Source organism: Xenopus tropicalis, chromosome 3 (genome assembly GCF_000004195.4).
Source record: "Xenopus tropicalis strain Nigerian chromosome 3, UCB_Xtro_10.0, whole genome shotgun sequence".
NCBI classification, from domain to species: Eukaryota; Metazoa; Chordata; class Amphibia; order Anura; family Pipidae; genus Xenopus; species Xenopus tropicalis.
Genome location: NC_030679.2, coordinates 127983251 through 128127429, shown reverse-complemented (window position 1 = coordinate 128127429; position 144179 = coordinate 127983251). Strand labels below are relative to the sequence as shown.

Genomic DNA, 144179 nt, shown 5'->3' with positions numbered 1-144179 from the left:
TTCTGCAACTTAGTTTGGAGTTATAACCGCTATCTAGTTGCTAGGGTCAAAATTTCTTTAGCAACCAGGGAGTGGTTTAAATGAGAGACTGGTATATGAATAGGAGAGGACCAGAATGTTATACAGGTATGGGACCCCTTATCCAGAAACCCGTTATCCAGAAAGCTCCGAATTATGGAAAGCCCGTCTCCCATAGACTCCATTTTAATCAAGTAATTCAGAATTTTAAAACTGATTTCCTTTTTCTCTGTAATAATAAAACAGTACCTGTACTTGATCCCAACTAAGATATAATTACCCCTTATTGGGGGCAGAACAGCCCTATTGGGTTTATTTAATGGTTAAATGATTCCCTTTTCTCTGTAATAATAAAACAGTACCTGTACTTGATCCCAACTAAGATATAATTACCCCTTATTGGGGGCAGAACAGCCCTATTGGGTTTATTTAATGGTTAAATGATTCCCTTTTCTCTGTAATAATAAAACAGTACCTGTACTTGATCCCAACTAAGATATAATTACCCCTTATTGGGGGCAGAACAGTCCTATTGGGTTTATTTAATGGTTAAATGATTCCCTTTTCTCTGTAATAATAAAACAGTACCTGTACTTGATCCCAACTAAGATATAATTACCCCTTATTGGGGGCAGAACAGTCCTATTGGGTTTATTTCATGGTTAATTGATTCCCTTTTCTCTGTAATAATAAAACAGTACCTGTACTTGATCCCAACTAAGATATAATTACCCCTTATTGGGGCAGAACAGTCCTATTGGGTTTATTTAATGGTTAATTGATTCCCTTTTCTCTGTAATAATAAAACAGTACCTGTACTTGATCCCAACTAAGATATAATTACCCCTTATTGGGGGCAGAACAGCCCTATTGGGTTTATTTAATGGTTAAATGATTCCCTTTTCTCTGTAATAATAAAACAGTACCTGTACTTGATCCCAACTAAGATATAATTAATCCTTATTGGGGCAAAACCATCCTATTGGGTTTAATTAATGTTTTATTGATTTTTTTTTTAGACTTAAGGTATGGAGATCCAAATCACAGAAAGACCCCTTATCCGGGATACCCTTGGTCCCGAGCATTCTGGATAACGGGTCCTATACCTGTACAAAGTAACAATAAAACTGTAGCCTCAATAGATTTTGGCTGCCGGGGTCAGTGACCCCCATTTGAAAGCTGCAAAGCATTTGAAGAAGAAGGCAAATAAAAAAACTATTAGAAATAAATTATGAAGACCAATTGAAAAGCTGCTTAGAATTGGTCATTCTATAACATACTAAAAGTTAAATTAAAGGTGAACCACCCCTTTAATCAGGCCCGAAACCTGGCATGAGTTGAACCTTCAACTCAAGCAATCATAAATAAGGCCCTAAATGTTACTACTGGACTTTAGTACAGTGCACCCTTTGGGGTGATATATATGCATAAACTGGTTTTAATCATTTTCCTATAAAGTTCACTAAATGTTAACCAAAGGCTGTATTTTCCTGCAGCTCCTTAAACACCAGAGAATTCTTGCATTAATCAGTCTCTGGAGAGTCTCTCAGCAGATTCCCAAATCCACTTTATGTCTCACAGTTCTATTTAAAGCTGCTGAATTGGGTAGAACCCTAGGGGTTCTCAGGTAACAGAAGCCACTGCCTTCAGAAAGAACTATAAAAGTCACAGACACGGATGCCCAATCAGAAGCCATATTGCTTATCCCATCAGCTCCCCATACTGTATTTCTTCCAGTAGCTCTCAGCTATTTTCTCCTTATTGTTGACTTTTTACCTCTTTCAGCCTCTCAGATAATGGTCTCAGCACCGTCGCTACTATTGCGAGAGAATAATATGTACTTACCTTAACACAAAGACATCTTTCATTAAAGGAGAAGATATCCTTTGAATGATCAGATATGGCAACGGTTTATATTTTGGCTCTAACAATAAATATCAATCTACAAGGATCTTAATCATAAGCCTACAGCTTGAGCATAATCCATTACATTGTCAGGATCAGCGGGATTCGAACACCACTTGGGGTGTTCCTGGCGGCATGCATTTGCCTCTGTAGCCACTGGAGGCATTTGGGCTCTGTCTGTTTCTTCCCTTGTCTCCTACTTTCTGTCTGCTCTCTTTCCTCCGCCCACCTCATTAACCTCATGTGTTTCCCATCTCCTAATCTTCACCCTTTATAAGCCTTTCCCTGACCATTGCCCCTTGCTTGGTCATTAATTGTCTCCCGTGACCCTGCCTTCGTGTTCCCTGTTCCTGTGTCTGTGTCCTTGTTCTCGCTGGTTCCAAGCTCCAGTTCCATGTCCTGATTCTGCCTTCTGCCTTGTTCCTGAGCCCTTCCTAGTTCTGCCTTGATTTCCCGGTTTTGACCTTGGCCTGTCCTTTACTTCGTTTGACTGCCGCTTGCCCTAACCTTTTGCCTGTTTTTGGATTTTGCCTCTGCCTGCCGTTCTACATTCAGTCTGTATATTCTTTGTGTGTTCGGTTACATCACTCAGTTTATTAAAGTTCTGCATTTTCAACATGGCCTCTGGCACCAGTTCTGTGACTTATGGTTACACTCCGGGTTACCCAGTCTTCAGGCTCCCACCTTCCTGGTACTCCACAGCGTCTCCACAGGGAGACCGTGACAACATTTTCTGAAGGTCTTGGGCACTGGACCCAAATTTCTACTGGAGAACTTACTGGAAGGTCTTGAGAAATCCCTAAAAATATTTAAGATATTTCTGTACAGGCCTGGGATCTATTATTCGAAATGCTTTGGACTTTGACCATATGGATACTAAAATAAAAACATTTAAATTCTATATAAATTCTAATAGGATTTGTTTCCATACGTATGGGCTTATACAGCTTAGTTAGCATAATGTACAAGGTACTGACTAATTATTACACAGAAAAAGGAAATCCGTGATAAGAGTAATTTATGAACATTGTATTTAACAGTACAAATAGAATTACCTTTTATAAACCAATCAGATGCTTGTTTTAATGTTATAACTGGTGCTAGGCTGATTAAAACTACAGTATATCAGCCCCGCTTGCCTGATTTCCATTATGTGAAATGCTGACATGTGCTGACATATCTCAAGGCTACTGATGTCTGTGAGTCTGATTGGGTATTAGGAACCACATTTACAATGCAGGACAGGCCATTTGGCATGGTGGAATAGTATGCCGATGTTTTGCAATTAATGTTATTTCCCCAACTAGGAAATTAGGCAAATTACATGATCTAGCATCTACATGTTCAAAGTCATTACATCTACATGTTCAAAGACATATCATGCCTGAAAACGAACTAACAAACAAAACATTACAGAGAGAATTCCACCTCTTGGCATTTCTGAGTCATGAAAAACTACAACTTCTGATCTTCCTTTTGGTGCTACTGATGTACAGTCTAACTGTATGTGCAAACCTTATCATTACTGCACTTGTATGTTTGGTGCCCCGCCTGCACACCCCAATGTACTTTTTCCTCTGCAACTTGTCTGTCCAAGACATTGTCTATGTCACTGCCATCTTGCCAAAGTTTCTGGCCATCACTATAACAGGAGACAACAGCATTTCTTTCCTGGGCTGTATGACTCAGATGTATCTCTATGCATTATGCGTTATGGTGGAATTCCTCCTCCTGACCTCCATGGCTTATGATCGCTATGTAGCCATCTGTATCCCCATGCGCTACTCTCTCATCATGAAGAAAAGTGTATGTGTCCTTCTTGCCTCTGATTCTTGGTTAATCGGTGCCATAATCTCATTCACGTATTGTTGGCTTGTTGTTAATTTACAATTTTGTGATCATCAAGAAATTGATCATTTCTTTTGTGACCTGAAAACTGTTCTGGAACTTTCTTGCGGTGACACTACAAACCTTAAATCTGTAATATTGGCAGTATGTGTGCTTATTGGGTTTTTACCATTTGGTTTAATTCTGATCTCCTATGGAAACATTATATCTTCTGCCTTAAAGATCCGAACTTCAGCAGGAAAACTCAAGACCTTCTCCAGCTGCTGCTCCCATCTCACAGTTGTGCTTCTGTTCTGTGGGACATCTTTAAGTTTGTACATGAAGCCAGATTCTGGGAATTCCCAAGAAATGGATAAGCTGCTGTCTCTGCTGTATGTGGCTGTCACTCCCCTGTTAAACCCATTAGTGTATAGCTTGAGGAACAAGGATATTATTAATGCCATTAAAAATATCATCAAACTGTATTTTTGGCGCAAACACCCAGCAGTTCGATGAGATTTTTAATTATGGTAAAAAGTTATTGTATGTTAATTCTTATATAGACATACCTATGCACAGTAAATTTCTGCCCCAAAGAACTAACTGCCTGTATTGTTTTAATGCATGAAGATAAAGACTTAGAACAGTTTAATGGCTACTGGACATGTGCAGTTGTAGCTCATAGTCTCTATGTAGTAGCAACTGCCGTTTATACAATAGAAAATTCTCAAACATAAGAGTACCTTGTGCAAAGCTTGCCTCTGTAGACCACTATGGTGCCACTGGGTCTGCCACCCCCCCCCCCCCCCATGAAAGAGCCAAAGCAGTGGGTGGGTGGCCTAGTGGGTGGCCGGTTACGTTTATGTTCGGGGCAAGCACCTATTTGCTTTCCTTTTTAATCATGTAAGCCTTATTTAAAGGTCCATGGGGTGAACACTTACATTCTGCCTAAATATATGTTATAACCTATTACAGGGTAGCAGCTCAAAGATCCATTTAAGGTATTGGAATATTCCCTTGGCTCAAACCAGAACCAATGTTTTAGATTTACATATACTATGTTCCTTTGAGAGCATCACTTTTCGGTATAGTGGCTTAAAAATAAAATTTTAATTTCTGATTTTAAATCTAATCTGATCGAAAATGCTCTATTACATTTTGTAAATATATCAAATGGATACTATTGCTTAAACTTATGTTAGTGGGCATAATGAAGCTTATATTTTTATTTTATTCCTAGTTAATGGACATTTATGTTGGGGAGTAAAATATGCTCTTTGTTTTATAGCGTTGTATAAGTTTTTGGTGTTCCGTTACTCATTGCTTGTACTATGTTTTCCTAAGAAACATCCTTACATTTTAAGTGCTGACCTATATCTATAAGATTGTGCAAACAAATGCTGTATGTGTAATAATATTGTGGTTTAATATAAACTTCAATAAAAAATGTAAAAAAAAAAGTCTTGCATCCTCCAGTTTGCAGGGAAATGGTCATTTTCAGAAAAGTAGTTTTAGGAATGTGATTGTTACGTGCGTTAAATCATGCGCTAATATAGCAAGCGGCAAAATATATTGCGAGCAGTGGGAATTAACACACGCACGGAAAATAACACAAGAAAAACGCTCATCGTGACTTAAATAACACAAACAACATTGCGTCTAAATTAACGCATTCTATATAGCGCTCGTTTTAACTCACTTACATCGTAACATAGTAACATAGTAAGTTGGGTTGAATAAAGACATACGTCCATCACGTTCAACCATAATGCCTATATATAACCTGCCTAACTACTAGTTGATCCAGAGGAAGGCAAAAAACCCCATCTGAAGCCTCTCTAATTTGCCGCAGAGGGGAAAAAATTCCTTCCTGACTCCAAGATGGCAATCGGACCAGTCCCTGGATCAACTTGTACTAAGAGCTATCTGTGATCAGTGAATCAACCCCATAGTCTCCATATGATAGCAATACCTGCCAGTTATACAACAGAGAATTCGGCATGTGGGTCATATGTGACAAAGCTTGACTCCCTATATACCCCTATGATGCCAAGAGAGACTAGCCTTGATAACCATAGGGCAGTGGTTCCCAAGTGGGCCTGGGCAAGTCATGAAAGTCAGTTAGGGTGATGTTTTGGCTGAGTGTCTACTTGCTCTCATACTTACTCCTGAAAGATTAATTTAAAGTGCATTATAGATTAATCATGGTAAGATCAGGTATGAACACTTAACGTTCGCCCTTGATATACAACTTTGTAAATGGAGCTGTGGCTGAAATAGTATAGTTTGGATATATCTGTCATGTTATTACTAACCAAGGGGAGCCCTGACCAAATGGTGGACATCAAAGCAGGGCTGGAACTGAAGAAATCTCTCAACCACAGCCCAAAGGTAATTCTACTTACCTACTTAGGACCTGTAAGAAATGAGACCGTAGAAGTCACATCTGCTCTGAATCTTAACTACTGTTATGGTTCAAAGTGAAACAGACACTGGTTATCACATATGTCACTAGTCAGTCTATCCTGTCCAGACAGGACCTGTCAAAGAACACCTTCCATAGTTGAGAGCCTGGGTACATAGTGCTGGTAATAACAGCCCCTTTCCAAAGGAAGGCCGTGTCAGCATCACTGTAATTTTTTTAGGGAAGGCATCTCCTACATACCAATACAATAAAAGAGAACCCTGAGACAAAGGTGTGCAATATATATGTATATACAGTCTGTGGAGGACTACCAACCATTAGTAAGCAATGGTGAGCTTGAGGTTGAGGATCACTCTGACCCTTCGGTCACAATTACAAATAATTACAGAATATTTTGCTGCTGGTTGCTCAGTGGGGATTCCTCAAAGCATGCTGCAATGCCCCAGTTAGATAAAGGCCACTCTGTGCACTGGTCAGTACTCACCACACCCACCTCCTTTTATCATAATGTCAAGACAAAACTAAACCAAGGGGCTGATTTACTAACCCACGAATGGTCTAAAGGTGTCCGAATGCGTTTTTTTCGTAATGATCGGTATTTTGCGATTTTCTCAACTTGCGCGAAAAGTCGCGACTTTTTCGCAGCTTTCGCGACGAGTACAAAAGTTTCGGATTCATTCAAGCTTGAGTATGGTGACTTTTCTTGGGCCAGGTTGGAGCTGCAGAGTGCCATTGAGCCCTATGAGAGACTTTCCTTGGGCCGGGTTGGAGCTGCAGAGTGCCATTGAGCCCTATGGGAGACTTTCCTTGGGCCGGGTTGGAGCTGCAGAGTGCCATTGAGCCCTATGGGAGACTTTCCTTGGGACGGGTTGGAGCTGCAGAGTGCCATTGAGCCCTATGGGAGACTTTCCTTGGGCCGGGTTGGAGCTGCAGAGTGCCATTGAGCCCTATGGGAGGCTTTCCTTGGGCCGGGTTGGAGCTGCAGAGTGCCATTGAGCCCTATGGGAGGCTTTCCTTGGGCCGGGTTGGAGCTGCAGAGTGCCATTGAGCCCTATGGGAGGCTTTCCTTGGGCCGGGTTGGAGCTGCAGAGTGCCATTGAGCCCTATGGGAGACTTTCCTTGGGCCGGGTTGGAGCTGCAGAGTGCCATTGAGCCCTATGGGAGACTTTCCTTGGGCCGGGTTGGAGCTGCAGAGTGCCATTGAGCCCTATGAGAGACTTTCCTTGGGCCGGGTTGGAGCTTCAGAGTGCCATTGAGCCCTATGGGAGACTTTCCTTGGGCCGGGTTGGAGCTGCAGAGTGCCATTGAGCCCTATGGGAGACTTTCCTTGGGCAGGGTTGGAGCTGCAGAGTGCCATTGAGCCCTATGGGAGACTTTCCTTGGGCCGGGTTGGAGCTGCAGAGTGCCATTGAGCCCTATGGGAGACTTTCCTTGGGCCGGGTTGGAGCTGCAGAGTGCCATTGAGCCCTATGGGAGACTTTCCTTGGGACGGGTTGGAGCTGCAGAGTGCCATTGAGCCCTATGGGAGACTTTCCTTGGGCCGGGTTGGAGCTGCAGAGTGCCATTGAGCCCTATGGGAGGCTTTCCTTGGGCCGGGTTGGAGCTGCAGAGTGCCATTGAGCCCTATGGGAGGCTTTCCTTGGGCCGGGTTGGAGCTGCAGAGTGCCATTGAGCCCTATGGGAGGCTTTCCTTGGGCCGGGTTGGAGCTGCAGAGTGCCATTGAGCCCTATGGGAGACTTTCCTTGGGCCGGGTTGGAGCTGCAGAGTGCCATTGAGCCCTATGGGAGACTTTCCTTGGGCCGGGTTGGAGCTGCAGAGTGCCATTGAGCCCTATGAGAGACTTTCCTTGGGCCGGGTTGGAGCTTCAGAGTGCCATTGAGCCCTATGGGAGACTTTCCTTGGGCCGGGTTGGAGCTGCAGAGTGCCATTGAGCCCTATGGGAGACTTTCCTTGGGCAGGGTTGGAGCTGCAGAGTGCCATTGAGCCCTATGGGAGACTTTCCTTGGGCCGGGTTGGAGCTGCAGAGTGCCATTGAGCCCTATGGGAGACTTTCCTTGGGCCGGGTTGGAGCTGCAGAGTGCCATTGAGCCCTATGGGAGACTTTCCTTGGGCCTGGTTGGAGCTGCAGAGTGCCATTGAGCCCTATGGGAGACTTTCCTTGGGCCAGGTTGGAGCTGCAGAGTGCCATTGAGCCCTATGGGAGACTTTCCTTGGGCCGGGTTGGAGCTGCAGAGTGCCATTGAGCCCTATGGGAGACTTTCCTTGGGCCGGGTTGGAGCTGCAGAGTGAATCCGAATCTTTCGTACTCGGCGCAAAGGCTACGAAAAAGTCGCGACTTTTCGCACAAGTAGTAATGCTAAGAAAAAATCGCCAAATCGGACGCATTCGGCCCATTCGTGGGTAAGTAAATGTGCCCCTAAATGTTGTAGAGGCAGGTAAATATTCCCTTAAAAACCACTATATTTTTGCATTTATCAGATTAATGCAATCTCTCACAGTAGATTTCTAAATCCCTTTTGTGACTTACAGTTCTATTTAAAGCTGGTGAATTAGCTAGAGCCCCAGGGAATCTCAGGTAAAATGTACCTCTGCCAGCAGAAGGAACTATAAAAGTCACAGTCACCTAACCAGAAGCCATATTGCTTATCCCATCAGCTCACCATACTGTATTCCTTCCAGGAGCGCTCAGGTATTTTCCCTTTGCTTTTTGATCTGTTTCAAACACTCAGATAATGGTATCAGCACTGTCACTTCTATTGGGAGAGAAAACAAAAGATATACTTACATGATCATATGACAAATGATCAGATATGGCACTATTCATACGTTTGCTCCTGTTTATGATCTGCGCAAGATTCATATTTTCCACAAATTCGCTTTATATCACCATGCCTGGCTGAATATTGTAGATTTAAATCCAGTTGTAGAGAGAGAGACGTTACATTCAGATTTGATTTACTGGATAACAGAGTTACACATTACACTTTCATCAACTGTCTGGAATATTCCTAAGCAGTAATATGTATAGCGATTGGCCCTCCAAAAACCATGGCCAGGCTGGAGTTAAGGTTTATAATAGGAACAGTAAGCCTTAAGTGTTTTGTGCTACAAAGACTTTATAGGCCTACATCTAAATCCTTTACGCTCTGGTAGAGAGTTTAATGGGTTCCAAGCCCTCTACATATTTCTGGATGATCCACTGCCTTTACTGAAGGTCTTGGCTAGCAGCAGCAGACCCCACGTTGCTACTTCTACCTTGAAGGTCTTAAATGATCCCTTTTTTAATTCAATCTATAATTTGTTGTGGAACTCAACTTCTGTATTTTTCTGCTTTTCATTTCATTATTTCTTGCTCTGCCCCTTCTACATATACTGTATATATATTTCAAACATTCAAATGTGCCATATAACCACTAAACCAATGTGTGCTGTCCTAGGTGGAGCTTTAAACAAATACCATGGAACGTTGAAAGGAGAATTATTCTTTAATGTAAATAATGTTAAAAAGAGGAATAACTGCCAAGGGGTAATGTATTTCCTGGTATTCCACAATTATTATATATTCACAATGGTCCCTGCCCCAAAAAATCTTACAATCTAAGCTCCCTATCACTTACAGAAGGTCATCAACCTGCCTGTACATATTTGGAGACAGAGGAAGAACGTACAATCCCCTTACAGATGGTGCCCTGGCTGGAATCAAACTCAGTGCCACCTATTGAGCCACCATGCTGCTCAACTTTGAACAAACTGTGTATGGTCAGTGCTGAGATATCCATATATTCTCCTTTATCAGCCAGTCCCATATCACTCACATCAACAACATAGGGCAAGACATAAACATTCACAGCAGTTGCCTGCACATGAGAGCCTCATAAAACTATACAATTGCATCTTCCATTCAGTATGTAAAAATGACTAAACATATCCCACCCTATATTCAGTTTCTTCTTTTGTTAATAGAAACATCACTTTAATGTAAAAGGATCAAGGTTTCCCCAGCTACTGAACTAACATAAAAGGTAAGTATTTAATCTGTTATGCTGCAAGATTTTACAACCTGTAATTACTTATTGGAACTCAGCGATGAAGATGAAACCTGGGTACTGAGACATGTATTGCCTACACACTATATCAGTCCCGCTTGCCTGGTTTCCATAATGTGCACTATTGACATGTGCTGACATAGCTCAAGGCTACTGATGTCTGTGAGTCTGCTTGGGCATTAGGAACCACATCTACAATGCATGGAAAGCCAGATGGCCCAATGGTAGATCAGTAGGTCAATGGTTTGCAATTAATGGTGTGCCCTCAAACAGGAAGTTAGGCCAATGCGTTTACATGATTATGTGCAAATCCATTACTTTTCTTTCCCCAAGGACAAAACATGACTAAAAATGAAGCACAAAACAGCACATTACAGAGAGAATTCCACCTGTTAGCTTTTCTGAGTCATGAAAAACTACAGCTTCTGATCTTTGTTTGGGTGCTACTGATGTACAGTCTAACTGTATGTGCAAACCTTATCATTACTGCACTTGTATGTTTGGTGCCCCGCCTGCACACTCCAATGTACTTTTTCCTCTGCAACTTGTCTGTCCAAGACATTGTCTATGTCACTGCCATCTTGCCAAAGCTTCTGGCCATCACTATAACAGGAGACAACAGCATTTCGTTCCTGGGCTGTATGACTCAGTTGTATCTACATGTATCATGTGTTACGACAGAATTCCTCCTCCTGACCTCCATGGCTTATGATCGCTATGTAGCCATCTGTATCCCCATGCGCTACTCTCTCATCATGAAGAAAAGTGTGTGCGTTCTTCTTGCCTCTGTTTCTTGGTCCATGGGTGCCACAGATTCATTTATTTATTGTTGGTTAATTTGTAATTTACAATTCTGTAAACAGCGAGAAATTAATAATTTCTTTTGTGAGTTAAAGACCATTTTGAAGCTTTCTTGCAGCAACACCATAAACATTAAATTTGTCATATTAGTGGTATGTGTATTTATTGGGTTACTACCCTTTAGTTTAATTCTGATCTCTTATGGAAACATTATATATTCTGCTTTAAAGATCCGAACTTCAGCAGGAAAACTCAAGACCTTCTCCAGCTGCTGCTCCCATCTCACAGTTGTGGTTCTGTTCTGTGGGACGTGTTTAAGTTTGTACATGAAACCAGACTCTGAGAATTCCCAAGAAATGGATAAGCTGCTGTCTCTGCTGTATGTGGCTGTCACTCCCCTGTTAAACCCATTAGTGTATAGCTTGAGGAACAAGGATGTTATTAATGCCATAAAAAAAATAAGAAACACCTAGCAGTTCTGTGAGATACTAATTAATGAAAACAATTATTTCATTCCTATATAGACATACCTATGCACAGTGAGTTTCTGCCCCAAAGAACTAACTTCCTGTATTGCTTTGATGCATGAGATGCAGGAAAATAAAGACTTAGGTAAGCTTGATTCTTGGACATGTGTCACTGTAGTGCATATTTAGGGTATTGGCCATAGTATCTGTGTGATAACAATACCTATACTAACGAAGAGAACGTGGGGGGAGTTTTTATGTATTAAGCTCTAAACTGACATGTTCATAAATCTGCCCCTTGTTGGTAGGGTCAAACAAAAATAGTTTTTTTGTTTATTGTCCAAAAATCTCGTTTTTTTTCGAGCTGAAAAAAAATCCAGAAATTCGTGAAATTTAAATTGCCGTTCATTTATATGAATCTTCTTTATTTTTCCCAAACAGGAATTGCTCCAGCAGCCATTTTAGGAGCACTTGAAACTGGGAGAAATAGAAAACAATTAACTGCCTCTTGAAAATGTGTGAAATAGAAAACAATGAAGGGATTAACTTCCCCTTGAAACTGGGTGAAATAGAAAATAGTGATGGAATTAACTTCCCCTTGAAAATGTGTGAAATAGAAAACAATGAAGGGATTAACTTCCCCTTGAAACTGTGTGCAATAAAAAACAATGATGGGACTAACTTCCCCCTGAAAATGTGTAAAAAAGAAGCCAATGAAGGGATCAACTTCCCTTTGAAACTGTATAAAATAGAAAATAATGATGACATTAACTTCCCCTTAAAAATGTGTGAAATAGAAAACAATGAAGGGATTAACTTCCCCTTGAAACTGGATGAAATAGAAAACAATGATGGATTCTGATTCGGAGAATTCCCAAGGAATGGATAAGCTGCTGTCTCTACTGTATGTGGCTTCCCTGTTAAACCCATTATAACCCATGTATAGCTTGAGGAATGTCATTACATATGTCATAAAGCAATATTTCTGGTATAAACTCCCGGTAGTTCTATGAGAAATCAATGCAAACACTTAAACAGAGATAAATAAGTGAGTTTCTGCCCCAAAGAACTAACTGTCTGCATTGTTTTGATGAATACAGCGAAATACATTTATAGGCCAGCTTAGTGACTATTGGATGCAGCTGTAGCTTATATTTAGGACACTGACCATACTGACAGCAATAGCTGCTGCACAACAAAGAATTCTTAAGAATGAGAGTTTTATAAGACAAAGCTTGACTCCCTATATATTACTGACCCTATGATGCTGAGATAACCATAGGGTAGTGGTTCCCAGACAGAAGACAAGTTAGGGTGATGTTTGGGGAGAGTCCCTATTTGCTCTTCTACTTGGATTGAGTAACAGTGAACTAGAGTAGGATTTGCTCTTCAAGACGCTTGCTGGGTTCTCAAATAAAACTACATGTTGTTTGTACATTGCTGAGTTGTGAGCACCACTGGGAATATTTATGAAGCTGTGGCTGAAAAAGTATAGTTTAGATATATCTGTTATTATGAATCAAGTGTTGGACCTCAGAACAGGACTGTACCTGACCTGAAAAATTCTAAAAACAACAGACCTGGGGTAATCGTACTTACTCAGACTGTGGAAGTCACATCTGTTCTGAAACCAAACTACTGTTGGTTCAAAAAGAAACAAGCACTGGTTATTAGAAAGATCACAATAGTCACCCTATTGTATTCAGACAGCATTTGTCAATGAACACCTTCCATAGTTGAGAACCGTGGCGCTGATAAGGGAAGCATGGGCCATACTAGAGTCACATACAAGGGGGTGCAATGGTAGCCTCACTGCTCATGTTAACAGTTTTAGGGAAGGTATTTCTACATACAACCCAATAATAAAGATCCCTGAGACAGAGGTTTGTAATATATATGTATTGAGGACTATATGAATCTAACCACCCTCTCACACACAGAGATAAGGTTGAGCGGTTTATTTGCAGGACACTGTACCTTTAAATAACATACATAAATACATACAGCCTGCCATCCAAGAGCAACTCCATATAATATTACAGACTGTTTTATCTGTGAGCTGCTGGGGGATACCCACTTATGTGGCAGTTTCTTCAGAGCCCTGAGAAGAAATTGCTTTGGCTTTCTGTGTCTTGATAAGAGCAGGCTTTGTTCTTCAGAGCCCTGGCAAGGACTCCCGCACTTTTTTCCACTGGGGTTTCCCACTGACTTTCCACACACAATAATCTCTGGGCACAATCAGCCACTCTGTACACTGGTCAGTACATATGGCGGATACCTCCAATTTTAATCTGAAAAAAACCAACACCACGAAATGAAAGGGCAATACCTGCCGAATTACAGCAATATAGAGCATTGTAGAGGAGTGACGCAATATTAGCCCAGACCCAGTTCTGCCAGCAGTTTGATAGGTCAGACTCAGTCTCAGTATAATTTATCACAGATCTTTAACGGCATCACTTATATTGTATTATATTGTATTATATATATGTATTATATTATATAAAAAATTGAGCACAAGTAAAAGCAAATCCAGCTGCACATTTTATATTCACTAATGCCAAATAAATAGTTTATTATTCTTTGTCTAAATATATTTCCTGAAAAACCACAATCTTCTGATATTAATTAGTCTGTGGGGATTCTTCCTCATTAGGCTCCCAAATCCCCTAGGTGTATAACAGTTCTTCTTAAGGCTGCTGAAACAGCTAGAGTCCTGTTGGTTCCCAAGCAAGACCACCCATTGCCTGCAGTAATAGCCCCAATATCACAGGTGTGGGTGCCTAATCAGAAGATATATCACTAATGTTATCAGATCGCTATTTTGTATTTTCTTCTAGCAGCGTGCAGGTATTTTCTCCTTGTTGCAGACTGTTGTCTATTCCAGACTTTCATTTAATGGTATCAGGACCGCCGCTTCTACGGGGAGGGAAAGACACCTTAATTAATTGCTGAAACCGATACAGTCTAACCAATCCATCTGGCACTGTTGGTACTTTATCTCCTGTTTAATCTCTCCACATTTAATTTGGTTTTCTATAGTTGTTGGGAAATGTTGCCTTTATTCCCACTGTAAACACAACTGTTCTGCTCAGCAGACTTTAATAAACAACAGTTTTATACATGACACGTCATGGCATACCCAGTGCTAGGGGCATTACTAGGTAATGCTAAATATTCTTGAATGGGATCATTTCCCATTCTGATAAAGAATAGTTAGGTTAAGGTGGCAGCTAATATTAAGTTGTGTGCATAGGCAGTGGGCAGACAGCCATTTATCTCCTATATATCCAGTACTACAACCATTCTCCTGTGATTATCACAACATAGGGGAAGACTTGAATTAACATTACACTGTATCCTTTCTGCAGACTCTGCATCTTCTATATGATATGTGAAAATGCCTAAACATATAGCATCTCACCTACAGCTTATTCTCATTGTGATGGGAATACCCCACAAATATAGATGGAGCATTTTTCCCAGCTACACAGAGCAACAGAAAAGGTGAGTATTTAAGCTTTAAATCTACAGAATTTCACAACTCGCCTTTCTTATTGTATTGATTAGATGCAGTCGGTGCTGAGACATGTATTGTCCCCACAGTATATTAGTCTCTCATGCCTCATATACATGTTGTGCTACAATGACATGTGCTGGTACATCACAATACTATTGATGCCACTGGGTCCACATGACAGGGTAATATACCAGCCTATATTGTGGTCTTGACTGCTTATTAAAGGAAAAAATAAAAATGTTCTCCAGATTTTTAGAGAGATAGAGAGACAGAGGTTAAAATCTGTGGACATGAATGTTCATTTGCAGCCATGAGTGCTGGGAAGGCTGAGCCAATCTGCTTAGAATTCTTTGTGTTTGGATTTAGCACTGATTATTCCCTATTAATGGTTCAAAATAATGCATTCACTGACTTTCATGGCTCCTTACTGTTATCTAATACTGATTTCTGCATTGCAGAATAATCCCCATGAGGGGACTGAATGAATCACCGCCAACTCTGCACACAAACAGCATGGTAATGGTTCTATAACTCTCACTTTTTAGGTAAAGGGCACCTCTCCCTGAAAAAGTGTTTCTCACCCTGCAACTTAGGGCCAAGAGAGTCCACACTCCAGAGGGGAAGAAGCAATAGCCATAGCTATTAGCAATAGCATAGACATACTGACTGAGTGTCCTGTAAGGTTTTCACTTTTCTGAATACTATTACTGGACAGTGGGAGCGGGAACAAAAAGGGGACAAACAGTGAGACAAAAAAGGTGGGGTCTGTGACATAAAAGGGGTGGGCTACAACATGTAAAGGAAAAAAGGTATGTTTGGGTTGGATTGGGGGTGGATCAAGTGCAAGCCAGGGCTTTTCTTTAGGGTATTACTCATTTAGCGGCAACTACATTCCTGGTAAATTTGTAATACCAGCCCGGCCTTGGCAGGTGTTTTACTGGCTAGGCTGGTAAAATACTGACTAGGTGGCAACTCTAGTGTCCTGGGATATGGAACACTACTTTACTGTGTTCATCTGTGTGCTGCAAGATGGCTGCCAACATCAGGAATAAACACACGCTGTGGACTGCCCCATACTCAGCTGGGAGGGGGACACATTTTTCATCTTGTACTATTGCCCTCCCCATCTGGAGTGCAGGTTTTATTTACCTACGGCTGATAGTTTTGCAATTGAATTCAGCATTTAGGAAGTTAGGGGGGATTAATTAACATTCAGATTTTCATGGTTTTATCTCTTTTTTAAAACTCATTTCTACAAATGGCATTCATTTACTAAAAAATTCAAATAAAAAAAAGGCGAACGAAAAAGTTCAAGCCAAAACAGCACAGAGTATACGAATGAGGAGAGCACCGCTCGCAGAATTCCTGCTTAAGAAGGCTGTAGTCAGAAATAAAACTTTTTCCTATTGTTGCACAAAAGCCAGCGTCAAAAAACCCTGAAAACCACTAAAACAATAAAGCAATGAAAGATCTTCCAACTGTAAAAGGGACATCCGCCTTTGACTTCTACATGATCTTCAGAGGTTTTAGAGATCTTGAGAGGTTTTGCATTTTGAATTGTCGCAGGTTTGTCACATAATAAATTGAGACAAATTGTTTTTTTTTATGTGACAAAATTGAGTTTGCGGCAACAGAAAACCCAAACCAAAAAAATCAAGCAATAGTAAATGCCCCCTAAATGTAGAGGTGCAATGTTTAAGGGCTACTTAAGTTAACAATAAGCGTGCCCTGTGCCATTACCAAGCTGTAAGTACAGGGCTCCCCTTGGCACTCCAGACATGCGTGCTCTGAATGACATGCTAGGGGCACGCCAGGGGGCACCTATGTGCTACTATGTGCCAGCCCTATACAGCTCTGCATACACAGAGAGGTGCAACCCTGCGTATGAACTCTAACTTGATATTTCCCTAACAAATATTCTCCAGTGATTTATCACTCCTACACTCCTTACAGGCCTATTTATTCAAATTTGTGAATTTTTTAATTAAAAAAAAAAAGTCAAACACAACGCAATCACATTTCAATGAACGAGTCTACCAATTACCCAAAACACCTGAAAAACGTGAATTGAAAAAATTGCTCGAATTTCTTCTGGGACAGATCCCATTGACTTCTACATGAACTCACCAGCTTTTCAATGTAGAATTTTTACATTCAGGTTTTTCAAGTTTTTGTGCTTAATAAATCGGAAACCCTAATTCCAATTTGTGATTTGAATGTTAACAAATTTGCCCCCTAATGTCTCCTGTATTGTAATTTTTTTATTTCATCATACAAGGAGGAAGATATAAACGGGACTTTACCTATTGAATTCCACCTGTTGGCATTTTCTAAGTACGAATCTGCTTATCTTGCATTTTTCTTGGTGGTTTTGCTGATATACTTGATTTCTCTGTGTGGCAATATCATTATTACTGCAGTGGTATTCTTGATTTCCCATCTCCACACTCCAATGTATTTCTTCCTATGTAATTTGGCAATTCAGGACCTCCTGTGTGTCTCTGCCATACTGCCTAAACTGTTGGCCATCACAGTTACAAAGGACACCACCATTTCATTTGCAGGTTGTATTGTGCAAGGCTTTGTTTTTGGTTCATGTATTCTGGCAGAATTCTTCCTACTGACATCCATGGCTTATGATCGCTATGTTGCCATCTGTAACCCCCTACAGTATCCTCTCATTGTGACGAAGAGCATATGTGTGCTACTGGCCAGCACTTCCTGGCTTATTGCCATCTTCAATTCTTTCATATTTGCCTGGTTAGTCTCGAATTTACTATTCTACTCTTCCCAAGAAGTCAATCATTTCTTCTGTGAGATGAAATCTGTGTTGGTACATTCTCGTAGTGACACTGAAACTATCAGGGTTGCAATATTCTGGGAAAGCCTTATACTGGGATTTATTCCATTTATACTAATATTGATCTCTTATTTGTACATCATTTCTGCCATATTAAATATCCATACTTCAGCAGGTAGGCTGAAAATCTTCTCCAGTTGCTCCTCTCATCTCACAATAGTCGTTCTATTCTGTGGCACAACTATAAGCTTCTATGTGAGCCCCGAGACTGAGAACTCACAAGAGCAAAAGAAGTTTCTTTCTCTGCTGTACACTGCTCTGGTTCCCATGCTAAACCCACTAGTCTACAGTCTGAGGAACCAAGATGTTGGTAGAGCCATTAGAACATTCTTCCAAATGTAAGTTTAAAAAGCAGACTAGAAATATCTTTCAATTGTATTTTAACAGTTTGCCAGTAATATAACTTCATATTTGCGTTCTTGTTTTCACAAGTAAGAATTCCTTTGCTATGTTCTACATTCTATAATATTTATTCATACATTAACTCTTCCTGAGGGATAAATATTGCTGTGCTTCTCTCATTTGTACTCTAACAATACAGCCTCTGTGTGAGGCTCAGTAAGGATTGCCGTGGTGAAGGAGCTCTTGAAGAAGGAGATTGACTCCATACTTTTGCTAGGATCACAGTACATTTTCAGTAGCTTTTGTGCAATACATTGAACTGTCATTGCCATTTTTAAATGAGAAGGAAAGGTAAAAACTAAGTAAGCTTTATCAGAAAGGTCTATGTAAATACAGCCATAAGCACTCACAGAAATGCTGCACTGAGTTCTCTGTCAAAAGAAACAGGATTTGTTGTCTCTTTGTTTTCCTGTGCCAGAAACACACAGCTCTCTCCCATCTCTTGCTCCCCCCTCCCTCAAGAATCTTCAAGAACTCCCTCCCCCCCGTTAGGAATGTGGATCTGAGCCAATCAGCAGGAAGCTTCCTCATAGACTTACTAACTGAGCATGTACACCGGTCTTGGTCTTGGTGCAGGAGTAAGACATTATGGGAACTTTCTTTACTGAGCTCAGCTTTTTTTTCCTGTGAGGCTTCTGATCATCTGAACAGGTGAAATATGGGGAGACTTAAGGGCACTATTGAGAGAACTGAAGGTATGCCTGAAGGTAGCCTTTCCTTCTCCTTTAAATATCTTATATTGGACTTATAGTCCTTGTTAAGCACCTGGCATATCGAATAGAGCTCAACCCACTTACACAGGGAATCATTTAACTGTGTATGAGGATTTATGTATTTTAGCCGCAGTAAAAGGTTCTTGGAGACAAGACCAGCCAACAGCGCCGGATTTCTAAATGACGCGCCCCGAGGCCGCCCCCATTCGGCGCCCCCTACCGCCCCCACCCGCAGTACGAGCGCGCATGCGCAAACCACCTCCTCCTCCCCTGCCGCCGCGCTGACGCGCATGCGCATGCGCCAAAGTTAAAACTCCCATACGGAGCAGTGGGGAGAGGTCCCCATTGCTCCGTATGGGAGCAAAATTTTAAAAATTTGCGTGCGGCGGGGCGGCATGCCGCCCCTATGTTTATGCCGCCCTAGGCCCGGGCCTTTGTGGCCTCGCCACAAATCCGGGCCTGCCAGCCAAGCACGGATGATGTTATGAATACTTACTCCACTAGTAACATGTATTTTTGTTTTGTAAGGAGTTTTTGACTACTATTAAGGGGGTTCAGGTCTTTTTGATTTCAGTCTACACTAGCTTGACCAAATACCCTTTTGTGTTAAAGTGATACTGACAGTAAAATAAAACATTTGATTAAATGATTCTACCTCCAAAATGACCTATAACACATGTTGACCATTTTCTATGGAAAGCGCTTGTTTTCTTAATAAACGCTTCTTAAGATCCAGGAGCCGACTGTCAGCCAAGCACGACTGTCTCTATTAAGCCTGTCAGTCAAAGCAGGAGCAGGGCTGACGTCAGTCTCACAAAGATCCTCCTCCTTTCCTTTTCCCTTACTTTGAGAAGCGTCATCAATCATGTGACCCTGCCGTGATCTTGGTGTCTTCTCTCGAGACTTCACACTGCCAAGTGCTGACTGCCTGTGAGTATACTGCCTCTGACTAATTCTACCGTCCTGACTGTGTGCTGCTCTGTCTCTCTCCCTCCCTCCCTTCCTCCCTCCCCCCCTTCTCCCACCAAGATTTGTCTTTTACACATACGAGCTTTTTCTGATGTCTGCCTGCATAACCCCCCCCCCTCCCCCTCTACACACAGACGCTGGGAGGGAGCTGTATTATGCAAGGGGAAGCTAAGAGAACGCTGGGAGGGAGCTGTATCATGCAAGGGGAAGCTAAGAGAACGCTGGGAGGGAGCTGTATCATGCAAGGGGAAGCTAAGAGGGAGCTGGGAGGGAGCTGTATTATGCAAGGGGAAGCTAAGAGAACGCTGGGAGGGAGCTGTATCATGCAAGGGGAAGCTAAGAGGGAGCTGGGAGGGAGCTGTATCATGCAAGGGGAAGCTAAGAGGGAGCTGGGAGGGAGCTGTATCATGCAAGGGGAAGCTAAGAGAACGCTGGGAGGGAGCTGTATTATGCAAGGGGAAGCTAAGAGGGAGCTGGGAGGGAGCTGTATCATGCAAGGGGAAGCTAAGAGAACGCTGGGAGGGAGCTGTATCATGCAAGGGGAAGCTAAGAGGGAGCTGGGAGGGAGCTGTATCATGCAAGGGGAAGCTAAGAGGGAGCTGGGAGGGAGCTGTATTATGCAAGGGGAAGCTAAGAGAACGCTGGGAGGGAGCTGTATCATGCAAGGGGAAGCTAAGAGGGAGCTGGGAGGGAGCTGTATCATGCAAGGGGAAGCTAAGAGGGAGCTGGGAGGGAGCTGTATTATGCAAGGGGAAGCTAAGAGAACGCTGGGAGGGAGCTGTATCATGCAAGGGGAAGCTAAGAGGGAGCTGGGAGGGAGCTGTATCATGCAAGGGGAAGCTAAGAGGGAGCTGGGAGGGAGCTGTATCATGCAAGGGGAAGCTAAGAGAACGCTGGGAGGGAGCTGTATTATGCAAGGGGAAGCTAAGAGGGAGCTGGGAGGGAGCTGTATCATGCAAGGGGAAGCTAAGAGGGAGCTGGGAGGGAGCTGTATTATGCAAGGGGAAGCTAAGAGAACGCTGGGAGGGAGCTGTATCATGCAAGGGGAAGCTAAGAGAACGCTGGGAGGGAGCTGTATCATGCAAGGGGAAGCTAAGAGGGAGCTGGGAGGGAGCTGTATCATGCAAGGGGAAGCTAAGAGGGAGCTGGGAGGGAGCTGTATCATGCAAGGGGAAGCTAAGAGAACGCTGGGAGGGAGCTGTATCATGCAAGGGGAAGCTAAGAGGGAGCTGGGAGGGAGCTGTATCATGCAAGGGGAAGCTAAGAGGGAGCTGGGAGGGAGCTGTATCATGCAAGGGGAAGCTAAGAGAACGCTGGGAGGGAGCTGTATTATGCAAGGGGAAGCTAAGAGGGAGCTGGGAGGGAGCTGTATTATGCAAGGGGAAGCTAAGAGAACGCTGGGAGGGAGCTGTATCATGCAAGGGGAAGCTAAGAGGGAGCTGGGAGGGAGCTGTATCATGCAAGGGGAAGCTAAGAGGGAGCTGGGAGGGAGCTGTATCATGCAAGGGGAAGCTAAGAGGGAGCTGGGAGGGAGCTGTATCATGCAAGGGGAAGCTAAGAGAACGCTGGGAGGGAGCTGTATTATGCAAGGGGAAGCTAAGAGGGAGCTGGGAGGGAGCTGTATCATGCAAGGGGAAGCTAAGAGGGAGCTGGGAGGGAGCTGTATCATGCAAGGGGAAGCTAAGAGGGAGCTGGGAGGGAGCTGTATTATGCAAGGGGAAGCTAAGAGGGAGCTGTATTATGCAAGGGGAAACTAAGAACGCTGGGAGGGAGCTGTATTATGCAAGGGGAAACTAAGAACGCTGGGAGGGAGCTGTATCATGCAAGGGGAAGCTAAGAACGCTGGGAGGGAGCTGTATCATGCAAGGGGAAGCTAAGAGGGAGCTGTATTATGCAAGGGGAAGCTAAGAGGGAGCTGTATTATGCAAGGGGAAGCTGGAGGATACTGTGGAAGACGCTAGGAGGGAGCTGGAGGGGGGCAAACGTAGTTCCTGGTCTTGTTAGTTAAAATAAAAATTGCAAATGTCGTTATAGCAATAAAACTAGTACAGGTATTGGACACCTTATCCAGAAACCAGTTATCCACACATTTCAAAATAACATAAAGGCCAGTTCCCATAGATTACAATTTAATCAAATAAATCCTTTTTCTCTAATAATAAAACAGTACATTGTACTTGATCCCAACTAAGATATAATTACCCCTTATTGGGGGCAGAACAGCCCTATTGGGTTTATTTAATGGTTAAATGATTCCCTTTTCTCTGTAATAATAAAACAGTACCTGTACTTGATCCCAACTAAGATATAATTACCCCTTATTGGGGCAGAACAGCCCTATTGGGTTTATTTAATGGTTAAATGATTCCCTTTTCTCTGTAATAATAAAACAGTACCTGTACTTGATCCCAACTAAGATATAATTACCCCTTATTGGGGGCAGAACAGCCCTATTGGGTTTATTTAATGGTTAAATGATTCCCTTTTCTCTGTAATAATAAAACAGTACCTGTACTTGATCCCAACTAAGATATAATTAATCCTTATTGAAGCGAAAACATCATTCTATGTTTAATTACTCTTTATAAAAAAAATTTTTATTACACTTGTTAGCACATGCAAATTATGGAAAGACCGCTTATCTATAAAACCCCATGTGCTGCGCATTCTGGATAACAGGTTCCATACCTGGATATACTTATGCCTGAAAATTATTCACAGGCTAAATTAAAAAGTTATTGCTTAGTAAATGGTTTATATGTAAAGTCTAAATAACCATTTAGATTTTAGAATTTGGATTATATGATGATGATGATGATTACCATAGGTAAGTATTGATTTCAAGAAGTTTATTTACAAGCAGTACCTGAGAATTATCTGTGGACGACTAAGCTACCTGGGGGCATAACCCTTTGGGCAGTGGCACATAGGGGGGGAAATAGTAGCTATTGCGGGTAACTACTCTCCCTGACATAGCCGGTGGGATGTAATACGCGTCAGTTTGGCTTTCCAAGGTTACCTGAAGTTGCCTTTTAATAATGTACGCGGGCAACTATTCCCCCCCCCCCCATGTGCCGCTTGCCCTTGAACTACATTTTTGTACTTCATCACATTAGGGTTTCCTTACGTAAAACAAGCTAATAAAGGATGAATTCACTTGAACTTAATTTAGTATTCATTCTATTCACTTTTCTTTATAATTTTTTAAAAGGTACCTACGCATGACCGGTTACAGAACTTTTACAGTTTGGGTACATGACTTCCTGGGGAAAAAAAACCGGAGACCGATTCCCTCTTGTGTTGTCACAGCTATACGCACAGCTTTCCCGGATTCCCACAATCTGTATCGTGGTTTTATCCCTTTGGAGGATTATGCTGCAGTTAATATGGCTCAAGACTTGGACTTTGTATTATTGTAGTACCTTTTACAAATCCTTTTCCCGTGTGTTTTGTAATAAAAATTATATATTTGCAAAATATAAACTAAAAGGGCCCTGCTTTTTCAAAGCCTACTGAAACAATAAAAGTGATTTTGTTTTCAAAAATGTTTATTTTTCTGTTTCTATAATCTTTATCTCAGATATGTTTCATGGCACTAACTAATTTCAACTTTTGATACATAGCAAAATTTCTCCAAATAAATCTGGATCTAGCTGTTCAGATTTCCAAAATATAAAAATCAAAATGTCTAAACATAACAAAACTTTTTAAAACAATAAATTTTTTAAAACCGCACTTCCAATCAACATACAATTGGATTTTGAACATTGGTTTATCTGTATCAAAGTATTGAATTTTAGTATATTCTGTTACAAGGAGACTTGTAAGTCATCACTGATACCAAAGATCCAAACATAGTATCAGAACCTTGATTGATGTTCTGCCACTGCAGATGCTTTATCTGGTTTCTCAACAGTTGCTAGATTTCTGGGCAAAGTGTCTGTCACAGACTCATATGTGGTAAGTAAATTCCCTTCCACAATATTTAACAGGTCTTCCATAAGATGGAAAAGGTGTTCATTTGATGTTTTTTCATAAATTGTACGAACAACCCACCGTTTTCTGGATCGTGGGAAGACTAGGCTTGTACGCTTTTCCCCCACTTGTGCTCCGCCTGTGGTTTGGCGTTTTACAACAGCCTGCTGCCTGTTAGTGTTGAAATTATGAGAGAGGACTGCGAGAGACGTTCTAGCTACCATAGAATCCATTGTAAAATGGATGCGTTTTGTCCTAAATTTTAACATCTTGGAATGGTAGCATTCCAACATTCCTGTGTGACAGTTGTTCACCAATCTTTGTAAGTCACCTATAAGTATCGGATTGGTAACTATATCTGTTAGTTGTAGATAGGCTGCACTGTCTTTTAGAAGCCACTCTTTGGATTCTGATTGCTCTTTTGATAATCTGCCATGGGAGCATTTGAAGTATTTTCTACTTCCTCTCCATCTGTGCTGGTTGACTGTGTGGTGAAGAACTGAGACCCACATTTCCCTCAGCAGTTCTTCATCTCCCTGACAGTTTCGAACACACCACCAGAAATGTCGAATTATTGACTCAACCCAAAGGCCTAAATCCTTGCATTGCTTACGTTTGCTAGCTGCTATAATTTTTTTTCGGATGTTCTTAGCATAATGCCAAATGTCTAGTTGATGATTTATGGTGTATTTGTCACTTTCCAATGTTTTTTTTATACTGGGGTGCTTGTCTGTTGCAACTACACACACATCAATACCTTCTTGGATTATTCTGTCAAGGCATCTTTGAAATGCTACGTTTTCCATGGCATTGGAGGAAGATGTTTCACTTCGCTGCACTATTTCAAAGTCCACGATTTTATTAGTGGCAAGATCACTGAAGCTATAGGTGCAATATTTTGCTGTGAAACCGGGGCTATCACACTGGCCATCACCAGCAAGTGCAACAGGGTGCTTTCCAATGTTCTCTCTTATTAGCTTACGCTCTTTTTCCCAGAAATGATGAACACTTTTGAATAAAAATTTTCGTTGATAACGAAAAAATGTTCTTTGGGAAATCTGTTGCACCCCTAAAATATCTAAAAATTCATGAATCCTGTTAATGTTGCACCCGGTGAATAGAACTGCAGCAGCTAATAATATGTTTCCGGTGCTGTAATTATTTACTTTTGGCTGACTTTCAAACAATTTGAAACGATGGCCAACCGCACAATATCCGGTAACAGTCAAATAGGACCCTTCTGTAATTTTTCTAAAGCGGGTCACAAGGCAGTTACATTCAGAAGCCTGACATTGGACTTTATAAAATAAACTATCCAAGCACGTTTCAAACACAATAAATTTACGGTCTTCAATGGAGGATTTTTTTACATCGGGTACCCTGGATTCTAAAGTAGAATCAAGTTCATCTACAGAAATGTGTTCCAGGGTGTCTTTCCCTACAATAAAATCTGAATCGTTCGGGTCATAAAGATTGGAAATGTCACTGACAAATAGGTCATCTGTATCCAGATTTTCAGTATTTAGTGAACTGTCATGTTCTAACTGTAAATTGGACATGGGATCTGTGGGTTTAATAGGCGTAACCGTGGTTGGTATTGATGCATGCTTGTCTATGTGACTTTTTATTGGAGTTGACTGTAAAAAAGTATAATTGTGATCCTTTCCTACAGCTTCAGGTTCTGCCTGTGTCCATTGAAATTCAGGGACTTGTGTTCCCTGGTCTGCACAAACATTATCAGTTTGAGTGGATGCCTCAATTAGGATTTTTTTTGACTTATTACTACGTTTACGCTTGGAAGGCCCGGCTACAGGCTGATTAGTTTCTGTTCCAGATGACTCTTCCAATGAACAGGTTGAAGAACTATAACTATGCCTCTGGAATGAGTCATGTCCAAACAATGTTGGAACTGCAGAAGGAAGAAGGACCTTTTTATCACCTTTAATGAGATAACTGTCATCTGTAAAGTGTTTAGAACAGATCCTATAGTTATCATTTTTTTTTGTTTGCATTATTTTCTGGGACAAAACTTCAATGTCCTCAGCTGAATATTGTTGCGTTTTTGCAAGCCATTCTTTAATCCTAGAAAAGTTTTTCGGAAAAACATGAAGAATCACGTTTTCCTTTACTTTTTTTCTACCGGTCCAGCTATGGCACTGTTTAACTATGCAGCAAGGCATTATCCTGAAAAAAGATAAGCATTTTTTTTTCAGTGAATGCAAATAAAAATTTATTTGAAACTAATACAACATTTAAATCTAATAGTGTCTTCCAATACAGATAATCTACCTATAATAATGTATGCATGTATGTATATCTTAATTTATACAGTGCATATACGGTCTGCTTTTCTATGCCTGCGTTATTTATGCGGGTTTGCTCTTATGGCAAGGGCATATGGGGCAGATTGTCAGCCAGAGGATAAGAGCAAGACTTGCCATTTTTTGGCATATATTGCCTGCAATGCTTTGGGGTACAACTCACTGTAGGAGCTGCTGCTTATTATTTAACTTGATGAAAATTAAGCCATGTTGAGTATTATACCTGTATAGTAGTATACCAGTACAGTATGGCTCTTGTGGAATAGTAGTGTTATACCAGTATAGTATGGCTCTCGTGGTATGGTAGTATTATACCAGTATAGTAGAATTATACAATTGTAGATTGGCTCTCCTGTTATAGAAGTATTATACCTGTATAGTATGGCTCTTGTGGTATATTAGTATTATACCAGTATAGTATTATACCAGTATAGTATAGCTCTCATGGTATGGTAGTATTATACCAGTATAGTAGAATTATACCAGTATAGTATGGCTCTCATGGTAAAGTAGTATTATAGCAGTATAGTAGTGTTATACCAGTATAGTATGGCTCTCGTGGTATGGTAGTATTATACCAGTATAGTAGAATTATACCAGTATAGTATAGCTCTCATGGTATGGTAGTATTATACCAGTATAGTAGAATTATACCAGTATAGTATGGCTCTCATGGTAAAGTAGTATTATAGCAGTATAGTAGTGTTATACCAGTATAGTATGGCTCTCGTGGTATGGTAGTATTATACCAGTATAGTAGTATTATACAATTATAGATTGGCTCTCCTGTTATAGAAGTATTATACCTGTATAGTATGGCTCTTGTGGTATAGTAGTATTATACCAGTATAGTATTATACCAGTATAGTATAGCTCTCATGGTATGGTAGTATTATACCAGTATAGTATTATACCAGTATAGTATAGCTCTCATGGTAAAGCAGTATTATAGCAGTATAGTAGTGTTATACCAGTATAGTATGGCTCTCGTGGTAAAGTAGTATTATAGCAGTATAGTAGAATTATACCAGTATAGTATGGCTCTCGTGGTAAAGCAGTATTATAGCAGTATAGTAGTGTTATACCAGTTTAGTATGGCTCTCGTGGTAAAGTAGTATTATAGCAGTATAGTAGAATTATACCAGTATAGTATGGCTCTCGTGGTAAAGCAGTATTATAGCAGTATAGTAGTGTTATACCAGTTTAGTATGGCTCTCGTGGTAAAGTAGTATTATAGCAGTATAGTAGAATTATACCAGTATAGTATGGCTCTCGTGGTAAAGCAGTATTATAGCAGTATAGTAGTGTTATACCAGTATAGTATGGCTCTCGTGGTAAAGTAGTATTATAGCAGTATAGTAGAATTATACCAGTATAGTATGGCTCTCGTGGTAAAGCAGTATTATAGCAGTATAGTAGTGTTATACCAGTATAGTATGGCTCTCATGATATGGTAGTATTATACCAGTATAGTAGAATTATACCAGTATAGTATGGCTCTCATGGTAAAGTAGTATTATAGCAGTATAGTAGTGTTATACCAGTTTAGTGTGGCTCTCGTGGTATGGTAGCATTATACCTGTTATAGAAGTATTATATCTGTTTAGTATTGCTGTTTAGTATTGATTGATTACTATAGTATTATATATACTAGTAATACCAGTATACCAGCAAATTATATAATCTTATATTATTTTATATATATGTTATTGTGGTGGCAGTACTGTTATAGCCATACTACCATATTGTTTTAATTTGTTACATGGTCCCTCTTTGTTATTTATTTATTATTTTATTATAGTGGAATAGTGAATATTCTGTATTTTGGGTGCCACTGGTACTTACTTGCCGTATTCCTGAGTGATTAATGCGATTTTCGCATATAAACACTCAAAGCGTGTGCTGCTGCAGTCAAAACAGGCATAGGACTGAACTAGAAGCGTCTGAGCGCTTGTTACTAAGCGCCGACGTGCGCGATGACGTCACCGATGACGTCATCGCGCACTGAAGCAAGAGAGGGCAACGCTGGACCGTCGCCGATTGGTTGAAAGGTGAGAGTTTTTTTTTATTGCAGGGGCGGCGTTCCAGGAAGCCAGAAGGGAAGAAAGAAGATGGCGGCGTCGTGGGACTCACAGTCAGAAGGTGGCGACAGAGGAGCAGCTGGACTGAGGGATTTTTTTCCCCAGCGTTTCAGAAGCTAACATGTGAGTATATAACATGCCCAGAAAAAAAAAAAAAAATCACACCATGTCAGAATCGCTTTAACAGTGGAAGCAGGTCAGATCTATACAAACATTCTCCTCAAGAGTTCATGTCTCTCAATTTAAATATTATAAAAAAAAAATTGTCCAAAAATAGAGGCATGTGTTTCAATGTACAAAAGGGCCATAGGGAAAGAACTGACGAACAGAAGAAGACAGGTGAAAAGAGAGTTAGAGAGAGCTAGAGAGTTAAAACTGGCTTGGATTTGAGAAAGGAAGGAGAAAGAGGGGGGGGGAGGCAAACAAAATAGAGGGGGGCAGGGGAACGCAGCACAAAGAATGCTTGGAGAAAAAAGAAAGAAGGTATAGCGGGGCATCTAATTATATGATGTGAGAAAACAAAAGGAAGGGAGAAGGTGTTGGGTGAAAAGAAAAGGAGGAAAGGAGAAAAGTCAAATGTGATAGAAGAAATTTCATGGGGTCCATTTTGTAGACAATTTATTAAAGGTAAGAAGGCAGTAATTCGCCTTATTGTGGGTTTGCATACTGTATAATGCATTGTAACTGTCAAATTAAGTGAAATTAGAAGTTGAAGTGTTCTTCTTGCACATAACAAAATGAAACATTTATTAACATTGTAACCCTATTTTGGCTACGGTTGTACTTTTAACACGCAATCACCTGCGTGTGGCGCTACAGGAGCCCTGAGCCCCCGCTTATTATGGGGGACAGGTGTAATATAAATGAATGGCGTGCCTCCACCCAGGGTAGGTATAGGTAGAACTATATGTCTCCTCCCTGGGAAAACTCTATGAGGTCCTCCTTGGACCCGGACTCCCAGCAACTCCCAGTACCTTGCCCCTCCCTTGGGGTAGCTGCTTACCAGGCAGTTGAGGATCCTCAGTATATGAACCACCAAGACACTGGTTAAAATGGTGAACCAGATGAACTTGTTTATTGATGCAGGCAGAACACTTCAGAGGATGTCACACAGACGGCTCAAGTCACACACTCTCTCTTTGGGCTACCCCCGGTACTCCCGCCGGATTCTTCCACCTAGGAACTCACCCCGGTCCACGCGTAGGGCCCCTTCACTGGGAACACTCCCAGGTGCTGACTTGGCTCCTCTTATAACACACTACAGGCCCTTAACTCCAGCCATGAGTGCTGGGGGGTCTTAACCCCTCTCTCTCCTGTTGGGGCTATTGCTACCCGTTCTCTCTATCCTGCCTGTCACTCCTAGAGTGACCTGTTACAGTACCTCCTGTACTAGAACACAAGCCTGTTATACGCTTCTTTACAAGAAGCAGTCCCAGGACGAAGACCTGCTGAAACTGGGAGTCATTCCCTTTTATACTTTTAGCACAGCGACATCTAGTGGTGGCTGTTAACTTGCAGGGAAACTCCCTTTTCACACATAAACACCCAGGACCACCTTTAGGTGTCCAAATCTCATAAGGCCACCCTCATGGTGCCTGTCTAAAGGGGAACTAATCCTGGAGGGGCCCAATTCTTTGGGGTCCCTACAACATTAAAAGAGTTTTTCATGAAACTACTAATTTAATCAGGTTCTGTAAGGGGTTATCCTTAAATAGTCAAAGCTAGTTAGCAGCTTTCTCAAACAACCTGATTTTTTATATGGAAATATAAAATTATCGCCTATGTAGGCCACATGAATATCAACAATTGTAGTGGTATTGTAATAGTAGTCACTTTGTTGTATGGAACAATATGTCAGGGCAGAAGCCATTTTGCTTAGACAGCCATTGCTGCTCGCTTATAGCCACTGAGATACAGATGGAGCAAACTCTATCTAGATATTTGTCTCAGATGTGTTTATATGTCCCACCATGTCACTCAATGTAAATATATTATCATTATGTCTTCTTTTTATTTCAATATATTTTTTATTTCAAATTAAGCGTAAAACATACAGGCTACTATACAGATATCATAGTGTGTACAGAGAAGTGAAATCGTAATGTAATGAAGCTTTATGATAAAATAAAGATTGTGCACGTTGATTTGTCAGTAGTCTGAAGGCATACTATAGGGGGGCAGAGGGGTACCCTTGGGGGGGCCACTCTGGGTCCCTTTCTTTTGTATTCTTAAAACAGGTTAACTTTAACTATATACAATGGAAAGGTTGTATTGCTTTGGGTTTTGTTAAGGGGGGTGTTGGCCTATCTAAAGCTTAATTGCTTTTCTGTGGTCGATGTCCACGATGGGTTTTGTTTTATATTTTGAGGTTACAGTGAAAGGAGGGCAGTAGGGTAGAGCGCCCCATGTCTGTAAACAAGCCATGGCTCCCAAATTTTAGTGAATTGTTTGTGCAAATCAGATAGGATACTAGACATTTTTTCCATTGCCATGATTCCATCACTCTATTTTTGAGAGCTTCAAACGGGATTTGTTTTGTTTTCCAAGCTTTAGCAATTGTACGTTTAGCTACTGTCGTGGTGACTATAAAAAGTTGAAAGGGCGTCAGGTTTTTTACATAACAGGGCAGTAGTAGGATGTTTAGGGACCGAGATCCCAAACATGGTATTGGTAAATACTCTTATCCAGAATCTCCATTATGTCTTCTTTTTAAATGAACGTGGCAGAAAGATTTGAGCAAGGAATACTGTAATGGGAAAACATATGTTTTCAAAACCCATCAGTTAATAGAGTTTCTCCAGCAGAATCCTGCATTGTATTCTGTTTTTCAAAAACACAAACTGATTTTTTTGTATTTAATTTTGAAATTTCCCAAAGGGCTAGCCATATTCTTCATTTCCCAGGGTGCCACAGCCATGTGACCTGTGCTCTGATAAATTTCAGTCACACTTTACTGCTGCGCTGCAAGTTGGAGTGATGTCCCCCCCCCCCTCCCAGCAGCCGATCAGCAGAACAATGGGAAGGGAGCCAGATAGAATCTCCCAGTAGGTATCAGAATAACACTCAATAGTAAGAAATCCAAGTCCGGCTTGGGACTCCTGCAGTTACATGTGAAAAGGAGTAACAATAGGTTACCTGAAAGCAGTTCTAATGTGTAGCGCTGGCTCCTTCTGAAAGCTCAGACGGCACCTACACACCAATATTACAACTACAAATACATTTGCTGGTTCAAGAATACAATTTTAAATGGCAGAGTGAATTATTTGCTATGTAAACAGTGTAATTTAGAAATGAAAGTGCACCATAAAAATCATGATAGTATCCCTTTAATTTAACCAATAGGGAGGCCAATGGGCACAATTAGTGCTTATATTTGGGTCGGAACAATTTCATAGCCTCCACCATGCAGCCTGGTGTGCAGTCTGATGCCCTCTAGGATTGTTTTGTGTGACTGATACATTTCCCTGCTATCAGAGTGGGTTTTGGTAGTTTAACAGTGGCGTGTGCGGGAAAGATGACTTCCCACCCTGTTCTCTCTGTAGTGGTGAAAGAATTTACCTTTCTTGACTTACTCTGAACTCCAGCAATCATTGCACCAAACCTGGTTGTAACAAGAAATAAAGTAGGCTCGCCCTCTTTTACTCCCCCACACCATTCCATGGCGGGAGGGCTAGAGAGCGCTGAAATAAATAATGAAAGCGCGGAGGGACTGTGGAGCCAGCTGTGGCCTCCGTGCTAGTAAGGGGTTAACTCACCCAGCTAGTGCAGGCAGGAAAGTGCAGCCTCCTCGCTTGCTCCTCCCCGCTCCCCCTCTGTGCCTGCATCTCCCGAGCGGCATCCCCCTCCCCCCCCCTCCCTGTTTAAGCACACTCTGTTTCATTTAATAAAAAAAAAAAAGTTATATCAATATAAAAATTGGATCCACCAAAGGAAAGTATAAGGCCTTCTCCACTTGTGCCTCCCACCTCACCGCTGTGTGTGTTTTCTATATTCTACTCTTTGATTTGTACTTGAGTCCAAAATCAGCAATTTCACTCAATGAGGGCAAAATACTACAAAACAGTTCTCTATGTCTATATCATCCCTCTGTTAAATCCTGTCATTTACAGCTTCCGAAATAACAATGTTGTAGGAGCCTTAATCAAATTATTCATGAATATAATGCAAAAATATTAGGTATTTTTGTTAAAACTGATCAACAAAATATGCCATATATTATGAAAAAATATATTTTAAATCAGGGTTGGATTGGGCCACAGGGACTCCACCGGATTGGTGTTCAGGTGGGGAACAGGGGGCGTGTTCGAAGGGGGAACAGGAGGCATGTTCAGAAGGGGAGCAGGGGGCGTGTTTGAAGGGGGAACAGGAGGCATGTTCAGAAGGGGAGCAGGGGGCGTGTTCGAAGGGGGAACAGGAGGCATGTTCAGAAGGGGAGCAGGAGGCATGTTCGAAGGGGAGCAGGAGGCATGTTTGAAGGGGGAACAGGAGGCATGTTCAGAAGGGGAGCAGGGGGCGTGTTCGAAGAGGGCAGGAGGCATCTCTAGAAAGGAAGTTACATAGTTACATAGTTACATAGTTACATAGGGTTGAAAAAAGACCATTGTCCATCAAGTTCAACCCATCCGAGTAAACCCAGCACACAACCTATACTAACCAATCTATACACTCACATACATAAACTATATATACAACCAGTAATACTAACTGTAGATATTAGTATCACAATAGCCTTGGATATTCTGCTTGTTCAAGACCTCATCCAGGCCCCTCTTATAGGTATTAACAGAATCTGCCATTACCACATCACTAGGAAGGGCATTCCCCAACCTCACTGCCCTCACCGTGAAACCCCTACGCTGCTTCAAATGGAAGCTCCGTTCCTCTAATCTATAGGGGTGAAGCTTGTTCAGAAGGAGAGCAGGGGGTGTGTTCAGAAGGGTATCAGGAGGCGTATTGCCGGTCTCCCGACACGCTGCAGGTAAGCGTTCTGGGGGTCAGACAGATGGGGGCTGTGTGAAGGTAGCACGAGTCATCAGGGGGTGCAGGGGCCCTTGAGGCAGAATCACCGGAGGGCCCTGCATCCCCCAGTCCAAACCCGTTTAAAATAAGTTATTATATATACATATATATATATAGAGATAATGCAAAAGAATATCCCGCACTCACAGGAATTACAAAAAATAAAGAATTTTTATTGGTCTAGTGTCTAACATTTCGGCTGGCACAGCAGCCTTTCTCACTTTGAGAAAGGCTGCTGTGCCAGCCGAAACGTTAGACACTAGACCAATAAAAATTCTTTATTTTTTGTAAGTCCTGTGAGTGCGGGATATTCTTTTGCATTATCTCTATCTATGGCATTCTGCACCCAGGCACCTGAGTTCCCTGAATGAGACGTGAGTGCCTGATTCTCCTAGACTGTATCCATATATATATATATATATATATATATATAGAGTAGCTTTAGAGAGAGTCCACACTCACAGGTCTTACAGAAAATGTAAAGGTGTTTATTCAAATCAACATCTAACGTTTCGGCTGCATCCACAGCCTTTCTCAAAGACAATGTGAAACAAACACTGGTGCACTGAAAAAAAAACGAATTTGGCACCAAACAATGACGTCATAGGTGTGAATACATTAGCATACAGTGTGAAAAAACCGCTCTCAAAACACATTGAATCAACAACAAAAATGATAAGATAATATGGATTAGGCATAGAACACAAACAAAAGGACTGTCAGGGGAAAGGAAAAGTGGGTGTGTATTAAAAAAAACCCGCATATGTATCCAGTGCTGAACTGCAACTCACACCGGTCGCAAAGACATCCCCAAGTTATAAGTTTATAAATGTACAAAATCGAACTGACCCAAGGAATAAGAAATAATGAGGGACAGTAGGGCAAATATACATCAAGGAGTTGCTGAAAATGAGTAACTAACATGACTGTTCTGTGCAGCATGTATTGCCTGACATGACAGACGTGGCTGAAATAATAAGGGACAGTAGGGCAAATATACATCGTGGAGTTGCTGAAAATGAGTAAGTAACTGATGTTACTGTCATGTGTTGCCTGACATGACTGACGTAGCTGTCAAATAATGCATTATATGGTGTGCCTTATGGGGAATCGGTCCGCTTATTTGTAGTAAAGCTAGGACAAAGGGAATAGAAGAGGCAGATGGGAAGAAAAGTAGTCAAAGAGAAAGATGGAAAATAGTAACTGAGGAGAGACAAAGTAGAGAGGACAGAGTGAGGTAATGAGAAAGGAAAGACGACGGTGCGATGGTATGGCCGTGGGAGGGGACTCTGCGCTCCATACAGAGCAACAGCAATGGCACCGATTAGTGTGTTCGCTAGCGTGGAAAGCCGATCAGTAGTACTTGGCCATCGCCAAGAACATTATAGACGCGACTCTCCTTTGTAAGGGGCTGTCAGGTGGCGAAGGGCTCAATACTATGGGAGACAGACCAGTGATGTAAAAGGCAGCGGGGTTACTGGTATGTCAGAGTAGGGAGATTAAAAGGTATCATGTCATTCTCAACGTATCTTGGACGCAGGTACCAAAGGAGGGAAAATTTCACAAAAAAAATAAATATTATGGCAGAATCAAGCCCAGGTTGTAACGCACGGATGGTGCGATCATACATCACGAGGAACCTCTATTGTTAAGGTCCATTGGACACTATTGCACCGTGTGTGTTGTATAGGGCATCAAAAATAAAGTGTTTATAAAAAACAGTGTCATATGTAATTCTTACACAGGTTGTCACGGATGGTGCACCCATACGCACAAAGAGACCCCATATGTTATGGGTCCTGTAAGCAGTACTTAGCACACTATTACACCGTGTGTAGAAATAAATACAGTATGTGGATCTGTCATATCGCTGTAGGAAAGATGGTTCGTAGTGGTGGGCACCGTGAGTGGAGAAAAATAGGCGAGAGAAAAAAGAAATACAGGAGAGAAGGGAAAAAGGAGGAAAAGCAAGGGGACAAGAAGGAGGGAGAGACAAAGGGGAAAAGAATCTAGTTATGGGTGAAAGGCGTTAAATAACCAGGGGAGCAAACTTGGTATAATATCAATGAGGAGTTAAACAAATAAGGGCCTTCTTATATAGACCAGTCTTCTATAGACTAGTCTTACACATAGGAGTAGCCTATAGTCCTAGCCCTAGTCCTAGGCTGCGGGTGACACACGGGGAGGGGAAAACTGCAAAAGTCAGAAAATACAGATAAAAACAGAGAACAATCTCAGAAGAGAAAAGTGGCAACTATGTATCAACAAATGTTGCAATGAGGTCACAGGATATAACTGAGAGATCATAGTAGCATAACATATATAGTATGTAGCAATATCAAACGGTCATTTCAAGTAAAAGGCAGAATATGAAACAAGTTCATTGAGGCCGTAGGGACTCACAGTATTCAATTTATGCATCCATTTTAGTTCTCTTTGTAGTAACAATTTCTCACGGTTACCACCGCGGACAGGAGGAGGAATATGATCAATGATCATGCATCTCATGCTAGCCAGAGAATGTTTATGAGCAAGGAAATGCGCTGCAACTAGGGTGTCAGCCTTATCATCAGAGAGTGCAGTCCGGATTGCGGAACGATGATTCGCCATACGATCCCGGAATGTTGTGATGGTTTTACCAACCAGGGGCCTTTGATGAAGTACACTATATATTTTGAGGTACAGGTGACCCTATGTTGTATAGAGATGTTCCGACCGGAATGTGGATGATTGAAAGTCGGACCTGTCAACATGGAACTGCAGGTGATGCAATTAGGACATCTATAGCAACCCAGTTTGGTGGAAAGTAGCCAGGAAGTTGGATGTGACATCTGATAGCAATGTGTAGGGTCCGTTTTTACCAGTAGGTCCCTAAGACTGCTGCCTCTTTTGTATGCAATGCGAGGTGGAGATCTGAAAATTGGAGGGAGTGTCCGAACTTTTTCGAGAACTGACCAATGGTAAAGAAAGGCATCGATCAGTGGCTTCTTATCGGGGGTAAAGGTAGTGATGAAAGTGAGACGATCATCCTGCTTGGTGGGGGTGCATGGTTTGTTAGAACGAAGAATTTGTGCTTGCGTGTGCGAGAGGGCTCTCTCTCTGCTGTGCTCCAATTCACCCGAAGGATATCCACGTTGCAGGAAACGAGATTTCAGATTGTCTGTCTGTTGAAGTAGTGTGGTAGGATCAGAGTTGTTTCTCACCATTCGCATCATCTGTGAGTATGGGATGCTTTTCAAAACATGTGGAGGATGACAGGATGCGTGTGGGTTTCCTATATGTAGAAGTAAGTGTGTCCCCTGTATCGTAAGGTTGAGATCTAGAAATGCAGTAGGGCCATCATCAAGGTGAGCTGTGAAATGAATAGTTGTAGGTAGTTGATTCAGTTCATGGACCATCGCCCAAAATTGGTCAGCTGTACCTGTCCATAGCAGTAATAGATCATCTATGTAGTGGAAAAGTCTGTGGATATGTGTGCTGTAGGTGGGAAGTATGAAGGTCTGTTCATAGTTAGTCATGAACAGATTAGCGATTAGCGAAACAAATATATATATATATATCTGTTTACCTGTATTTAGCTTATGCTGCAGCTCATTTAACATATTAAATACATTTTAACAATTTTGAACAAAACACTAAAAGAATTTTTTTTTTTTTTTTAACTTTTTCATTTCCAAATGACTTTGACAGAACTTCAACTGTGACCTTTTTTCCGACTTCGAACTATTTATGAAGAGTTTTCACTAATATACTAGCGGAATTTGTTCATCCGCTTGCTCCTGGCAAAATGCATTTATTTTTATCAGAAAATGAAAAACTTCTTTTATGGAAAAAAATATATTATTTTTTTATTTGAAACCTTTTTAAAACTTTAAAAGAAGTGGATACTGGTGAAGACATCTTACTTGGAATTGTACATGATAAAAGAGACCACAACGTACTGTAGAAGGCAGATGATATCATGTTGATGGATGATTGCAAAGCTAGAGGAAAACTATTCTCCGAAAAGAAAAGATGATTTCTTCTTTATTTTCTAAAGAAAAAGATGCAAAGGGACAGATTTTCATACATTATTTGTCCTAAAGCAACAGTTGCACAAACACAATGATTACATGTATATAGCCTGAATCCCCAGTCCCACTCTCATTCTGACTCCTAATTGCAACAAGCATGTAATGGAGACACATACCCACAGGTACCAGTCCAAGCTTTTATTGGCAGGGTTGGACTGGGCCCAGACCCGATCCCTTTTACCGCTCCCCCGGCCACCGGTGTCCTCCCCTGATGTGTTCCACTTAAGCGCGTTCAGGGGAGGATGTCGGACAGGTGGCCCCTGCGGGGGGGTTAAAGGGTGTGGCAGGGGCCCCTGGGGGTGAGCGGGGGACTCGGCTGACAGGGGGGACCTTGGGGGTGCGGGGCCCCTGGGGCGGCAGCTCCGGTGGGCCCTGCACCCCCCAGTCCAACCCTGTTTATTGCTATAACATCAAGCTGGAGAAATGGCCAACATTTGAAACTTTCACCAATATTCCCACATTTGCTTGTTTATTAATCTCAACATTGAACTTTTATGACTCCAACACTTACACCTGACCAAAAAAGAACTGAATTACTTTGCCAGTTCTTTGCATTTTCTTATTATTCCTGTATGAGGATGAATGCTTGTTAGGTAAAAGGAGGCAAGTCACTGATATTTATCTCTTTCTGTGATGCTTTAAAGTGATACTGACACGAAAAAACAACTTTTTAAAATATGAATCTACATAAAAAGTTGCCTATAGGTCGTGTTGATCATTTTTTGCTGCTAGGTTTGCTTTTTTAAGTACAGGTATAGGACCCATTATCCAGAATGCTCGGGACCAAGGGCATTCCGGATAAGGAATCTTTACGTAATTTGGATCTCCATACCTTAAGTCTACTAAAAAATCAATAAAACATTAATTAAACCCAATAGGATTGTTTTGCATCCAATAAGGATTAATTATATCTTAGTTGGGATCAGTTACAAGGTACTGTTTTATTATTACAGAGAAAAGGGAATCATTTAACCATTAAATAAACCCAATAGGGCTGTTCTGCCCCAATAAGGGGTAATTATATCTTAGTTGGGATCAAGTACAGGTACTGTTTTATTATTACAGAGAAAAAGGAAATCAGTTTTAAAATTTGATATTATTTTATTAAAATGGAGTCTATGGGAGACGGGCTTTCCGTAATTTGGAGCTTTCTGGATAATGGGTTTCCGGATAAGGGATCCCATACCTGTAATTGTTACTTGAAATCCCAAAACCTGACTGTTTTGCCAACCTGACTGTCCCTTCTCAGCCTGTCAGTTATATAATGCTAATGCTAATGCTAACGGCCCCCTGCAGGACAAATATGGCCGCCCCCTCATAGAGGAACATGGGGGATCAGATAGGGAATGTAAAAGCTTGGACAAATACCTTTATGGCAAAATTATAAATAGAATGCAATGTTATGACAGATGTAAAAAAGGTTTCATTTCTGGTGTCAGTATCTCTTTAATTGCAGTCAAGATCAAAGCAGAACTTGGACACATTGAAACTATGGAGCTCATGGCTCTTCCATGTCAGTGCTCTGTTGAACATAAAGAGTTAGCACTCATTAAAGAAAAACTATGCCCCCAGAATGAATGCTTAACCAACAGATAGTTTATATTATGTAAAGTGACCCATTAAAGAATCTCGCCAAACTGGAATATATATATCAGTAAATATTCCCCTAGTGTGCCTGTTCCACTGCATGCTGGGTAATGTAGTTTGTATCTAACTAATTAACCTACAACTAGGATTAATATAAAACTACAATACCCAGCATGCAATAGGACAGTATAGACAGAGACTCAGTTTTGTATTTTTGCTCTTTCAGGCTCAGCCTGTCTGCCCTACAACCAGCTCCCTGTTCTATAGGATATGTGATTGTACAGGTATAGGACCCATTATCCAGAATGCTCGGGACCAAGGGTATTCCGGATAAGGGGTCTTTCCGTAATTTGGATCTCAATACCTTAAGTCTACTAAAAAATCAATAAAACATTAATTAAACCCAATAGGATTGTTTTGCATCCAATAAGGATTAATTATATCTTAGTTGGGATCAATTACAAGGTTCTGTTTTATTTCTACATAGAAAAAGGAAATCAAGTTTTAAAATTCTGAATTATTTGATTAAAATGGAGTCTATGGGAGACGGGCATTCCGTAATTCGGAGCTTTCTGGATAACGAGTTTCCGGATAAGGGGTACCTGTACTACTACTTTCAACTGCAGTTGATCCTTAAGCTATAACTCTCAGGATATCTTGGGGCTTCTGAGAGTTGTAGTTCAATGCACCCATATGTATATCATATCTGCAGTTAATGCAACATTCTGAATCTATTTCTATAGTGACTTCCCAGCTGGACTGGGCACAGAGGGCAGGGAATTATCAGCCTTCCCAGTAAATGAACAGGGGGCACGGGGCGTGGGTAGTGATTATATGCTTTAAAAAGGCATGTTTTCTCATATATACTTTTATTGTTTTGGAAAATATTTTCATTGCGCATATTGGGCTATTTTTGGGCTACTTTCAAAGTGGCTTTTGGCTAGTTTTGGGCTGGTTTTAGAACTGACTTTAGCTGGTTTGGAAAAATGAATCTGGCAACCCTGGTGCATTGTGAACCCTATGGTCCCAGGAGGCGGCCCTTTATTTGGGGGTATCATTTTTTGGGGGGTATCATTTTCCTGCCATTAGCAAAGCTACTTAGATTCCGATTATCTGTGTAATACCCGCCAGTGGCAAACATAACCTTTTTATGTGCAATTGCTATTTAATAATTGTTTTTAAGATTTGAGTTAACTTGCTGGTCCACAAACACACTGTGTGAGAATTAATCAGCCCACTATATAGTTGGCAAGCACTGAGCTAGACAGTCGGTTTAATTGACCATTTCCTTTAAAGATGTTGTTCACCTTTAAATTATGATGTACTGATTGATATTCTGAGACAATTTGCAATTGGTCTTCATTTTTTATTATGTATCATTTTTGAATTATTAAGCTTTTTGATCAGCAGCTCTGCAGTTTGGAATTATAGTAGCTATCTTGTTGCTAGGGTCAAAATTACCCTAGCAACTGAGCAGTTATGTGAGTGAGCCATTAGAATCTGAATAGAAGTTAAATAATAAAATATAACAATAAAACTGTAGCCTCACAGAGCAATAGTTTGTTGGCTTCTGGGGTCAATGACCCCTATTGAAAAGCTGGAAAGAGTTGGAAGAAGAAGGCAAATAATTACAAATAATAAAGACCAATTGAAAAGTTGCTAATTCTATAACATACTAAAAGTTAATTTGAAGGTAAATTACCCCTTAAATATCCTGTTACGAACCTTTTAAAAGTAATTTTTTTTAAATGTTAAATGGGACTTTGCACATAATACGGCACTACTGCGTAGTTGACTCTTTCTGAATAAACTATAATAATGCTTAATTATATTATTAATAACAAAAACCATCCTCCTGGGGGACCTGCATTATAAGATATTCAAAATGACAGATGCTGAGGCCACACTGCGGATGGATAAAGAGCCAACATGTTGAAACAGAATCCCACCCTTTAGATTGCAAGCTAGGGGGACCAGATCGCTTGAATATTCAATAATATGTCTAAAAAATCCAATTAGAAGGGCTGCACAGGTTGAAGTTTAATTCAAGTGCAACCCGTTCAGCCCTGCAACATGTATTTATTAGACATGTCCCTGAATTTTCAAGTGAGCTGGTCCCCCATTGTAAGCTCTATTGGGCAGGGGCCTCCTTCCTATTGTGTCTCATACCACACAGCACTTAGTCTCTGTGTATTTATACTTATTTATTTACTTATTATTATACTTATTTATTTATTTATTATAATACTTGTCCTTTCGGTGAGTACATTATAAGGTTGGACAGCGCTGCTTATACTTGTAGCGCTTATATATAAAGTTATACATACATACGCATATACTAGGGTCTCCAGATCACTTGAAAATTCAGGGACATATCTAACAAATACATGTTGCAGGGCATCACTGATTGCATTTACATTTAATTGTAATGAATGCAACCCTTCCAGCTGGATATTCTTGACATGTCCCTGAATTTTCAAGTGATCTGGTGACCCTAATATATACATACATACAGTGGGAATGTAATAAAAATCGTAATTGGAAAAAAAATGCGCACAAATAAGAATAAAAATGTATATTTCAACATGAAATATATGTCGCAAACTTTTGGAACTAGAATTTCCACTTCGCAAAGCCCATATTAAAATCATATTAAACAGCAAATTTATACACACAGAAGGATATATTTTTGCATTGCAAATAATTTTTCCGTTGCCAACTTTTATTACGTTGCCCCCATAGACTGTTAGTGATTTTCATTTCTCTTGGTTCAAGCGACAATTCAAGAAAACCACCAGCAGATGGGGTTGAGTTGTCAAGTAAAAGATGAAATAAAAAGGTAACTGCTATACACCAAGCCCGCCACCAGAGAGCGCACAATGACCATGAATCCAAATCATCGTACAACCTTGCTCTGTATCAGGGCGGAGCTGGGGAAAATATTACACTTGTAAAATACAGGTATGGGATCCGTTATCCAGAAAGTTTCGAATTTTGGAAAGGCCATCTAGCATAGACTCCATTATAATCAAATAATTCAGATATTAAAAAATGATTTCCTTTTTCTCTGTAATAATAAAACAGTACCTGTACTTGATCCCAACTAAGATATAATTACCCCTTATTGGGGCAGAACAGCCCTATTGGGTTTATTTAATGGTTAAATGATTCCCTTTTCTCTGTAATAATAAAACAGTACCTGTACTTGATCCCAACTAAGATATAATTACCCCTTATTGGGGGCAGAACAGTCCTATTGGGTTTATTTAATGGTTAAATGATTCCCTTTTCGCTGTAATAATAAAACAGTAACTGTACTTGATCCCAACTAAGATATAATTACCCCTTATTGGGGCAGAACAGCCCTATTGGGTTTATTTAATGGTTAAATGATTCCCTTTTCGCTGTAATAATAAAACAGTACCTGTACTTGATCCCAACTAAGATATAATTACCCCTTATTGGGGCAGAACAGCCCTATTGGGTTTATTTAATGGTTAAATGATTCCCTTTTCTCTGTAATAATAAAACACTACCTGTACTTGATCCCAACTAAGATATAATTACCCCTTATTGGAGGCAGAACAGACCTATTGGGTTTATTTAATGGTTAAATGATTCCCTTTTCTCTGTAATAATAAAACAGTACCTGTACTTGATTCCAACTAAGATATAATTACCCCTTATTGGGGCAGAACAGCCCTATTGGGTTTCTTTAATGGTTAAATGATTCCCTTTTCTCTGTAATAATAAAACAGTACCTGTACTTGATCCCAACTAAGATATAATTAATCCTTATTGGGGGCAGAACAATCCTATTGGGTTTATTTAATGTTTAAATGATTTTTTAGTAGACTTGAGGTATGGAGATCCAAATAATGCATAGCGGAAACCCCCAGGTCCTGAGCATTCTGGATAACAGGTCCCATATCTGCACTGTGACTGTTATACATACCTTAATGAATTAATTTTGTTAATTAAAAGAATGACTAGAAATTTAAAGGGGATGTTTACTAGTGTGATGTAGAGTAATACTCTGAGACAATTTGCAATTGGCCTTCATTTTTTATTATTTGTAGTTTTTTTAATGAGTTCCGTTTTTGTTCAGCAGTTCTCCAGTTTGGAGTTGGAACAGCTATTTGGTTGCTAGGGTCCAAATTACCTTAACAACCAGGGTGTGGTTTGAATAAAAGACTGATATGTGAATAGGAGAGGGTGAGTGACCCCTGTTTGAAAGCTGCAAAGAGTTAGAAGAAGGTGGCAAATAATTCAAAAACTATAAAAAAAAACAAATAATGAAGACCGATTGAAAAGTTGCTTAGAATTGGCTGTTCTATAACCACCTCTTTAATTAAGTCTATGTAAAGTTTCTTTTGCAGAAAGTCGCTTTTTCACTCTACTGCATATTCCCCTGCCCAGGCCCCGGAGAAACAAAGACGGAAGCGAAAGAAGATTGTGGTAAATGACCTTCTACAGAAATACCCCGGGGGCTGCTTACATGAGCACCGGCCCCTTGGGGTGCCTGATATTACGGCACCAGAAACTGATTGGAACTTTTTCTTCTTTGTGTAAGGCCCCATGCATGGGACTTGGTTTCTTGGCTTGAACCCTCCTGAACTGCGTGTAAATCCATGGGTCCATCGTCGGGTTTTGGGCAGACCGGCCCATCACTACATAGAAGATAGAGCGGCTAAACAGATGAGGACTCCAGTAGCCACCCAAGGGGATTGAATTAGAGATACAAACTTACTTTAGATCTAGTAACCCATAGCAACCAGCCTACAGTTAACATTTAATGATCTGCTAGTACTGTGTTTCTAAGGCCCAGAAGCATTTGGTGCTGCCGGGGGGGTGTTTACCCCACTGCTGTGCTGACATCTTCTCTTCTGATTTTATGTGGAAGAGCTACATACATCTACAGGTATAGGACCCATTATCCAGAATGCTCAGGACCAAGGGTATTCCGGATAAGGGGTCTTTCCGTAATTTGGATCTCCATACCTTAAGTCTACTAAATATAAATTATATTTTCATATAATTGAGGAAAGTCCAACCAGCTGCCAGCCAGGAAGGATGTCGGGAGTTACAACAACACGGTTGCAGGTTGGCCACCTGTGAGCAATATTTTTTTATCTTCAGGGTCTCATCATATCTGTAGCTCCCACCCCAGACATTTAACCCTTCAGGGGCAAGTCTGCCTTGAGAAATCAAGAAACCCCATGTCAACCTGCCCACATCCCAACTAAACCTCAAATGGCTTCCCACCCAAACCCTTACCCCCCCCGAGCATGCATAATTATACTTATCTTTGGCCCAATTGGGGGAGGGATACCAGTGGGGGAGTGCCGATGAGGCCCACGGTTGCACTGCTATCCTTAAATAAATAATTGATAATACCGATATGGTGTCCGGGCTGCCAATGCATTATGCTTACCCAGCAGCACCCAGCTCCGTCCCACCTGCAGAAGTGCAAGTTCTAGTTGTTCCACTGTATAAGTGAATGGGACCCGCTGAGGTTTCTCTTCTCTTCATGTGCCACAATCATCATCACAAGCCCCTAGGAATTCCAAACTTCTAAAAACATTTACATTCTAAGGGTGCCACGACCCCAAAAGCCCTGATGTGACTGTATTCCAGTAATAAGCCATTAAAGGGATACGACAATCATTTCCCCTTTTATAAACGTTTCAGATACACTTGTTACAGAACTGCAGGTTTTTCTCTTTATTATGGTCTCCCTAAAATATATATAAATGTTGGCTCAGATGGCTATGAAGGTTTTCATTCATCCAGGTCATGGTCTATCTTGTATAAGTAAATTGCTGAGTAATCACTGAAGATGTTTCACTACTCATTCGAGCAGCTCCTTCAGTTCAATGTCAGTCACATTTAGCCATTCTGACTAACCGGATCCCTTGGCAATTGTTACTGATAAACCCTAAAGCCTAGACTGATGCGCAGTTTCAGAAGATGTTTGGGCAACAGATCACCCAAGGTTTGGGTGCCCTTGTCAAGTTTATGGACTGGACCTTTTTAATCATATCCAGCCAAACCCTTAAGCAAAGCATAGCAGTGGGGAGAACCAGCTGGAGCATCTAGTTTGGTCATTAAATGCCTTTCCTTAAGGCTTGGCTAGTTGGGCACACATTCACCCATGGTACTTGATACTCATCCTGATTACAGATATAGAAATGGATGTACCAGAGGTTCTCACATAATGGGGCCCTGGTATAAAGGTGTTGAATTGGGGGCTCCCATCTGAAGGCCAGCATTGGAAAAATTTTGGCAAAATTATCCAGAACACGGTCTAAAATGACAATTCCTCAGTTGGAACATTCAATGCAGGCATAAAAATTATTGTTAGAAAGTGTGGGAGAAACAATTTTTAAAGCTACAGCATGGACGTGTTTCGGCACAAAAATGCCCCATGAATAAAGCGGGGTGCATACAGTATGGGTTTGCCAAGATGAGAACTTTACCTGCACAAAACCCAACTGAATCCGTGGGATGAACTGGAACCCTGACTGTGAGCCAAGCCTGATCCTAACATCAGTGCCCAACCTTAATAATGCTGAATGGAAATCCCACCAACAATATTCTACATCCAGTGGAACCTTTCAAAAAGAGCAGAGACTGTTTTAGCAGCAAAGGGAGTAGCAACTCCATATTAATAACCTTGGTTTGGGAATGGGGTGTTGAGCAGACTGGTGTCCATTTCATTTGGTCATATTGTGTATTATCTACATTAAATATCCTTGCAACCACAATGTTTTAATATAATGGTTAAACCCAGCCAATTGTTAGTTCACAAAGGTAGGGGGGGGTCCAGCTTAAAGGTCAGTTAGGGGGATATAAATAGACACCAAGGAAACCCCTGGAACGGGGGTCACCGTTCCCCTATTATTTCTATCTATCTGCATAGCTCCAAATGCTCCTGAATAAGGTGGGATGGTTATTAATCACAGAACCCCCAAAGAGGGTGGCGGCTTACCAAAAAGTTGACAGGTGTAACTGGGTGTGGCCAGACCACATCTGGGGAGGAGCTAGGTATGTGTCTGTATCCTTGTTTTGAGCTAATATTAATGGCGCCCAAGCCTGTAGGCCACTTAGTGAGTGCTGAAACTGTTGGCCCACCAATTTTTTACTCAGTATTTTGTATTAAGTATTCATCTTAAATCATGCAGCTTGTCCTTTCCTATGACTTATTGCAAAACCCCCATATTTAATTTATGCAGGCAGCCAGCCAGCCAGTGAGCGTTTCGGGGGAGAGAAATGAGCACGTTGGTTGAAAGCACAATAGTTTATTAGTGGATCCTGTGAAAAGAAATTGGAACACAAAGTGTTTACAGGGAAAAGACACAAGACTTCCGCTGTAGGACATCAGAGAGAGCACATTTTCTTTCTAGATACATTTATTAGCATCAGCACAACACCTCCTGCACTCAGGAACACAACCACAAATCCCACAATGGGTTAAAAACAAGATTTGCATGGAACATCTACCTTGTGACGTCAGCACCCGGATCCCCCCTCCAAAGCCTTCACCTCAGTAAACTGCAATGTTTGAAGCCACCAGCCATACTGTTCCCACCTACACATGGATGTGTGGTTTTTAGTCTCATTCGATTATTTCCCGGCTAAAGGGAAACTTTACCTTCACATTTAGTACCTCATGAATCAGGCACAGACTAACTGCCGCCATTCAGATGGAAGCCATAGTTTGGCAACATCCGAGTTGCCCGTGTCTTACAGTGATGCTTCTAGTTCATATGAAAAGTTACGTTTAAGGTTAACTTCCCCTTCAAGCCAGCCTGACCTGCACAAAGAGCTCTGCATACACTTGTAAAGCTGTCAACCCACAGACGATGACAGTTAGGGGAAAATAGGGCACAACGTGGCAGAACAAGTGCTCAAGCTGAAGTTGTCTCACTGACAGACGGGGTGGTAGAAGCAATGGATTATTATTGGGATGGCCACTTGTGTAAAGTCATAGTCCCACCTGTCTTCAGGGCAGGTCTGTGCTGTTGTCATTGCCGCGTCCAATCGATGCGAGAGATGCCCGGCTAGCAAGTGACAAATCACAGCCACTGAACGACCTGGAGACAGCAGGACAATGCCTAATGCACGGCGCCTACTCCTACATGGGTCTGTGTCTTTCTCTGGGAACCACTGTGATGTCTTTTCTTTCACATCTTTACTTTGAGACTAAATCCTAATCCATCGATTCCAATTCCTAGCCCTAATATCCTAATCACACTCGGTTTTACCCAGTATAAGTGAGCAGTACCTAATCGGGTCTTCCACTCTGGTGCCAGGCTCATCAACATTGCTCTGTAGGGCAAAGGGGGCGCCAGGGGATCCAGAGGGAGAGAGGGGGTGGGTTGGCAATAATGAACAGGGTGAAGGGGCACTAGGAAATATAGACCTTTTGGGGAAGGGGTGGGGTCTTCAGTTCTGCGCAGTAAAACTCAGCTCGCACATGTGTGTATAAATACATGGGTACATATTTACTCACACACACATACACAGAGCAGCCGGTACACACAAACTACACTTTGCCTGTACCGTTCTGACGGCATAAGTGTGGCTTTTGCTATGAGCAGTGCATAGTAACAGGCACACTTATATAAATTAAGTGTTTATTCCTCTTGTGAAGTCTGTTTTTAAGTAGTCATCCCTGTAGCTATAGAAAATGTGGAGAACTGGTAACCCTTCGGAATGATTCAAAGAAAGGAGAGGCTGGGGGGCGGTGGTAAGTAGTCTGGGATTAGCCGAGGCTGGTGATGTTGGCACGGCCACCAGGGGGAGCAACGATACGCTGAGTAGTGCGACGAGGGATGTTGTCGTCGACCTGTGCCCCTGCAAAAGGAATACACTGTGCGTGAGTGAAGAAAACCAAATAGCAATGATTTTTTTTTACCCGCTGTGGTTCTGGGGTAATAGGCATGACATTGGCACTATATTTATACCGGGTTGCCTAGGGCGCCCGGTCAGCTTGGCCCGCCCCTGCATGGCAGGATTAATACAGTTCCAGTTCCCTATATATTGCCCTATATATTGCCCCAACATATGGAACTGGAACTGTATTAATCCTGCCATGCAGGGGCGGGCCAAGCTGACCGGGCACCCTAGGCAACCTGGTCAGCCACTCTCCCCCCCCGAACGGCGCATGCGCGCCAAAGCAGAAGCGAGGGGGGGGAGAGGTGCGAGGGGGGGGGGGCGCGATCCGAATTGTCATTGCCTCCACCGCTAATGACAAGCGGCGGGGGCAATGACTAGGGGTAGGCAGTAGAGGCTCCTGCCTGGCGCCCCCCAATCATTGCGCCCTAGGCAGCTGCCTCTTCTGCCTACTCCTAGTTCCGGCCCTGCTGCCATGGATTGGGTATTACATGTAACTGGCCCTAAAATACTGTGAAAGAATATGGGAAAAAATGTAATTAATTAGTCTCCCAAATATACAATAATCACCCTCTGACTATGATTAGTAGGAATTATTCTAAATGGAGAATCGTCTGGCATCTGTAGTTATGGTTGTGACACGGGGGGCAAACATGTCAGTTTTAGGTTGACGTCTCCTATAACACAATCTAACAACCGCATTAGAAAGGGCCTTGTACCTGACAGGCTGAATCCGGACTGGTGCAGGTTCCGTATGGGCTGTGCTGGCTGTTTGGCTGGTGAGGTCTTGGCAGAAGATGCTGGCGTGACAGCTTTGGGCGTAACGGAAACTTCACAGACAGGACCATCATACAGGCCGCGTGGGACTCCTCGCAGCTCAGCAAGCTGAAAATATACTAAGTGTTACTATGGGACTATCTAGAGACTAACCTACTTATGTAATAAAAGGCAGTAAGTTTGCCCAGAAGCAGTTACCCGTGTTTGCTTTTAAACAGGTGACCAGTAAATTCTACCTGCTGTAGTTGCTATGGGTTACTGCTCCTGGGCAAACTTAGAGCCTATTATTACATAAGCCTCTTAGAGATTCAATGTAATTCCTATAAAGATTCTTCACTCAATGACATTTCAGCCCCCGGTCCTACACTTTCTATTCAACTCTCATCATCATTTTTCTGCCTCCCCATTGCCTCACCCTGCTCCTGGCCTTGATCCTCTTGTACACATAGTCTGGAAACGGTTTCCTTGGAATGTATCGTCCTGACCCCTCAGTAGCATGGAGAGTTCCCTCCTCGAGTACAATCTTTCCTTGGCTGATTACCACGAGAGGACTGCCGCGGCACTCCATCCCCTCAAAGATATTGTACTCTACATTCTGCAATGAGATCCAATGAAACATTAGCCAAACCAAACTGCTAGGCCTAAAACGTACCCAGCCCACCAGGCTCTTCCAGCACTTACACTATTGTGTGTCTTGGCTGAGATTGTCCTCACACTGTCTGGGTCCCAGATCACCAGGTCAGCATCAGATCCCACAGCTATGCGTCCTTTGCGCGGATACAGATTGAAGATCTTTGCAGCATTTGTACTGGTAACAGCCACAAACTGGTTTTCATCCATTTTTCCAGACACCTAGGTAAATACCAAAAGCAGAGTAATCACCACATATTCTACCGTCCACATTCTTCATTAAAGTGGTTCCCCTTCAAGCAGGCTCAGTAAGTGCTGGGTTGTCCCCTCAGGGGGGGCTCAAATCAGTGCACTGGGTGTAGGACAGTCTGAAGTAGAGCTATAGTAAGAACTATATTAATATGACATTATATTAGTACTAACATAGGGAATAGGACCTCCTTCTGGCTCTGCCTCTTTAAGATAAGACACTTCTGGGGGTATGTAAATAAAAGGCACTAAGTATTCCCAGGAGCAGTAACCCATAGCAACCAATTAGATGTTTGCTTTTAAATAGGTGACCAGCAAATGCTGTCTGCTGATTGGTTGCTATGGATTACTGCTCCTGGGCAAACTAAGTGCTTTTAATTACAACCCTCTTCATCTTTGTAACCTGTTGTTATCAATTGCCGTATTAACTCCCCTCATTCACACTATTAATGCATTGTCAAAATATCATACGGAATCATACATACATGTTTAACCTTGGTATAAATTAAGGGTGCCCCCCCCCCCCAAACTCATCTTGCCAAGCTTGTCACACCCACCACAGCTCGGTCCCACACGACGCTCATCCTCTCTTCCGCTCCATTGGTTCCCTCTGGGATTAGCGTGAAATTGTCTTTTCCAACAGCTTTCTGAGCTGTATTAAAGGTGCAATGTGAACTGCCACACACCTGCAGGTCACCACTAGGAAAAAAGGCAGGAAAATAACTTTACTGTGTGTGTGTGTGTGTGTGTGTGTGTGGTATCATGACTCCCAATAGTAGGTGTTACTGGCTCAGACACTGGTTTATTACCTGAAGCAGCCCTTTTCTTTTAGTAGTAATGCCCCAAGCACACCCCGGGAGTTCTTACCACAGTAATACCCAACCTTCAATAATGTGACTCGGTACTGTAACTACTCACCAGGACAACAAAGAGTTTAGAAAATCAGGGGTGCTGGGATCCGGGCTGAGAGGCGGAGAGGTAACAAAGGCTGCAGCTTTTGCCCAGTTTTTGCTCCAATAGTGTGAACCGTCCGTTCCCAGACTGGCTGTGATTGGTTCTCCGTAAACCACCGCACCTATAAGAATAACTGTGCTTTAGCTGGAGGGCATTAAAATGATACCTTTATTACATACATTGGCTGCCTGGGACATGAGTTTGCCCAATAGGGACACAAATACTTTCATTCTAATGTGTGACACAGAGCTAATCATTCAGAAGTTCCTTTTAAACCCAAGGCCCACCATTCACCTTTCTTCCTGGCCTGAGCTATGACCTCAGCGGAACTCTTGCTCATCACCTTGGTGACATACAAGGGGCAGTTGGTCTGGTTTGCAATGGTGATAGAACGATTTGCAGCTTCTGCTTCCACCTGTACATGGAATAAAGGCCATGTTATTGTTTGCATCAAATGGTGCTGAAATGACAACTTCATGAGTTATTCTCCATATGGAAAGCCAAATATCTTACTTCTTCTGGTCGGCTCAAAACATGTCCTTCTGGGCCGTTGATTCCTTGTTCCAGAATCCTGAGTTGTTCCTAAAATACACATAATATACATATATATCCCATTAGGAGCCAGTGAAATTACCCAGGATTTCACCTGCTCCTGAGCATCTGCCCAAGAACAGAATAAAGCATTAAGCCAGAAATTGATGTCCTGTCTAAAGGGGAAAAGTTAAGTCTTTTACTGCCGCACACTCCCCCATCTTTGGTATAAACATAAGAAAAAATAATAATATTGCTTAGTCCAAAAACAATGGTGCCAGTAAAGCTGTGCCCACCAATGCATAAATGTCTGTCTAGTTAACTGGGATCCAAAATAACCACTGGCCAGCCCTCCACAACAGAGATTATGAATAAAATAATAACAACATGTATTTACAGGTATTTGTTTTTTTACAGGTATTTTTATAGCTCACAAATGCATGGCAATGTCATATCCTTGTCCCACATCCTCTCCCCCTCTCTTCTGCTCTCTTACTGGCTGAAGGCTACTGGCCACATAATGCTTCCCCTCTGCTACACGTACTGCTAACCTGTCTAACATTATTCTAATGCCCTCCCTCCCCTATTGCTCTCTCTCCTTCTCTTGTGCTCTTCTTAATACCCGCTCTGTTACTGATAAATCCATTTAATCCATTATCTGCTCTGCTCAAAGTCTCTTTGCCCGGCTCTCTCAGAATGACAATGCAATTTAAGCAGCACTCTCTTATGGCGGTCTCTCCTTCTCTAATACCCCCTGCACTACTAGAGAATAGTCATCTATATTCCCCCATCCTTTATGTTTAGTGCTGTTGAGGTGCATGCAGTTCAGCCGTCCCACCCTATCTCGGTGTGGGTGCCAATTGTTTACAGACCTCCTCCTACCAAATGCTCGGCTACATTCCTCTCTGACATTGAATCCTGGCTCTCCTTTTTCCTATGTTCTGACAGCCCCACAATAATCTTGGAGGATTTTAGTTGTCATACTGAGGAGTTCTCTCAGTCCTGGCCATCCCATTCTCTAACCTCCTCCTTTGAGCTCCAAATGGAGCTGACAAATAAAACCACCCATAAGGACGGCCTTGATCTGATTTTCACTAGAAACCTAAACCCTCCTGCATTTACCAGTGACCACTGGCACGGTGTTTCAGATTTATTTTGTCAGGTGAATGAGCCACAGGACAATATTGCCCAGGCAGCAGCACAATATTGCCCAGTTTGTGGACATGCCATTCATTTTGGAACATATCCATTACACAGCCATATAATAATCCCAGGCCCATGGGGTTGGATTCAGTAGCAGCTCTGTCTCACACAACCCTGTTTAAACACATTTATCCATCCCTCTATTCTTCTACAGGAGTCAGTAACATACATAGTAACATATAGAGACTACATATATATTATATATACACTTTCCCTGATGACTGGGTTACTGCAGTTAATAAATCAAGCTGAGCCCAGTAGAACACATACCTCTGCTATAACATCCCCATTTTCTGCATGGACCTCTGCAATGGCACCAATGTCACGGATCACGCTAAATACCTCGTAAATCTGGAAATAAGCAGAAAGGTGAGAAAGCTGAGGTTAGCAAAAAAGGTTTCTGGTATTTTTTTGTATAACATATACTGTATGCTCCACCAGTGGCCGTCACTGATTTAAAGAAAGGCTATAGCCCACAGAATGATGTAGCTGCTTCCCCTGTAAAGAATGTAAACTGCTGCTATGGAAACAGCAGCCTTGCAGCCTGCATCTGCGCCACAATTCCCATGGCGCCTAGAAACACCAGCCTTCCTGGCTGAAAATATAGATTCCCCATAAATGCATTTAATCCCATTAGCGAGCACATTCAGTCAGCCACGGATCAGTCAGGTACTTTTTGCACAATTCAATTTTTTTACTTTCCCATCATTCCACTGTTATCCGACCTAAATGCATCCTATCGATCCTGGAGGCATGATACGCGCCAGGTAGTGAATAGAGTACATTTGGGTGCAACTCGACTCTGCCAAAGAACAGAACACAGAACACTTTTACAGGTATAAGATAGGCACCTATGGGCACAAGTAAGCTATTAAATACAGGGCTCGCTTGCCCTTGAATCCCCAGCACCTTACTGTAAGCAATTTTGTGCCCATTGTGAGATGACTCAAAATTGCACCCATATATGTGCCTAGCACTTGCACCTACCACTTGTAAATGAGCCCTCATATGTCTCAAGAGTAAATACAGTTTATTATCAGTATCTTAGCCTTAAAGGGGTGGTTCCCCTATAGATTAACTTTTAAAATGTTATATAATGTTTAGTAACTTTTTATTTGTTCTTCAATTTGTATAGCTTTTGAATTATTTGCCTTCCTCTTCTGCCTCTTTCCAGCTTTAAAATGGGGGTCACTGACCCCAGTAGCCAAAAAACTATTGCTCTGTGGTGCTGCATCATTTTTACTTTTCATTACATATTTTCTATTTAGCCCCTCCTCTATTCATATCCCTGTCTCTCTTTCAAACCACAAACTGATAACCTGTACAATTGGACAATAGCACCCAGATAGCTGTGTAAATTCCAAACTGGAGAGCTGCTGAATAAAAAACTAAAAAAACAATACAAATAATGAAAAATGAAGACCAACTGCAAATTGTCTCAGAATTGCACTCTCTACATGATACTGAAAGAGAATTTAAAGGTGAACAACCCCTTTAAGCAAAAAGAAACAGTAGAGAGCATATTTCACTATGCAAAACAGATCTATAAAGGCTGGAGTGGGCAGATGTCTAACATAATGGCCAGAACACTACTCCCTGCTTTACAGCTCTCTAACCTCTTAGTTAGTCAGTGACTTTATGGGGGGCCACACGGGACACAACTGTTCAGTTAGTTTGTATTTGAATCTGACCTACGTGCTCACAAACTAACTGAACATTTATGTCCCATGTGCCCCCCCTAAAGTCACTGAATAAGAGGTTAGAGCAGAAAGCAGGAAGTAGTGTTCTGGCCATTATGTTAGACATCTGCTCACTCCAGCCTTTATAGATCTGTTTTGAATAGTGAAATATGGCTAATGGGCTATAACTTTACAAAACATACCAAAAATGCAGAGCACATCTGTAGAATTACCTGTGAATCAGTGAGTTGGTATTGGTCCTTATAGGCCATGTAAACCAGGAAGGAGTTCACTCCTAAAGGAAAGACAATGAGATTTAGAAGGATATATAAGCATGGAACCTATGGCAGGGCTGCCATTTAGAAACCACTGGTATCTAATGTCAACACACAAAGATACCAGGGGCATTAATGCTGGGTCCTTGAGTCTAGGAGAAAGTTAAATGCCTTTTAAGTTCTTATTTACCCTATTTTCCTATATGAAGCTGTGTTTATTTTTGGAGAGTTCCTTCAACCCACATTATCTGTTTACAACTGTTTAATGTGGTGGTGGATCTATAATGGCAAGGGCAGCTATCTCATGAGAGTCATTAGGTCTCAGGATTGTTCTGCATGGCTGTATATCAGGCAAGGAATACAAGGCCATTTTACTCAAGCAGGTGCGTCCTATTGTGCAAACACTGATTTTTGTGCACTATTGTGTACATGCTGTAATGTGTAAGGGGCAGTGTTTTGATTATATATGCAGCTGGCATGCAGTAGGTATATGAGTTGGGCACCCCCACGTGGTAAGGCACCCACCCATCTGTTTTATCTGTAATACAATGGGTGGGTTTGCCCTGTCTATTCCATAATTCTGTTATATTCAGCAGCTCCTCACCGTGATCCTTTACAAGAGCCTCCATCTCCTCTTGAACACCCTTGTGCCATTCAGTGATATCGACATGCAAGGAGTAGTCGCAGCATGACTTGGTGTCTGCCCATTCCCGCCACTGATCAAAGGCGCTAAGCAGGCTGGAGCCAGGTTCGGGCACAACATGATCAACTATCAGCATCAAAGGAAAGGAAAAAAAAAGATAAATGAGGCCGTAGGGTTCTATTAATTCAACGCATTCTCACAGCAGACATTTCAGTAGAGAGACACTGGATGATTATTCTAGTATTTTGCACATCTGCTAAAAGGCTGAAATATTCTAAAATTTGGCCAAATCACATTGATCCCAAAGGTCAGCCAAAAAAAGTGAATCTTAAGGGTAGCAGAATGGATTTGTGGGGGAATAATTGGAAGCATCAAGCTACTGAATTCAGTACACTCTGCCGAAGTCTCTCAAGGGGCCTGTTATTAATGCACCCTTCCATAAGCCCCTTCTTACTGATCATCGTGGTGCCCCCTGCCAGCGCTGCCTTGGTTCCTTGGAAGAAGTCATCAGAAGACACCATGCCGTTGCATGGTTTCTGGAAGCAAGTATGGACATCAATGCCGCCCGGGATCACCATCCTACCATGAGCTTCAATGGTCTTCACGCCCCCCGGCACAATCAGGTTTTCGCCAATCTGCCTAAACAGACCCCCGACTACAGGTAAGTAACACAGACCTCACTTACAGGCCAAACAAGCAGAGAGAGTAGAAAACATGAGACCATTACATGAAACACAGAGCGGGTCAGTTACAAGTTACCATCCAGGGATGACAGTGTTGCAGATAAAGCATCAGTGGAATATTCTAACCCCCCTATGTAATAACCGGCACTAAGTTTACCCAGTAGCAGTAACTTAAAGGAGAACTAAACCCTAAAAATGAATATGGCTAGAAATTTCATATTTTATATTATAAATTGGCTGCAGTGGCTTAAAGTTTCAGCATCTCTATAGTAGTAATGATATAGGTCGTTACAGTTGTCACAGGAGCTTCCCATCTTGGAACTGTCCGGGACAGTGCACATGCTCAGTGTGGTCTGAGCAGCTGTTGAGAAGCTGAGCTTAGGGGTTATTGCAAATTAGCAAGCAGTAAATGAGGGTTGTCTGTCATATAAGCTGATGCTACAGGGCTAATTATTAAATTCTGATGCTAATGCCCTGATTTTAGATCTGTCATGTAATGTGAATCTGAATGAATTACTAATCCGCTTTTTACTGTTACATTTATACTCTATTTGTGAAGTATATTTCGAGTCGGTCCCTAAGCTAAGTAACTGACAGCAGCACAGAGCATATGTAGGGAAGCAGCAGAAAATAAGATGGGGAGCTACTGGGGCATATTTAGAGGCACAAATCTTCCCTGCTAAAGGGCTGTGGTTGCCTTGGCTGGTACAGAAACCCAAAACATAATGTACAATATGTCTGCCCTACTTCTTTAGTTAGGCTTTATTTCTCCTTTAAAGCTGCCAATAAGATGTCTGCTTTTAAACAGGTGACCAATAAATCCTACCTGCTGATTGGTTGCTATTGGTTACTGCTCCTGGGAAAACTAAGTGCCTTTTATTACATAAACCCCATTAGAGTCTGCAGCAATCCAGCAGATTCAATATTATCTCAGAACAACCCAGAACATAAACGTCACCATCTTACAACAGGGGAATGAATGGAAACGTAGCCATATCTAAGCACTTTTGCAAATTGCACTACTTTTTCTGTTATCTGTTATCTGAATGAACCCCAGGCTAGAAGGGCCTAATGGGCTGACAGCTTAGCGCTGGCACAATATACAGACTGTGGGAATGCCTGAGGAGTGCTGGGAGTGCCTGCTGGAATGTAGCGCACACAAGTTCCACTGACAGGCTGAGCAATGCGCAATTTAATCATTAGAGTTCCTGCCAGATACTGGCCCTGTGCTCATGTGCTCACGCCTGGAGCTCTAGTTTTGTAATAATTAACCATTTGTTTATGGGCTGTTTTGAATTGGACATTTTGCCAATAACCTGAAAGTTCTTCTATTCTTTCTGCAGTTCTATAACTGACCATAATGATGCTCCTTGCTGTACAGGCCATTTATCTAAATAGGGATGAGAACACTGGCACTGGCATTGTGTGATCCACCTGTACTGAAAAATGCCAGTGCCAGCACTGTCACACATTTTCATTTAAACTGGAGCTGGCATTAGCCAATTTGGCTAAAAACACCTGTGGAGAATATGGCCTTTATTATTATTATTATTATTATTAATAACAATAATAATATGTATTTATAAAGTTCCAACATATTCTGCAGTGCAGTACAAAACGTGGGTTTACACATTGGACCTACAGAATTACATACAAAGTAACAAACCGGTACAAGAAGTGAAGAGGGCCCTGCCCAAAAGAGCTTACAATCTATACTACGGCACTTTGGATAATGGCACACATGGCATTTTCTCCTCGTAGTAAAGCGCTGACAGAAATGGCAGAGTTGGGCCAGAGTAAAGTCATGATCTGTGGGGTTGTGAAAGGGGTGAGGCTCATGGAGAGTGGACATGGGTTTGGGTGGATCATGGGCAAGATTTGGCATAATTATGGAGAGGACAGGGGTTTGGGGAGATCATGGGTAGGATTTGGCATAATTATGGAGAGGACAGGGGTTTGGGTGGATCATGGGTAGGGTTTGGCATAATTGAGGAGTGAACAGGGGTTTGGGTGGATCATGGGTAGGGTTTGGCATAATTGAGGAGTGAACAGGGGTTTGCGTGGATCATGGGTTGAATGTGGCATAATTGGGGAGTTAACAGGGGTTTGGATGGATCATGGGTAGGGTTTGGCATAAATGGGGAGTGAACAGGGGTTTGGGTGGATCATGGGTATTATTTGGAATAATTGGGGAGTGGACAGTAGTTTGGGTGGATCATGGGTAGGGTTTGGCATAACTGGGAAGTAAACAGGGGTTTGGGTGGATCATGGGTATGATTTGGCATAACTGGGGAGTGGACAGGGGTCTGGGGAGATCATGGGTAGGATGTATGTATGTATGTATGTATATCTTTATTTATAAAGCGCTACTTATGTACGCAGCGCTGTACAGTAGGATTTGGCATAATTATGGAGAGGACAGGGGTTTGGGGAGATCATGGGTAAGATTTGGCATAATTATGGAGAGGACAGGGGTTTGGGTGAATCATGGGTAGGGTTTGGCATAATTGAGGAGTGAACAGGGGTTTGGGTGGATCATGGGTAGGGTTTGGCATAATTGAGGAGTGAACAGGGGTTTGCGTGGATCATGGGTTGAATGTGGCATAATTGGGGAGTTAACAGGGGTTTGGATGGATCATGGGTAGGGTTTGGCATAAATGGGGAGTGAACAGGGGTTTGGGTGGATCATGGGTATTATTTGGAATAATTGGGGAGTGGACAGTAGTTTGGGTGGATCATGGGTAGGGTTTGGCATAACTGGGAAGTAAACAGGGGTTTGGGTGGATCATGGGTATGATTTGGCATAACTGGGGAGTGGACAGGGGTTTGGATGGATCATGGGCAGAATTTGGCATAATTGGGGAGTGAACAGGGGTTTGGGTGGATCATGGATCATGGGTAGGGTCTGGCATAATTGGGGAGTGGACAGAGGTTTGGGTGGATCATGGGTAGGATTTGGCATAATTGGGGAGTGGGCAGGGGTTGGGTAGATCATGGGTAACATATTAAGTTGGGTTGAAAAAGACATATGTTTAACCTTATATATGCCTATATATAACCCTCCTAACTGTTAGTTGATGGGTAGGGTTTGCATAATTGGGGTGTGGCTGTTCATGCAAGATGGGGTCCTTTTACTTCTTGACTTGGCCTACCAGCCAAGGGGCCTAAGCGACCGGTGAGTTAATAACTATGGTCCTCTAGTGGGAGGGCCCTGCTAACCTAATAATCTGACACCCCTGTCCCATAACCTAGTAATATGGGTCTACTGATGGCTGCCCTGCTTACACAGCACTGCAGACTTCAGTTACTGTGCATGATATGCAAACCTATACAACATAAACCTCTATCAATTTTTTTCACACAAATAACCCTTCCATTTAACTTATTCCCCTAACAGTCTTCGGCTAAAACCCATGCTCTCAGCACACAAAGCCATTGCAAATGGAAGTACAGTGGTGCCCCCAGTGGGTATTATATTACATAAGCAAATGGAGGGCAAACCATTAATGTGTATCAAGTGTCTGTGGTCATGAAGGGTAATTCCTGGCAAACTTGCCCTGTGCTTCTCACTGTTTGGGTGCAGCTGGATTCTCTGCATCTGACAGCTGTTGGTGCAATATGTGTGCCACTCCTCCCTTTATATGTGTGCACGTGAACTTTGTTATCACTTTGCAAATATATATTCTGGCATGCCGGGAATGATATGGACAATCAGCGACCAAACGAGAGAGTCATTATGCAATTACTTTGTCCTTCCTGAGCAGAATTGCCTACATGTCTTAACAAATATTTGTATCGAAATATAAGAATATTACAATGTGTACAATGTGTTTTGCAAGCATAGAGGCGGTTCAATGCGATGCACACATACGGCAGTGCTGGGGACACTATTTGGGCACCACCCATTACACTAGTGGTTGGTAGACATATATTCCTTAGGGGGCACTGCCTTGCAGAACTGACCTTCTTCCTAAGGTCAGGTAAATATTCACTAGACGTTCAGTCACGTCAATGCAAAATCAAAACCCGTGTATCTACTTCTTCCTGCCAATGGTCCTCAGATGGTTTGTAATTAACGTTTTTTGTTTTCTGCCCAGGAGCTTTTTCTGTAATGCACTCATTTACAAAGCAGAAATATTAGTACAAATGTGGGATCTCTTATCCTGAAACCCAATATCCAGAAAGCAGCAAACTACAGGAAGGCCATCTCCTATGAACCAATTTTAAGCAAATAATTTATTTTCGTCTTACAAGTATAGGACCCATTATCCAAGGGTATTCCGGATAAGGGGTCTTTCCGTAATTTGGATGTCCATACCTTAAGTCTACTAAAAAATCGATAAAACATTAATTAAACCAAACAGGATTGTTTTGCATCCAATAATGATTATTTATATCTTAGTTGGGATCAATTACAAGGTTCTGTTTTATTACTACAGAGAAAAAGGAGATCAGTTTTAAAATTCTGAATTATTTGATTAAAATGGAGTCTATGGGAGACGGGCTTTCCTTAATTCGGAGCTTTCTGAATAAGGGATTCCAAACCTGTATTTCCTTTTTCTCTCTGATAATAAAACAGTTCCTTGTACTTGATTGTAACTAAGCTGCATGAATCAAAATTGGTGGCAAAAAAAATTCCCATTGGGTTTACTGAATGTTTAAATATTTTCTAGTAGCCATAAGGGATGATAAACCAAATTTTGGAAAGACCCCTTATATAGATAACCCCACTTTTTAGATCCGGTGCCTGTACATATATCAAGAGGAAAGAAGCCAAATATGATTGTTGCTGCTCAGTTAGGGATGAAAGCAATTTACTGTACAGGTTTGTTTATTGCTTCTCCTTCTCTGGTCCCACAGGAGCCTATTCCCATATGCAGCCTCTGATTTAGATTTGCACAGGGTGCACAATGAACCAACCATATTCTCACTATACTTACTTAATCAATCCATCCTCCATGTAAATGTCAGCGTGAAACGACTGGTCATCATTAACGATTTTTCCACCTTTAATTAGTAGCCGATCGCTCTGAAAGATAAGGAAAGGATTTTGTTCCGTTACTGACTTCCATCGAAACCCCTTTAAAACAGGCAACTAATATGCATCCCCAAAATCCCACTGGCAGGCAAAGGCTAACAGAGGATGGTGGGAGTTGTGGTTCAGGAGCAGAAGATGGACTACAAGCAGACATATGTATCAGAACAAGATCTCTAGCTTAGACTCTAATACAAATAATACCATGCCCTGTTAAATAAAATTAGTCAGGTATCCAGAACAGAGCTTACCAATATCTGCCCATTACCCCCTGTCTCTATAATGGCTTCTGGTAATGTACAGACTATTAGACTATTTATTGTACACACTTAGAATATTTAAACCAAATCCAGCAATGGCCCCAGGATTTTCCTATCATCTTTCATTATGCCCCAACCACTGCACACAAAGTATCCACCAATACTGCTCTCTAACCCTACACACAAAATCGTACTGACCCACTACAGCTTTCCAGCTATCAACCTCGCTATATGTCTCTATCACAAAGACAGAGCAAGGTTGATAGATACAGATGGACAGACTGATAATTACATATGCACAAAGCTACATTTAATACTCATACAGACAAACATAAAGAGATACAGGTATTAAGGACAGAGGGGGGATAGATACATAGGGAATAACATTCCCCCCTACAGTAACATATAAGGATCAAGGCCAAAGACTGAGTGTTTTTATACAGGTCATTGAACTCACTAATCACTGTCTATAAGGATATAATCTACAGGAAATTCATGGCTATTGTGTATTATATGCATAAAAATATACAAAATTGATGGGTATATAATACAATAGCATTATATAGTACAGTACAGTGCGTACTGTTCCTATTCAGTGTGTGTTCGGCTTTTGGACAGGACATTTATCAGCATCCCAGTAGCAGCAGGTACATAGTTATTGTAGGAGAGAGTGCCAGAACACACACACATTAAACACACACACACATCTAAAGTCCATTTATGACAAAGCAAACTCTGAATTACAAACATTCCACTTAGTACAGCACTCTTAGGGTGAGACTTCATCCAAATTGGGTGTCATCCAAAAACCCAGTGACCCACAGCGCTCCCCACTGATGTCAATAAGAAATGATCCACCACCAGCATCACCATTAGTAATGTGTTTGCTATATCAGAGCCTAAAGGCTAACTTGATAAAGCTGTGCTAAATGCCTTTTCTAGTTAAAGTGTTCCCTAGCCAGTGCTGGTGTATTATTATTACATATCCAGACATATACCAGCTCTATGCAATGTAAGCTCTATCAATCTGCTTTTGTTCCCATTGTATTGCCCTCCACCTCTGTCCCTCAAACACCGGTGCAGTGCTGCAAACAGACAGTATAGCTGGCCATACATGTTAAGATTTTTAAAAGATATTTTAGTTATTGTAGGACCATATATTTGTGCTTGTAATTATAACTGTGGAGAATTTGGGAAAAAAATGCACTGCCATGTTATTCTCTTAGATCTGCCCATCTGTTCTACCTTCATAGCTGTTTTATCAAGATCTCCCCCACACATACACACTTAGTTTGGCCTAGTCCGGTAACATCATATCAGATACTTGCTTTCATAATACTACCAGTTTCCATCAACATAAAATGGAGACATGAGGAGAAAAATAAAAGGGCAGAGTTCTGTCACAGCTGTAAAGCCGTGACAAAACTCCGCCCTTTTTTTTTTTCTCCTCTTGTCTCCATTATGTGGTGATGCAACAGCAGTGATGTTGTACCTCTTGGAGCAGTCAGATCCTGCCAATCGTATTCTATGTCAGGGTGCAAAACTAGCCATTAGCGCAGGACTACTGTGCCATCAGTTTGCTGCCCATTCCCCAAACACAGTCATTGTTTTCTTTTTGCCTGTGGCCACCCAGAGTACATCTATGTATCTATTTCAGTGACACGGCATACTCAATATGAATGGACAGATTTAAAATACATTTCCACTGCTTTTACTGATTCACCACCGAAATAAATTAACCAAAGTGACTTAATAAAGGGGGTGCCACGTGGTCAGTTGGCCAGAGGTCACAGTTGTTAGCCTGGCTACAAGGGAAAGGGGGGCAGTGGTAGGGGGAGTGGTAATGTAGTAAGGCCTCTGTGGGAGCAGCAATTTCCCATTGACATTGCTAATGGCAATCAATAGGAGTACACCAGAATGGTCTCTAGTAATCGAACCTCATTTTGAAAATATTTCAAGGCAAAGTATCTTTAGAATAACATAAATGCGTTGTATAGCTTTTAGAATTTTAAAGGGGAACTAATCCCCTAAGGCCCTATTCCAGGGAACAATTTGGACTGACGACTCCCCAACCTCATAACCCCCACAGTGCAAAACGTATCTGTCCACCAGGTACTGGCTCCACAAGTATCCGCAGCAGGGTTCATGGTGGAAGGGATGCCACCTGGCCGGTATTTTATTTGCCTGCCCAGTGAATTGATGAGGGAATGATGTGGATGGAGAGTTAGTATTACCAACTTATCTCTCGTTAAAATGCCTGAGAGTATTAGTTCCCCTTTAAACATATACAGGTGTAGGACCCATTATCCAGAATACTTGGGACCAAGGGCATTCCAGATAAGGGATCTTTCCATAATTTGGATCTCCATACCTTGAGACTTCTAAAAAATCAATAAAACATTAATTAAACCCAATAGGATTGTTTTGCCTCCAATAAGGATTAATTATATCTTAGTTGGGATCAAGTACAGGTACTGTTTTATTATTACAGAGAAAAGGGAATCATTTAACCATTAAATAAACCCAATAGGGCTGTTCTGCCCCCAATAAGGGGTAATTATATCTTAGTTGGGATCAAGTACAGGTACTGTTTTATTATTACAGAGAAAAGGGAATCATTTAACCATTAAATAAACCCAATAGGGCTGTTCTGCCCCCAATAAGGGGTAATTATATCTTAGTTGGGATCAAGTACAGGTACTGTTTTATTATTACAGAGAAAAGGGAATCATTTAACCAGTAAATAAACCCAATAGGGCTGTTCTGCCCCCAATAAGGGGTAATTATATCTTAGTTGGGATCAAGTACAGGTACTGTTTTATTATTACAGAGAAAAGGGAATCATTTAACCATGAAATAAACCCAATAGGACTGTTCTGCCCCCAATAAGGGGTAATTATATCTTAGTTGGGATCAAGTACAGGTACTGTTTTATTATTACAGAGAAAAAGGAATCATTTAACCATTAAATAAACCCAATAGGACTGTTCTGCCCCCAATAAGGGGTAATTATATCTTAGTTGAGATCAAGTACAGGTACTGTTTAATTATTACAGAGAAAATGGAAATCATTTTTAAAAATCTAAATTATTTGATTAAAATGGAGTCTATGGGAGACAGACTTTCCATCATTCGGAGCTTGGAGACAACGGATCCCATAACTGTACTACAGCTTTTCAGCAACAGATTTTTGTTGCTTTGAAAATTGATTACCTTGAAATGTAAGTTATATTGCTGATCATGATGGATTCTTGTGCACTTCAGAACTTAACAGAGATGGATTTAGGGCATTACACAAGCGGAATTGTCTATGTAGAGACTAGTTCATATGGTACAATGTAACAGGCAGAGGGGTTCATATACTAAAATGCACAAATGCAGTTATCAATAGCAACCAATCAGTAACTAGTTTTGATCAATATACTACAAGATAGAAAATGAAAGCATCTTTTTGGTTGCTATGGGAAACTGCACTGGTACAAATTAGCACATATGTTCTTGAGTCATCCCCCCCAGGGTTTTGAGTGGTACTAGTAAATCAAACCAATGCCAGGATGCCATTAGAACCACATGTTTGGTCTGATGAAGTCACAGTGTGCTGCACAGTCAGAGTTGCCAGGGCCTCGCTGGGGCGTGGGTTTCCTGCAGGACGGCCAGAGCCGGGCAGAGAGAAGGGGCACTGCGTGCCAGCCCTTCACAGGCAACAGTACTTTGTGTGTGAGTCACATGTGGAACGTTAACCCACTGTCTGGTTACCCCTAGAAACCAACACACAAACAAAAGAATGAGGGACTGAGCCGGTTCGAGAATGCTGAGTAGCATACAGCTAATTTCAGGGGAGCCTTCCCAGGGACTGACTTGATGCTGGCTTTATTGTCTCATAACTGCTGCACAGCCATAGAAATGTATAAATATGAGTACACTGGGACGCCAAGAAGGTATATAACATATACCGCAGTATTAAAAGGGGATCTCTACCCCAAAAATTGTTTTTTTTGCATAATAAAATCTAATTATAATTTCCATTATACATTAAATACACATTTCAGTTGTTACAGTTATTTGCAAATGTAATTGCTATTGCAAGCAGTATCTGCCTGGTTGTTTCTATTCTCTGTTGGTTCTGACTCCTGAAACAATGTAACAGAAGCCTCCCCTAACAGGCCTCTGATTATAATTCCCCTTCTTTCATTAAATGCTATTTGTTAACAGCTCCCACAGTGCTAAAGAAATCGTTATTTCTGGCCCCCCTCATTGTAAATTCTGGCTGGACTCCCAACAGAACCATCTGCACAGATCTGTGTATAAAAGGAGCAAAGCACCAAAATGCACAATCCTCTCTAAATACACACACACTGAACTGAATACTCTTCCAGGCAGCACATTTATAGGCAGATCTATTCTGTGCCATCTTGTCTTGGTCTTTAACCAATCCAAGTGGATTTGTGGTACCTCTAGGAAGAATAAGCCAAGTAAGACCAGTACAAAATTATAACACTGAAAACGACCTGTTGTGATGAACTGCTACAGTTATGTAACACAATTATTATAGTTTGTCATCATGGTTTCAAAAAAACCAAGTGCCCTAGTCTCATTCTTGACTCAAATTTGGACCCAGATGAATTAGTTGGTTTTAACCACCAGTAGCCGACCAGGATTCACATTAGAGTCTAAAAAGGAAAAGCACCAACTAGATGCCCCTAGAAAAGACCACTTTTCAGCTACCTACATATATATTCTATATACAACCCTAATCTAAATAGAATATAGAGCTATTATCATGTATCCCCCAGTGATACTTTAGAGGTTCCATACTGGCCTAGAGATATTTGTCACATGGATAAAGAGGCATTTTACATTGTGTCTTCTGTGGGTGCATTCTCCACCAATACACTCCTAGAAAACCATGAATGCTACCTCCGATCCCCTGTGTAAATTAGAACCTGCCATTATGGGGATGAATTCTCCACCAATACCCTTGTAGAAAACCATGAATGCTGCCACCAATTCCCTGTGTAAACTGGAATGTGCCCTTATGGAATCACCATAGTCTCCATCAATACACTCCTAGAAAACCATGAATGCTATATATAATTCCCTGTGTAAATTAGAAGCTGCCCCTAAGGGGTCCTATTCCTCACCAATACATTCCTGGAAAACCATGAATGCTACCTCCATTTCCCTGTGTAAATTAGAATGTGCCCCTAAGGGATCATGTTCTTCACCAATATATTCCTAGAAAACCATGAATGCCTCCTCCAATTCCCTGTGTAAATCAGAAAGTGCCCCTAAGGGGTCCTATTCCCCACCAATGCACTCCTAGAAAACCATGAATGCCTTCTCCAATTCCCAGTGTAAATAAGAATGTGCCCCTAAGGGGTCCTATTCTCCACCACTACACGTCTAGAAAACCATGAATGCTGCCTCCAATTCCCTGTGTAAATTAGAAGATGCCCCTAAGGGGTCCTATTCTACACCAATACACTCCTAGGAAACCATGAATGCTGCCTCCAATTCCCAGTGTAAATTAGAATGAATTATGGGGCTGTATTCTACACCAATAGCTTCATAGAAAACCACAAATGCTGCCACCAATTCCCTGTGTAAACTGGAATGTTTCTGATGTCTGCCCATTTTGTATTGAAAATACCTGACAGCATGTGTGCTTCAGTGTTTCAGCATGAAAATCCTCACAAGTGCATCTCTGGGCTGAACAATATCACTGTTAGAATTAGCAGCCATTTGGCCTGTGGCATAGGAAAATAAAGACAATAAACAGTAAGTAATATTCCAAGCAGATTTTAGGAACTTGCCAAAAATCCTAACAAGCTCTGGAAATTCCAGTGGAACAAAGCAGCCAATGTTCAGTTTTAAAAGTTCTTGATCTAGAACATCCAGCCTGAAGCCTTCCTGCTGTTGTCAAACTTCAGCTCTGACTTCCTAGTGTTCTGCAATAACCAAGAGAGGCCTTCACTGTTCTAGAATGATTCCACAGCAGGCTGAGGGCCCACTCGATCTGCTTTTAGTCTCAAGACTTTTTCTGAGGTCCAATATCTAGCAGTAAATAAACTTTTACCCCAAATCTAAATCAGGTTTGGACTGTCACAATCAGTGCTTAGGGTGGGGAGAATTAGGAGATACATTAGGAGTGGCTAAGTGTATAGGTATGGTACTGAGTCGCACCATCTCCCCTTTTTGTTCAGGTTCTCATATGACTCTTGCAAGACCAGTGCTAACAAACGGCACGCCAACAAGCAGAACGTGATACACTACAAACAGCCGCAACCCACAGTGCTTATTGACTGATTCCCAGTGCAAACAGACTGATTCTTACTACTGAACCAATGAGCCGTAATTAAAAGCACTTCATAGAGCTGGGAGGCAGCTGTGAGCCCCCCTCCCTTTGCTCATTGGGAATCAAGGCACATAGCTACAGCCACAGGCACATTGCTTTCATCTAGTTCGCCCTCCCTATCAGAGACTATTTTTGGCCTATAATTCTAATTGCACACAGCATCAAATCTACCAATCTAATGGGGGAAAATACAACTCTCTCGGTGTTCAAAGGGGTGACTTCCAACAGTGCCATACAAGGGTGCCAACCTATCTTTTTTTTGTAAAAGAGCCGCCTGTAGCCTATTTAATGGCAAGAGACCCTGTATCTAAGTTAATAAATCAGTCCACAGTATGCAGGATAAAGAGGTAAGTCTATAGGGGAGGTCTCCATTCTCCTCATTAGAGCAATAAGTATGGCCATCTCCAAAACTTAAATACAAACACGCAGGTAGGTTCCCTGTCTAATATGCTCTATTGACGTCTTAAAGTGCGGACTTATGGCAAGGGTGAACAGTCACCTCCAACTAAGGGGTTAATTCTATTCGGGAGCATCAAATATATGGAAAACATAATATGACAATAAATCCACCATGGGCAAAACGATGCGCTGCTAAAGCAGGGTACCCACTGTCAGTAGAATAAGTGGGACATGGGTTCTTCTCAGCAAAGCAAACTGGAATTAAATGCCACCACTTTTTCCTTTGACAGCCACCTAGAAGTGAGGGCAGCCATGTTGCTCCCTATGGGTGGGGCTAGAGCTTTAACCTGATCCCCTACTGGAGCAGGAAAGGGCGGTCCGACTAATGTGCTGGAGGACATTTATATGAGCCTCTGTTATCCATGGGATCCAGACTCCTTACAACATAAATATTTTCACACAATTTAGCCCCAAAATATTTCTTTTATCCGATGAAGAGCCCACTTACTGATAGTACAGGGTACCACTCATGCCCAGAACACTCACCAACTATCTGGCGGGTCACTACTATTCTCTTGCACGCATCCTAAGCACATACATGCAAGGCTCCATGACAGGTTATATATCACAGGTTACACCTGCCTCCGTTTGCTGAGCAATGTAACGGCTATTAATGTATTATCTCACAGCTTTACAACCGCCTTGTCAAACAACAACGTCCAGCATTCGTGCAGTACCTACTGTACATGGATACCTCTGGATGCTGGTAGTTCAAGTTGCCAATAGTGGCGAAGCTTCTCCCGTGCCACCCCATGCCATGATACCCACCCCTAGTGTAGAATCATGTCACACAAACACCAGTCTGTGCAGTTTATTGTTGGTCTTAACAAAAAAAATTGCCAATATTTTAATGCAATTTGTACATGTGTTTATATTTCTCATAATTCCACCTATTTTTTGGCAGGGGGGCAAGTTCAGAGCAAGCACTCTGTATTCTATTGGTTCTTTATGACATGTCCCACCCATCATGTGGCTTATCGCAGTGAGATCAATCAAACTAACTAGTTAGGCCACTAACATGGAAGCTGATCAGAGTTTTTCCGGCCTTAGGCCACATATAAAAATTGGTAAAGGTGATCATTTGGTTCCATAAATACTCAAGGGTTGCCAATGACCTGGAGAAAGACTTAACCACTAGTTGGTATCTGCTAATGAATGGGCACCTCCCCATAGGAAATAAAATATTTCACAAGGGCTCTGTTGGCATGGTAGAACCAGCTTGCCTGTGCCGGCTGCAGATCATGCACTATTTCTGTCTCCAATCACTGATGCAGCCTATAACGGCCATAACTTTGCTTGCCAGCTTCTCGCTGCCAGTGCCTGCCATTGGCAAATGATCCCCCTATTCCTGCTGCTGATGTTGCAAAATGCTACATAAGCCACTGGTTTTAGGATGTGAGCACTTTGACACCTGCAGCCTCCCAGCTAGGAAATCCAATGATGAAAGATATCCAGGTCTGCTGCCGAGGATCCCTTTGGAATCGTCCCCAAAAGTTCAAATTCCGTTTGATAACAAATATGTGAATATTGCATGTTTTAGCTAACGAAGTGTTTGTTTAAAACCAGAGGCTTGTATTCCGGCCAGCATGTCGCAATGCATTGGCAACGCCTATTAGACTCTCCCAAAGCAGTGACAAAATAAACATATTCTCTTCCAGATCCTTACATAAACCTGATATGTCTTCTAATCTCAGAACCTTTCATTACTACTGGCCCGTTCGTTAGGGCCTGCACCACAGGGTGTTTATAAGATCCTCTATCATTAATAGAAAAATGCTTCTTTTAATGCTGACCTTTATATATCCCCAGTCCCATAAATTGTAATATGTTTAGCCAGAGCTTTTCCACTGCTATCAAATGTGAATCTGATGAACACTGGGAAAGGTGTAATTTACTAAAACTCAGCTTATTTACTAACAATGCATTGGGGGAATGTGCCCTGAGCAGTAACCCATAGCAACCCATGATCAGCCTGCTTTATCAGTCTGTCGCAGGAAGCATAATGAAAGCCAATGTCTGGTTGGTCGCTATGGGTTACTGCACAATCTCTGTAAATCTCTGCATAATATGTTAATAATTAAACAGTGGTTTCCCAAACTGAGAGGCTGGCTGAAGTATTGGCTGGGTAGGGAGGGGCAGCCTGAAGGGCAATTAGGGTAAGAATGCCTATATGCACCACCTGAATCTTAGCATGAAGGTTGGGTGGGATTCAGGATAGTTGAAACGATGGGTTATAAATTAAGAGGGGACCTCACTGCAGGTCTGGCCTCCAAGGGGGGGCTTAAACCAAAAAAAAAGTCCGGCAACCACTACTTTACAGGCATATTCAGGCTACAAAATATGAACCAATAAAAATGCAGCCTGAGAGTGCCGTTCCAATGTCCATGTAGTAAACAGATCCTTATAGAGCTGAGAGAGAGAAGCGCCAACTCCTAATTGGGTCGCTGGGAATCTGCTCATAAAGATGCGGCTGCAGCATCGGGGGAAGAAGAAGAAGCAGCTCTCATCCTCACAGCTCCCATCAGGTGGCAACGGTTGCCATGGAAACAAGACTTCAATGCATTTGTATCAAGAGTCCTGTCCTAAGCTGTTCCCAACCTGATGCCCGGGCGCTCACACCCTTCCACCCCCTCCGCTAATCCAGATACAATGGCAGTGTGTGCCTATTAATACTATTAGATAGCAAGCATGTACCAGCGGCTGACTGCATGATGTACAGGGGACAGTGCTCTGTGATAGGCCAGAGGGATGTGTGTCTGTCACAGGCTAATTGGGTGTAGGAGCAGGGTGTGTGTCTGTCACAGGGAGGCAGCTGTGTGTCCAGCGATAGCGCTGTACAGATGACAGAAACAAAGCACTGTGTCCCTGCTATAGGGCGGGCATCATATGAACAGCAATGTATGTGTGTATATATATATACACACACACACACACAAAGCAGGCTGAGATAGACAAGCAAGCACACCCTGAGTGTGAGGGCTGCACAGAGATGCTTTACATAGTGTGTATGTGAGCAATGGGTGCTTAGCAGAGGCAGAACAATGGCCCTTGGGTGAGAGCTGATTTATGGGGTGTGTACAAAATTTCTGTGTACAAAATGTGTAGAGGGTGTCTGGGGTTGCAAGAGCAGGCGGGGGTGGGGGCTGCACTGCATTCTCACGTATGCACTGGGGGCTCTGCCATCACCCCCCTGTTTTACCTGTTCAATCTGTGTGCAGTGCAATGTAAACATAGGAGAGGGAGGCAAAGTGGGAAACAGATACCATGGGCACAAAGATACCAAGGGCACACAGATACCATGGGCACCAAGATACCATAGGCACACAGATACCATAGGCACCAAGATGCCATAGGCACACAGATACCATGGGCACCAAGATGCCATAGGCACCAAGATACCATGGGCACCAAGATGCCATAGGCACACAGATACCATAGGCACACAGATACCATGGGCACCAAGATGCCATAGGCACACAGATACCATGGGCACCAAAATGACATAGGCACACAGATACCATAGGCACACAGATACAATGGGCACCAAGATGCCATAGACACCCAGATACCATGGGCATCAAGATGCCATAGGCACCCAGATACCATGGGCACCAAGATGCCATAGGCACACAGATACCACAGGCACCAAGATGCCATAGGCACCCAGATACCATGGGCACCAAGATGCCATAGGCACACAGATACCATGGTCACCAAGATGACATAGGTACGCAGATACCATGGGCACCAGGATGCCATAGGCACACAGATACCATGGGTACCAGGATGCCATAGGCACGCAGATACCATGGGTAACAGGATGCAATAGGCACATAGATACCAAGGGCACTAGGATGCCATAGGCACACAGATACCATGGGCACCAAGATGCCATAGGCACCCAGATACCATGGGCACCAAGATGCCATAGGCACACATACCATGGTCACCAAGATGACATAGGTACGCAGATACCATGGGCACCAGGATGCCATAGGCACACAGATATCATGGTCACCAAGATGCCATAGGCAAACAGATACCACTGGCACAAGGATGCCATAGGCAAACAGATACCATAGGCACACAGATACCAGGGGCACACAGATACCATGGGCACACAGATACCATGGGCACAAGGATGCCATAGGCACGTAGATACCATGACAGTGTGTGCCAGTGAGATGAAGGCAGAGCAGGGCACAGAAATGACAGGCAGAGCAGTGACTAACATGAGGAGGAAGGCAGAGCAGCCCAAGACAAGATGGGCAGAGCCGTGTGTGCCAGGCACATTCCTCCTTTGTACAGCGCTGCTGCTGTGTGTGTGCATTTGTGTTACACTAACCCCATCTGTTCCTCTGCAGAAACATAAACCATTTCATGGGAAATGACACCAAATTCTCTTGCGTGCTGAACACTGTGATGTGAAAAAGAGCTCGGCACACACGGATGTGGGGCACAGAGCCCATAGATACAACGGCTGTTACATAACAATCAGAAGTGGAGCATCTCCACCAATGGGCAATAAAACTGGGCTGTCCAACCTGTGGCCCTCAGGCACACTCCCAGCCCCTCCACCAACAGTGGCAGATCGGCCGTGCCTGATTTAAATTGACAAGCACCAATTAGTGTTAATAACACAGCAAGCGCCACACAGGGGCTGATGGGAGCTGCTACATGTGCCTACCAATTGCTTTCATTGTCTCCAGTGGGGGCAGAATGGATGTGTGGCCCCAAGGAGAACAACAAAAGCTGTTTCCAGCCAGATACATGGATTGGCTGCATGGAACAGAGCTAACTGGGCCAGCCACATAGGTACCCATAAGCCCCTACTATATCCTTGGCACACAATATGCACGGGCATCTTACCCTGGGGTATATCATCCTTGCAATGATCCTATATTACCCCATGCACAATGCCACTAAGCATCCCTAATATGCTTGGAATCTAATGTCCAGCTACCAGCCCACCCTATACTATAGAACTACAACTCCCATAATCCCCTCACAGCCACCAGTTGGACACATCCATTTTACTAAGCACAATATCACTTGCATACTGTGACCTCCACTGACATATGAGCTGTGCCTGCTGCACATTAGCCTGCAGCACAGCAGCCTCCTACCCTACACACACTACTACTCCAGGTTTCCATACCCATCATTATTGTATATAGCAACATATACCCATTCTCCTATACACCAGCAATACTATATAGGGAGAAGGGATCCCCCCAATAGAGGTACGTCACAGTGACACACCTACACCAGGCTAAGCATCCTCAGCAGCCACAGATACCCCACCGACACCGGCTGTAGCCATAGTTACCCCCCCCCCCCCCCCCCCTGCATGCAGACACAGCCCCGGAGCAGGTTGCACGGCTGGCACACAAGCAGTACGACCCTGTGCAACTGCCGCACGGCAAATCTGGCACATTCACTGCTCAGCACTCACCGTGATGCGGGGAATGTTCTTCTTTCCCTGGTAGCCAGACATGTCTGCCCTTTGCTGCGGGGCCCGGGGGGCGGCGGACACTGGAAGATACAGAGGACCGAGGGCGATTAGGAGGAGGTACAGGAGGATGAAGAGGATGCGCTGCCCCCGATCTTCCTCTGCTCAGGCGGCAATAAAGGACTTGCAGCAGGAGGCAGTGCGCCTGCGCGGAGCCACTCCCTGTCCTCATCCGAGGCAACAGCTCCGCTCGCCTGCCATTGGTTGGGAGGGAACCGCTATGCAAATGAGGCGTCTGCTTAGTGGGAGTGGCTACTGGAGAAGATGGAACGACTGCAATGCAGTGAGACCGGGATTGATGCGCTGCACTCCAGTGCCGATTCCTATCGCCTTCATTCCTTGTCTCCTGGCAGTGCTGCACATATTGCTTCTTACACTGGCACCCAGCTTCCTACCGCACCCACTGATACACTGGCACACAGCTTCCTACAGCACCCACTGATACACTGGCACCCAGTCCTGGCACACAGCTTCCTACAGCACCCACTGATACACTGGCACCCAGTCCTGGCACATAGCTTCCTACAGTACCCACTGATACACTGGCACCCAGTCCTGGCACACAGCTTCCTACAGTACCCACTGATACACTGGCACCCAGTGCTGGCACACAGCTTCCTACAGTACCCACTGATACACTGGCACCCAGCCCTGGCACACAGCTTCCTACAGTACCCACTGATACACTGGCACCCAGTCCTGGCACACAGCTTCCTACAGTACCCACTGATACACTGGCACCCAGTCCTGGCACACAGCTTCCTACAGTACCCACTGATACACTGGCACCCAGTCCTGGCACACAGCTTCCTACAGCACCCACTGATACACTGGCACCCAGTCCTGGCACACAGCTTCCTACAGTACCCACTGATACACTGGCACCCAGTCCTGGCACACAGCTTCCTACAGTACCCACTGATACACTGGCACACAGCTTCCTACAGTACCCACTGATACACTGGCACCCAGTCCTGGCACACAGCTTCCTACAGCACCCACTGATACACTGGCACCCAGTCCTGGCACACAGCTTCCTACAGCACCCACTGATACACTGGCACCCAGTCCTGGCACACAGCTTCCTACAGCACCCACTGATACACTGGCACCCAGTCCTGGCATGCAGCTTCCTACAGTACCCACTGATACACTGGCACCCAGTCCTGGCACACAGCTTCCTACAGCACCCACTGATACACTGGCACCCAGTCCTGGCACACAGCTTCCTACAGCACCCACTGATACACTGGCACCCAGTCCTGGCACACAGCTTCCTATACAGCACCCACTGATACACTGGCACCCAGTCCTGGCACACAGCTTCCTACAGTACCCACTAATACACTGGCACCCAGTCCTGGCACACAGCTTCCTACAGCACCCACTGATACACTGGCACCCAGTCCTGGCACACAGCTTCCTACAGTACCCACTGATACACTGGCACCCAGTCCTGGCACACAGCTTCCTACAGTACCCACTGATACACTGGCAACCAGTCCTGGCCCACAGCTTCCTACAGTACCCACTGATACACTGGCACACAGTCCTGGCCCACAGCTTCCTACAGTACCCACTGATACACTGGCACCCAGTCCTGGCACGCAGCTTCCTACAGCACCCACTGGTACACTGCCACCCAGTCCTGGCACACAGCTTCCTACAGTACCCACTGATACACTGCCACCCAGTCCTGGCATGCAGCTTCCTACAGCACCCACTGATACACTGGCACCCAGTGCTGGCACACAGCTTCCTACAGCACCCACTGATACACTGGCACCCAGTCCTGGCACACAGCTTCCTACAGTACCCACTGATACACTGGCACCCAGTCCTGGCACACAGCTTCCTACAGCACCCACTGATACACTGGCACCCAGTCCTGGCACACAGCTTCCTACAGTACCCACTGATACACTGGCACCCAGTCCTGGCACGCAGCTTCCTACAGTACCCACTGATACACTAGCACCCAGTCCTGGCACGCAGCTTCCTACAGCACCCACTGATACACTGGCACCCAGTCCTGGCACACAGCTTCCTACAGTACCCACTGATACACTGGCACCCAGTCCTGGCACGCAGCTTCCTACAGCACCCACTGATACACTGGCACCCAGTCCTGGCACGCAGCTTCCTACAGTACCCACTGATACACTGGCACCCAGTCCTGGCACGCAGCTTCCTACAGCACCCACTGATACACTGGCACCCAGTCCTGGCACGCAGCTTCCTACAGCACCCACTGATACACTGGCACCCAGTCCTGGCACACAGCTTCCTACAGTACCCACTGATACACTGGCACCCAGTCCTGGCACTCAGCTTCCTACAGCACCCACTGATACACTGGCACCCAGTCCTGGCACACAGCTTCCTACAGCACCCACTGATACACTGGCACCCAGTCCTGGCACACAGCTTCCTACAGCACCCACTGTTACACTGCCACCCAGTCCTGGCACACAGCTTCCTACAGCACCCACTGATACACTGGCACCCAGTGCTGGCACACAGCTTCCTACAGCACCCAGTGATACACTGGCACCCAGTCCTGGCACACAGCTTCCTACAGTACCCACTGATACACTGGCACCCAGTCCTGGCACACAGCTTCCTACAGCACCCACTGATACACTGGCACCCAGTCCTGGCACACAGCTTCCTACAGCACCCACTGATACACTGGCACACAGTCCTGGCACACAGCTTCCTACAGTACCCACTGATACACTGGCACCCAGTCCTGGCACACAGCTTCCTACAGTACCCACTGATACACTGGCACACAGTCCTGGCACCCAGCTTCCTACAGTACCCACTGATACACTGGCACCCAGTCCTGGCACACAGCTTCCTACAGTACCCACTGATACACTGGCACCCAGTACTGGCACACAGCTTCCTACAGTACCCACTGACGCACTGGCACCCAGTCCTGGCACACAGCTTCCTACAGTACCCACTGATACACTGGCACCCAATACTGGCACACAGCTTCCTACAGTACCCACTGATACACTGGCACACAGTCCTGGCACACAGCTTCCTACAGTACCCACTGATACACTGGCACCCAGTACTGGCACACAGCTTCCTACAGCACCCACTGATACACTGGCACCCAGTCCTGGCACACAGCTTCCTACAGTACCCACTGATACACTGGCACACAGTCCTGGCCCACAGCTTCCTACAGCACCCACTGATACACTGGCACCCAGTCCTGGCACGCAGCTTCCTACAGCACCCACTGGTACACTGCCACCCAGTCCTGGCACACAGCTTCCTACAGCACCCACTGATACACTGGCACCCAGTCCTGGCATGCAGCTTCCTACAGCACCCACTGATACACTGGCACCCAGTCCTGGCACACAGCTTCCTACAGCACCCACTGATACACTGGCACCCAGTCCTGGCACACAGCTTCCTACAGTACCCACTGATACACTGGCACCCAGTCCTGGCACACAGCTTCCTACAGTACCCACTGATACACTGGCACCCAGTCCTGGCACACAGCTTCCTACAGTACCCACTGATACACTGGCACCCAGTCCTGGCACGCAGCTTCCTACAGTACCCACTGATACACTAGCACCCAGTCCTGGCACGCAGCTTCCTACAGCACCCACTGAAACACTGGCACCCAGTCCTGGCACGCAGCTTCCTACAGAACCCACTGATACACTGGCACCCAGTCCTGGCACGCAGCTTCCTACAGCACCCACTGAAACACTGGCACCCAGTCCTGGCACACAGCTTCCTACAGTACCCACTGATACACTGGCACCCAGTCCTGGCACTCAGCTTCCTACAGCACCCACTGATACACTGGCACCCAGTCCTGGCACACAGCTTCCTACAGCACCCACTGTTACACTGCCACCCAGTCCTGGCACACAGCTTCCTACAGCACCCACTGATACACTGGCACCCAGTCCTGGCACACAGCTTCCTACAGTACCCACTGATACACTGGCACCCAGTCCTGGCACACAGCTTCCTACAGCACCCACTGATACACTGGCACCCAGTCCTGGCACACAGCTTCCTACAGCACCCACTGATACACTGGCACCCAGTCCTGGCACACAGCTTCCTACAGTACCCACTGATACACTGGCACCCAGTCCTGGCACACAGCTTCCTACAGTACCCACTGATACACTGGCACACAGTCCTGGCACCCAGCTTCCTACAGTACCCACTGATACACTGGCACCCAGTCCTGGCACACAGCTTCCTACAGTACCCACTGATACACTGGCACCCAGTACTGGCACACAGCTTCCTACAGTACCCACTGATACACTGGCACCCAGTCCTGGCACACAGCTTCCTACAGTACCCACTGATACACTGGCACCCAATACTGGCACATAGCTTCCTACAGTACCCACTGATACACTGGCACACAGTCCTGGCACACAGCTTCCTACAGTACCCACTGATACACTGGCACCCAGTCCTGGCACACAGCTTCATACAGTACCCACTGATACACTGGCACCCAGTACTGGCACACAGCTTCCTACAGTACCCACTGATACACTGGCACCCAGTCCTGGCACACAGCTTCCTACAGTACCCACTGATACACTGGCACACAGTCCTGGCCCACAGCTTCCTACAGCACCCACTGATACACTGGCACCCAGTCCTGGCACGCAGCTTCCTACAGCACCCACTGGTACACTGCCACCCAGTCCTGGCACACAGCTTCCTACAGCACCCACTGATACTCTGGCACCCAGTCCTGGCATGCAGCTTCCTACAGCACCCACTGATACACTGGCACCCAGTTCTGGCACACAGCTTCCTACAGCACCCACTGATACACTGGCACCCAGTCCTGGCACACAGCTTCCTACAGTACCCACTGATACACTGGCACCCAGTCCTGGCACACAGCTTCCTACAGTACCCACTGATACACTGGCACCCAGTCCTGGCACGCAGCTTCCTACAGTACCCACTGATACACTGGCACCCAGTCCTGGCACGCAGCTTCCTACAGTACCCACTGATACACTAGCACCCAGTCCTGGCACGCAGCTTCCTACAGCACCCACTGATACACTGGCACCCAGTCCTGGCACACAGCTTCCTACAGTACCCACTGATACACTGGCACCTAGTCCTGGCACACAGCTTCCTACAGTACCCACTGATACACTGGCACCCAGTCCTGGCACACAGCTTCCTACAGTACCCACTGATACACTGGCCCCTAGTCCTGGCACACAGCTTCCTACAGTACCCACTGATACACTGGCACACAGCTTCCTACAATACCCACTGATACACTGGCACCCAGTCCTGGCACACAGCTTCCTACAGTACCCACTGATACACCGGCACACAGCTTCCTACAGTACCCACTGATACACTGGTACACAGCTTCCTACAGCACCCACTGATACACTGGCACCCAGTCCTGGCACACAGCTTCCTACAGTACCCACTGTTACACTGCCACCCAGTCCTGGCACACAGCTTCCTACAGTACCCACTGATACACTGCCACCCAGTCCTGGCACACAGCTTCCTACAGTACCCACTGATACACTGGCACACAGTCCTGGCCCACAGCTTCCTACAGCACCCACTGATACACTTGCACCCAGTCCTGGCACACAGCTTCTTATAGTACCCACTGATACACTGGCACACAGCTTCCTACAGTACCCACTAATACACTGGCACCCAGTCCTGGCACACAGCTTCCTACAGTACCCACTGATACACTGCCACCCAGTCCTGGCACACAGCTTCTTTTAGCACCCACTGAAACACTGGCACACAGCTTCCTACAGCACCCATTGATACACTGCCACCCAGTCCTGGCACACAGCTTCCTACAGCACCCACTGATACACTGCCACCCAGTCCTGGCACACAGCTTCCTACAGTACCCACTGATACACTGGCACACAGCTTCCTACAGTACCCACTGATACACTGGCACACAGTCCTGGCACTCAGCTTCCTACAGTACCCACTGATACACTGGCACACAGCTTCCTACAGTACCCACTGATACACTGGCACCCAGCTTCCTACAGTACCCACTGATACACTGGCACCCAGTACTGGCACACAGCTTCCTACAGCACCCACTGATACACTGGCACCCAGTTCTGGCACACAGCTTCCAGCAGTACCCACTGATACACTGGCACCCTGTACTGGCACACAGCTTCCTACAGTACCCACTGATACACTGGCACCCAGTACTGGCACACAGCTTTCTACAGTACCCACTGATACACTGGCACCCAGTTCTGGCACACAGCTTCCTGCAGTACCCACTGATACACGTGCACCCAGTACTGGCACACAGCTTCCTACAGTATCCACTGATACACTGGCACACAGCTTCCTACAGTACCCACTGATACACTGGCACCCAGTACTGGCACACAGCTTCCTACAGTATGCACTGATACATTGGCACCCAGTCCTGGCACACAGCTTCCTACAGTACCCACTGATACACTGCCACCCAGTCCTGGCACACAGCTTCCTACAGTACCCACTGATACACTGGCACCCAGTCTTGGCACACAGCTTCCTACAGTACCCACTGATACACTGCCACCCAGTCCTGGCACACAGCTTCTTATAGCACCCACTGAAACACTGGCACACAGCTTCCTACAGTACCCACTGATACACTGGCACCCAGTCCTGGCACACAGCTTCCTACAGTACCCACTGATACACTGGCACCCAGTCCTGGCACACAGCTTCCTACAGTACCCACTGATACACTGGCACCCAGTACTGGCACACAGCTTCCTACAGCACCCACTGATACACTGGCACCCAGTTCTGGCACACAGCTTCCAGCAGTACCCACTGATACACTGGCACCCTGTACTGGCACACAGCTTCCTACAGTACCCACTGATACACTGTCACCCAGTACTGGCACACAGCTTTCTAAAGTACCCACTGATACACTGGCACCCAGTTCTGGCACACAGCTTCCTGCAGTACCCACTGATACACGTGCACCCAGTACTGGCACACAGCTTCCTACAGTATCCACTGATACACTGGCACACAGCTTCCTACAGTACCCACTGATACACTGGCACCCAGTACTGGCACACAGCTTCCTACAGTATGCACTGATACATTGGCACCCAGTCCTGGCACACAGCTTCCTACAGTACCCACTGATACACTGCCACCCAGTCCTGGCACACAGCTTCCTACAGTACCCACTGATACACTGGCACCCAGTCTTGGCACACAGCTTCCTACAGTACCCACTGATACACTGCCACCCAGTCCTGGCACACAGCTTCTTATAGCACCCACTGAAACACTGGCACACAGCTTCCTACAGTACCCACTGATACACTGGCACCCAGTCCTGGCACACAGCTTCCTACAGTACCCACTGATACACTGCCACCCAGTCCTGGCACACAGATTCCTACAGTACCCACTGATACACTGGCACCCAGTCTTGGCACACAGCTTCCTACAGTACCCACTGATACACTGCCACCCAGTCCTGGCACACAGCTTCTTATAGCACCCACTGAAACACTGGCACACAGCTTCCTACAGTACCCACTGATACACTGGCACCCAGTCCAGGCACACAGCTTCCTACAGTACCCACTGATACACTGCCACCCAGTCCTGGCACACAGATTCCTACAGTACCCACTGATACACTGCCACCCAGTCCTGGCACACAGCTTCCTACAGTACCCACTGATACACTGGCACCCAGTCCTTGCACACAGCTTCCTACAGTACCCACTGATACACTGCCACCCAGTCCTGGCACACAGCTTCCTACAGTACCCACTGATACACTGCCACCCAGTCCTGGCACACAGCTTCTTATAGCACCCACTGATACACTGGCACCCAGTCCTTGCACACAGCTTCCTACAGTACCCACTGATACACTGCCACCCAGTCCTGGCACACAGCTTCCTACAGTACCCACTGATACACTGCCACCCAGTCCTGGCACACAGCTTCTTATAGCACCCACTGAAACACTGGCACACAGCTTCCTACAGTACCCACTGATACACTGGCACCCAGTCCTGGCACAGAGCTTCCTACAGTACCCACTGATACACTGGCACCCAGTCCTGGCACACAGCTTCCTACAGTACCCACTGATACACTGGTACACAGCTTCCTACAGTACCCACTGATACACTGCCACCCAGTCCTGGCACACAGCTTCCTACAGTACCCACTGATACACTGGCACACAGCTTCATACAGTACCCACTGATACACTGGCACACAGCTTCCTACAGTACCCACTGATACACTGGCACACAGCTTCCTACATTACCCACTGATACACTGTCACCCAGTGCTGGCCCAGATTGGTTCTTACAGGCCACATTGATTTTTTAGTATCAAGCCTTGGCAGAGATTGGTTGCTAAACCATACAGCAATTCTTTGTCTTCTGGTTCAGACCCAGACCAATTAGGCATCCCAGCTCACAACAATTTCTTCTCTTCCAGTGCTGGTCCAGAATAATAACTGGCCTACTCCAATTCCTTGTCCGCTGTGACTGGTCCAGATTGGTCCACAGAAAATTTGCTCTATTACGGCACCAGCCCATATTTCTTTCATAGTCCAGTTGTGTCCATAGTTGTGTTTCACTGCAAGCCACAGTTCATGAATTGCATTCCATCTGGCCCAGATTTAATGTGTGTGGCCTGCAGGGACTCATTGCTTCCAGCGAAGGCCCCATTTCTCACATCACCATTTAATTATGGTCTTATCCAGTCCCTATTTTATTCCATACATCCCAGTGCCAGTAATTCCTAGCCCACAATGTGTAATAATAATACTGACAGCTTGCACTGCGCTCATGTTCTCCAGGGCCTGTTCAGATTTGTGCCCAGCACTGCAGTATTTGCCCCATGTGGTTGGCCTCACTAGGGTCCCCTTGGAGGGGGGTCTTACCCCTGCCTACTTCTTACAGACACTGGCACTTGGAATCACCAATGGCTGTATGTTAAATACAAGTTTTTGGTTGTGAGTTTGGACAAATTATAGTACTTACTATGTTGTTGGGAAGAAACCAGCAGGGAAAAGGAAGAAAACCCTTGGCCTATTCTAAGCTGCCACTGATTTCAGGCAGGCTGGCCACAACCCCCCTGTTTTATCCCTCTTTTGTATAGTGTCCAAAGAGAAGCCAGAAAGGGTGAGGCCTGTCCAACCAAGAAACATACAACATACAAACACCAAACACAAAATGGAAATTTCCTTAATGGACCACTGGCCCAGGGTTTCCATATGCCACTCCAGAGCAAAATGATAAAACTACGCTATAGACATTTACTGCATATGGCCAGGGGTCCACAACAGCCAGGGCCCACTAAATTTTGTACTGCTGGCCCAGTCCGATGCTATCATTTAAATTAATTTTTATTTTTCTTTCATTATCTGGGTGACTTTCCCCTGCAATATCGGAGCTGAGCTGTGCATATCTGTGTGTGTTGGACATATTTTACTTCACTGTAGTGGTCAGTATAGAATAAGTTCCCAAAGGCTTTACTAGTGAGCAGGCAGAAGAACCTGGTCAGTTCGTGTTTTGGGTCTAAAAAAGGCAGCGAGAAGAATGCGGGCAGCGCTGCCCATGAGAAACACACAAAAGAGAGGGATTGGCTGAGTGGGTACCAGATCTGAAAGGCTGATCCTGCATGCAAAGCACAAAGTGTGTCCCCTCAGCTCACTGCCCTTATCAGTGCTCATGGCCTGCAACACTTGGTACAAACACGAAGGGCAGGGATACTTTTTGGAGTCATTTGTTCTAGGCTCCAAGAATTAAATGGGACCCTTTTGCAATATAATGCCACAAGTAAAGGTAGATGTAGATTATGGGTACTATACTATAGTAATATATATATAATGTATAACTGTGGTAGGGGCCTCCAGGGAAGGGCTGGTAAGTGAGAATAACAATAGAGGAAAGGCAAAGGCAATAAAAGGCTTCTGGCCCCAACTACAAATTCAAGGATGAAGCCTTAGATTTCCGGTACGTATATGCTGGGTGGGGATAATCCCCACTGATACCTTTGTACTATGAAAATCAGTCAGTTCTTCCATCGGGCAAGCTTGAAAATTTCACTTTCTAGAATTCACCGTGTTGGCTAGTGCCTGGTGCATCAGCAGATAAGGAAGTAAAGGCCGCCACCATTTGCGAAATGTAGACTCACCCAGCACCCCAGCAAAAAGAAGTTTCAAGGGCACCTCCATGTTGTGTGAGAATTACCCAGTGTACCCAGCCACCTTTACCTTTACAATCCACAATAATAAATAAGCACCATCTAGTTCTATATATAAGGAAACTATACCCTGTAGCACATGATGGAGGCCACTGGCTGACTGGAGTAGCTGGGCCTACACTCGTGCATCCATTCTGCTAGAAAACACAATAACTTCAATAAAATTCAGGACTTCTGCTTCACATAAACAACAATAAATGTACAAGAGAAATGACTGGTGCGATAAGTTATTATCAGTGTTTGTAGCCCTTAAAAACAAAAACAATGTGTTTCCCTTTAATATGTATCAAACATGGCTTTGGTAAAGCAGAAAGCAAGGAAACATTTCCAGCCCTTGTGTACTCCATGCACTCAGCAGTGAACCCTTTCATTGCCTTGCAGCATTGCTTTTGTATGGACAGCTCAAGCCTCATTAATGCAGCTCTACGGAGTATTATCACCCTATCCTTTATGGGGCTCAGTGTCCCGCTTAACCTGGCAGTTGTGGTTTGGGTCATACTCAGGCCTCCGAGGTTGCAAAGTGATCACAGGGTGCAAATCAAGAAGACCCCCGCCACTTAAAAAGGAAAGGCTCTAACAATCCCAAGTCCAAAAGCCAGAAGGCTCCTCAAAAAGTCTTCAGACCCACATTCCCGAAGCTAGGGTAGGCCTCTCTTTCTTTTGACTGAAGGTTCTTCCAGGGTGTCTTCAGAGCAAGTCTTCATGGAGGACCAGAGCTGAATGGCCACACAGTCCTCCCCTTGGTCTGTGGAGCAGAGCCCTAATGGGCCCACTGCACCCTCAAAATGCCATAGTTCAAAAAAACACATAAAAGCACGTAAAAATATAAATGGACAAACCGACAAACAGGAGTGCATAATAAATATTAAATTCAATAAAAAGGTGCACGAACCATAAGCTGGAATATAAATATTCCCCGTGCATCAGGCAGAAAAACAAAGCATAATAGAAGGGTGGGACATAGCAACCAAAAGGTGCAAAGTGCCATACAGCAACATTATGGGGCACCACCTCACAGAGCATTGTCTGGGCAACCTAGGATCACAAATTTTAACGCATGGGCTTCCGTGCTGCTGGCGTTTTGGCCAGAAGGCCACAGTAGGCTGTTTATTACAGGAAAGGTTTTGCAAACCCCCCTAAGAACAGATACTACACTTGATCTGAGATCAATGGCTGAGAAACGATTGTTCAATTTCATAATGTAACTGGCTCAGTGGGGCGACACCAAGGGAAACAGGCACAGGCTGCTTCTGTTATATGTTTATTTTTCATTGTTTTTACCCTATCATGCTCCTATGCAAACAGATTTTTATAGTAATAAAACGAGATTTTTTTCATGCACTCACATACTATACATAGTTTACTTTTTGAGCCCCCCATTCAGCTTACATAGTACAGCTATCAGACTTCTTATTCGCAAACCCATTATCCAGAAAGTTCTGAATTACGGAAAGGCCATCTCCCATAGACTCCATTTTTTTTTTTAACTTCTTTTATTCCATAGACTCCATTTTAATCAAATAACTCACATTTTTAAAAATGTCCTTTTTCTCGCTAATATTAAACAGTACCTTGTACTTAGTCCCAACTAAGATATAGTAAATCCTTATTGGAGCCAAAACAATTTTGGGTTTAATTACTGTTTAAATAATTGTATTAGTAGACTTAAGGTAGGAGATCCGAATTACTGAAAAACCCCTTATGAGGAAAACCCCAGGTCCCGAGCATTCTGGATAACGGGTCCCATACCTGTAATTAGATTCTGTTTTGGTTATATTTGCAGCAGGTGTGGTTGCCCGCGCAGTTAAAATTTAGTTGGAATGGATTGTGGTTATAATCATATTCCAACTTATTATGCAAAATTGCTTATTTGTGCTTACTTACCCTTTAACACATTTCTCACAGCTACTGACCCCCGAATGTAACATAAGCCTATGACATTGGTCCCACTCTCCCTTGCAGTGCCACTTATTGCTTCAGCAGAAAGAATAGTGCCACCACGTGGATAAACTGCACACACTGAAATGCAATATCTTTTCTAACAAAGCATATGCACAAATGGGACATTTTTCTTTTAAATCAGCAGGTGGAGCCCTGCAACACAGCAGTGTTGAAAGAAAAAAAAGGAATACTGCCCCTTTAACTGTGACATCTTGGAAATGCATTAGTTCTTCCAGCAATGGGAGTTGCAGGAACTACAGGAAGTCCAGAGACTACAGAAGCTTCCCAAGGCCTCGCCTAGCTGATCCCCATGGGACTGTAAGAGCCAATGTGTGGGAATGGAGCAGCAGATACAGGTTCCGGCTCCCTGCAGATATGTTCCTATTTCACTCATAAAGAGTGAGTCCAGTGTATTTATTAATGTCAGTTGTTTAATAGAGATACAAATGCAGTGCTGTAAGGATTAGATATTTGGGTTTGTATCTGATAGAAGGGCAGTACATTTACTATGGGGCGCAAAAGCACACCCCTCTTTGTGCCAGATTTCAAGGAGCACGGGTGTCCGGAGGTGCAGACCAACCCTGTTATTGACACCAGCCATAAGGACAGGCAGTAAGTTAGGTGACAGGTAGGGGGCCCGCTTCCCACCCCTCATACTATAGCACTCCCCAATTGTATTCTTTGGGGCAACTGCAGGTCTCTGCGTTCTTGCAGTGCAAGGCAGGGTGGCAGTGTGCAAATACAGGCCCATTGTGCCCAGTGTTGGACTGGCCCACCAGGGTACCAGGAAAACTCCCGGTGGGCCCAGGTGTCAGTGGACCTTCCTGCTCAGCCAACCATTTGCCTTATATGCCTATACTATGGCCTTTAGTGAATTCTATATGAGAAGAAACAGAAGAAATGGAGGAAAGGACAGATAATAGTATGTAAAAATGAGTAATTAAGAGACTAAAGAAATAAGTGAACAGAGAAGGGTAGAGTGGGCCTAAGGTCTAAGGTTTTCTGGTGGGCCCTTGGCACCCCAGTCCGACACTGATTGTGCCCATTAGTTGCAATTTGTACATTGCCTAGGACATCTTAAATTACTCTGACATTCTATTATTACAGGCAAAAAGGAAATCAGTGAAACATAAAGGACTGTTTCTTCAAATAGGGACCCTATGGGAAACAGCATTGCTTTATGTAGGGAGCCCGCTAGGTAAAGGGGATTCCAGATAAGAGGTCCCTGTATAGGAAATAATGTATCCCCACTCCTGCCCACAGATACCTGTGTGTATGGATACATTGCAGCCAGTTATGACTGTAAGAATGGCATTTATTAATAACAGAGAATTTAGGGTTGTACTCCCACCCATCCTGTCTATCCCTTCTCATCTTCCAGTTACCCCAACTGCTTGTGGCTATCAGTGGGATGATGAGAGCCGGAGTGCAGCAATACCTGAAGTGCCTCCATTTGCCCAAACTTGGACTATAGAGAACAAACCCCAAGGGAAACTTAAGTCTCTCGTTCAGCTACTACTATTCCTGGGGTGTGATGATAGTGTCACTTTAAGACATAGCACAGCTTTTGCTTTAAAAGGAGGACATACCAACCTTCGTAGCTGCAGACCCTGCAGACATGTGCCAATCTGCAGGGGGTGGGGGCAATGGTGTCTGGTGCTAAAGGCAAATACAGCTCTGATTATGCATTTGTGTATATGTTTAGCATATATAAATGTAGGGGTTTACCAAAAACGGGCCCTTAGGACAGGAACCCCTAGGACAGACCACAGTGTGGTGCTGGGAAGCAGGGACACTGGGATGACTGGGTGCTACATAGTTAATGGGGAGGATCCCTGTAGTTCGGGTTATGGCCACAGGGTGGTACATAGGCCCATATAAGTAATGCAGCCATGTGCTGTGGGGGGGGTTTAGTCCAGGGACTGCTCCAGTAATGGAGTGGGTGCCCCGGGCACAGTTCCGATATAGGAGTTTTGTAATAGATCGCTCTAGGAGTGATATGTAGAGTAGCCGAGTTTAGAATGGGCGGACATGGCCCCTCCAGGAGTAGTAAGCGAGGTTAAGACCTCCCGGCAGTACATCAGCCGGAGTGCAGGGAATTAAGTGGCTAGGGAAGGTGTACCAAGACACCACCAGTCCAGGAGGCCGGATCTGAGGATGCCCAGTGAGAGTACCGGTGTGGGTCCCTGTGGGGTAACGTCCTATCGTGAGTACCGGGGGAACTCTATGGTAGAGTGTCTTGCCGTGAGTACCGGGGAGAGCCCCTAGATGGGAGCACATGTCGGGAGTACCGTTGGGTAGGCCAACAGGAGATGGTACTCAATGAGATGTATGGAGATATACCCTGCACTGTATATTATGGTTAAGCTGCTCCTGGAGAGGTGTTCGTCCAATAAACCGTCTCAATTACCTTATTCATATAACCGTGTGGTGAGATCTATAAATCCGGAAAGGTACACCAACCTATGAAGTTCCCAGGAGGTAGGATATAGGTCCATACCGTTATCCCTGGGTGGAGGCACGCCATTGCTGGGAAACGCCTGTCCCTCAAAGTAAGCGGGGGCTCAGGGCTCCTGTAGCGCCAAGTAAGCAAGTAGTACCACAGTATCAGCTCAGGTGGGCTACATTTGGAGGCACTGCTGAGATTCGAGCAGGAACTGTTCAGCAGACAGGGCTCTAAAGGAACTGAGGCCTAGTGTGTATGTGAAACCCTTTCTCCTACCAGGCCAGAGTTGGGCCATCCTGATCCGCATCCCCAGGTGGGATTTGGCGCGAAAAGAGGAGCAAGGGCGCTCCTAGCCATTAGGATTGCAGGAAGATTGGCGCCAAGGGAGAGCCGGGGAAGACACGTGAGACTTAGGCGTGCCAGAAAGGAAAGTACCTAATTTGCATACCGACCGCCCCGTGAGGTTCAGCGGCCAATAGGAAATGTTAGAAAGTGCGCCAAGGGCTGAGGAAGTGACGATGCTAGTTGACGTCACGGCGGCCATTTTGGGACTTTCTCAGTTGGCAGTGAGTCGTGAGAGTGAGCTCCTCTACAACTTCACAGCAAGCATGTCGATTAAGTCCGGAAGTGAAAGAGGGAGTGAGACACCCATGCTTTCTAGACCGGAAGTTGGTAGCCTGTATGATGCCAATATTCGTTACGTGTGGCTAGGATCTTTTGTAGAGAAGCCCACGCCGTTGGGAGAATTTACCATGATACCCGTATGTGGTGATTGTGGGGCCGAAGCCCTTTCCGCCCTAAAACAATCTATGGGTCGCTGTCCAAGCTGTGGACACAGATGTTGGATGGGCCCGATGAGAGAGGACAAGCTGAGCGGTGGATATGGAACCACGCTGGCAATGTTGGCGACTCTAAATACCAGCCAGCCAAGTCCGGCCGTATATGGACGATACTTAGGGGACGGAGACCTTACCCTGGTGTCCGGACCACTACAGCTGTATCCCTGGAAGGTGGAGATCTCGGGGTCAGTAGCCTCAGGGGACGTGAGTAACGAAAAACCCCAAGGGGTGGATAATGAGTCCCAGGGTCGGGAATCCCCAGTGGAACGGCTAGAGGGTGAGCCCACAGCCCAAGTACCCGAAGCCCCAAGTACAGACCAGGCTATGGTTGAGGCAGAACCCCAAGGGGTGCAGCAAGGTCCGGAGGAGGCTGAGCCGAGTTCCGAATCCACTAGTGATAAAGGGGAATTACCTGAAGTAAAGGCTCTACCACCCTATATAGCGGTTCTCAAAAAGAGGAATGAAACCTCTGAGGGAGCCAGCGGGGCAGTTAGTACCCCTAATCCCGGATGGGATAACCTGGATGAGACGGAGGAGGAAGACGTCTATAGTCCTTCGTTGTTTAAACTGCCCAATAGTATTCTTGCTCCTAGGAAAATTACGAAAGAGGAGGAGAAGGACTTTTGGGTTTTGCCTGGTAAGGGTGACCCCGATATATTCTGTCGAGTATCCAGGATACAGCGGGTCATGAATTACAAGATATTTAGGCTTTGGGGATACTATATGCCGTACGCGCCCCTCTGGGTGTATGATAAAATGGAGTCCCTGATGGACGATTGGGTGGTAGCGGAGATAGCAGCCAAGGAAAGGAAGGCTGGGAAGTGCCTGTACCACGCTGATCCCCTGAAGAAAATGGCGGCCTGGAAGTTTGTCAGGGCGCTGGAAAAAGAGTGGTGGTGGGGCTGCACTGTGCTACGCCACACCGTATATAGCTGCGGGAGGAAGAACCCAGAGCCGCGTTATTTTAGTACGGACGTTGAATTGCCCAGTGGGGTACAAGTTGAAAAGCCGCATCCACACTACTATGCATCATATATTGATATTCAGATGCGATTCGCATATATGGTGTGAGAGAGTCTTCTGTGGGACTTGTTTAATCCCAGGAGGGAACTTTTCAGTTCAGGGGTGTGTGACACCTACCGTTTAGGTGTGCCCCTCAGGAGGGACTTGTCCTTTTCCCAGGAAGGAACCGTCGGCGATGGGTAAGGAGAACCCACGTCGCAGCCAACCGGCTGGTTGGGAGGAAAGTGCTGCTTCTGTCACGATTCCCGGAGGGGAGATTCTGAGTTAGCCCAGAAGGGCGCAGTTTGCCAGATGCCCACCCGTTGGTGGATGAAAGGACCCAAGGTGGGATCACCTTGGGAGCTGGACTCCCTCAAGGAGGAGGGGAGGGCCAGGAAAAGAAAAAAGTTGCCTTTATTTTCTTTGCTGCAAAATAAAGAATGTGTTTTGATGTTGGGAAAATAAAATGTCCTTTATTTTCTTTTGAATGTGAAATGTCTAAGGGACAGAGACTCTTGTGGGACTTTCACAAAGACTTTGGAAGGTGGGATTGGTTTGCATGTCTCATTTTTCCTTTTCAGTCATCCATTGTACCCTGGCAGTCTCCTGGAGGAGCTGTGAAGCGTGATGTGAAAACAACATGGTAAATGTATTATATTTAGTAGAATGTGTGTCAGCCAGGAGGTGACAAATTTCTTGTAGGGGGAGAATGTAGGGGTTTACCAAAAACGGGCCCTTAGGACAGGAACCCCTAGGACAGACCACAGTGTGGTGCTGGGAAGCAGGAACACTGGGATGACTGGGTGCTACATAGTTAATGGGGAGGATCCCTGTAGTTCGGGTTATGGCCACAGGGTGGTACATAGGCCCATATAAGTAACGCAGCCATGTGCTGTGGGGGGGGTTTAGTCCAGGGACTGCTCCAGTAATGGAGTGGGTGCCCCGGGCACAGTTCTGATATAGGAGTTTTGTAATAGATCGCTCTAGGAGTGATATGTAGAGTAGCCGAGTTTAGAATGGGCGGACATGGCCCCTCCAGGAGTAGTAAGCGAGGTTAAGACCTCCCGGCAGTACATCAGCCAGAGTGCAGGGAATTAAGTGGCTAGGGAAGGTGTACCAAGACACCACCAGTCCAGGAGGCCGGATCTGAGGATGCCCAGTGAGAGTACCGGTGTGGGTCCCTGTGGGGTAACGTCCTATCGTGAGTACCGGGGGAACTCTATGGTAGAGTGTCTTGCCGTGAGTACCGGGGAGAGCCCCTAGATGGGAGCACATGTCGGGAGTACCGTTGGGTAGGCCAACAGGAGATGGTACTCAATGAGATGTATGGAGATATACCCTGCACTGTATATTATGGTTAAGCTGCTCCTGGAGAGGTGTTCGTCCAATAAACCGTCTCAATTACCTTATTCATATAACCGTGTGGTGAGATCTATAAATCCGGAAAGGTACACCAACCTATGAAGTTCCCAGGAGGTAGGATATAGGTCCATACCATTATCCCTGGGTGGAGGCACGCCATTGCTGGGAAACGCCTGTCCCTCAAAGTAAGCGGGGGCTCAGGGCTCCTGTAGCGCCAAGTAAGCAAGTAGTACCACAGTATCAGCTCAGGTGGGCTACATATATGTTCAGTATATATATGTGTGCAGGCCCGGACTGGCCATATGTGGGTTCTAGCAAATGCCAGAGGGGCTGCTGTAAGATGCCATAGACAGTCACTATTTATTGGCATATTCAGTATGTGTGTGTATATGTTTATTATATATGTGTGTATATATTCAGTGTGTGTGTATATTCAGTGTATGTGTGTGTGTGTGTGTATACAGTATATGTGTGTGTATATATTCAGTGTATGTGTGTGTATATATTCAGTAAATGTGTGTTTGTATATATTCAGTATATGTGTGTGTGTATATTCAGTATATGTGTGTGTGTGTATATTCAGTATATGTGTGTGTATATATTCAGTATGTGTGTGTGTGTGTGTGTGTATACAGTATATGTGTGTGTGTATATTCAGTATATGTGTGTGTATATATTCAGTATATGTGTGTATTTATATTCAGTATATGTGTGTGTATATATATTCAGTATATGTGTGTGCATATATTTAGTATATGTGTGTGTATATATTCAGTATATGTGTGTGTATATATTCAGTATATGTGTGTGTATATATTCAGTATATGTGTGTGTATATATTCAGTATATGTGTGTGTATATATTCAGTATGTGTGTGTGTGTGTGTATACAGTATATGTGTGTGTGTATATTCAGTATATGTGTGTGTATATATTCAGTATATGTGTGTATTTATATTCAGTATATGTGTGTGTATATATATTCAGTATATGTGTGTGCATATATTTAGTATATGTGTGTGTATATATTCAGTATATGTGTGTGTGTATATTCAGTATATGTGTGTGTATATATTCAGTATATGTGTGTATTTATATTTAGTATATGTGTGTGTATATATTCAGTATATGTGTGTGTATATATTCAGTATATGTGTGTGTATATAGTCAGTATATGTGTGTGTATATAGTCAGTATATGTGTGTGTATATATTCAGTATGTGTGTGTGTGTGTGTATACAGTATATGTGTGTGTGTATATTCAGTATATGTGTGTGTATATATTCAGTATATGTGTGTATTTATATTCAGTATATGTGTGTGTATATATATTCAGTATATGTGTGTGCATATATTTAGTATATGTGTGTGTATATATTCAGTATATGTGTGTGTGTATATTCAGTATATGTGTGTGTATATATTCAGTATATGTGTGTATTTATATTTAGTATATGTGTGTGTATATATTCAGTATATGTGTGTGTATATATTCAGTATATGTGTGTGTATATAGTCAGTATATGTGTGTGTATATAGTCAGTATATGTGCCTGTGTAACTGTTTCCATCTTACTCTGCAGATCTTCCCTTTTGCTTTCCCGCTGCTGCCTGCTCGACAGGATTTAGTAACACAACAAGATATATTTGGGCAGAGTGTAAGACCTTGACAGAGTTTAGGGATAAATATGCCTTGCTCTCCTTTCCGCTGTCCCGGGGAAATGCTACCATGTATTGGCTGTGTATCCAACATGGCTGCGTCCTTGATAAAGTTAAAAATATTACTTGCTAAAAATAGATGGTAAATAAATTAATGAAACTGTTACAATTCAACAGATAATTAGAAAAAACCTTGCCGTCCGTCCAAAAACAGATCAAAATCATTTTTTATAAAGAGAATATTTTTAGCATGAACAATAACACAAAATGCAAAAAAAGTAATGAGCCAGGCCTTTACATTTGTCCACAGCAGCTCCCCATCTTGGTTCTTGGTAGGCCATCTATAAAGTGTCAGTGGCAATGCACATGCTCAGTGTGCTCTGGGCTCTCGGAGAGAAGCCAAGCTCAGGGGTTACTGGAAATCTTTGAAACATAAGCAGAAATTGAGGTTCATTTGAAATAGAAACTGATGCTACAGGGCTGATTATTAATTCCTGATGCTAATTGCACTGGTTTCTGAGCTGCCATGCACTAGTAATCTGTATTATTTACTAATCAGCCATATAGTGTAACATTTATATTCTGTATATACAATATATTGTGAGTGCGCCCCTAAGCTCAGGTAAGTGCCAGCAGCACAGAGTATGAGCAGGGAATCAGTAGAAAAGAAGATGGGGGGCTACTGGGGCATCTTTGGGGGCACAGATCTTCCCTGCTAAAGGGCTGAGGTTGCTTTGGAAAAGAAAAGATCACCACAGAATAATGTGCAGAATTTTTAGCCTACATCCATGTTAAGCTTTAGTTCTCTTTAAAGGAAAATTATACCCCGAGAATGAATACTTAAGCAACAAATAGTTTATATTATGTTAAGTGACCTATTAAAGAAACTGGAATATATATATCAGTAAATATTGCCCTTTTACATCCTTTCCCTTGAGCCGCCATCTAGTGATGGGCTGTGTGCTCCCTCAGAGATCAGCTGACAGGAAATAATGCAGCTCTGACTGTAACAGGAAGTAGTGTGGGAGCAAAAGGCAGAACTCTGTCCATTAATTGGCTGATGGGGCCTAGCATGTATGTGTGCCTTGTTTGTGTGCACTGTGAATCCGATGATCCCAGGGGGTGGCCTTTAATGCTTAAAATGGCAATTTTCTATTTAGGATTACCCAATAGCACATTATAGTAAAAAGTAACATGTCCACCTGACTACACAGGCCAGAACTGGCAGGATACCAGGAAACAAGATGGAGGCAACATGGAACATAACTCCAAAGAGATTGAACAAGCGCTCAGCACTTAGTTCACAAACAGTTTCTGGCATCTTCTCAAAATATACTTGAGTGTATTCAAACATTCAGCTTCTCAGTAAATTTGGTGAGTATTTAACTTCCGTTATTTGTGTAGGGACCCATAGGGTTAAGCTCCCTATGGTGTTATCCCTTATCTTTATGTTATCTGTGTTGTAATAGGGCAGAGCCCTCTACACTCAGATTACTGTTATTAGGCTGCCCTCTATAGGTTTAGCCCAGGTTGACCACTCCCCTTGTGCAGACTATATAGTGTCTTGCACAAGGAAGTGTCTTCCTCTTTGGCTGCTGTTCTCTCAGGCTGCATGTCATCGGGCCTGAGACACACGGTCTCAGTAAAGAGAACTGCCAGTTTTGTAAGTCGGGGACAGGGCCCCGTGAATGAGAACTAGCCAGCACAGACAGTTTGTATTATAGCACCCTCTAGAAGTGGTGAGCATAGTTAGCTTATTTAGCAAGGGCAGTTTAATAGCCCCAACCAGGAGTTGTAAAAGGGTTTAGTCCACCCCGGCTCTGTAGTCGTTCTTTAGGGACCGGTTTTATTAGACGCCAGGTACCAGTGTTAGGAGCTCTCCCCTGGACCACAGTCGGCCGGAACACTCCCTTCTGAAAGGTCTATATCTCAGGTGTCAACTAATCCTCTGTGCATCCTCCAAGTGGGGTATTCTGTGCCTAAAGTGTTACATCTGCTGTACTCCATTGACCAATTCTTATACTGCTGTGTCTGTGAGTATACCCTGCTGCACTATAAAGTTGTGCCTTTGTCCAATAAATTGTACTATAGTTATTAAGCAAGAATCCTCTGGCGTCCATTATTCTCTATTTGCACTACACACCTCAGTTAGTTGTAGTTCAACTACACCCTCAGCTCCATCTAATTCTCCCATATAGCGGAGGCTCACCCCTTTGTATTAAGTGTCGCAATGTAACCCATGCTCATACTATCACTACTAGCCTGGGTTTGGTAAATTGGGTCAGAAAAGCGTTACATTTATGGCGCCCAACGTGGGGCCCGAAGGGTTAAATTCATTTTGAAATTTTCGGAGCCATTACCTGAGGGGCTGAGTAAAAGTGTGTTGTTGCTTTAAATTTTTACTGACAGGCACTGCCGGACGCGTTAGGCAAAAGGCGCCTGCAGTCCTGATCGTAATCCCTGATAACTAATTGGCCGTGGGTTCGGGTTTGAGGATTCCCCCCGTGTAATCCCATTGGCCGGCGGAACTGTCTATCACCGCCCCTATAGATTTTTGGCGCTCTTTTGCTACGAAATCCCGCGAGAGGCGGGTTGTTTGTGAGACTTGGCGGCCATTTTCCGTGACCCTGACGTCACGGCGGCCATCTTATGCCTCTCACTTGCATAGGAGAGAGACGCGTGTGATTGAGCTCCTGGCGAAGCTAACAGTGTTGTGCGGCTGCCTTCATTGTTTAGTGCCTTATCACCTACGCTATCAGCACAAAAGTACCCACCTTACTCCGCGGCTGCCGAGAAGGACTGCTTGGGTGCGTCACTCCGGGACCAGCGGCTGCGGCCCGGGTGACGACGAAATACGTTACTACACAGTGAGTACCCCACGGCTGTGGGCTACCCCTTAAGCGGCAAAGGTTGATCGGTTTGCGGCTGCGACCGACAGGATAACCGCCCCGCTGTAATTTGCCATATCTGGCTGCCCGGAAATCGCGGCTGCGACCGGGTATTACTATTGACTTCCCAAATAATTGATCCCCAGGTGCGCCTTCAAGAGGCTATTGCCGTTTGGGAGGCGATCCAGCAGGGACTTGATCATTATTGCTGCGGTTGTCAGACAGCCTATTCGGTGAACTGCAACTTTGTGCCTTTAAAGATGGCTGACAACGCTAGTCCCCGCTCACTGACCCCAGACACCCTGGGTAGTGATACCACCTTTATGACATCCCAGTCTCAACGTTATGTGTGGCTGGGCACTTTTGGGGAGCGCACCACAGAGGATGGTGACGTAGTAGTGGAGCCTTACTGTGAATGTTGTGGGCAGGTTATAGTCCAAGCCTGGAAGGAACTGGAGATCCGCTGCCCATTCTGTAAGTCGCGCTGTTGGGCAAAACCCCTACAGAGAGCGCAGGGACCACTTGTCCAAGGTGGCGCGGCAGGACTTGACATACCCAGGCCTATTACTCCTGCTCCCACTGATATTCCGACTATTAAAACTGAGAGTGTTCCTATTAAGGTTACACAGGACATTGATACCAAGTCTGATAGCTCAGAGGAGGAGAGACTGGATTCTGTTTCAGTGACTGCCTCCCAAGCCATATATCCTCAGGAGCCTGTGATTCCTGTTAAAAGTCAGACTACTCCAGATCAAGCAGGTGTATCCAAAGCAGAGGAAAACCTGCGATTACTGCTACTAGGTGTGGGTAGGGGTAGGTCAAAATCCAATACCCCTGAAAAGGAGAGTGTGGCGTCCTCCCATTCCTCAGGGAGTGCAATCTTCCTGAGCGGTACCTCGCAAAGACGAGGCCATCGACCTGACTGGGCCCATATGACCTTTGGGCCACTGCCTAGACGTTCTCTACCAGAAGGGCAGAGAGGATCAGAATCTCCAAAAGAGCCGGAGCTGCTGTCCAATGATCCGCCAGGTTGGCCAGTTGTACCACCTCCTCCCCATGCCGTGAATAAAAGTACCTCTTGTTGGGTTGCCCCAGGAAGGGCAGACTCAGAGAAATTTCGCTCTGTATCTAGAGTGCAGAGACTGATCAATGAAAAAGTATTCCAGCAGTGGGGTTTCTACATGCCATACGCCCCAGAGTGGGTATACGATGAGGTGGAAGCCCATGTTGATGAGTGGTTATATGGGGAATTGATCCGTCGGGAGGGCCTGATCCCAGGGGGCCTCCTACACCAAAATGCAAAGCGGAGAACCCAAGATGCCGAGTACTTATCAAATATTGCCAGAGAGTGGTGGTTCGGACGAACCATACTGAAACACGGAGTTCATTCAAGTGGGAAGTTTCAAGATGACCGAAATTTCGCATTACTGTCAAATCTTCCTTCAGGAGGGAAGACGGACAAACCACACCCTGCCTATTATGTGTCCTACCGAGTGACCAAGGAGAAGTACGACAGGAACCTCCATTAGGTAGGAAAACCCCATGCCGGTCTGGATCTTCATCCCAGATGGGATTTTCCCCCGGGTGGGAGGTGGGTTGTTAGTTCCCTAAAGTTAAAGGGTAAAACACCCACCGTTTTGGACACCTCCAAAAAGACTGCCGGTTTGCCGCCATGGAGTGTGATCCTATTTCTGCAGTTATGTCCACAGTGATGGACTTGTTTTCTTGTTCCTAAGTTGAAGCTCTCAAGGAGAGACTGTAAAATTGTTAATAGTTGGGTGAACAACCAAAAAGACTGCTGCGCCCCATTCCACTACAACTTCTACTTCATTGCTGATCCACACCACGAAGTGCATGTCGAGACATCCATGAACACTGGGTTAGGGTGGAAGGCCTGGACTTAATAAAGTTGATGGGTGGGGATGTATTACAGTTTAAATTGTGCCCAATAACAATTTCTTTACAGCCAAGCATGTGCCTGGGGACCCCTGAGTGAAGGCAGGATCGTCCTCATGTGTAAGTGTATCTGTTATATCCCTGTTGCAGGTTACAGGTGGTATATCAAGGATACCTAAGTGTGTACCTGAGCACCCCTGTTTAGGGGCAGGAAGGTGACTCAAGAATTCTAAGTATTGTGCCTGTCATACCTCTGTTGCAGAGTCAGATGGTATGTCATGGATCTATAAGTAAAGTGCCTGAGTGATCCATAGTGACACTCATGTATTGTATATGGTTTACAGTAACGTAACTAGCAACGAAACAGTTAATATTTTGTTTAAATCAAAATTCTGTTACAGCTAAGATGGTGCCTGGGAACCTGTATTTCAGGAGAATTCCCATGTGTGCACTGGGGTGATCCTACAGGACACTCAAAGTGTATATGATTCAATAAGTTGCTGTATGTGCCTAATCTTTTCTTTACAGCTATCCAGTGTACCAGATACTCCTCAGGAGAGGGTATCAGAAACGGATGTATGGGTACTGTATTTTTGCACTAAATCAATGCACTACTGTTATTGCTTGAAAAGTGTACTTATTGTTATTTACCATTGCCGGGTCGGAATGGAATTTTCCCCCGGGTGAATGTAGGGACCCATAGGGTTAAGCTCCCTATGGTGTTATCCCTTATCTTTATGTTATCTGTGTTGTAATAGGGCAGAGCCCTCTACACTCAGATTACTGTTATTAGGCTGCCCTCTATAGGTTTAGCCCAGGTTGACCACTCCCCTTGTGCAGACTATATAGTGTCTTGCACAAGGAAGTGTCTTCCTCTTTGGCTGCTGTTCTCTCAGGCTGCATGTCATCGGGCCTGAGACACACGGTCTCAGTAAAGAGAACTGCCAGTTTTGTAAGTCGGGGACAGGGCCCCGTGAATGAGAACTAGCCAGCACAGACAGTTTGTATTATAGCACCCTCTAGAAGTGGTGAGCATAGTTAGCTTATTTAGCAAGGGCAGTTTAATAGCCCCAACCAGGAGTTGTAAAAGGGTTTAGTCCACCCCGGCTCTGTAGTCGTTCTTTAGGGACCGGTTTTATTAGACGCCAGGTACCAGTGTTAGGAGCTCTCCCCTGGACCACAGTCGGCCGGAACACTCCCTTCTGAAAGGTCTATATCTCAGGTGTCAACTAATCCTCTGTGCATCCTCCAAGTGGGGTATTCTGTGCCTAAAGTGTTACATCTGCTGTACTCCATTGACCAATTCTTATACTGCTGTGTCTGTGAGTATACCCTGCTGCACTATAAAGTTGTGCCTTTGTCCAATAAATTGTACTATAGTTATTAAGCAAGAATCCTCTGGCGTCCATTATTCTCTATTTGCACTACACACCTCAGTTAGTTGTAGTTCAACTACACCCTCAGCTCCATCTAATTCTCCCATATAGCGGAGGCTCACCCCTTTGTATTAAGTGTCGCAATGTAACCCATGCTCATACTATCACTACTAGCCTGGGTTTGGTAAATTGGGTCAGAAAAGCGTTACATTTGCCTCCTCAGTGGCTGGGATCCAAACACAGCCAAACCACCAATGACCTGTGTTTCCTGTATGGTTCTTTTTTATGAATCTTTAGAAAAAAAAAGCTTTTTAGTCTGCAAATGAAACCATGAAATGGGCAGAATGGGCTTTTCCCTGTAAAAAAAGGTTTAAAGTGATTATTCAAAATTAGGCCTCTCCCACACTGTATAAATATTATAGTGGCCAGCAGAGCAAGGTGTAAAAAGGAGTTTCTAGTTTTATTTCTGGGCAAGGTTGTATTTATATATAGGCACCCGTGGGCCTGTGCCTAGGGCAGCAGCTTTAGGGGGACATCCCTTGGGTGCCCATATATTAAAAACATTTTAAAGGGGATGTTAACCTTCAGACAATAGTCTGAATTTAAAAAGTCCCTGTGGGGAAAAAACATTTTTGTAATTCATCTTTATCTGATACTACCAAATATACTACTAAACTCTTCCTTCCGGCATATCACTCAACTACAGCTTTGTGCATAAGAGCAAACTGGGCTCATCCTCATACGACTAAAGAGGTGGCTGAGGTGGGGATTGGATAGGTTGTGAGGAAGTTAATATGGTTTGGAACAGTTCCCTAAGCCCCGCCCCCTGTTCCCCTGCTGATCTGGCTGACTGCTTTGAGACTCAAATAAAATGTAACAGTAGTCGCCTGTCCTCAGCCTGCCTTCAGCCTGCATCCTCCCAATCCCACAATTCCCTGCACACCTGATGTCAATAAGAAAAGGAGCATCACAGTGCAATGCATTGTGGGTTATGTAGTTCCTGCATGCTGTCTATAAGCTGTGGAGAAGTTGTTACAATATGTAACATCAGTGTTTTAGTCCCTCCTCCCCATAACAGGATTTCAAATGATGCAGAAAGAGAAGAACTGTTTTGCAGCAGGATTTCAGCATATAAAAATTGTAGTGATTACAGAGTACAGTGGTAAGTATATTAGAGGTTTCTGTGTTGTGTGGGGCCCTTTGGCAAATTTTGGTTAGGAAGCTCCCCTTTAAAGAGGCAATAAATATTTCATAATGGAAACGGCAGTCAAACCATTGGTAGGAAAGGTTGGAAATACCTTGGGGAGACAGAATGGCTTTTGAGCAACATGACTAATGGCAGTGGAAAGTTGAGGAAGGAAATGTTTAAATGCCTAATGGAGGTTGGGAAAGTGCATAAAAAAGCCTAGAAAATTGCATTGCGGTCACTGGAGGCATTAATGAGCGCAGCGCAAAATTGTTTCTCAGAGATAGGGATGTAGAAAGTGAGTATAGATGGCCAAATGGAGTGGATGAGGCAGGGAAGGTATGGGTAGGTGAAACCACAAGTAAATGAGAGGGGTGTGAATAAAAGCCCTGATGGGGTTAGAGAAGGGAAAGAATGATAGAGGGTATAAAAGTGTTGCTGCCCCACAGATGAGATGACAGGTCTCCCAGACAGGAGCTCTGTGCTCTTTGCATGTCTCTAAGTGAGTGACAGCAGTCCCAGTGAGTTTATGTCAGCACAGCACTGCGGAGGAACTGGGACTACAAGGCAATGACTAAGGGACAAGTGATTCCAGTCCTTAAGCCAAGGATGGGTCAGGCCCAAAGACATTTGCCTTGGGGCCACCAGATTGTAGATAGTATCTTGGCCAGAACATCTCCTTGGCAAATATACAAATTGCTTTCACTTTATAACTAAAAGGTGTGTTTGGTATTATGTGCAGTGAACCTACATTCCTCCAGCCTTCATTAAATTGCCACTCCCAGAACCCCACATCCAACTGGAGGGCTGCAGATTTGAGGTATATATATGTCTTTTTAAGGGACCTAGCCTGCAGTTATGGTGCATGGAAGACTGCAAAATGGCTAGAAGATCTCTCTTCTACCTGGTATGCAGTGTTGGATTGGACCACCCAGGGCCCACCAGAGAACAGTACTTCAAGGGCCCACTGCCACAATGATAAGAGTTAGACAGTGCAATTTAATATGTTTTGTATAGGTCTATGGTGGAAATATGTAGGGCCAATGGAGAATTTTCTAGACTTGGGCCCTATAGGACCAAGGCCTACTGAAATATCTTCTGGTACTCTGGCAGGCCAGTCCAAGCCTGCTGGTGTGTGTCACTATGACGTTGCCAGGGGATAAATATCTTGGGACCACACCTCCTTGGTACTACTGTGAAGTGCACAATTTGGAGCAGGGATCCCCAAACGTTTTTACTTAGGAGCCATACTTAAAGTGTTAGTGAGCCACAAAGACAAGAAATAAGTTCTTTAGGGATACCAAATAAGGGCTGTGATTGGCTATTTGGTAGCCCCATGAGGACTGCTGGCCTGCAGGAGGCTCTGCTTGGAGTAAAACTATGTCTCTGGGCTTCCAAAACTTGCCCCCAAGCCAGAAATTTAAAAATAAGCACCTACTTTGAGACCACTGGGAGCAACATCAAAGGAGAGGTGAGCAACATGTTACTCCTGCGCCACTGGGTGGGAATCACTGATTTTGAGAGTCCTATAAGAGCTTTTTTTACAGTCTTCTACAATGACTGACAAGCTGGATACAGTACATACAGAATCAAATATACAGGGACAGCCACTGGAGAGTCCAACCCATTTGCCCAGGCACTGCATGGATAGAGGCCACCAACTCCACAAAATAAATGGCACTGTACAGAGTGTGCTTCATAGTTGGTTGATGACTCCATCCAGGCTAAGGAGCACCAATAGGGAACAGGGTTATAAACATTTATATGTAGATGTTTATAGATAAATATGCCCCTTTGTAAGACCCATGCACCAAAGTGTCTCCAAATGGGTGTGATCTATCATTCACTATTCACCCATCACCATGTGCAACTGCAAAAAAGTTGTAAAAAAAGAGTTTTTGGAAATGATAGGAAGCATTATTAGTTCTGGTACCTCTGCCCTCTTAGACAGAAGTACAGTTTCTACCCTGTATACACAGGCTTGGGTTCTTAAAATTGCCTCATCCAAATCTAAATCACAGTAAGATTCCACCCCCCCAACTCCGCCCAATGTATACAGCACCCCATGTTCCACTGGGGATACCATGACAGAATAATGGTTTGGACCTGGGCTGTTGTACCTTCAGTACCCCTTCCACACCAACTCTAATCTTCCTATTGGACACCTTTTAAACCCACCCTGAAGCAAAGCTATAAAATAGATTTTGTATACAGATAATACTGGATATTAGAATGTTTCATATAGCCTTGGTTGCTAAATGCAGCTGTATATACAGCAGTCCACATTGAAAGCTGTCACCAGAACTGCATTAGATTTCAGCTGCATGCAAAGGGTGGGGTCCATGGAAACAGCAATATAATGAACAAATCAAAGTCAGGGGGCAGTAAAAGAACTGGGATTGGGAGTGCAAGGGGTTAAGTGTTGGGGCAAATGATTGCCATAATAGTCACCCCCCGCTGATTGGATGGTAGGTAGGAAGATCCAGGCCCTTCAGTGAAATCTGGGCTCTGGTATAGACTAGAGAGCAGACACAAAGGTTCATCTATACTGATATACTGTATGTATGTAGAAACTTTGCTGAGCAGGGGGGAGTGCCACCCAGTGCACCCACACCCACCTGCCTGTCTCACCCACCTTATCATTGAGGTTCTGCAGGGCTTCTTTGCCAGAGGAACACTTGATCTCCAGTTTCCTCCCCACATCTGAAGGGGTCACATCCCTTTGCTGGACAATGACTTTCCCAGTCCCTCGCCCAGCCGGCAAAGACTGAAAATCTATAGTCTTGTTCTCAGAAGATCCTTCCACTGGGCAAAACATGCCACAGAATTTCTGCCTGGGCTTGGGGCTCCCTGATCCCAGGTTCTTGAAGAAAGCTGGCACTTCCTCCCCATCATTCTGCCGGCCAGACTGCCTCTTGTCAGCCATCCCTGAGTCCAAAGGATGGACAGGCTCTCAAGTTAAAAAAAAAAAAAAAGAAAAGATCAAAAATGGAGAAAAATATAAAGCTGCAGAGGAAGGTAATGAGGTGGGAGGAGAAGGCACTGCAGGTTAAGGGCAAACAATAGAAGTAGCTGCTCTCACACCATGCTGGGCTCCCTGTGCCACCTGTACTTGCCAATAGCGCTCCCTGGGCTGGGATCTCCTCCACTGCTCGCCAGAGCACTGCCTTCCCTTCAACTTAGCACAATTACTGCCCAGGGAGGGGGGTTCTGCAGCAGAAACGGGAGATGGATCCGGAAGTGATGCGAACAAGGCAATTGGCACATTAGATTGATCGCAATGGGTTCTACAAGTTGCAGGGAATCGCAGCGTTACTGCGGATGCGCGATCTGCCCGCTCATTGCCTCAGTTATTCAGTGGGATTGTGGGAGACAGGCTTATATATACACATTGTCCTGCTGCAGAATAATGATAGACTCTACTGCTGCTGCTACTGCTGCTGCAGGGTAAGAATTTGGGGGGGGGGGGTGTATCCCTGACAACCTGTGAGACAGATGTATTGTGAGGGGGCGGCTGATGGAGAATTGGAGACCCCCGAGGAAGAGGAGGATGGAATATGAATGGGGGGCAGATTTAGCCCCTCCAGCGGTGTGTGAGCCGCCGGCCGATCAGACACAAGGGGTAGGAACAAAAGGAACAGGCTGGAGTGACAATCGCTGCTGGGCTGGAGCTGTTAGTATTCCGGGCACAGAGCGCAGGGCAGCCAGCCGGGCTTTAGCGCTTTACATTGGGCGCTGTCCTTTCAGCACCACCCCAAGCGCCGCACATTGGGGCCTGGAGCCAGCGCCCATCATTAGGGCAGGGACTCTCCCACATCACCCAGTCTGTCACCGGCATTAGCTGAACTACAACTCGCACAATGCCCTCCTTAATACATGTGATATCTGTCTTAAAGGCAGAGCAGATAAGCAACTAAACATAGGCAGCTGAGCAGTTGTTATACTACAGTTCCCAGCATCCACCCACAGCCAGGGTTATTGGAGCCAGTGCCCAGCATAAGGGCAGTCAGAGACATAGTATGAGACATAAGGGCAGTCAGAGACATAGCATGAGACATAGGAGCAGTCAGAGACATAGTATGAGAGATAAGGGCAGCCAGAGACATAGTATGAGACATAGGAGCAGTCAGAGACATAGTATGAGAGATAAGGGCAGCCAGAGACATAGTATGAGACATAAGGGCAGTCAGAGACATAGCATGAGACATAGGAGCAGTCAGAGACATAGTATGAGAGATAAGGGCAGCCAGAGACATAGCATGAGACATAGGAGCAGTCAGAGACATAGTATGAGAGATAAGGGCAGCCAGAGACATAGTATGAGACATAGGAGCAGTCAGAGACATAGTATGAGACATAGGAGCAGTCAGAGACATAGTATGAGACATAAGGGCAGCCAGAGACATAGTATGAGACATAGGAGCAGTCAGAGACATAGTATGAGACATAGGAGCAGTCAGAGACATAGTATGAGAGATAAGGGCAGCCAGAGACATAGTATGAGACATAGGAGCAGTCAGAGACATAGTATGAGACATAGGAGCAGTCAGAGACATAGTATGAGACATAGGAGCAGTCAGAGACATAGTATGAGAGATAAGGGCAGCCAGAGACATAGTATGAGACATAGGAGCAGTCAGAGACATAGTATGAGACATAGGAGCAGTCAGAGACATAGTATGAGACATAGGAGCAGTCAGAGACATAGTATGAGACATAGGAGCAGTCAGAGACATAGCATGAGACATAGGAGCAGTCAGAGACATAGGAGCAGTTAGAGACAGCATGAGACATTTATGACTCAGCAGAAAAGCAACATCTCATTCAGGGGTGTGGGACCTGTAGAACAGGGATATTGCAAGGGTAATAAATCTGCATGGTGGTTAATAAGCAATAATCTGCATGGCTATAAAGGAACCAGTGCAGGCTGTGGCACCAATTTTACATTACTCCTAATGATCTAGATTTAATATGCATCAGGTTATAAAGGGGTAAAATAGCCACTTTAGCTATTGGAACCAGCAGGCTATTAAATAGCACGTAACCTGCGAGGCACAGTAAAGGCACAATACTCATTCAAGCCCTGACTGTTGCCCCCCAGCAGCAAATGATGAGGGATGTAGTTCATTAAGAACTATTTGTGAGGAAGACAGGCCAGGGTGGTCCCATGGGGGTGGTATCAGCTTGCTTCAGATGCTGAGAGTGGGAGACATGATTAATGGGTAGGAGCTACATCATCCCCTTCATTCTTCATTATAATTCTCATTAGAAGGAAAGACATATCACTTAATGCCATCTATCTCAATGCACGGGGAACAGGGCACTGGTACTCTCCCTCTGGGAAACAACTGGGTGCATCAAGTGCTCAGAACCCCCCTTCCCCCCCCCCACACAAACACTTTATGGTTCTTTTCCGACAGTAAGTGATTATCATTCTAAACCCCCCTTTTCTGGGCATGTTTAGGCGTGCCAGCCTCAGACCTCCATATGGAAACCTGTTGCCTCAGCTTTTGGATCACGCCATCTACAAAGACTGAGGGGGGTTGCAGGGAGCAAATATCCTTACTGTATAAATTACAGCCCTGTCTGCCAGCTATTTCGTTCAGTGGTTACAAGACCCTAGAGTAATAAAGAGGCTGCGCCATGATTTATAAAGGCTACTTGCTGAGCGGCGAGGCTGTGCTTTTATTGGAAATGCATGTATATATATATATATATATATATATATATATATCTCCAAGGTTCTGTGTCTCATAACTTGATATTTGAATCAAGAAGCTATTAGGCTGTAGGCAATAAAGATTATGGGGGGGTATAGTCATTAACCCCTCCCTTTGTTTTATTCTGCTTTCTTAAATGTTGTGGGGGGGGGGGGTAACTTTCACCCTGGAACTGCTAGCAACCAATCAATAGTGTTATGACTGCAGTTGACCACTAAAACCTAATTGCTGGTTGGTTGCCATGGGTAACTAATCTCTAGTAAAATTAAAAATATAATATATATTTATGGGGGTATGGGAAATTCTGCCATAGCCTATAGCCAAGTTACCAGGACGTAAAGAAAAGTCTTTTTAGAGGACTGTCACCTCCAAAGCCTTTATTAAGATAAGCAGGCTTCAGTGCTTCATACCTCTCCTTCTCCTCCCATCTCTAATCCTGCCCCCTCCCCTTACCAGCAGCCTTGCTTAGAATTACCATTTCTTTTGTTCTGAAAAAAAAAATATATATTTTTTTTTTTGGGTGGAGTTTCCCTTTAAATTAAGTAGCTTTTACAGAAGGAAAGTAGCTGCTCTTTATCGTTGCCATGGAAACATAAGGATAAGTGTTTACCATGCCTGCTATACTGAAGGAGTTTTTTTTTTTTTAAATACTTTTTTAATGTATAGCAGGAGTTTGTGCAGTTTTATACTCCAGTATTTGGACTTTCACCACCAAAACAAAGAGTAAATGTCCATTTGTTGCTTCTTATACAGCACAGTTGTTTCCACAGAGAATAACTTCAAGCAGGGAATGAAAAGTCCCTTTTCTATAACGCTTCATTCTTCACTGCTGATTTGCTAGGAAGATTCTCAGGTTGGGTGTTAGCGATACTGCACCTTTAACAAAGCAGATGAATTCACCATAGCAACTATAATTCTATGGGAAGCAGCTAGGCCCATGACTGCTATTATAAGTAAATGGGCACTCTCCTTGGGCAAGATCCTGTTCTAAGGGTACATAAGATGATAAATGCTGAAGGGTTAATGTTCACAAATGATTCCATCGGTCTGTTTTGCCAGAGACTGAGAAATCAATGGAGTCATGTAAGTAAGCAATTTCCAGCTTCACTCAATAGTCCCACATGTAGAGACATTACAAAGAAGGTGGTAGGTACATATAGGATCAGAAGTGGCCCCATCTGTGCCCTCATACACTTATGTGCTATATGGTGAGTGCCTTCCTAACTCACCAGTTGCCTCTCTGTTATACTCCCAGCCCATTGGGCTGCAGATTTCTTCCTGGGTTGACAGATCAGAAACCTCACTGGCCAGATTGGGCAAACAGGTGCTTGTTTGGGGATCCCCCAATGAGTGGCCTTGTTACCCATGAGCAGCTGTGAATTCCCCCGTACTAGTGACTACTTACCTATCTATTGAGCCTATACAAATGTTTGTTTGGTGCAACTTTCCCTTTAAATGTAAGATTGCCTAGGAACCCAGAGGCTGCTGCTGCTGCTCCTGCTCTGAGCTGGGAAGCGATCGGTTGCTTTATTTGTAGCCTGTCATGTTACAGGCCTGAGGTGATCAGTCAAGCAGGATGAGCCGCCCAGGCATAGGCAGCAATTTAGTGAGGGAACAGGGCTAATAGCTATAGATGCTTCTCTTGCACTTCTGCATTAATGATAAGATACTAAACACCTAAGCTGGCCATACACAAACCGATCTGGTCCTTTGGCCAATGTGGTCGGCCATATCAGGCAGAGGCAATTGTTTGGCCCCTGGGACAGCGATCTTCTGTTTGTAGCTCTCATGAGGGCCACATAGGAGATCACTAGCCAGACAGGCACTGCAAAAATAAATGGCATGGAGGCACCGGGCCTGCCCTTTGTGTTGGCTCCAGGTTGGACTTGAGAGAGTTGCGCCTCTTGTGGGGAGGCTGCTGCCATAATGGATGCTGGGAGACTCTGATTTCACTAATAACAAATGGCTTTAGTAATGCTAAGAGCCCCGCATTGTGAAAATGTATTCCCACCAGCACTGAATTCCATTTAGCGGGGTGTTTGATAATGCTGGGGCATCTAAATGGCGCCTCGGAGATCATTCTTTGAAGGACACTCGCTTCCAGGGGAAGTCCTCTCTGGCAGAGGGTCACTTATATATGGAGATATCTGAGATGTAATTGGGCCTCATCACTCTGTTTGCTGTATTTACTGTATATTAGCTATTTCATGGAGATATTATGTTGTGCATGATAATATTGTATTACAGGTGTAGGACCCACTTATCCCAAAATCCATTATCCAGAAAGTTCCGAATTACAGAAAGGCCATCTCCCATAAAGGTGACCAAATAATTCACATTTTTAAAAATGGTTAAATGATTCCCTTTTCTCTGTAATAATAAAACAGTACCTGTACTTGATCCCAACTAAGATATAATTACCCCTTATTGGGGGCAGAACAGCCCTATTGGGTTTATTTAATGGTTAAATGATTCCCTTTTCTCTGTAATAATAAAAAAGTATCTGTACTTGATCCCAACTAAGATATAATTACCCCTTATTGGGGGCAGAACAGCCCTATTGGGTTTATTTAATGGTTAAATGATTCCCTTTTCTCTGTAATAATAAAACAGTACCTGTACTTGATCCCAACTAAGATATAATTACCCCTTATTGGGGGCAGAACAGCCCTATTGGGTTTATTTAATGGTTAAATGATTCCCTTTTCTCTGTAATAATAAAACAGTACCTGTACTTGATCCCAACTAAGATATAATTACCCCTTATTGGGGGCAGAACAGCCCTATTGGGTTTATTTAATGGTTAAATGATTCCCTTTTCTCTGTAATAATAAAACAGTACCTGTACTTGATCCCAACTAAGATATAATTACCCCTTATTGGGGGCAGAACAGTCCTATTGGGTTTATTTAATGGTTAAATGATTCCCTTTTCTCTGTAATAATAAAACAGTACCTGTACTTGATCCCAACTAAGATATAATTAATCCTGATTGGAGCCAAAACAGTCCTATTGGGTTTAATTACTGTTTAAATAATTTTATTAACAGACTTAAGGTAGGAGATCCGGAAAGACCCCTTATCCAGAAAACCCCAGGTCCCAAGCATTCTGGATAACCGGTCCCATACCTGTATATACATTTGCCTTTGTGTATATTCATTATAGACCTTATTAGCCCTATGCAGTACCTTTCCTGTCCATATATACAGTAATTCCTACATCACAGTCCTTCTCTGACAATTTTTTTCCCATTTAATTATAATTAACTGCTGCATTACTGTAACCCTGCATTAATCTATATTTAATTTCATCTGCCATTACGCTACCCAGTCTATCGTGGCGAAACCTTCCCTGGCTAAGCTAATGTACAGCTGTAATATAATAACCTTGCATAATTTATTGGGCAAACATGGACATGAGTTCTTAGATCCTCTACAACAACATATGTTTCTGTTACTAAGCCCCAACAGAATGTTTTATGCCCCTCCTAAGCTTTGGGAATTAAGCTGTTTTGATATATGTTTATAAAAAATGTCTAAGTCTGTGCTCCGATAGTTTCTGGCCCCTCGCGAGTCGCACAGTGGGTGGGGGGAGATTAATAAATGGAAGATGGTTTGTGCCAGAGTGTTGTTTGCCTTGTGTCAGGGTCTGGTGTGGGGTGCAATATGTGGATAGATTGATTGTGGGGTGGGGGGGCTGGGGAAGAACCAGCAATCATGGTACAAAATGAAGAAGAACTCCTAAGGCCCAATCACAGCCATACCTTTCTGCCTGCTGATCTTCCACTGATAGAACCCCCGCCTATGGATATCATCATCTTCAGCAGCTTTTCCCATTCTGCTTCCAGCCTGCCCCTCATCATTTATCATTCTCTGGTCTCCTGCTATATTATTCTATATTCTACAATGAACTTCCCATAAGAGCAGTGGGGGAAACAGCCATCCAGGGGGCCCAGATCTGTTTATTGATAACAAACTGACAGTTTGTAAGTCTAAACAGTATTCATGCCAAAAAGGCATCCTTTGATTCATTTTGGCACATACAGTAGGCAGAGGGCTGAATAGGGATGATCCCAGTGCACATTACACTAGGACCACAAGCCCAACAAGTTTTTCCAGCAATATCTGGCCAATCAGATGAGAGAGGGTGTGATTTTGGCACAGCACATGGGGCATTACTTGGTCCAGAACTGCAGGCAGTATTGGCCAGCACAGGGCGTTGGTATACATATATTCTGTTTTATTTTCTGCAGGCTTTTGTCTCGTTAGCCAGACCTGCTATCCATACAAATGTTATTAAGTTAACAAGCTTCCGAGTTCCATTAGTGCCCTTCACCTATTGATTCTATATCAGTTACCCCCCCCCAGTACCACTGCTTTAAGCATCTTGTCAGACTAACCAACAAATGGCTGCAAGGCCTGAGCAAACTAATGCCCTCTTCTTGCTGCCCCTACATACATCCATATTCATGGTTATTACTATACAGAGTTGGGGATAAGGATGGGCACATATTAGGGTGCTGGCCTAAGTGGGATCCAGTTATGTGATCAGTAGGTTAAACAGACATTATACAGTTTAATTATGGCTATAGAAACTATAAGCAACTCTCAGTAGTATGGAAATTATTTGCCACATTGCTGCAAATAGTTGCTGTTACTGGGCACCCTAACAATGTCCTAGGGTCCTGCACCTTAGGCAGACAGTAAAGCAGTGGTCCCCAACCAGTAGCTTGTTGGCCAACATGTTGCCCCCAGCAGCCCCAGTGTCACCAATCAGTATTAAAGTACAAATTGCACAGCAGGTATTGCACTGTACAGCCAATCAGAGATCAGAGGCTAGTAGACTAAGTCTAGCCAACAGCCACAGTACTGATTTGAGACCCGGAGCGAAGCTTTTACTTATTTTGCTCCCCAGAATGTTTAAAACATGAAAGTGGAGAGGAGAAGCTAGGGACCTGTGCTGTAGACTCTTACTTTGCTGTAAATCCAGAACCAAGAGACTGAGCACAAGCTCTTTAACACAGTAACTGCCAACTAGCAGCTGTTTGGTAACTGCCAACTAGCATCTGTTTGGTATTCTTAGGCTGATGCCACACGTGGCGTTTTTCCGCTGCGTATTTTCTAATTCTCTCGGCGGCTGAAAAACGCCTCATATCATCATCCATAGAAATAACTTGAAAAGACGCGAAGCAAACCACACAATGCAGAAATACGCTAGAAAACGCCTTAGCACGGATTTTTCAAGCGTTGGCCGAAGTACGCCAGTATTTGCAAAGCAAGCTATTCCTATGTATACGCAAAGGCAGCTGCCAGACCTAGCGGAAATATGCAGCGTTTTTTCCTATTTCGCACTATTAGCACCATGGAAACGGGATTTCCTTACGTCACCAGTACTAGGCTGAAAAACGCCATAGTCAGGGGCTGTGTGGCTTGTGCGGCGTTTTTAGGCTGAGAAAAAACGCAGCGGAAAAACGCCACGTGTGGCATCAGCCTTAGGAGTGTCCTACCTTTGCCCAAAAGGGTAACAGGGGAGGATAGGAAAGGATAAATGGTTTTCCCTGGTACCCCCGAGCCTGAAGGAGCGTGCCACTGAGCAGAGCTGGGCTCTCTAAATAACCCCTCTAATGCAGTGTGAAATCCCATGGCTGTCACTGCTTCCTCCTGTGAAACCTAATGCCCAATGAGCTTACACAGGCACGCTGGCAGCACCCAGGGGATTTAGAGCAGATGCCCAGCCTCGCAGCCAGCACGCATTAGCATAGGGGAGCCCAGGGCCTTAATGGCCCAGACACAGTGACATCTGCTGTCAGACCACTGAACAGCCAGCCAATCGCAGAGCCTAGATTTCTTGGGCTTGGTATAAGCAATGGCATGTTTTACTGTGTCTAACATAGGGCAAGGTGTGCTAAATGGTGTTTAGCATCAAGCGCAGGGGGTGTATATTTATTAACTATGCTGTGGGCTCTTTTATTTTCCCCTGGGCTCTGTGCAAGTGTATGTAAGATCCTTAAGCTGCCTTCAGCCCTAGAGATGTAATTAAACAGCAAATAGCATTGGCAGAATTCCAGAGCTGCTTTTCTGAAAGAAAAGTTGTATATTGTACAGGTATGGGACCTGTTATCCAGAATGCTCGGGGCCTGGGGTTTTCTGGATAAGGGATCTTTCCGTAATTTGGATCTCCATTACTTAAGTTTGTTAAAAATGATTTAAATATTGAATAAACCCAATAAGATTGTTTTGCCCCCAATAAGGGGTAATTATATCTTAGTTGGGATCAAGTACAAGGTACTGTTTTATTATTACAGAGAAAAGGGAATCATTTAACCATTAAATAAACCGAATAGGGCTGTTCTGCCCCAATAAGGGGTAATTATATCTTAGTTGGGATCAAGTACAGGTACTGTTTTATTATTACAGAGAAAAGGGAATCATTTAACCATGAAATAAACCCAATAGGGCTGTTCTGCCCCCAATAAGGATTAATTATATCTTAGTTGGGATCAAGTACAGGTACTGTTTTATTATTACAGAGAAAAGGGAATCATTTAACCATTAAATAAACCCAATAGGGCTGTTCTGTCCCCAATAAGGGGTAATTATATCTTAGTTGGGATCAAGTACAGGTACTGTTTTATTATTACAGAGAAAAGGGAATCATTTAACCATGAAATAAACCCAATAGGGCTGTTCTGCCCCCAATAAGGGGTAATTATATCTTAGTTGGGATCAAGTACAGGTACTGTTTTATTATTACAGAGAAAAGGGAATCATTTAACCATTAAATAAACCCAATAGGGCTGTTCTGTCCCCAATAAGGGGTAATTATATCTTAGTTGGGATCAAGTACAGGTACTGTTTTATTATTACAGAGAAAAGGGAATCATTTAACCATTAAATAAACCCAATAGGGCTGTTCTGCCCCCAATAAGGGGTAATTATATCTTAGTTGGGATCAAGTACAGGTACTGTTTTATTATTACAGAGAAAAGGGAATCATTTAACCATTAAATAAACCCAATAGGGCTGTTCTGCCCCCAATAAGGGGTAATTATATCTTAGTTGGGATCAAGTACAAGGTACTGTTTCATTATTACAGAGAAAAGGGAATCATTTAACCATTAAATAAACCCAATAGGGCTGTTCTGCCCCCAATAAGGGGTAATTATATCTTAGTTGGGATCAAGTACAGGTACTGTTTTATTATTACAGAGAAAAGGGAATCATTTAACCATTAAATAAACCCAATAGGGCTGTTCTGCCCCCAATAAGAATTATATCTTAGTTGGGATCAAGTACAGGTACTGTTTTATTATTACAGAGAAAAGGGAATCATTTAACCATTAAATAAACCCAATAGGGCTGTTCTGCCCCCAATAAGGGGTAATTATATCTTAGTTGGGAACAAGGTTCTGTTCAGTTAAGGAAAAAGGAAATCATTTTTAAAAATTAGAATTATTTGCTTATAATGGTGTCTATAGGAGATGGCCTTTCTGTAATTCAGAACTTTCTGGATAGTGGGTTTCCGGATAAGGGATCCCATACTTATACTCCCAGCACCCTCCCACCATGTTCGACTACTGTATATAGCCAAAGGCTGCCAAGGGTGCTGGGATTTGAACTTGATAACAATTTTACAGCCGAAGGCAACTTCAATGGCCATCTTGTCACCATCCAGCTGTTGTTAAACTGCAGCTCCCATATATACTCTATTAGTGTCCAATGTGTAGCATGGAGAAGGGGCTAGAGCGTAAGCTCTCTATACACAACATTAAAGCTTCCAGCAGGCCCTGTACTCTATGAGCTCACTGGATACACAACAGGAGAAGACACACAAATGGCATCTGGGAAAGTCTATAATATGCTCAGAATCAGAACATCAGAAATAGCCAAAAGCCACAAACTAGCTTGCTGGGCACTGTTGAAATTATTATCTGTTATGATTTAAAGCAAATTCTTAATGCATGCACCTATTCTCAGCAATCTTCCCATATATAAAGCAGTACGCTGTCTGGTTTCTCCTGAAACAATATAACATAAGCCAGCTGATCAACAGATCTGGAGGGAAAACTCACCGGCTACATTGTTTCAAGAGTCAGAACCAGAGAACAAAAAGGGGGAAATAATGAATATGGCTTAGAATTGCATTTACATTTAAAAATAATGTTAAAACCATCATAAGGGGCATATGTATGTGGACTGGAAAGCTGGATAGAATTTTCTTTTCTTTTTAAAAGTTGTTGGGTTGATGGGTTAGAGCAGTGCTGTCCAACTTCTGTTGTACCGAGGGCCGGAATTTTTCCGACCTACGTGGTGGAGGGCCGATAATGGAAGCCAGTTTTGACCACTCCCCTTTTTGAAACCGCACCCACTTGAAACCACACCCATGTTATCACATGACCATACCCATATTAATGGTTGTAGTACAGCAAAAACCTGCCATACTCTGCCTGCCCTACCCTGCCTGTGTGTGCCATACTCTGCCTTCCCGACCCTGTCTGTGTGTGCCATACTCTGCCTTCCCTACCCTGCCTGTGTGTGCCAAACTCTGCCTGCCCTACCCTGCCTGTGTGTGCCATACTCTGCCTGCCCTACCCTGCCTGTGTGTGCCAAACTCTGCCTGCCCTACCCTGTCTGTGTGTGCCATTCTCTGCCTTCCCTACCCTGCCTGTGTGTGCCAAACTCTGCCTGCCCTACCCTGCCTGTGTGTGCCATACTCTGCCTGCCCTACCCTGCCTGTGTGTGCCATACTCTGCCTGCCCTACCCTGCCTGTGTGTGCCATACTCTGCCTGCCCTACCCTGCCTGTGTGTGCCATACTCTGCCTTCCCTACCCTGTCTGTGTGCCATACTTTCACTGTGTGTGCGCCATTCTTGGCTGGTTTGTGCCATACTTGGCCTGTGTGTGCCATACTCTGCCTGCCCTACCCTGCCTGTGTGTGCCATACTCTGCCTTCCCTACCCTGCCTGCGTGTGCCATACTCTCACTGTGTTTGCCATTCTTGGCTGGTTTGTGCCATACTTGGCCTGTGTGTGCCATACTCTGCCTGTGTGTGCCATACTCTGCCTTCCCTACCCTGCCTGTGTGTGCCATACTCGGCTTGCCCTATGATGCCTGTGTGTATGGCACACACAGGCAGCCTACAGTGACACAATGCTGGCACTGCTCCTACAGTCTGCAAAATAACTATATATTAAAAAACTTTTTAATTGAAGTACCACCTCAGTATATGTTCTTTTTGTAGTGTGCAGGGATTATTTGTGGGTTTCTACTGCTCCTGAGGTGTGAACAGGGGGAACAATATGGGTGATTACAGCCTGAGCCTGAGGTGTGAACACTGCAGGGGGTGAACAATGCAGAGATTAAAAGGTGTGAACAGTACAGGGGATTACATATTTAAACAATACAGCCTGATTACAGCCTGAATCTGAGGTGAGAACCATGCAGGGGGCCAGTTAATCACAGTACTAATACCATTTAAAGCTTACACAAGAGTAAGCCATCAAAGCAGCCAGACAGGTGGGGGGCCACACAGAGGGGGGTCAGTTGGACAGCACTGGGTTAGAGAATGGATTAAAGAAAGGTGTTTCTACTGGGTGAGGGCTCTATGCCCTTAATCCCTCACTTTCCTCTTTTCTGTTTGTGGTGAGGCAGGGCTAAGTAAGGGTTAATCTAGAAGGATGCATGGGGTCTGTAGGGCTCCCTTACCATACAGAGAGTTGGGAGAGCTAAACTGGTGCCAAGTGCCCATACAGGCAGTTTTGTCTTGAGTACAGAGAACACCTTATCCCCACTATTATTAGCCCTATCTATCCCTTCCCACTTTGAAGAACATAAAGCATTAACTACAACTCCCAGAATCCCCAGAGGTACACATACCAGCAGCCTGTGATTTTAAGCTTCTTGCTTTTTGAGCCGAGGAGGGAATGGTATAAATGTGACAGTGTAGCCTCATATACTTATATTGCCAGGAACAAGCTATGCTGGGTGGCACCATAATAAGAATGAAGCAGCATACAGGGATACATAGCCAGTGTTCCCAGTATCCGGCAGCCCCAATGCACTGTGCCCAGTGTTAGCCTGGCACTGGTGTGGTGTTTGCTCATTTCCAGGCTCAGCAGGTTCTTCTATTCACTAATGCAGTAATAGGTTTAGGCTGTTTACAGACGGCAATTGCTTCATAATGTTCTTTCCTGTAAAGCAAAGAGGCTGTGGGTCCCAAGGGGCCGGGGCTTTTAGGGTCAATAATGGATTCTGGAAACCTTCCGTCAGAAGTTTGGTGGTAAGCTGCCTGCGTGACTACCTAAACATTATCAATACTGACAATGGGCCCCCACAGATCCCTTTATGGGGGTCAGGCATTTGAGGTTTACTTTGTTAATCTTATTTTAATTAGGATTTCATTCACTTTATTTTTTCTATCAGTGCAGATGAAGCCATCTGAGTATCAGGGTTTGGCCCTTAGTGGTACAGGTCATTCTGCACAGGGACCTTGTTTGTCTACATATTTATACATACCTCCCAACCGTCCCGCTTTCAGCAGGACAGTCCCGATATTTATAGCACTGCCCGCTGTCCCGGATTCATTGTTAGATGTCCCGCTTCTCAGCATTGCCATTTAACTGATTGCTGTGCCTGCTCTGCTGGAGAAAAAAGCCCCGCCCCCTTAACTCTTAAATCTCCCCTGCTACCTCAAGCTCACAGGTTTACCTTGATGTTTAATTGTCCTGGGAGGGTGCGCTCTGTCTTATATCAAGCAGAAGCCTTTATTTGTGTTTCACCTTCCCACCCCAAACATATATCTCTCACTCCTGGGAATCTCCGTTCATAAAATATAGCAGACATTTAAAAGGGACCCTTATAAGTTTGGGAACCTTGGGCTGGCCTTGTTAATATGGCTACAGATTCTAGCATTTCCGTAATAAAGATATTCAAAGGGCTTGTCCCGTATACAGCTCCAGAGTGCCAGTGCTAATTTTTCTATACAGAATTTTGGGAGGGTGCCGATCCCCCCAGCAGTGTGCACCGAGCGGTGAAATTGTCAGGAGAGCCGAGGGTGTGCGAGTTAAGGTATTTTTGCTTTCAAATGATTAAGAATGGAAGGAAATAACATAGATTTACGTACCACTGGAATTGGCCCTATTTATAACTTTGGAAAATGCACAGAACTTTTGGCATGTCTGAAGTGGATTGGTAATTTTATTGGCATGTCTGGGGTTAATATGCCCTTTATCAATTTAATGTAGTCATACTGGCATGTTTGAAGTTAATATGTCCTTTATTCTTTTTATTTAGTGATTATACTGACACATCTGGGGCATGTAAAGTGGGTACAAAGCAGGCGTGGCCAAAAAATTGTTGCCGCACTACCCATGTCACATATTTTTGACCCTCTTTCTCTTAATGAAATGTTGGGAGGTATGTTTATATTCCATAATGTTAGTAAGAGCTGCCATACTGCTTCATAGGCCAAAATGATATAGCCATAGACTCCAAAATGCTAGGGCAATGTCTCTTTATATGTGCTTATTAACAATTACCGGATAACACTTTTTGCAACTTGGAAGCCAAAGGGCCCACTAGGATTAAAGGGGATGTAGAAAGTGCTTTTTTGAAACAGTTTGCAATTGGTTTTCATTTTTTATTATTTAAGGTTTTTGAATTAACTGATCCAATTTACCCTAGCAACCAGGCAGTGGTTTGAAAGATAGACAGAAATATGAATAGAGGAGGGCCTAAATAGATCAGTCAATAAAGTAACAATAATAATACAATTGTGGCCTCACAAAGCTGCAGCGGAGGGGCTGCTGTAAGATGCCATAGACAGTCACTATTTATTGGGCTGGGGGGGGGCTGTTTGGGCCTCGGTGAAATGCCAGGGTTTATTTTGAAGCCGTTGGGACCATGTGACTGGAAAGGAATGTGCAAGAAGATGTTTCGGCCCCACCATAAGGAGCAAAAGGTGCGACAAAGCGTTGCGAGTGTAGTCCCTGTGTGCAGTGCCGGCCGGGCTGCCAAGGTAGCTGCCAGGTCTCATTTTATCTTGAGTTTAAATCTGTCGCTTGTATGTAATGTAACCATGGAAACTAGATGCTGATGGCCTTGGTGTTTCCTGTATTATATTTAATGTGTATTTCATACATAGAAATGCAGAGCTCAGGCAGGTATGTATGCATCTGTGGCATCCATATGAATAGCAGGCATAAGGGTACATATATTTGAAGGAGAGAGATCCTAGAAGTGTGATCCCCTAAAAAGCACTCACAGCAGAACAGGCAGAGTAGGACCCATCAGGTTCTCACAAACTGTGCCACAAGGATGGACTTCATTTCTTTATATTTATAGATATTAAAAAATATAGCTCCACCTATGGATATAACAGGAGCAAGCTAGATGGGCGGGGGTTTGTTTATGCAGCAGATAAAACCCATCAGCATTAAAGAGTAAACTGGCAAGCACAACGAACACTTGGGCTTGGTTATGACTGGACTTGTTAATTTGCTTGATTTGGATTTGATGTGTGCCTGGCCCCTTAAACTGCCACTAATAGAGTGAGGGGTGGGTGTGCCTGGCTGCATTTATTTTGGGGTTAGACTGGACTATTTGGGGAGTTAGACCATTAGCTGCGGCTTCTATAGAAGGAAGATAAAAGCCCATGTTGTGTGCAGTTGCTCACGTTTGTGTAGCACAGGCCTGCAGAAAAAGAAGCATTCCCTGCTCTCCATCCAAAAGGAAAATCTGCCACTCCCAAGCGCATAAGATAGAGTCCCTTTGTGCTCGGCCTACCAGCAGCCAATTTCACAAAGTTGGATTTTTAAGAGAAGCAGGAGCCCTCTGGTGGTGAGATGAAGATATGCAGCCAGGAGACAGGCTTGTGATTGCTACTGAAAGCAGAATCTGCGTGGCTGTTTATATTCTCTGCACTGCGGGTTCTGACTCTGAGTGACTAATCTCCCCGAAAGCCTTCCCACAAGCAATAAAGTAAATCGCCAGCAGGAAGGCACATGCATTGCTTCGCTTTCCAAAGTCATGCAAAGCAAGGAAACTTCAGAAAATGAAGTGAAACAACAAAAACTATGACCCTTGGTTTTATATGATGGTAAAGGGGTGGGATTACCTTTGAATTAACTTTCAGTATGTTATAGAATGCCCTTTTTCTACCATTTTTGCAGTTGGTCTTCATTATTTCTTTTTAAGAGTTTTTGAACGATTTGCCTTTTTTCTTCTACATCTTTCCAGCTTACAATCGAGGGTCACTGCCCCCGGCAGCCAGAAACGATTGTTCTGTGAGGCTACAATTTTATTATTATTACTTTTTATTAATTATCTTTCCATGGTTCAAATTAGTGATGTGCTACTTTCCCACAGAGCTTGCAGGTCGCGGGCAGGTTCAGGTTAAGCGCTCACTTCTGCCCTCCTTGCCCACAACCTTTCTGTGCCGCTTTCGCCTCTGCCAGCCTATATTTATATGCGTACTCCTATGCGCCCTTCCCCCCTTGTGATGCGAGAGATGGGGTGGGTTGGGTCTATAAATAAAAGTGCCCTGCCAGGCATGGACAACTAAGTAGCAATGAAGAACATGATTTTGGGCACGAGTGGCATGGGCAAGCTGCTCTCCTGTTAGTAAGGCCAATGCCAGACGAGGTGAAGGGCGGATATTTTCGGCAAGCGGAAAAGCGCTTGCTGAAAATTCTGCCCAACACCTCCTACATGTGCCTGCACCCGAGCATATTCCATTCATTCAGGTGCAGGCACAAGTAGGAGGCGTAGGGTGGAATTTCCGCTTGCCGAAAATATCTGCCCTACACCTTGTCTGGCATTAGCCTAAGGGGTCACAGGCATAGTGCATCATTGACATTGGGATCTTTCCACCCATTGCAGTTAGGGAAGACTACCAAGTGTCGAGTCTACCATCCCGGGTACAGACCTGGACTGGCAATCTGTGGATTCAGGCAAATGCCAGAGGGGCTGCTGTAAGATGCCACAGACTCTATTTATTGGGCTGGGGGGGGGGGCTGTTTGGGTCTCTGTGTACCTGAAATGCCAGGTATTATTTTAAATCTCAGTGCAGCCCCACACAGGGGGACAGTGGGTAATGCAGTCAGGGGACCCATGGCAGAGGGGAGCCCCGAGATGGAAACGTCAGATCTGTGCAAGACTGTACGTGACGGCTGCCTTTTCTTCATTGGGGCCCTATTTTACCTGTGGGGAGGCCCCACTGGGTGCCCAGGTGACAGATGGAATTAATATTGCATTTTGGTGGCAGAAGCACCAGCATACGGGTATCCCAGTGTTCCCCTTTAGCCCCCGGGCTGTGAGCAGCACCGCAGAACATGAACACACACACACACACATGGTAATAGTGAGAGTTTTAATGATACAAAATGATTACAGCTACAATTTAGGCATTTCTGAAAACTGGGTGCAGTTCTGCCCGTGACTACTTCAGTATCATCATCATCATCATCATCACGCCGGCTCATTTAACGCATTTAAATAGAATAATGTTAAATTCACCAATCTAAAACATGTAGAGTCCGATAGGCCGGAGCATTGCTACTGGGGGCTGAGCCCCGCGTGCCTTCACGAAGGGCCGATCGTCATGACCGTCAGCCTGTTATTCCTGCGTGTCCTGTAAACATGGCTCTGTAATATGTCGAGTAACACAGTTCAGCTTATATTTATAACACTGGGTTGTGGGCCGACTCCCGGACACCGATTTGTGTTCAGTGTCATTCGGAACAAATCTATGTAGCAGTGAATAGGTTACGACAATCCCTAATGTGAAATACTATGATTGGTAAAGCTTTCTTATTTTACAAAGTAAAAAAAAAAAGTGGGAGTGGGCAAGGAATGACCCTCTGAGGTAGCCATCCCACCAGCAGCTGAAGCTTTTGGAGGGGGGGGCAGTATTATTTAAATGTGCAGTAGGTGAAACAATTGACATTGACATTGATAGCATGGCAGCTGAGGTTGGCACAGGTTTCCCTATGCGCCACACACGACAGGGACCTTATAATGATCTTTTAAAAGAGAAGGCTTATGGCAGTGTTTTTGACCACCACTGTTGACCACTAGATGGCAGCAATGACCAATCATCATGTGTGCCACTAGCCAAGTATGTTGTCGAGAGACATCTGCTTGTTTCGTAAGGTTGCCAAAGAGCTAAACCAATCTGGCCGACACGCTGTGGTAAAGTGGAAAGATCCAACTGGATGCCGGCATTATAATGTAAGCCTTAGGATACCTGCTGGGAGAGGGCTACATGAACTCACTGATGTGGCCCTCACCTAATGGAAATTTTAAACCTGTCCGATAAATATCTGGTCTGAGGGTCCCATAAAATGGCAAATAAGCTGCCAGCTTATATCTGCAAAGGGCCTGTCCTGTTTGGTTGCATTTCGTTTTATTGCTTCCTGTTCTGCCTCTCTCAGGCATTTCAACTATGCGGTTGCTAAGGTTGCTGATCCTGGCAAACTTGCACTGAGCTTATCTACTGACTATGAGACAAAGAGAACAGAAGCAGAACAGAAAGAGGAGCAGAAAGCAATCAGTTAGCCAGGCTGCAGAGGGAAAGAACAGACTTATAAACAATGCAAGATATCCAAGGTCACAAAACAGCTATAACATCCTACAGATTTGTAGGCACACTTTCCCTTTAAGTGATGATATTCAAGGGGATATCACTTTATTCTAGTTTGAAGTTGATCACACACTGCCCATTCTGGAGGGACTCTGTGCTTGAGCTATGTCTCAGAATGTCACCATTTGGCAGAAAATTGCAGAGATCAATCCATACTGGGGCACAACTGGGAATATCACAAGGCAAAACTGATGCAGAATTAAAATGGCACAAAAGCTACAGCGATACCAAGTGGCTGCGGGATTAAAGGCTACATTCTCCTTCATTTGAATAACTGCTCCACCTTGTTATCTAGCTCCTGGGTCTCCAGTTTAACTACATCCGCATACACAAACCATAGAGAATAGTTGGGGGGGAAATGACAAAGATGCTTACCTCCCTAGTCTTTGCTCTATGAAAGCTTATGCACCTTTCTTCTACTTACCAATAAGCCCTTGGGGCAAGGGTATATTTCTGAGCTGTATAGGTTTGGGAATGGTGAGGCTCATTGGAGAGTGCACTGCATTAGCAGCCAAAGGGAATACAGACAAGTGCACCGTGCAATATAAGGTTCACAGCATGTGTTTCACATGATATTCACTCTTCATGCCTTACATGTCTCCATTTCACTCTCTCTATCTCCTTACTAGTCTCCTGTGCTCCCAGGTCTGTACCGGCTGCCTTACTAGCCATGGCCACTCTGGCCTCTGTGGGCCATGGCATGGCATGCAGTTTGCCACAAACCCTGAGGGAAATCAAGTGCATCTGTCTAATGTTAGCAACCCCGTCCATAGAAGTCGTTACTGATCTAGAGTGGCGCAGCCTGCTGCAGCGAGATCAGCGGGAAGAAAGAAGCGTATTGACAAGGACTTTTTTTTTCATCCGTGCCGCTCATACTATTTTTTCCCCTTGGTCTGATAAATTATTAAGGATTATAGCATTCAACTGGCTTTGTGTTCACTCTGCTTAAAGAGATACTGTCAGAGCTTTCAGAAGGAGCCATTGCTACACATTAGAACTGCTTTCAGGTAACTTATTGTTTCCCCTACTCCCATGTAACTGGAGGAGTCTCAAGCCAGACTTGGATTTCTTACTATTGAGTGCTATTCTGATACCTACTGGGAATTGCTATCTTGCTCCCTTCCCATTGTTCTGCTGATTGGCGGCTGGGAGGGGGGGGGGGGGGATATCACTCCATCTTGCAGCTCAGCAGTAAAGTGTGATTGAAGTTTGTTAGAGCACAGGTCACATGGTTCTGGCACCCTGGGAAAGGAAGAATATGGCTAGCCCCATTCATGAAATTTCAAGATTAAATATAAAAAAATCTGTTTGTGTTTTTCAAAAACAGATTTTAATGGAAAAGCCGCATTAAAAAAAAGTTTTCCCATGACAGTATTCGTTTAACCCCGGGAAATGGAGAACAATGAGTTTACCACTGAGAGCCCTCAGTCCTGTTACCCTTGGGAGATGTCTGAAAATCTACGTTATGTATTGCCAGTGGTTCCTGTATGAGTAGTTAAATACAATTAAACATCAGCAAAGTAATACTGTGCACTTCACATCTGTACAAAGGGAAAAGGATGAAGTCACTGTGCCCCAGTGTGTGTTGGACAGAGAGGGAGGGAGGACCCACATGGATTTAAGCCACTGCAGTCCCTAACTGAACACCCAATGATAAGCAGCGATACTAAATGAGTGGAGTTTACTATATGGGATTATTCAAAATGTAATTTTTTTTTGTTTTAGATATATACTTAAGAATTTTTTAATGGCACAACAAAAGCCCAGACGACTACAGTCCAATAGACACGTACGTGAAGTCATCACTAGTAAAAATCTCTTGCATCACTAAAGAAAACGTTGTCGATATAATCTAATAGCGGTTTTTCGAAAAATGTATCCAATTATATTTAAAAGGGAAAAAAGTCTCCACTTCCTGCGTCTAAGTGGATCTCTTGCAAGAAAACAGAAGAACAGTGGGGCCGTGTCCAACTAAAGCTTCGCTCAGGAATAGTACAATCTGCACTATATTCAAATGACATTTTCCATTGGCTGGTTAGTTCTTATAAAGAATATTAGGTACCTGAATGTTATGCTTACACCTACACAGAGCAAACAAAACGACGAAGGAAAGAAACAGGAAAGGCTAAAATAGACATCTCTAAAAATGAAATCCAAACCTATTTACGTTGGCCGCCTGGCCAGAGGTGCTCAGAAATGGCTCCTGTATTTAAAAAAAAAAAAGAAAAGATGTCACTTTGGGACAAAGTGTCTCTGTGTGGGGGCATAAAGCAGACTGAGGGGGGGGGGGGGGGGGGCGATTTGCCGTAATTAATGAACAGTAGTGAGCTACCCTCATACTGGAAAAGATAAGTGTGCACTGAGTGGCAAAAACAGTTTCCCCACATAAATGTTGCTTTTAAAAATTAAAGACAGTGGTCGGGGAGAGGGGAATCATATCAGCGTACTTAAATTTTCTGCATCTAGGGGCCTCTTATTATGGCGGAACACAATTTGTTTTGCTGATCAGCAGCCGGAGGTTGAGGGATATCAGCCAGACTAAGGCATAGTTACGGTGTCCGACCAAAGGAGAAGGGGGCCTGGCATAGCCCCGTTTGGATGTGCCGCACTGTGGAGTGTCTTTAGCTTGTGGAATTTGATGGAAGTAGATGTTCCCTGATCAGGACAAGTCTTGCTGTTGTCTCTGAGTTGAATGGAGAGTGATTAGGGTTTTGCCTCTGCTTGGTGACTTTGGGATGTCACAATGGAGATTAGTGCTCTGAGCCCATGAGATGGCCAGAGGAGGTTAAAAAAAGAAAAAAAAAACAAAAAAACAGATGGGTGCAGAGGACAGGGTGCTTTGAATCATGCTTGACATGGTGCAAATGCACAAAATGTGACAGGAACACACCTTCACACGGTCACAGGTTCGATTCCAAGTCATGCCCCCTTCAATAGGAACTGGCAGAAGACAGGGTCAGTCTTTTACCAATGTAAATGCTGAAACAGAAATATTGCATCAGGCAGAGACAGTGATCAGATAGGGCACAGCACAGCTAGCAATGCTAAAAAAAAGTAAATAACCACTTATTGCTGAAGCTAGTTTGTTTATTTTCAGCCATTATTATCTTATAGTCTCCTATGTAAGGATCCAAAAACTCTACTCTGATCATCCTTCCATCCTTGCATGAGGAGAAACTCTAGCCTAAATTTGAGGAAAATCTTTGCATATTCTCCGACTCAGACAGCACTAGTTGATCAAGCAACACCCACAAGTCCTTACTCAGATATAATCCAGAGCCACATTCCAGCACTCACCCCAATCCCAGAGCCAGCACATGGGAGATGAACAGAGAAGGGATGAAGACTTTCAAGAACTCTGCAGAGAAGACACCACCTTTCTTCATGGCACCAGTCTTCCTCATGCTCAAAGACACAGACCTTTTAGGGTGGTGGAAATGGAACTCCCTGCAGAGGAAAAAGGGAAATACAAATGCCAATGAGTTTAGGAAGCAACATAAAACTTTCTTTTTATGAAACCAGAAAGCTTAATTAAGGACTACAAAACAATGCCTGAAGACGACCAGACTTCGTGCTGTGACAGACGGGGAGATTAGTCGTAGCGGGCGACTAATCTCCTCGTAATGCAATCCCACCGGCTAGAATGTAAATCGCCAGTGGGATGGCATACGCAGCGCCACGATTTGCAGAAGTTGCTTTGAGATGGTGAAGACACACAGAGCTACTTGTAATGCTACTAAACACCAGAAAATACTGAGAATTACCTCTGCTAAAACACACAGAGTAAATAATCAGCAATGTCTATTTTAGTAGCAGTGACATGTAACTGCTACTAGTAGCTCCGTGCGTCTTCACCCTTAAATGAACACATTTTTAGATTAGACCCAGAATTAAGAACAAACAAGAATATCCAATTACCCCTCCCCTTGTATATTTCTCTAGTGAGCTGTAAGAGGGTGATATGAACTATAAGCACACAATGCAGAAAGGACTAAAAACCCCAGTCGAAGGAAAGAACTGATAAGTGAGGGTGTAACAGTATGAGCACTTTCCTTCACAGTGTTTATTCTGGCAAAAACATATCATAGCCATTCAGGCATGTAACAATATCTGGGTTAACAGGACAGGGGATATAAACCTTCCAGCAAATCTAAAGTAACGCTCTTTTATCAGTGTCATTTTTATGGTATTAAGAGCTACTACTATATAAAAAAAAAACAAATTTATTGTGAACACATTGGACAAAAAACAATCCAACATTTCTGTCCTCAACAGGACCTTTCTCAAGGACCTTGAGAAAGGTCCTATTGACCGTAAACAAATTCTACCGCTTCATTATACATTTATATGATTTTTTAGTAGACTTATGGGATGGACATCCAAGTTACACAAAGATCCAAGTCCCTAACATTCTGGATAACAGGTCCCATACCTGTATGTATAGACGATAAAAGGAATAAAATCAGTTTCTTTATGCCATTAGTGTCACAGGGGCAGAACTTACTTTGGGGGGATATTTTCAGGCCTACTCGACCAGTCAGATACCCAGTCAGCACTTTTCTTTAAAGCATCAACTTCCTTCTCTTCCTCTGGGGCTTCCTCTTCAGACTGCAAGAAAAAGCAGATGGGTGGCATTTAGCGGTTAAAAAACAAACAAATCATACAAAATAACCATGGCACGAACCAGATCAGTTCGCTTTACTTCCCTTTATTGCAGCAATGTCTCCCTGTGCTACAGAATAAACCATTCCAACCCTTCATACACAATGTAGTTCGGGTATAGGATCATTTTTTATTTTTTTTTTGCAGAGGTGATAACAAAAATGTTTGTTTAAAAGAAATGGAGAAATGTCAATGCTGCAGATTTCTGGATATTGCAACCCACATAACAAGGGCACACCACAGTATGATCTCAAACTTGTATTTGGGTATAACCCACAGTGACTGGGTCCCACAGTAGCGCAGGTGGCTCCAGCACCTAGTTTTTAACTTTTATTTAAGTATAAACGCTCCATTACGGCTCCTATTTCCCCCATAAGAATACATAGAGAACACACAGGTTTCCTGCTACAAAAGGCTCTGCCTGCTCCCAGAAGTCAAATCAGTTTCTTTTCCCTATAATCACAGGCGACACCACCACAAAGCAGAACCTTAGAATACATTTACGCTACGTCGCACGCGTCAGCTTTAGTATAGCTATTAGCACACACGGCTAATGGGCCCTGGCTGTTCCCACGCCAGGCTCGCTGCTTAGGAGCCAGCAGGCTCTAGGTGAGATCCCTCGTTCACATTTTCCCCCTTTATCCGGCCCCATATCAGGTGAATGAAGTTGAGAGGAAGCAAAGGCTGATGGGTAAGTGTTGCCGAGCAGGTTCCACAAGTGCAGTAATGCAGGTCAGCGCTCGCGCTCACTTAGTCAGCAGCTGCTATTAGGAGGCGCCCATTTAATTAACAGGATTTCAGCAATGCTGGCCGTGGCATTTGTCAGCCAGGAAAATATATCGGACAGATGCGCACTGGACAATGTACATTATTTTATCGGTTTGCAGTAGGAATAACACTAACTTGTTCTTGTCTGTGACTCCTTTATGCACTATATAAGTATATACTCACTCCTAATTTACCAACATGGGTGCTTGTTAGTATTAAGTAACATTAATCATTTTCCTTGTAGGTTATGGACCATCAAGGCTACTAACTACCTGTCATTTACATGCCAATAACCAACCACTACATAAGCAGTGCTGTGCAGTGGGTTTATATATCAGCACATACTCTATGCCCTGCTCTTGCAATTTGTTGCTAGTAACTATACAGCAGCCATTTTTTGTTTGATGCGGATGTAATTCAAGTGAAGCAGATATTTAGTATTAGGTGCTTATGTAAGGGGAAACTCACCTTTAAACTTAACGGCTATGGACACACCAGGTTATATCTCAACTGGAGGATAAATACAGGCCAAGAAACAGCCCCTGTGCTCCGATCAGCCTATCCCTGTGTCTGCACCCATAGCCATTGTGTCAGGCTAGGTGCTGGCACACAGAGTGGATTTCAACACCAAACACTTGTGTATGCATTTCAGCGCCTAATCCATGTGCCTGCACCCAGCCCAACATGGTGGCTCTGGGTGCAGGGATTGGCTGGTTGGAGCATAGTGGCTAATTCTTGGCCTAGGTTTAGTCAATTTGTTATAGTTTATCTATTTGCCTTTCTCTTCTAACTCTTGGCAGCTTTCAAATGGGGGGGTCAAAGACCCCAGCAGACAAAAAAAAACCAAAAAAACAAAACACTACTGCTCGGCGAGGCTACAGTTTTTATAACTTGTTTTTCTATTCAGGCCCTCTTCTATTCCTTTACCATCCTCTCATTCAATCTGCTCCCTGGTCACTAAGGTAATTTGGATCCTAGCAACCAGATAGCTTCTGAACCTCCAAACTGCTGAACAACAAGTGAAATAACTAAAAAAAAAAACTACAAAAAAAATAAAAAAAAGGGTGAACAAGCCCTTTAAAAACACTGACTAACACAGTCATATTCATTCAGGACAATACAAATGCAAGTGAATGTTGGAGAGCATGCAAAATGGCTGCATTTGGCATTTTTGGTATGCACACAGGCTATAAGAAAACATTTGATGCTTACCTGGAGGCTGTCTTTACTTGTGTGCATCTCTACATCAAATGTGATCTGTCCATCTTCAGGGGATGGGCTAGAACATAAAAACCAGATTAATGAGAGTTTTCTTCTCTGATGCTCTCCACGGCACACAAAGGCTCACAATCAGACGTAAATAACAAAAACCAGGGGACATATTATATTAACAGGGGCCCCTGTCAGGACATGTGAAGTGACATGGAATTCTGGGAAAAAATTAGATAATAAGATACGGGGTTCATATAGTAAAAAGCAGCTTTATAGAGTATCTCATGCTAAATAAAATGATAGAGGCAATATAGAACACAATATCAAGCAAAGGCAGTGTAACAACCTTTACCCAAAGTCTAGTATCCCATAGCAACTAGTCAGTATCTGCTGGCCTTGTGCAGGGGAATAATGAACCATCTAGGCAGATCGATCTAAAACTATGCCAAAATGTATATCGGTCACAAGGGTTTAGGGAAAGGTTATAGAGAGAACTGTGGAGGCGTTTCTGGGAGTAGAAGTCTGAAGGGAGGGGTACATAAGCATATGGGACAGGAGCAGGGTGCTTGTAAGCTAGAAATAAATTCAATATATAATACCTACACAATAACACTTGACTAGACCCTATTACCTGTCACACTGAGAGCTGCTTCTGGAACTGCTCTGGCCAGACTCATGCTGAGCGTCCAGCAGGATCTTCTCCATGTCCCCATCGTGGATGGAGGAAGAGGAAGGAACGTGTTCCAGGCCTCCGTTTCTGTTACTGTCGTTGTTGTTCCCGTTGCCGTTCATTTGTAGCTCCACCCAGGAACCTGTCGGATCAGAGGGACCCCAAACTTCAGTCATAGCAAAAATAAAAAATGTTTATAGCCCGGTGTAATCGGGCACAGCAGATGGGTGAGGTCCTGCTCGGGGCAGATAAGCAGCCAGTCAGCCAGTGCTACATAGATTATGTGGATCGGCTGTAATTTCCTAGAGCAAAGGAACACAGAGTTGGCCGGGAGTGTGTCCAGCTCAGAGGCTCTTCTAGGACTACCCGTGTCACATACAGTGCCAGCCCCACGTCTCCCTGCCACTCACTGGCACACAGCCTAACGAGCAGGGCAAGGAAATGAGCAATTCATGAGCTCATTGGCTAAATATGTGCAGGAGTCACACACCACACAGCAGTGCGGCATTCATTAAAAGGGGCAGTAAGATGAATACAAAGTCTGACTGATAAGAACACTTATGAAATATGTACACATGATCCCTGGTATTTACTCCTTGTACACATGCCTGACACACACAGCCCCACATCAGCACCTACTCTGCCTTGTATCAATATATGAAACTGTAAACACGGGCCTTAATAGACAAACACACGATTACAAAGCAAATGTTTTGGTATTTCTGGTAGTTAAAGAGCAACTAAAACCCTTATGTGGAGATTCACCATGTGCTCCTTTAAATATTTATGGTTGTGTCAGCTTTATATGCCGAATAGCCGCCTATTGGAACCAGTCTGACATTTGCGGTAGAGGGTCTGGGGCCTACAGGTGTGCACTGGGGTCACCTTTTTTTGTAGGTGGCCTGGGGCAATGAGTGTTGTACTCATACAGCACTGGGCATAAATTAATAGGTGGTAGTTTTACAAAGTTGCCCTGTACCCTGTACATAAGAGCATATACAAACTGCTGGCCCCTTTATGTGGGTTTTTACACAGTATGCGGTTCTGACACACAAAAGGTTGATTTTCCACTTCCCTTGCTCTTAATGCCCCTATTGTCCCTATTTCAGCACAATAACCTGGGGGAGAGAGAAACAGTGAAAGCGTGGGCTAAGCAGATTTTACACACGTGTCTTTCACTGTGAACAGAGCAAAAAATAACAGTACATTGTAGTAAAAGATCCATACTTGGTTCTGGCCAGCCTATGCCAGGGGGGTATATGGGAAGAGCCAAAAAAACTGATAAGTCCCTAAACTTAAGGGATCAGAAGAGCTGATGAGTAATATTAATCTCTGTAAACTGCAGTGTAATTTGGGCATGCTATATTAAAATTAAAAAAAAAGGGGGGGGGGATAAAGAATGTGGAAGAGGAAATGCCCCGAGAAGGAGGTGTATGTGTGCCAGAGATAATGCACTGCTATGTACATGTTGGCTGCCCTCTCCATCACATAAACACCATACAAACCCATAACACTAAAGCCTGCAAGTCTCCAGCTAACTCCCTGCACAGATAGCCATGGGAATTGCCTGGCCTTTGCTTCAGTGCTTACACCCACCAACAATGCAACTGGATGTGAGTTCAGCAATGAGGCAAGAAAGACCCTGTGGGTGTATTTATTAGGAGACAGTAGCAACAGCTAACTTGTAGGTGACCAATCAAAACTAACGGCTGATTAATTGCTAAGGGCAACATCACCAGTAATATTTATTAACTTTTGGAAACAAATATGCCCCAAGGTTTCCCGGACTTCCCTTGGGTGATATAAAGTAGTTAGAAACCTGCCAGGGAAGGTTTTGTGAGGTTTAGTGCATAACAAGCCAGAGAAGCCGGATGGCAAGCACTGACAGAATCATGGATAGACTTGGGCTCTGTGGGCAGTGAGTTGGAGTTAAACGTGCACAGCGGGTTCCCCACCCTGAATCAGCAGAATGGATGCCCCGCATTCTCTCCTACGGAAGGTCATTGCTTCCCTTTATTTCATATTGTCTGACCCATTACTGCAATGGAGCTATAAATACACAGGATATCCGTATGTGCAGCTGTGGGTCAGTGTGGCCTCCCTCACCCAAAATAATAACGCTTCCCTTTATCTGATCCTCTAGATTTTAGCATTATAACATCAATGTTCAGCCACAGTGAGAGAATATAAAGATCTTACACAATTTGGATCTCCATACCTTAAGTTTGTATATAAAAAAAAAAATAAAAATAATTTAAACATTAAATTTAACCCAACAGGATTGTTTTGCCTCCAACGAGGAGTAGTCCTATCTTAGTTATTATTTTATTACTACAGAGATAAAGATAATAACTTTGAAAAATGTAAATTATTTGAATAAAATGGAGTCTGTGTGAGATCGGTTTTTCCAAATTTGAAGCTTTCTGGATAACAGATCCCACAGCTGTACATAGAGAGTACAAGCAGCGATGTTAGGCTGTAGATAGGGACAGTAGCATGGGACTGGGCAGAAAGCTTACTTTGGCACAACCTGTACCCTCACACCTTCCCTGCACTGGCTTTTGTGGTGCCCTGGAATATTCCCACACTGCTATTCGTACCCTGTTGGCCGGAGGGAGAGGGAGGAGGGAGTTAAGGCGCCGGCACAGCTGTGAGTGTGTAAGGAGCACTATCGTGCCGCTCTGCACGCACACTGCAAGCCACTACTCATCCTCAGTCACGTTTCCCCGCTCTCACTAACAGAACTGGCTTGTCCATCTGATGTATAATAACATATCAGCAATAATAATAACACTCCTGCTTCATATGCTCCTCTGCAACAGACAAGCGACAGGAGACAAAGTAGCAGCCACAGAGCTGGAGGGGAACTAAGGACAGCATAGCCAGCCTAGTCTGCCCCTTCCTAACCACTCAGGAAACCCCTGACCCACTTCTTACACCCCACTCATTCCTAAACTCATCCCTATAGCCAAATAGTAGAATTGCTTATGGAGCCCACAGCGGCCACTGGTGATTCCAGAAAGTGGAGGGCACTGTGTGGCTACTTTAGAGATTAAGTCTAATAATTACATTTAGAAGCAATACATACAATGCTTAGATTTATTGTTGAACCAATCTGGATGAAAGGCCAATATATAATAATAAAAGAAGGGCAGTTGCCACTCTACCTGACTAACGGGGCAAAAGTATGGTCACTGTCAGTGCCAATGAACTGATGCCACTATAAGGAGCCTGATTTAGAACAATTTAAGGGAATGTGGCAGTCACCTAGAAAAAAATTAATAACATCATACTGGGCACCGTCTGAGCAAGGCCTCTGCCACGATGAGCATAGGGTAACAGAAAAGAGCAGGTGATCTTTTTTTTTTTTTAGGCCTGAAGCAGGGACCTAAGCAGTCCAGAAAGCTTGCATTTTTTAATCTATTAAGTTACCCAATAAAAGGTATCACCTACTCAATAATTTCTGGTTTTGTTCTATGGCTATTCTGTGAGGGTTGCCAAGCCCTCTATCAGAGTAAAATACACAGTACTGCCAATTAATGGTCCATCTGAAGGTAAAAAATATCTGATTAAAGCTACACAGAAGGTTAAAGATCCCTGCCTGTGAATAGGCCGGAAGTACATAGCCTGGGCGGGGGGACCTTTGCCACCAGATGAATGCAAGTTTAACCCCAAATACTAGTATACATCGAATCTCACTATGGGGAAAACATAGTAACACAGTAAGGAAAAAATTCCTTCTTTCCAAGGACCAGGCCCCTGATCAACTTGCACTAAGAGCTATCTCCCCTACCCCTGTATTCCCTCACTTGTACTGAGAGCTATCTCCCCTACCCCTGTATTCCCTCACTTGTACTGAGAGCTATCTCCCCTACCCCTGTATTCCCTCACTTGTACTGAGAGCTATCTCCCCTACCCCTGTATTCCCTCACTTGTACTGAGAGCTATCTCCCCTACCCCTGTATTCCCTCACTTGTACTGAGAGCTATCTCCCCTACCCCTGTATTCCCTCACTTGTACTGAGAGCTATCTCCCCTACCCCTGTATTCCCTCACTTGTACTGAGAGCTATCTCCCCTACCCCTGTATTCCCTCACTTGTACTGAGAGCTATCTCCCCTACCCCTGTATTCCCTCACTTGTACTGAGAGCTATCTCCCCTACCCCTGTATTCCCTCACTTGTACTGAGAGCTATCTCCCCTACCCCTGTATTTCCCTCACTTGTACTGAGAGCTATCTCCCCTACCCCTGTATTCCCTCACTTGTACTGAGAGCTATCTCCCCTACCCCTGTATTCCCTCACTTGTACTGAGAGCTATCTCCCCTACCCCTGTATTCCCTCACTTGTACTGAGAGCTATCTCCCCTACCCCTGTATTCCCTCACTTGTACTGAGAGCTATCTCCCCTACCCCTGTATTCCCTCACTTGTACTGAGAGCTATCTCCCCTACCCCTGTATTCCCTCACTTGTACTGAGAGCTATCTCCCATACCCCTGTATTCCCTCACTTGTACTGAGAGCTATCCCCCATACCCCTGTATTCCCTCACTTGTACTGAGAGCTATCTCCCATACCCCTGTATTCCCTCACTTGTACTGAGAGCTATCCCCCATACCCCTGTATTCCCTCACTTGTACTGAGAGCTATCTCCCATAACCCTGTATTCCCTCACTTGTACCGAGAGCTATCTCCCATACCCCTGTATTCCCTCACTTGTACCGAGAGCTATCTCCCATACCCCTGTATTCCCTCACTTGTACCGAGAGCTATCTCCCATACCCCTGTATTCCCTCACTTGTACCGAGAGCTATCTCCCATAACCCTGCATTCCCTCACTTGCTAAAAAGCCATCCAGCCCCTTCTTCTTATCGGAGTGGGTGCCCTTGTGTCAGTTGGAAGGACCTACTGGTAAATAAAATGCTTTTCACCAGGTACATTATTTTACATTTTCAGGAAAATATATTTAATAAAGAATTCCTTGCCAAGAATGAAATTCCCACAGGAACCCACTGTAAGAATCAAGGGTTTTTTTTGTGTTAAAGGAACAGTAACACCAAAAAATGAAAGTGTATAAAAATAATTAATATATTATGCACTGTTGCCCTGCACTGGTAAAAGTTGTGTGTTTGCTTTATAAACACTACTATAGTTTATATAAATACCCTGCTGTGTAGCCATGGGGGCAGCCATTTAAATTGAAAAAAGGAGAAAAGGCACAGGTTACTAAGCAGATAACAGATAAGTAGCAGATTCCCATTGTATTCTACACAGTTATCTGTTATCTTCTTATGTAACCTGTGCCTTTTCTTCTTTTTTCAATTTAAATGGCTGCCCCCATGGCTACACAACAGCTATTTCTATTAACTACAGTAGTCTTTCTGAAGCAAACACACAACTTTTACCAGTGCAGGGCAACAGTACATTATATTTTAATTATTTTAAAACATTTTTATTTTTTAGTGTTACTGTTCCTTTAAGGCCAAATTTATTTTTACACTTGCAAAAACTCTTCCCATGTGTTATAATGGTTTCACCATCTCTGACATGAAGATTTTGATGTGAAAACCCAAGGAAGAAATTTTAAATATTTTGAGGTTTTTTTTTAACAATTCAAGAATGTGGAAAAAAACAATGTATGGGTTATGCACCCTTTGTGAGCAAAGAACAAGAACTCACTCAATGGGCCTTGCCCTGTAGCCCTAGCACACTGTCATTCCAGTCGCACTGCTCCAAGCCATGCACACAGTGCTGCACATACACAGACGTAACATTGGGAAGCATGCAGGGCTATGGAGAGAAAAGTCTATATTACAGCAGGGACACTGGGATTTACTGCACTGCCACTCCTATATAAAACCTGCATGTTGTTTTAGGTGTTCCTGGAATGTACACTCTATAAATTGCCTTGTGTCTGGGAGAGAGCGGAGAGGAAAGGGGGCAGGAGATTTAGTAGCCCAAGAAGACTGTATATTATTGTGTGCTACATTCGCATCTGGTACTGGGACACAAACACTAAACAACACATTGTACATGGGAAGGTTTCTGTATACCGAAATCTCTTTACAATATGTCCTGAGTCACACACACCAACCCAGTGTGATCATGATCCAATCACCCCATAGGCAAATGGCGGGTCAATATGTATCTATATCTTTATTTCTGAAGTGCTACTTATGTACCCAGCACTGTACAGTAGAACAATAGATTAATGCAACAGGGGGGTTATTAAAATAATAATCGATAAATACAAAGAACAATAAATACAAGGTACAGTTGTAATAAATCAAAAAGACAAGAGGATGGAGGTCCCTGCCCCGCAGAGCTTACAGTCTAAATGGGAGGGTAACTTACAGACACAAATAGGAGAATATAAGTGCTGTAAGGTAAATAAGAACTTCACAGTGAAAGTGTGGGTCACTTAGGTATTGTCTGACCATTCCTCACAAGCAATGAAGGTCTAGAAACCCACAGAAATCAATAAGTAGTATTTACTAGCCACCCACTTTAAACTCAAAACCACTTGGTTGGTTACTATGGGTTACTCGAACGGTGTAAACACTTATGATCTTATGATAGTGTCCCCAAAGGTGCAGCTACAATGAAACATATGCCACACACCTACCCCGCTGTCTCAGCGTCCAACATCAACATCACCAGATTTCTGGCAAACACAGCGCAATACATATTCAAATGCTTCCTCTGACAGTTAGGCATGTAAACATAACAAAGAGAAGCCTGAAAGGGGAACTATCACAAAGGCATAAATGCAACAGAAGCCTCATTTCATGAGACCAAAACTTTCTCCTAAACGACTACTTTCTATTACCAATAAGATGAAGCTTAAATTCAGAAAGAAAAACAGTTATGGGACATTACAGCTGCAGTGAATGGATTCATAGAAATAGTATATATTTTTCCCTAAAGATGATGTAGTGACTGACACACGTTTGGCCATGTTACATAACCATATAAAAAACAAATAAACAGAACCTGGGCTAGCTAGAGAAAACAATGAACTGCCAGGTACAGGTATGGCTTTCCTTATCCGGAAACCCATTATCGGAAAGGCCGTCTCCCATAGACTCCATTATAAGCAAATAATTCTGACATTTAAAAATGATTCCTTTTTTTCTATAATAATAATAAAACAGAACCTTGTTCTTGATCCCAACTAAGATATAATTACCCCTTATTGGGGGCAGAACAGCCCTATTGGATTTATTTAATGGTTAAATGATTCCCTTTTCTCTGTAATAATAAAACAGTACCTGTACTTGATCCCAACTAAGATATAATTAATCCTTATTGGGGGCAAAACAAGCCTATTGGGTTTATTTAATATTTAAATGATTTTTAGCAGACAAGTTATGGAGATCCAAATTACTGAAAGATCCCTTATCCAGAAAACCTCAGGTCCAGAGCATTCTGGATAACAGGTCCCATACCTGTACATGTATAACACCAACATTGTCCCAATATAAACCAATATCACTGGCTATGACTACCAGATTTATTATAATCTCACTCTCCTGCAATTAGGCAGTCATAATACAGAGTGCTACAGTAAAATGTCTTATTTGGAATATTTTTCATAGGGCTAGCCCTGGCATGCCGTCTCTTGGCCGGGAGTGTCCAAAGGATTACATGACTAACAACATGCCAAAAGTCTTGCTACCATGCAATTGTATGCATTATAAAACACACACACACATACCTCTCTAAAGGTGGCCATACACGGGCTGATTGCAGCTGCCGATATCGGCCCCTTAGAGCGATTTTGTACCTTATTGGCCTGTGTAGTGGCCCTAACAACAGGCCTGCCCGACCGATATCTGGCCTGAAATTGGGCAGGTTAAAAAATTTAGTAGGATCGGGGACCACATCGGCTCGTTGATGCGGTCCCCGAACCAACTGTGCCTATTACCGGCGCTCTAATTCGATTGTTTGGCCCCAGGGCCAAACGACCAAATTAGCCTAAATTCACCAAATTTGGGAGATCCGCTCGCTTGTATGGCCACCTTTAGTCATCAGTCTAAGGCTGAGGTCCCCAAACTTACCGGCCTTTGAGCCACATTCAAATATAAAAAGACTTGTGGGGCAACAAAATACAGCATATTAGAAGTGAATGAGGCAGAGGTGACTTCTAATATCCTTATATTTGACAACAGGGGGTATATTATTTCTTATAATAAACACATTTCAGCAAGTCATGTGAAAGATGACATCATTAAGGAGCATTTCTAAGGATACAAGGTACAGAACAGCCAAGGCTCCTGTGTATTAGAAATATATATTAAACATGATCTGAAAGATACATAGTAACATATATTTAAAGTAAATAACAGATGGCAAGTGTTTGGCGATGACAGTGAGTGTACATGAAGCTATAGGCTGGCCCGTACATAAACACACACGTCATCATTCCCACACACCCACCCGTGTAAGTGTGCCTCGGCACTGGCAGCCACATGACTGGGCACATGTATGAAGCACTAATAGCGAAACCATCACACTATCAAGCTCTTTGATATGAATAAAGTACAGTAACCCACAACAACAATGCAGCGCCGCTTCTCCCTCTAGTCTAGTCCATGTAAGCTCCGCCCTTACCTACACCTAAATCTCCCATTGGACCGCATCCGTCATTCCAAGTTCCAGTCCCGCCTACACTCATTATCGATTGGCTCCCACAGCTGCCCATCATGGGATCCCGCCTAAGCTTCGCACCCAAACATTGTCCTGAGCTCGTTCAAATTCTCGCCGTTCGACCCAATTGACGGGCGCTGGAATCGAAACGAGGTCCTAGTTACACAATGTGCTTCTTACCGTGCAGCGCGGCCTCCTCCCCGTTGTTGTTATTGTTCTCGGACATGGCGACAGCAGCAGCTTTTAGTCTGTCCGGGAGACGGAGCCGCACTGCGCAGCCACGCCCCGTCTGACGTTAATCAGCCTCATCACCTGAGGCGGAGGGGGCGGAGTCGGCTGATCACGTGATGTTGTTAACCCGTAACGCAGTACTGCCTCTCATTTGTTGCTTCTGACAACTGTGCGATAGTTTGTTTTAAATTATGGTGTCACCTATTGTTTAGGGCAGTGATCCCCAACCAGTGGCTCAGGGGCAACATGTTGCTCCCCAACCCTTTGGATGTTGCTCTCAGTGCCCCCAAACCAGGGAGTTATTTTTGAATTCCTGACTTGGGGGCAAGTTTTGGTTGAATAAAAACAAGATTTCCTACCAAATAAAGCCCCTGTAAGCTGATAGTGTGCATAGAGGCCCCTAATAGCCAATCACAGCCCTTATTTGGCAACTCCATGAACTTTTATGGTGCTTGTGTTGCTCCCCAAGTCTTTTTACATTTGACTGTGGCTCATGGGTAAGAAAGCTTGGGGATCCCTGGTTTAGGGTCTTGTCTTATGGTCCCCATACATGGGCCGACTATAGCTGCCGATATTGGTCCCTTGGACCGATTCGGCAGCTAATCGGCCCATGTATGGGGAGAGCAGAGCGGCCTGGCCGACCGATATCTGACCTGAAATTGGCCAGATCTTGATCGGCCAGGTTAGAAAATCCGGTCGGATCGGGGACCGCATCGGCTCGTTGATGCCCCATTGCAGCCCACATAATCCCCCCAGACCCCAGGGCCAAACGATCGGATTATTCTTTTTTTTACCTAAATTCTCCCCGATATCGCCCACCTGTAGTTGGGGATATCGGGTGAAGATCCGCTCGCTTGGCGACATCGCCAAGCGAGCGGATCTGTTCGTGTATGGCCACCTTAAGCCATTTTTAAACGTATGGGACCGGTCTGCTACTGTCTAATCGCTTATAGGCTCAGCAGGGAGCATGACTGGTCAGGTGTGTAAAGGCATGGCTGAGTTGCTGTGGGTGACTGGATATGGGTGAACTTTGTGCTTTGGTGTGTTTGGTTGTTTACATATGGGGGTTATTAACACTGACACGGGAAATACTCCTACAGAAATGAGAACTTATTTTTGAGTGGCTTTAGCTGCCCCCCTAAATCACACTAAGGGGCATATTTATATATATTTATATAAAAAGCTGTGTAATATAAATGGAAAAGATCGCCGCCTGAACGCCGGATATTACGCCGTTATTTTCCATAAGTTCCAGGGGAAGAAAAAACGCGTAAAAAATTACCACCATTTTTACGCTGTTTCTACACAGCGAAGCCTGCCGATGTGTGGCGAATTTTCTCGCCGTTTTATACAAAGCATAATAAATATGCCCCTAAATGGAGGCCTGGTGTGACTATAGAGGAAACAGACCCTACCACTGCTAGAGGGGTGCACTTGGATACAGCGGGGAACTCACTCATGAAAAATGCCTTATTCACAAAGTTTATAGAGACGTAAATTGATTTTAATGTGGGGCCCCAATAGCTTAAAGCTGCAAGACAGATTTACTTAATTTTAAATATATGTAAATAAAAACAAACGTACAAAACTAGCCCCCACCCAATCAATTCTGGGGGCACAGAAAAACCTGGTGGCAAAGGCCTGCATGGATTTTCGGGTGCAGCCCATTGCCAAAGGTCCTATAAGCATGCAAGTGGAAAAAAACCAAAGCAATTAATTGTACAATTGCTTATACAGCTTCTATATTTACCAAGTTAGTGGTTAGTTTTAGGAGGAACTACTCATTCTTAGTTCTGTTTGGGCAGAGGAAGTGTCTAGCTTTCTACCTTTACTTCAGTTCCCCCTACAAAATTAAACTCTCCAGGTATTTTTTTTTTAGATTACAACTCTCATTACCCCCACAGTAGAATGCTGAGAGGTGTAGATCAACATCTATCTATTGGGTCCTTTGCTGCTTTACTTGGCAGGTAATAAAATGAGTTTAGTTATCTGCAGAGGGGGCTAAATGCTGACAGGGCAGGAAGATTTGGGAGTACTTATTTGTTCTCCAGTAGGTATATCAGGATATAAATAATTGCCAAGCTTTTACACATCTATAGTCTTTTGTGTCCTAAGGGCTCTGGTTCACGAGGAGATTTGTCACCTGCATTTTTTCCCCCCCGGCGCTTTGGTGACAAGTTGCCACGACAATACACACAAAGAGATTTCATGCAAGTTGAGCTCCAGGCGATCTGCTACCCATGGTACACTCAACCGTTACCCCTCCCACATGTTTACTCAAGTCGCTCAGAAAAGGGTCTGTGTGCGATTTGAAACAGCAGGCGACTTGAAGTAGCCTCGTATGTTTTGACGCTGGCGATTTCCATTGGTTTAGCATTGGCGTCTTGTGGTTCGTCAAATCTCCTCGTGTGCCAGAGCCCTAAGGGAACCTAAACAAATATTGAGCACCAGGGTAAGGAAACTTCTTGAGAGTGCTACTCAGAGGTCACAGTTACACACAACACAACTTGAGAAGCCTAAAGAAGAAAGAAAGGTAAAAACTAAGTTAGCTTTATCAGAAAGGTCTGTAAATACAGCCATAAGCACTCACAGAAACACTGCACTGAGTCCTCTATCAAAAGAAACACAGGATTTCGTCTCCTTTTTTGGGAACATGTTCTTCAGTATCAGACTTCCTCTCTTTTAGGGCTCGAGTCTGCTCAGTTCTCTCCTCTCTCCCCCTCCCATAAGAATGCATAAGAACTCACTTCCCCCACCCTTAGGAATGTGTTATCTGAAGTTCTAGGGCTCTTTACTTAGGTATAGTAAAGCTTTCTGCAGAATAAATATAGCCTTCTAGGTGGCACTAATGTGGTAAATCTATTGGCAGTAAAATGCTAAAATGATTTTCCTTCTTCTTTAATTGCCATCATAAATATTAAGTTGCCACAGTTCACTTTAGGTTGAAGACTATACCTGTGGGATAGCAGGTATAGTAGGGAAAGATGGTGCCTATAGTAGCAGTGGGGGGATAATAGCCTCTGGGAAGGGACTGTGGCTGTGGGATAGCAGGTATAGTAGGGAGAGATGGTGCCTATAGTAGCAGTGGGGATAATACCCTCTGGGAAGGGACTGTGGGATAGCAGGTATAGTAGGGAGAGATGGTGCCTATAGTAGCAGTGGGATAATAGCCTCTGGGAAGGGACTGTGGCTGTGGGATAGCAGGTATAGTAGGGAGAGATGGTGCCTATAGTAGCAGTGGGGGATAATAGCCTCTGGGAAGGGACTGGGGCTGTGGGATAGCAGGTATAGTAGGGAGAGATGGTGCTTATAGTAGCAGTGGTATAATAGCCTCTGGGAAGGGACTGTGGCTGTGGGATAGCAGGTATAGTAGGGAGAGATGGTGCCTATAGTAGCAGTGGGGGGATAATAGCCTCTGGGAAGGGACTGTGGCTGTGGGATAGCAGGTATAGTAGGGAGAGATAGTGCCTATAGTAGCAGTGGGGGGATAATAGCCTCTGGGAAGGGACTGTGGCTGTGGGACAGCAGGTATAGTAGGGAGAGATGGTGCCTATAGTAGCAGTGGGATAATAGCCTCTGGGAAGGGACTGTGGCTGTGGGATAGCAGGTATAGTAGGGAGAGATGGTGCCTATAGTAGCAGTGGGGGGATAATAGCCTCTGGGAAGGGACTGGGGCTGTGGGATAGCAGGTATAGTAGGGAGAGATGGTGCCTATAGTAGCAGTGGGATAATAGCCTCTGGGAAGGGACTGGGGCTGTGGGATAGCAGGTATAGTAGGGAGAGATGGTGCCTATAGTAGCAGTGGGATAATAGCCTCTGGGAAGGGACTGTGGCTGTGGGATAGCAGGTATAGTAGGGAGAGATGGTGTCTATAATAGCAGTGGGATAATAGCCTCTGGGAAGGGACTGGGGCTGTGGGATAGCAGGTATAGTAGGGAGAGATGGTGCCTATAGTAGCAGTGGGGGGATAATAGCCTCTGGGAAGGGACTGGGGCTGTGGGATAGCGGGTATAATAGGGAGAGATGGTGCCTATAGTAGCAGTGGGATAATAGCCTCTGGGAAGGGACTGGGGCTGTGGGATAGCAGGTATAGTAGGGAGAGATGGTGCCTATAGTAGCAGTGGGGGGATAATAGCCTCTGGGAAGGGACTGTGGCTGTGGGATAGCAGGTATAGTAGGGAGAGATGGTGCCTATAGTAGCAGTGGGGATAATAGCCTCTGGGAAGGGACTGGGGCTGTGGGATAGCGGGTATAATAGGGAGAGATGGTGCCTATAGTAGCAGTGGGATAATAGCCTCTGGGAAGGGACTGTGGCTGTGGGATAGCAGGTATAGTAGGGAGAGATGGTGCCTATAGTAGCAGTGGGGGGATAATAGCCTCTGGGAAGGGACTGTGGCTGTGGGATAGCAGGTATAGTAGGGAGAGATGGTGTCTATAATAGCAGTGGGATAATAGCCTCTGGGAAGGGACTGGGGCTGTGGGATAGCAGGTATAGTAGGGAGAGATGGTGCCTATAGTAGCAGTGGGGGGATAATAGACTCTGGGAAGGGACTGTGGCTGTGGGATTGCAGGTATAGTAGGGAGAGATGGTGCCTATAGTAGCGGTGGGGGGATAATAGCCTCTGGGAAGGGACTGTGGCTGTGGGATAGCAGGTATAGTAGGGAGAGATGGTGCCTATAGTAGCAGTGGGATAATAGCCTCTGGGAAGGGACTGTGGCTGAGTGATAGCAGGTATAGTAGGGAGAGATGGTGCCTATAGTAGCAGTGGGGGGATAATAGCCTCTGGGCAGGGACTGTGGGATAGCAGGTATAGTAGGGAGAGATGGTGCCTATAGTAGCAGTGGGGGGATAATAGCCTCTGGGAAGGGACTGTGGCTGTGGGATAGCAGGTATAGTAGGGAGAGATGGTGCCTATAGTAGCAGTGGGGGGATAATAGCCTCTGGGAAGGGACTGTGGCTGTGGGATAGCAGGTATAGTAGGGAGAGATGGTGCCTATAGTAGCAGTGGTGGGATAATAGCCTCTGGGAAGGGACTGGGGCTGTGGGATAGCAGGTATAGTAGGGAGAGATGGTGCCTATAGTAGCAGTGGGGGGATAATAGCCTCTGGGAAGGGACTGGGGCTGTGGGATAGCAGGTATAGTAGGGAGAGATGGTGCCTATAGTAGCAGTGGGGGGATAATAGCCTCTGGGAAGGGACTGGGGCTGTGGGATAGCAGGTATAGTAGGGAGAGATGGTGCCTATAGTAGCAGTGGGGGGATAATAGCCTCTGGGAAGTGATGACGATTGCACTACTGTGGAAAGGACAAACTGCACAACCTGGAGATTGATACAAGGAAAGATCAGGGCCTGCAGATATCTGCACAACAGGGAGAAGACTGCCCCTTTATTGTCAGAGGACTTTAGATACTTATCAGTGTTCCCAGAAGGCGAGCAGAAAAGGCCCGTCCTGCCTTCCTCCAAACACCGGCAAAAACACTAATCTGTAGCTTAATAACAGGAGGAAAGTTGCAGTCTGGACAACCCTTCGTATAAAAGCCTATGGGCAAGGCCCACTGTAACATGGCAGATTATAGGGGAACTCCAGCCAAACTAGTCATAAAAACTACATTTATTACCGTGTAATGAAAGAAAATCTAAGTCTAAGCAACTTTCCAATATACATAAATTCTATTCTGGAAATTTGTATAATTACTGTATAGCATAATAGTGCTTAGAATTCCATTTTCTTTCATCAAGCAAAGTAATATATTCTTTAATATATGGATGGAGTTAGCGGGCGGAGGGTGTCCAGGCTCACAATAAAGTTCCCTGCAATCAGGGACAGGAAAATATTATTATTAGGGATTTCTAGCTTGAGTAGAACAGCAGAACTGAGTGTTTGTAGGTTAGAGGTGATGCCAACTGGCAGTAAATAATAAAGCAATGCTTGGGCAGCCCTAGAATACAGACTCGCTATAGGAACACCAAACCATAGGGGGTGATGCTGGGTATTCTCAATGGGAGGGGGGCAGCAACACAACAGCTTTAAGCTCTCATTAGGCAGCTGGTCAGCATTTTAAAGGGGCAGTTAACCTTTGTGTTGATTTTAGTATGACGCAGGGCAGTGATCCCCAACAAGTGGCTCGGGAGCAACATGTCAACCCCTCTGGGGTCCCAGTGATGCCCATTTTTACATTTCTGGCTTGGAGACAAGTTTTGAATGTGTGAAGACCATGTGTCCTGCCAAACAGCCCCCCCCCCCCCAGCCTGCCCGTACACACTGACCTATCAGATAACCTTATTGGACTCCCCCTAAAAGATTTTTCATGCTTGTGTTGCTCCTTAACTTTTTTTTATATTCAAATATGGCTCACCGGTAAACAAGGTTAATGTATGTCTGATGTACAGAGTAATATTCTAGGATCATTTGCAACTGGTCTATTTTTTAAATTTAAGTTTTTGTTCATCCACTCTCCAGTTTAGAATTTTTAGCCATTTTCTGGTTTCTAGGGTTCACAGTACCTCAGCAACCAGGGGGAAGCTTGAATGAGAGACTCGTATATGAATAGGAAAGGGCCCGAATAGGAAAATAAGAAATAAGAAGT

The 144179-nt window shown here is 44.0% G+C and overlaps 5 protein-coding genes and 1 long non-coding RNA gene across 9 annotated transcripts; 4 read left to right on the top strand and 2 right to left on the bottom strand.

Moving 5' to 3' along the window:
• The first annotated feature begins 3303 nt into the window (after positions 1-3303).
• LOC116409547 (olfactory receptor 13-like) lies at positions 3304-4266 on the top strand. The gene has a single exon (XM_031898224.1). It carries the CDS (start codon positions 3304-3306, stop codon positions 4264-4266), a length of 963 nt encoding a protein of 320 aa, XP_031754084.1.
• Positions 4267-10746: 6480 nt separating this feature from the next.
• On the top strand, positions 10747-11496 carry LOC116409546 (olfactory receptor 13F1-like). Its single transcript, XM_031898223.1, has one exon. It carries the CDS (start codon positions 10747-10749, stop codon positions 11494-11496), a length of 750 nt encoding a protein of 249 aa, XP_031754083.1.
• A 6143-nt stretch (positions 11497-17639) lies between these two features.
• On the top strand, positions 17640-18212 carry LOC116409545 (olfactory receptor 2A12-like). The gene has a single exon (XM_031898222.1). It carries the CDS (start codon positions 17640-17642, stop codon positions 18210-18212), a length of 573 nt encoding a protein of 190 aa, XP_031754082.1.
• Positions 18213-19646: 1434 nt separating this feature from the next.
• LOC101732064 lies at positions 19647-23499 on the top strand. The gene is made up of 2 exons (XR_208404.3): positions 19647-19915; positions 23166-23499. It is a non-coding gene; the product is annotated as an uncharacterized LOC101732064 (long non-coding RNA).
• A 22796-nt stretch (positions 23500-46295) lies between these two features.
• On the bottom strand, positions 46296-116298 carry dpysl2 (dihydropyrimidinase like 2). 3 transcript variants are annotated; one of them, XM_012958637.3, is made up of 15 exons: positions 116280-116298; positions 102681-102997; positions 60473-60561; positions 55304-55488; positions 54811-54975; positions 54165-54226; positions 52523-52603; positions 51032-51100; positions 50813-50933; positions 50483-50639; positions 50122-50263; positions 49367-49537; positions 49101-49280; positions 48628-48793; positions 46296-47869 (listed from the first exon to the last, which is right to left on the bottom strand). In XM_012958637.3, the coding sequence occupies exons 2-15, from the start codon at positions 102969-102971 to the stop codon at positions 47778-47780; spliced, it is 1971 nt and encodes a 656-aa protein (XP_012814091.1). In that variant the 5' UTR covers positions 102972-102997; positions 116280-116298; the 3' UTR covers positions 46296-47777.
• A 6507-nt stretch (positions 116299-122805) lies between these two features.
• bnip3l (BCL2/adenovirus E1B 19kDa interacting protein 3-like) lies at positions 122806-137595 on the bottom strand. 2 transcript variants are annotated; one of them, XM_012958477.3, is made up of 6 exons: positions 137326-137500; positions 128678-128858; positions 128047-128113; positions 125909-126012; positions 124702-124851; positions 122806-124383 (listed from the first exon to the last, which is right to left on the bottom strand). In XM_012958477.3, exons 1-6 carry the CDS (start codon positions 137417-137419, stop codon positions 124335-124337), a joined length of 645 nt encoding a protein of 214 aa, XP_012813931.1. In that variant the 5' UTR covers positions 137420-137500; the 3' UTR covers positions 122806-124334.
• Positions 137596-144179: the final 6584 nt, after the last annotated feature.

Coding starts and splice junctions, on each gene's coding strand:
- LOC116409547 (XM_031898224.1), top strand. CDS start 3,304: ATGCCTGAAAACGAACTAACAAACAAAACATTACAGAGAGAATTCCAC.
- LOC116409546 (XM_031898223.1), top strand. CDS start 10,747: ATGTACTTTTTCCTCTGCAACTTGTCTGTCCAAGACATTGTCTATGTC.
- LOC116409545 (XM_031898222.1), top strand. CDS start 17,640: ATGGCTTATGATCGCTATGTTGCCATCTGTAACCCCCTACAGTATCCT.
- dpysl2 (XM_012958637.3), bottom strand. CDS start 102,971: ATGGCTGACAAGAGGCAGTCTGGCCGGCAGAATGATGGGGAGGAAGTG. Junction 54,227..54,810: donor GGCTCTTGTAAAGGATCACG/GTGAGGAGCTGC, acceptor TCTTTCCTTTAG/GAGTGAACTCCTTCCTGGTT. Junction 51,101..52,522: donor ATGGGGATGTTATAGCAGAG/GTATGTGTTCTA, acceptor TGTGTATTTTAG/GAACAACTCAGGATTCTGGA.
- bnip3l (XM_012958477.3), bottom strand. CDS start 137,419: ATGATGGGCAGCTGTGGGAGCCAATCGATAATGAGTGTAGGCGGGACT. Junction 126,013..128,046: donor CAAGTAAAGACAGCCTCCAG/GTAAGCATCAAA, acceptor TTTTTCTTGCAG/TCTGAAGAGGAAGCCCCAGA. Junction 124,384..124,701: donor GTGCTGGCTCTGGGATTGGG/GTGAGTGCTGGA, acceptor TTTCTGTTTCAG/CATTTACATTGGTAAAAGAC.